Source organism: Phallusia mammillata, chromosome 1, assembly GCF_965637545.1.
Source record: "Phallusia mammillata chromosome 1, kaPhaMamm4.hap1.1, whole genome shotgun sequence".
Taxonomy (NCBI): domain Eukaryota; kingdom Metazoa; phylum Chordata; class Ascidiacea; order Phlebobranchia; family Ascidiidae; genus Phallusia; species Phallusia mammillata.
This window is the reverse complement of record NC_137252.1, coordinates 1,186,304-1,295,598: the sequence shown is the minus strand read 5'-3', so window position 1 is coordinate 1,295,598 and position 109,295 is coordinate 1,186,304. Positions and strand designations below refer to the sequence as shown.

The window sequence follows — 109,295 nt, the reverse complement described above, 5'->3', positions numbered from 1 at the left end:
TGATGTTGTCAGTTTGTTTACGTCCATACCTACCGATTTGGCACTTTCGATCACTCTGGACAAACTCAAACACGACACTACACTACACGAACGCACCGGGTTAGATCTTTCTCACATACAAACAGCTTTACAGAATTGCCTTAACGCAACAGTTTTTACTTACAGAGACACAATATACAAACAAATCTTTGTTACACCCATGGGCTCTCCTATTTCAGCTATTCTTGCTAATCTCACTATGGAACACATAGAGCAGAAGGCACTTGCAACTTTCCACACACCGCCACGTCTATGGCTTCGATACGTTGATGACACATACGTCATTATCGACAGAAACATGGTCTACACATTTCACACACACCTGAACACCATATCACCTACAATAGCTTTCACCATGGAAACCGAACAACACGATACCATTGCGTTTTTAGATGTGGCTGTTACCAGGCAGCCAGATCAAAAGCTCATCACTGGCATATACAAGAAGCCCACGAACACTGACCGCCACCTACACTACACGTCTCACCATCCACGGCACCAAAAACTTACAGTCGCCAAAACGCTTTACAACAGAGCCACAACTCACATCAAGGATACGGTTCTTCACAAACACGAATGCAAAAATATTGCACGCGTGTTAAAGAATAACGGTTTCCCGCGTAACTTACACCACTTGACCCATAACACAACCACCTTACAAAACAGACAGTTTAAATCATTCACATGCTTACCGTATGTCCAGGGTGTATCGGAGCGCCTAAAACGTATCCTGAATGATGCTGGGGTAAAAGTGGCAATGAAACCTTTTAAAACTATTGGGCAGTTACTACCAAAACCAAAAGATGCCACTATACCACAACATCGTACAGGAGTTGTTTACCAGTTCCCTTGCCGTGATTGTGATATGGTATACATTGGTCAAACTAAGCGGAATCTAAATTCACGTCTCAAGGAACACAAAGTGGCAGTCAGAAACATGGATGTTAACAAGTCCGCCTTATGCGAACACGTTTTTGTATGTGATCACCGCATAAATTGGAACGATGCCCAAGTTTTGAAACAGGAACCTAATTGGTCGAAAAGATTGGTCTTTGAAAGTTGCCTCATAAATTCTAATTCAAATGTTTTAAACCGTAACGACGGCAAAAACCTCAGCCCAGTTTTCCGCGACATTTTGCGTTCGACTTCCTCTTCAAATATCGGGCATTAGTTACGCACTGTCACAATATAGCACACTCAACCCATCACGATAAGCCTTTGTTCTCTTATAATTACTTTACGTTATATCCCGCTGCGCTTGTGCATTTTCGCCTGTTATGCTTGCACTATATCGTTCATTGCTCTGATGAAGCCCTACCGTTCTGGTGGGCGAAACGTTAGCGAAATACAAGTTCTTAAAAACAACAATTAGTATTTTGTTCAGCATTACACCAGTTGAACGACAAATTTGTTTAAGTACCCTATGGCCGCATACAGTGGAAGTGTTCATTGTGAGCAATGCAATACAAATAAAATACTGATATGCTTCTTTGCTGATTTAACTTTGATAAAGTAACGATTTTTACAGATGTTGTGTACATTACTATTTCACTAGTTAATGTTTAAATGAAGGAATTCGCCCAAAAATGAATGCTCTTTACCTTTGAACATTAATCACTCAGTCTCATTGCACATACGTCACACTCGTTCAATATCACGCGCCTGTAACATGTTATCGCCGCAGTGGTTCTCAGTACAAAGAGGAAAATGTGCATCTGACGTGACAAGAATGAACTGCCATGACACAACAGTATTGCAGGCGATGACGTTGGTTGATGTGTTTTTATCGACAAATTTCCGGGAGTTTAACGTCTACTGCTGCCCAGAGACAGTCGGATGAGAGGAACTCGGTATGTTTTTCAGTGACGTGGAATCGCTTTGAAGTGAAATTACTACTAAATCACATTGCACAATAAAAGCCACAACACATAATAGAGTGCAGAATTTAAAAAGAAATCGAAGTGTAATAGTCCATAACACTAAACAAATTTTGGTATTCTTGAAAGAATAATGGAGTTTTACCTGTAAAAAGTGAATTAACACATCTTAGACATCATATTTAAATCGACACTGTTTGCGCCAAAAAGTTTTAAATGTCTGCTGACACAGCAGGTGTGTAATCCCAATTTCAAACACAGATTCTTTTCGACTAAAACACAAATTTACGCGAAAGTTCAATTTTAGAGTTAAATCATCTGCCAATTGACACATTACAGTACAGTACAAGAAAGATAAGCAAAAATGCCAAATACATGAATGCAGCTTTCATGCAATGTTATAGAAGACAGGTTTATATCAAGGTGACGAAGATCTTAGTATTAAGTACTCAACAAGTTTGAACGAATCGACAAAAAAGACTTTCACGCAAGTCACCCCCTAAAAGTTTGTCCTGTTACTTGTGAATCAGACCCAACATCAGCTTCACGCTTGCACGGTAAAACTTCCTTTCTGACGTCATCATCAATGACACAATACAACAGAAAGACGACGATACCCTGCGATCCGTTAACCAAGCTGTGGATGTACATGAACACCTCGTTCGAAATCTCGTTGCCAATTCCTGCAGAAAAGAAAGGGTGCTTAACATTTATTGATGTAACTTTACATTGATGTAATTAATTTGTTAGTAATTCGAAACACACAATGTACAATTATTACCTGTGAAAAAAGCAAAAATCCAAGTTCCACCAAGCATGAGGAAGAGTAAGATGAAAGACTTTGATGCTCTTAATGCATCTCCTGTCCCCGGATCTTCTCCTCCGTTTCGCATCCGTCTCGAGTTCAGCATCACATGTGTTGTCTTCAGGATAATGATCAGGTTGATGAAGAGGACAAGAGCAAGAGGAGCGATGACCGTTGTGTAGAAGATCGGAGTACCGGGCACCAACCAGCATCGGTCGTATTTTTGAACCTGTATCAATTGGTTACACTGCTCGTTTAGCGGTTGGGGCTTCATGTAGATTCCCATGACAAACCCCACAGTAGTAGATATTCCCACTAATAGAGCGGGAATAAGCCAGCCAGTGAGCATAAAAACCCTGAGACGTTTCGTTGAATCCTGAGTTTGAAACTCGACTGGAAAGGAAGTGGCCATAAACAGACGAATTCCTTCGACCAGAGACCACATTCCTGAAACAAACGATTCAATCGATCACAAACAAATCTTTTAAGGGTTGAATTATGTGGTTAGTTATTTACCTGCACAGAGTAATAAATATTGATTGGCTGCTGTGTGAATCACGCATGGAATCTCGTGCATCACGGCAAGATCATGGGATAGGTTGACTGCGTGGAAGAGTAGCAGAGCCATTGACAAGCTGATTTGAACCGGAACCCGATCAATGTTTTGTTTCGATTTGTATAGGATTACTATGGTGGCAATCAGAAATACGACTGATGTTGATTCTGTGGCGTAAGATGTGATCTGAAATAAAATATTGCGTAATCATGTGCTGTTTGTTAAGATGACATTTGAATCTTTAAACTTTACATTCTAAAATAAAATATTTCTTAATAGTGAGCCATTCTTTAAATTACTTATTTGAATCTTTACCTTGATGCCCTTTGGTATGGTGGTGGTCTCGACAGCCAGCAGAACAGTGAACAAGGTGAGATGGTGGCATTTGCAAGTGACGTTGCCTGTTACGTCATCAGTAATTGTGGCGCAACCACGATCTGAATACTTATCTTCAACTCTGTCGAAGTAGAGACAAATTGGTTTCATTTTGTTGATAATAAGGTTTGCATTGCTGATCTTTCCCAATTTGATTTTCTTGCAGACGGATTCTAGTGACATTGGAGATACGGTGAAATTTGCTTTTCCTTGAAGATGATTGTTTTCCTCGTTGCTGGTTGAATGGTTGCTGGATATGGGTTCAAAGCTATCTGCATTGCGACCAACAATATTAATAAAGGTGGTGTTCAATGCAGCTTCATACTTTGTTGTTGTCAGGGAGCCGACTTTGAGAGGTTGAATCTGTGCTGTTTCGGTTGTGTTTATCTGAAAGACATACACATCAATAACGATGCGTTGAACCCCGTTTGTCTGCAATGAGATGTCAATCTTAGATGATCCCAGCTGTATAGTCGAGTTATATGTCTCTTGGTTGATGCTGGTAACAACGATGTACAGTTGAGCTTCTCCGTAATCATAAGTTGTTCCGTTGGTTTCAGCATGATTTTGGGAAAATATTCCAATTTGTTTTGCAATGTTTTTGATTTCTCCAGTATTTGCTAAATTCTTATTTCGGAATCGTTGGAGGAATGACAGGGCTGCAAAAAACAACTCCGTTAAAAAATATATATAACGACTAGCTCGTTACTTTTATAAGACAAACACTTTTTTATCCTTAACTGCAAAACGTGCTTATACTACAATTCATTGTCACTTGTTGAGTCATTTCACATCAGAAAAAGATGTACATTAGGTATGGACAAAAGTATTTGAAAAAGGATTGAAAGCTGCATTTTTAATATTCTTTACACCAGGAAATCTTTTGTGTTTCAGTTCATGCATATTAGAACACTCACGTTTCACTTGACAAGCATAGTAAGCCGGTTCACCACTACAGTTCATGCTTGACTGCTTCCATCCGATCCCATAATGCAACATTCCCTGCTGGCAAGATGTGACGTTGGAAACAGGAAAGTTTGCCGGAGATCCATCGCTCCAATACCAACCATTCAACGACGTGTTGTAACGAGCTCCAACAAACACTTTAACTTCTAGAAAGAAGGTAAATGCTTTTTGACATGAGAGCAGATGTATTACTATTTAAGATCAAACGCTCACTTGGTGCCAGGAATGATCCATCATATGTAGTAAAGTTTTCAAACGATTCATTGACACTTCGCAGTTTGCTTCCATACATTTCACCGATGCTTCTGTAGCTGAATATTTCGTGTTGACGTTTCCTTGATTTAGCGTCGAAAAACAAGGAATATCGTAGGTTCCATCCCGCATATATTTGTATGTGAGATACAAGACATTAAATAAAAAAGATTTTGTATCAAAACCTGACAAACCCAAAACATAAACTGTACATAATATGTTTTGGCAATAATATATTTTTGTGGTCCAACAAACTTTACTGAGGTAATAAAAACCAACCGGCCCAATCTCCATGAGGTAAAAGTCCGTCACAATTTCTTCCAATAGACACAAACCACTTTTCCATTTCAGGATTCCTGTCTTTCCAAGCCTCGCAGAAGTAAATTGGTTCCATCGCGTTTTCGAGATTCCTGTTCGAAAAAATTTAGGTTAATTGATAGTGACAAGTTTATAACTATCTGGTTTTAACCCTTATAGTAGTGATTTTGCTTTAATTTTTTGTTTTCTAAGGTTAACATTCAACTTTATAGACCGCTAATTCTCGAGTTGATGAAACGGGCCGCTATGAACACATAACTGAAAAATTTTAGCCGCTGATCCAAATGATCATGAAAAGTTTATAATTATCTGCTTTTTACGTTTTGTACAAGTCGAAATACCACAGATGTCCGAGAGATTTTGTACTTTTCCAGAAATCCACTTCAGCCGAACTACATGAGTATTTGCATCGTTCATATGTGTCCGGGTCAAAGAAAATATAAACCCGCTGCAAATCTGAAACAACGTTTTGTTGGGATAGGCAGTTAAGTCGTTTTGTTGTACTTTGTTGCCGAGCCTTAAAATTGTATACCAATATGCCAACCTTTCGTGTATTTGTCTGTCATGAGTTGAGTGAGAGTTGTGTTGATCTGTGGGTCATCAGTCATTGCAAGACTTCCACCCAGCAAAGAACATTTCTCCTGTGCAGTGTTTGCATCCACAAGATCGTCAGATAATATCAGCACACTGTCCTTCACTGCTTGCATCGTTTTGTTGCAACCTGGAAAACACCTCGTTGTTGCACTGTTTTCTGCAATTGTTTTGTCTAATAAGTTGTTAAACGCAACACCAGGCTTGAGTTCGGACAGTTGGCACAATTAATTGCAAAATTGGCAAAATTAAATTGCCCAACAAACGAATATTAACACTTTTAGTGGTAACACTTACGTTTAGTTTGTCCGTATACATTGTGAATCATCAGGAACAAAATCACAAACTTGCTGATGGAAAGCCCAGTCATCACGTTTGTCACAATGATCACATATACGGCCACTTTCTACTTGCCATTACTATTTGCTGCAGAAGTAGAAGACACGTTGTGTTTCACTGGCTGCAATTATAACATAAACTTTGAGCTCACAGGTGGGCTGTGGACGTTTCAGTCTGTCCTGACGCTTTGGTGTGCTGTATTCTGGCTATAGCCAATACGGTCAATGTATTGTAACCAGCTGAACCGATTCGCCCTCATTTTCTCGCAATACTGCTTTGCTTCCGGACCAAGTGAACACAAGTGAACTGGACATTGTCTGTGCTTAAACTTTGTAACCAATGTAAGTTATTTTACAACAGGGAAGCTAAAATGCACAACACTTGATTTAAAATCTCCATGCAATGTGCTATGCCAGGGGTGGCCAAACTGCGGCTCTCGAGCCGCATGCGGCTCATTGAGCCTTTGATTGCGGCTCTTTGATGCTGCACATGCATTCCCATCTTGCAGTTGTTTGACCAGTTGATAAAACAATGCATTTTATCACGTATTAACAATAGACTGACTGTTTGTCATAACCAATGTACATTCCGAAACCAGGCGAAAAGAACATTTTTGTACAAAAGTGTGCTATAACTTGTGCATTATAGTCAAATATATTTTTAGATTTAAGCTGTAAGTCAGGGCTGACATTAAAAGCACTTTACATTTCTATTGCAGCTTCTACTAGCAATAACTGCAAAGTTTAAACCTGTGTGTCTTATCTGTCAAGCTTTGTTCAATCATTACAAAACTAGTGACTTCAAACGTCATTACGAAGCTAAACACAAAAACTTTTCCATTATATCAGCCAAATTTCAAACACCTTGCAGCCCAGGTGGAGACTCACAGTATCACCATACAACAATAATCATTATTTGATAGCTTATGCTTCGTGGTGATTAAATGAATTCGTTTTTTGATTTTTTTTGTGTTGCGGCTCTTCTAAAACTAAGTTATGTGATATGGCTCGAGCGTGAAGCAGGTCTGGCCACACCTGTGCTATGCAAAGCAATATACAACACACCGTCTTACGCTACGCTTGCTTAGCACATTTGTTATGTGACCCAACTGTATACAAACGCGTGTACCTGATGTATCCCTTCATAACACTGCTGATGGCATGTGCCGAACTGTAAACTATGTCGCTTTTTATTTTCTTGGCGCTGTTATTTAAATCATGAAGTAGGGAACCATTTACACAGATCTACTTCTGCTTCCTGTGCGTCAAGATTTTAACCCTAGAACAGGTACGACTACCCACTGCACATCTGCACAACCGACACTGATTACTGACTCATAACACATTGTTGATTAGCTTTGATGGAGTTTTCTGTATGTTGTAAAAATGAACAGCTTCGTCTGAAAGAAAGAGCAATGCGTTGCAAAGCATGACTCAAAGCTGTCTGTATATCTCATCCTCCATTTGTTTTGTTTTATTCCTATAACGTGTAGGAGCGGCTAACGTAAAAAAAACACCGAGCAAGCAATAGGCGGTTATGTTGGTAGCAACGATGTACAGCTTTTCCGTAATCATAAGTGGTTCCGTCCAGAGTTGCAAGCGGGCCCGAAATCTGAGACCGAATCCGGCCCGAACCCGAATGTATAAGCCCGAAGACTGGCCCGAACCCGAATGTATAAGCCCGAAGCCCGAAGCCCGGCCCGAACCCGAAACGTTTTTGCAAAGCCCGTTTGGGCCCGAAATTTTGATTGACAGGCCTACCCACGAAAGCCTTGCAACAAAGGATGAGAAAGAAAAAAGAGAAAGACAACGAACACATTGAACAATAGTAGACAATGGGTAAAACGATACGTTTTAGAGGAGGGTGGGCATGAGGTCAAAGCCAGAGAATTGTTACTTAGCTAAGTGATTTTATTTAAAAAACAATGGCGGACACGGAACGTCAAGTCGGGTCCGTTTTGAGCCTGTTTTCCGATTCCGAACCAGGCCCGAACCCGAACCCGGCCCTACTTGCAACTCCGTCGGTTTCAGCATGATTTTAGGGAAAAAATCCAATTTGTTTTTCAATGTTTTTATTTCTCCAGTAGTTGCTAAATTCTTATTTCCCAAATGTTGGAGAAATAACAGGGCTGCAAAAAACAGTACCGTCAAAAAAAGTACTGGTTCTCGATACTGTGATAAGACAAACACTTTTTCATCTTTAACTGCAAATCGAACTTATACTACACTTCATTGTCATTCGTTCAGTAATTTTACCATAAGAAAACAGCGCAATGAGGCATTGAAAGAAATGGCTACGAAAGATTTTAGGTAGCGTTTTTAAAATTCACTACACTAGGGAATCTTTTGTATATTAGTACACGTATATAGAATACTCACGTTTCACTTGAAAAGCATGGCAAGCCGGTTCCCCACTGCACTCCATGCTTGACTTCTCCCATCCAATCCCATAATACAACGCTCCATGCTGGCAAGTTGTATCCTATGAAACGGAAAAGTTTGTAAGAGGCGTTGAACGTATACAGGCCAGTCTCCTTGTCACTTCCGGGTGGTAAATGTAGGTATTGGATTTGACGTAGTCAACAACCTTGAGGAAGTTAACAAAATATATGCAATAATTGATGACTAAAGTATGAAGTTGCAAGCAGGATCGAAAATTTCTTAAATTCATCCGTAATTTCCTGATCCGTAATTTCTTAAATTCAGAGCTCAATTGACGAAAGTTACCAATTCGAACGTGAAAATTACGACACTTGATTAGACTTCAACCTCAAAAAACCAAAAGGAAAAACCCGACTAACATCTAAATCAGTTGGAAAGAAGCAATGTGATTGAGATTTTTTGGCAAAGACTGATGCCAAGTATTTGCAGTCAACGCATCCCGTCACAAATGACCCTCTTACGCCACCTAACGTCCTTGCAACTTACAAATACAGAGTGGTCGACACCTTCAAATCGCAAATATTGAATTATCGAACACACTTCCGATGGTTTCACTTATGCTTGTGGATCCATAAATACATCCTCACACAACTCAGCAACTAAGCTTCATTGTTTCATGGTGTTGATTTTCAGTGAGACAATACCATTTTAAAGTTTTAAAACAACTATTAGTGTAATTGAGCAGTATTGTTTACATAGTTCCGATGACAAATCTAATTATTACTAAATCAACATATTAATTGTGAACAATTTGCTTCGGTTTGACAAACAGTTTGCTGTTCTACCTTAATGCAACGAAATAGACAAGACATCGTGGATTTTGTACGACATTAATGCACAAGCACAAAATCTAAATATACAACATAAATCACAAAAAACTGAATGAGCAATAAAAATCATACATCGGTTGAAACTTTTGTCAACGGCAATTCAATGTTAGAAGATTGACCAACACTAAAAACGGGCTTTTGAGGCGACAACGACAGTTCGATACACACGAATGTAATCATGCTAAAGAGATAGTTTGTGTTGTGGTTCCGCTTCGTGCATTTTCCTTAAGGCATTGAATCGCCCACGCGCATTCCATAGTCACGTGATTCATTAATTGTACCGCATTCATTACTGTTTTGCCTGTGGTGATTACTATTCGTCTGTGCTATGTAAATTGCAAATTATCCAAGCTATAAATGCTTGTTTCATTTATTCGTTATTCATTCTATTTTACTCTTTGAGCGAACAATACAAAGAAATACAACAGAGTTTATTGGCGACGAGGACGGGATCTACCAACTGAACGAGTTATACGCAGTTTGGTATCGAAGATAGTTCTTTTCAACGATGGAGAAAATTGCAAAGCTGATGCAAGAACAACTAAAAGAGCAGCAAAGACGCCATGATGAACAAATGAAGCTAATTCTTGCCTTAGTTGAGAAAGCTGGTTCAAGTCACAACGCTGCACCTTCCGTTGCTACGCCAAGCTTTGCCTCATTCGACTCAACATCGGAGCTGTGGGACGACTACTGGTCTAGGTTTACAACGCTTATACAAGCACATGCTGTTCCAGAAACGAGGGTGGCTCAAGTTTTTCTCACCAATCAAACCCCTACAACGTACAAGCTTCTATCCAATCTGGCTGGTCAAAGCTCCCCAGCCAAGACTGTGAACGATCTTTCAATCACAGAAATTGAAGGTTTCATGAAAGAACAGTTCGATCCGAAAAGGTTTGTTATTCGGGAACGCTTTAAATTTTCGAGCAACATGCAGCGCAAGCCCGGGGAAACAGTGCAAGAGTTAGCTGCACGCATTCGTCACGACGCAGGCACGTGCGATTTTCCTTCAATTAAAGCCCCGCTGGACGAAGCGTTGCGTGCAAGGTTCATTTGTTCTATAGGTAACAAAGCAGTGCTAAAGGCAAATTCAAAATCAACGCCGCTAAGTTGACATTTACCCGAGCTATTGAAGTTGCAATGCAAACCGAAGACGCTGCAAAGGTTGCAAAGGAAACTGTGTATGGAACTCGCGGATCGGTACACAAGGTACGGGATGCAAAGAAAGGTTTTAGTACGTCCACACCTACAATTGACAAGTTTAGGAAAAATACATCTTGTTACCGATGTGGAAAACCTGACCACCTGGCACCCGATTGCCGCTATAAAAGAGCCACTTGCAAATTCTGTAAACGTATAGGCCATTTGGAAATTGTTTGCAGAAAGAAACAGGCGTCTGTTTCGCCTGTTCAACATGTAAATTCGCTACTTTCGATGAAGCCAGAAGCAGATTTCAGTCCGAAACTCGAGGTAACCGTCAGCATAAACGGTAAAGCTTGTTTGTTAGAGATTGACACAGCAACAAGCGGAAATTTCGTTTCTGTAAATTTCTGGAAGAAAATTGTGAAACCGAGTTTAAAGGAAACCAATCAGCGTTTCAACTCTGCAACGGAACATCTGGTGCCGATACTCGGCGCATTCCAAGCAGAAGTCAAACACGGGACAACCATATGTAGTCTTACGATGTTTGTCTCCAGAATGCCGCATTTAAATTTACTTGGTCGATGCGGAATCGAGGCGTTGCGCATATCATTGGACATAGTGAACGGATATTTTGTCCTTGTACAACTATAAAAGAATGTTACATTTTTACTGTAAAAAGCATTAACTTGGAACGCACATTTTTACAGCGACAATTTGCTTGCTTGTTCTTTTTTCCCTGCTTCTGCTACACGCTTGTGTTTTGACATTTTATTGTGACAAAGCGCCTGTCATGATTGATGGAGAAAACTCTAACGTCAAAATACAACAACGTGAATGATGAAAGTGAATTAAATTGTTGAAACGTCTTTGTCAAACAAAGTACAATTAAATCCTGAAATTTAAACTTGGATTATCAACAAGTTGGTACTTACTTTGATTGTGTTTATTGCATGAGATTTATTTTGTGATAACTTATGAATGTGAAATACCGTAATAATGATTTCTTAGCATGTTTCTTGGTGTACGTTGTTCAGCGTATTCGTTATAATGTGTTTGTGACACCTTTTCTGTTCGTTTAACAGAGCACCAATGCAACAAAACTGTTGAATGTACCCGTCAGGCAGGCAGTGTTGCGTTGGAGACAAATTAGGAAACCCTTGTGCGGTTGTCGGTGACATCCAGGCTGCTCAGACTTTGAAAAAAGTACGGTCACTACACGTATTACCAAACAACCGATAGACCGGTCGTTTTGATAACAAATAGACTGGTCGTTGTGATATCAAGGTCTAACAAAGGCTGTCTGGTGTCCAAATTGTTCAAAAACCTGTGTCGCAATAAAAGACACCATGCCTAAATTGTTCAAAACAACAATTTAACTTAGAATTATATTAATTTATTTTCTAACACGGGAGAAAAGGGTTTTAATTGTGTGTGCACTTTATGGTTTATTTCGTATCGACAGATACTTATAAAGTCAGACATTTGTTTAAAAATCGAAAACGATACGAATTCTATTCGAAAATATAATTTGAATTCTTTGTGTGGGCGATGTATGTTTTTTTGTAGTCGTCAGGTGTCGCCTCTGCGTTGTTTAGTTGCATTTGTTGACCGCGTTATAAACGTGACCGTCAATACAAGTAACGGCCTCCACACATTTGCCAACTGTTGGTTCACAAATTGCATGTACGCAGTTTCATATTACACTCTCCTAAGAAACCCACTAGGCGTTAATTTAATTGTTTCCGGTTCTTTCAAAAGAACAAGATTTTGAAACGGGTTCACTGAAGCAAGTTGAAAGGGAATGTAAAAAATACCTCAGCGTACATTTCTCGTCATTGCCTCTTTTTGAGACAAATACATTTACGGATTGGACATCTGTCAGGGATATCTTTACCGTGTACGTTCATATTCGCAGAAATTGTGACAGGCCCAAAAATGAGACAAATACATTTACGGATTGGACATCTGTCAGGGATATCCTTTACCGTGTACGTTCATATTCGCAGAAATTGTGACAGGGTGCTGTGATAAATTAATGAGTGGTACATAATTTGTAAATTTCAACATACCCAACTGAATGCTGAAATTTTATTCTTTGACACTGATTGCTGGATTCTATTAGCTAATCTGGGTTTCCAGTTAAAAATTATTTTTCTCCAAGTCGATTCTTTCAGTTGAAAGTACAAATCTTGTCAAATGGGAAATGGTGTTAGAAATTTATTGTTCAGTTGTTAATGTCCTAAACATTGGCTTTTGACTACTCTTTTTGCAACCTCTTCATCTATTACCTTTACAATAAAAAATTGGCGACCGTCAGAAACGCAACCCATACTTAAACATCACAGTCTGAAGACGGTTACAGTGTAATCAGTTTCTTAAGTCATCAATCCATTTCAAAACAAGATTACGATTTGACATTATATTGCTGCCGTGGTATAATGGCACTGACCCTCTATTGGCATACAAGGACCAAAACGGACCAAAACGTAAAACCTTTGCTTTGAACGCAATTTTAGTGAAACATTTTTTGCAGCCAGCACCCCTATAAAGTGTCAGATTACTCAATTAGGGGAATTTACCCAAGGCCTAAGTACCTTTGGTTTAGTATTTGTTACGAGTATTCTCAGGATTAGTTGAAGTTGAGTTTGGAAACAAACACTAAACTGAGACAAAACACATGGTCAAAATTTTTCAATTCCCCTCACTCATTTATTTAACATTACATACAAGGGGCATGGTTTTAAACTCAAATATCTTTTTACAGTTTTGTTACGAGAGCACTACAGTTTTGTAACTGCTATCACTAAAAAATGTTGTTTCATTCAGGTCGTCGACATTTAACGCCTAGAAGTAAAATACCGATTAAATACCCTTCTTTCGGTATTTGTTTTTAGTTTTGTTAGTAGTAGTTGAGTTTTGAAGTAAACACTACGCTGAGCCAAAACAAATGGTCAATTCTTTTCAATGACACCCGTCACTCATTTATTTTAACGTTACATACAAATTTAAAATGTACATACAAAATACTGTTGTCACAACACAAAATGGTAGGAGATACGAAATGATAACCATGTTTGTTGCTGTTAGCAGAATTTGGAATTTAAAATTAATTAGCGCCATTAACATTGTAATTAGAGGTCAACAGTTATGGCGTGTAAATAGAACGGCCAAATAACACACAGTAATATATACACAAACGAATGCATTGAAATAGGTGAATGTAGCGAGTTGTCAACATAAATTGGATAAAATCCTGTTGTGCGACCAATAATACGAAATACGAAAGAGGCATGATGTAAAAATAACGTAATAGAAAGTATGTCAACCAAAATTTGAATGGCAAATTGGTAACAATTTCAAAGCCATATAACAACATTGAAACAAATTTAAACGTAGCTGCTGCTGCTTTACGGTTTTCTATATGTACAACTTAATGTAGCGGCGAAAGGGAAATAATTTCAGCTTGAATGTCTGGCACCGAACCAAACACACACACGTGTTTTTTATCTAAAATTTATTTGACGCCAAAATTGTTTTGTGTTATATCCAGGTATGGTGTGTGACCGCCCCAACAGTCCAGTATCATAACATTTTAGCATATTTAGGTCATCCGACAAAAAGGGTAAGGCAAAACAATGAAAACAAACACTGTGCATGCGAAAACTGAAACAAATTCTATAAACATCTAAAGTTGTGTCTTTACGTCTTTTTCATTTAAAATTTGACATCCTTCTCGTTCGAACTTTCACCTTGGTGCTCAATTGAACTTTTACCTCCTACCAGGTTTGAACTTTCATCTCTTAATGGGTTTGAACTTTCACCTCCTACCAGGTTTGAACTTTCTTCTCCTTCTGGGTTTGCAGCGTTCTCCTGCAGCTCAAATCCGACATCAGCTTTACGCTTGCGTGTCAGCATTTCCTGTTTGAGGTCGCCACGCATGACGCAATACAACAGGAAGACGGCGATTCCCTGCGATCCATTTAACACGTTGTGGATGTACATGAACACCTCGTTCGAAATATTGTTGCCAATTCCTGTACAAAAAGAATTTTTGTTAAACAATTAAAACAAACAATGCAGGTACAATGATGTTAATATTTAAAAACGGAAAAGTTCAAACACACAAACATCACCTGTAACGAAGGCAAAACCCCAAGTACCGCCGAGCATGAGGAAGAGTAAGATAAAACTCCTTGCTGCTCTTAAGGAGTCGTCTGTCACTGCATCTTCACCTCTGTTTCGCATCTTCTTTGAGTTCAGCATCACATGGGTCGTTTTCAGCACAATCATGAAGTTGATCAAGAGGATGAGAGCAAGAGGAGCGACCACCGTTGTGAAAAAGATCGAAGTTCCAGGAGCCAACCAGCATCTGTCGTACTTGAGAATCGGAATAAATTCGTTACATTGCTTGAACGATGGTTGTGGCTTCATGTAGATACCGAGGGGCAACTCTACAGCTATGGACAAGCCTACTAAAAAAGCAGGAATAATCCAACCAATCAGCATGAATTTCCTGAGACGATTCGACGAATTCTGGTTGTAATACTCAAATGGAAACGATGTTGCCATGAAGAGACGAATTCCTTCAACCAGAAACCACATTCCTGAACAAAAACATGTCAGATTTCATGCAATGCGCCAACATTCGTGTTCTGTTACATTATCTCATTTCTTCACTAACCTGAACACAGCAACACATACTGATATGCTGCAGTGTGCATAACGCAAGCAACCTCATTCAAGACGGCAAGATCATGTGATATGTTGACAACGTGTAAGAGAAGAAGAGCCAGTGACAAGCTGATTTGAACCGGAACCCGATCTCCGCTGTGTTTCGATTTGTATAGGATTATTATGGTGGCAACCAGAGACATGATGGATGCTGATTTTGTCGTATAATATGCGACCTAAATGCAAAACGTGACTTACTTGGTTGTGTTTAATTTACAGTGACCTGCTTACCGTGACGCCCTTTGGTATTTGGATGGATTGGACAGCAAGCAGAACAGTGAACAAAGTGAGATGGTTGCATTTGCAAGTGACATTGCCTGATACGTTATCAGTAATTGTGACGCAACCACGATCGGAATACTTTTCTTCAACTCTGTCGAAGTAGAGACAGATTGGTTCCATTTTGTTGATAATAAGGTTTGCATTGTTGGTCTTTCCCAATTTGAATTTTTTGCAGACGGATTCTGGTGACATTGGAGATACGGTGAAATTTGCGTTTCCTTGAAGATGATTGTTTTCCTCGTTGCTGGTTGAATGGTTGCTGTGTGCGGGTTTCAAGCTATCTGCATTGCGACCAACAATATTAATAAAGGTGGTGTTCAATGCAGCTATGTACTTTGTTGTGGTTAGGGAACCGGCTTGGACCGGTTGAATCTGTACAGTTTCGTTTGTGTTTATCTTAAAGACATACACATCGATAACGACGCGTTGAACCCCGTTTGTCTGCAATAAGAAGGCAATCTTAGATGATCCCAACTGTAAAGTTGAGTTATATGTCTCCTGGTTGATGTTGGTAACAACGATGCGCAGTTGTGTTTCTCCATGTACGTAAGTGGTGCCATTGGTTTCAACATGATTTTGGGAAAAAGCTCCAATTAGAGTTTGAACGGATTCTATTTTCCGAGCATGTTTGAAATTCAAATTTTCCAATTGTTGCAAAAGTGACTGGGCTGCAAATTAATAATACGTCTTAATTTGTCTTTTTCTCACAATCGTGTATTAAATAGAAAATATGTTGCAAGCCATCATTTTTTATTTGAAAAAAAGTTATGTATTTGTCGAAACTTGATCAAAATTTTTACCTTGAGGAAAGCAATTTAATGGCGGATTCCCAAAAGTGGATATCGAATGATTAAAAGTGAGGTTGGCACTCAGCGCACCACCAAGCATCACAGTTACCTGAAACATGTAGGTATTTTTTAGTTACTATCAAGTTTTTAAAAACATTACGACATAAGAATCTTACAGTTTTTGGTAAATAACTAAAAAAACTTTTATGAATTACTCGGCTTGGTGAAACATTCATTGAACTTCGAGAAAATTTAGTTTGATTTGTGTAAGGTGACTGATCAAAAAACTTAAACTTGGTTCTAAGTGTAGAAAGTCTACAAACCAATTAAAATATTTTCTACTTTGCTTTGGTCCAAATAAACTACTAACAAAAACTTATTCAGTTACTGGAACTTCCATCTCTCTAACAAAAAAAAATAACACAAAAGTTTTCTTAATTTTCTCTTTTTATTAACGCAGGCCTATCAATTCAGGTACCTTATGTTGCATCAATAGAAACAATGCATAAAGGAAAATCAATCTGTTCGCGGGCACTTTTTACCTGGATGTTGTATAGGGTTTGGTAATCAAGGTTTCCAACATTAGTAGATAGATCGGTGTACATGGCGAATGTTCTAGAATTTTTTTCCAAAACATATATTTCCACCTGGTATCAAAAGACAAACAGACTTGTCACAGTAAAATGATTTGAATTCCTCGAGTATTGCTCAACAAACTTTACCTCAGCGTTAAGACCATTTAGGCTGCTGATTTGATCAGTCCATCTAACAAGCACAGTTGAAGAGTTGCATCGGAATGTTTCCACGGTTGTTACAACTACAAATAGTCACTGTCTAAATTAACAGTGCCTTAAAATCGATGAGCTAATGAATATTACTCACGTTTCACTTGGCAAGCGTAGTAAGCCGGTTTCCCACTGCAGTTCATGCTTGACTGCTCCCATCCGATCCCATAATGCAACGCTCCCTGCTGGCAAGTTGTGACGTCAGAAACAGGAAAGTTTGCTTGAGATCCGTCGCTCCAAAACCAACCATTCAACGACGTGTTGTAACGAGCTCCGATCAAAACGTTAAAGGCTGGAATTAAATTCGAAAATGGTATTAATACAACTTTACCATTTGTTGTCTTTTAAAACCTAACGCTCACTTGGTACCACAAACGATCCTCTATATTGGTCGAATCTGTCAAACGTATCATTGACACTTCGCAACTTGCTTGAATATGGGTGCCCACCGCTTTTATAGATAAATGTCTGACGTTTGCTTGTGTCCTTGTCGGAAAACAAGGAATACCGAAATGTCCATCCGTGCCCTTTGTAAAAGACTTGTTTTCGACTTACAAGGAAAAAATATAAAGTTAGTTGAAACGGAATGACAAACAACAAAAAAGAAAATAATGGTTTTGGAGCTGTTTGTTTGCGCATGTCCTAATATCGAATGCCAACACAACGAAACAATTCACGTCGTGTGTAAAAACGGCACGTAACGTATTTTGCGGTTGGGTTGCGGATGAACAGTTGTGGACAACACCCAGTTGTAGCCAAAAGGTGCAAACGAATTTTATCGGTTAGTTGTTTGTGAAATTTAGTTCTTTTTCTCGATGTTTCGTTACTTTTCTAATCCTGTAGTTGGTGTGCCAGTTTAAACCAAACTTTAGAGCAACAAAAACATAAAAAAATAGCAATTAAAACAAATTAGCAATTAAAACGTTTTTTTGTACATTAGAAAATGTTATCGAGGCAATATTTTTTAGCAAAACTGTGTGGCTCCATTAAACGTTGCCATTCGAAGTAAAGCTTAAATCTGGGACCTTGACAAGTTGTTCCGATGTTCACAAGCCACTTCTCCAAGTCCATGTTTCCTCTTCCGTAATTGCAGAAGTAAATTGGTTGGCCCAAGTTTTTAGGATTGCTGTTGAATAAAACGAGTGTTTTACGGTTACGCATTTATTTGCGTCAAAAGCCGTCACCTTTTGTACAAGTCAAAATACCACAGATGTCCAAGAGATTTCGTACTGGTCCAACCCTCTTCAATCGAGTTATTTGAGTATTTGTATCGTTCATTTTCATTTGTGCGGTAAAATATATAAACTCGCTGCAAATCTGAAACAATTTAGTATCGCTTTGTCTACATTGCAGTATTATCTTAAGGAATATAAAATCTAGTTTGAACTTGAATCCACCCACAGTAGCAATTTTCCGGTGATTACTGTTCTTACATCAATACAATTCAAAACCCTGACGATGCCAAAACTTTTTGGCGAAATATATATTCTGTGAAATACTGTGTACAAGTACGGTGGATTCTGTTTGGCCTAGGGTTTATACACTGGGTTTTGAATTATCTTAAGGAACGGACCGTACAGCCATGTCAACTACAAAAATTGTTGATTGTTTTGCAACAATGATTTGAATCAATTTGAATTTGAATCAAAAGTTGATAGAAGTTTGTTTAGCATTCGTTTTAAATTAACTGTCATGTTCCTAATGTCATTGTATTCCCTCAACCGAAACCTGTTGTGTATTTGTCTGTCATGAGTTGAGTGAGAGTAGCGTTGATCTGTGGGTGATCAGTCATTGCAAGATTTCCACCCAGCAAAGAACATTTCTCCTGTGCAGTGTTTGCATCCACAAGATCGTCAGATAAAATCAACACACTGTCCTTCACTGCTTTCAAAGTATTTGCGCTACCTGAACACGTCAAATTTAATTTTAATCATTATGTTAGGTGATTGTGTGAAAGCATTATGTTGGACTCTATAACTTATCCAATAGTATACTAATGACTAACAAATTAATTTGTACATTGTTCTGTTGGTGGATAAAACCATATAGCTACGTAATGTTTTCATAACATGGGGTAATTTACGTTCTGTTTTTACTTACTTGTGGCATAAACTAGCAACAAAGTAACCAAAACCTTGCCTAGAATATTTTTTGTCATCTCACTGTTTTATTCTTGCCGCCGAGAAACAAAAGCTTCCCAACAAAACTATTCCTGGTTGCAATTAAGCGTTGTCTGAATACTTGCACAGCAAATGTTTGAGCAACAAATTGTCTAATCTAAATGTATTCTCTTAACTTATGTAATGACAAATGCCAGCACTCTAACAGAAAAGCCCAATCCGTGGCTTCCAGCCTTTTTTGGCTTTAGAAAAAAAGGTAAGGATAAAGGTAAGGATAAGATAAGGATATTGCGGCACCCAGCGGCGAACCTACAACAATCGAACGTAGCAATTGCCAACCGACTATATCTTGTTGACAAATGAGAGAAATTTAAATCAGTTGTTTATGCTTTGCGATGCTGTTTAACAATGTAAAATGTAAAAATATCAATTCAATTAAATGTTAAGCAATTGTTACTTAACTAGAACACCTTTGAAGTGAATGTAATGTCTTAACATATTTCTTGTTTGTTTTTGGAAGAGTCAGAAATTCAAACATTCACATTTTCAATTCTTTAAAGAGAAGCGGCTTCTGCATTTTCTGCTTTTTATCTAACTCCTAAAAAAGGTTTAATTGGAAACAAAACTAATGTAACTGATTTTTGAAATAAATGGTCTTGTAGCCAACAAAAAAAATCTAGACGGGATTGTATTAAACTTGTTGCAAACAGTAAAGGCGAGGAAGGTGACAGGCGTCAATAAACAGCCATATAAGTGAACACATGAGTAAAACCAATGCATTTTTTTCTATGACTATGTCCTGTGTAATTTTATGTCACTGAGCCTTGCATTCGCCCTGATCTTTGGGGTTAAAAAACTACAACTAACTGTTGAACTTAGAAACAAACAAAACAGTGTTTAGTCTATAGTAATGTAACAGTGCTGCATCGTGATTTACATCAATCTTTTTGATTTCTTCTAGTCTGGATCTATAGTTTGTCCAACGGCTGCTAGAGAATTTGTTTGTTTGTTTTCTGTGTATTGATTGTCGCATGGGTATCTTCAAATCGTTCTCTTCTAGTTTATATTGTTTTCTATATGTGTGAATATCGAAAAAAACACTGGCGCGAAATTCAGAGAAAAAAATCCCCGTCGTAATTTTGTTTGGGTAAGGAGACGAATATTTTTTTTTCTCATACGTCTACACAGGCTTAGTGGTGTATGCGTCCAAAATCGAATCACAAGCACCGTTGCTTGCCTTGTATGTCCTCCACTGCTTGCGTGTTTTTGTAGCAACCTGATAGTGAAAGCTTGCGCGTTTTCTGTACAGTTTGAATAGATACCGATATTTGTTTGAATAATGCAAAACTTGTTGGGGTTAAAAAAAATCAGTATTTAAAGCTAAAATGGTACCACATATAGTTGTTTTGGCCAATGTAAAGGTCACAAAATATTCGATTTTTATCAACAACTTATTAAAGGTACGCATCCAATAATAAGTAACAGATCACATAAAAGCCCAAATCTTGTTTTGCTTATTGTTTATTTTAAGGAATTTTCAGGGAGAACTCACTGTTCTGCTTCGCAACAATGAACGTTCTTGTTAAAAGCAAAACAACCGGAAATGTATTATTCCAGTTGTACCACATTTTAGTCCCGGCCTTTTTATTATTTGAGAAACAATGTTTTGACAATCGTTGCTAAAATGTGTACAAACTTCCTACATCTTAGTACATCTGATTACTTTAAATACGACTTATTTCGACATAAAGTTCGATACTCTTTCTGCAAAACGTCGCAGAGGATTGTGAACCTAAATTTGCACCAACTTTTCGCCAATGCCATCTAATCTGCACTACTTACAAGGTTTAAATAGAAGAAAAAAATATGCAGTTAATCTTTTGTCTGACTTGAGAGTAAAATAATTTAAATGAGTAAATTTTCGATGACTTTGATTAAGTGAAATATTTTAACCCAGTAAAACTTTGGATGACCAACAAAGAACGATATGTTATAAAACTTACTTACAAGCAGTTAGAAAACGTAACAGTCACACTTCGGATTTTATGTGCGTTTGACGTTGACATATCTTATTATGGAACAAAAAAACACCATTTTTTGGTACATGACAACTTCGTTTCTTCCAAATAATACTCTTTACCTCAGATGCGTTTTTGTTGGGGCAATGTGCAAGATTGGTAAATTTTGTAAAACTACATAAGGATCTGTTCAAAAGTTATGATGTTTCGTTTTATTGAATTTTGAGTGCTAATACCCTACCCCTACCCTAATAGCCCTAACCGTGAGCATTTTAGAGATATACCGTTTGAAATGGCTAAAATGCTCTTGGCGCCACCGTTCAAAAATTAGCTAAATTATTGGTTAGCGGTGGGGTGTGTACTGTGTATTGGCTCTACATAGAGAATGACCTCTGTCGATTTCCGCCAGTTGGAAATTATTTCCTATTTCCGTAAATTAGATTTGATTTATTTCCGTAATTTTCGTCTTTTCCGTATTCCGTAAATTAGCATGTGGTTTCTTTCGTTTCCGTCATTTCCGTTTTCCGTAAATTAGTAATGTCCCAAATTTTGTTATTAAACAAAATATATTAGGAACCAACTCCCTTGGCATTAAGCCCTTTATGCAACGGGTGGCTTGCAGTCTGAATGATTGTTTCCGTAATTGCTTTGTACATTGTGTTATTTGAGTCAACGACTTCCACTATTATAGTTCACATGAAGGCCTTATACATGGGAAACACGAAGTTTGCGTTTGCAATTAATTTGATTGACAAAAAGCTGCACTCGGTGTTACATTTGTTTCTGTCTATTTACTACATATCAAAAAACGCACGAAACGGCACGTACGGCAAAAAAATGTTAATGTCGATTTAACGCTGTGAATAATGGAATGATAATGAGTTGCTTTCTTTGAGTGTAAATGAGTGATCATATACCTGATAATAAAATCAATGAAACAGATATTGACAACCACCAATGAAATAGTTCCATTTTTGCAAATATGTTTTTATCCTCTTACTATTGATCAACTTTGCATTAGAAAATCAATTGTATGTTACAAGGCAATAACTGTCCTCTGCCCAATCAGAAATTTATCTCTACCCCAAGTTTGTTTTATCCATAAATTATCGATCAGTCTTACATGGGCAGCTGTGATAATAAATCGCAACTGATTAGCCTATCATATTCAAATACATACTCACGTGATTTTGTCAACCAATTACACAATAGGACGTTGTTTTACGTCACAAAGGAACAATTTGTACAAGAGTGTGGTTACACACAAAGTTTTTCAAGTCTCCCAACAAAACTAATTTTTTTTATCTGATAAACTGTACAGTCTGTTTAAAGTTGTTTTAACGTTGTTCAAAAGCTATTAAAAACATTGCGCTTTTCGTCACCCGAAAGTTTGTTTTCTTATTGTGACGGACTGATTTGAAAAGTGGTACAATCGTTCAAATGAAAATGTTAACAGCCAAAGTAACAAGCAGTTGAATTTTACATGTTTATTTTAGGTGGCGAAAATTCTGTGGTTCGTTCTAACATATTATTTTATTAATATTCAGATATTTTCGTTTTCCTAAACTGCGTTAGCGTTGTACGTTGCTGATTGATTCATTTTCTGGTGTTGTTCGGTAATGTTGTTCACGTACGGTGGCAGTAAAGAGTTTTATTTCTGATGTCCTGGTGTTTAACTATTCCGTTTTGTTGTAGCCGCACTGGAAGACGGTACACAGTATAGTTGCAGCCTTCGGTACACAGTATAGTGCAGAGGAAAGTCAGGCCAAGGAAGTAATGTTTAAAACACAGAGGTTAGTAGACATTGTGTTTTTGCAGTGTTCTTAGCTCTTAGTTTCCATAGCACGAAATTTATCGCACGACCTGTTCACAAAAGGCGTATTTTTTATTTAAAAAAAAAATTGAGGGCACATTATGTAGAAGTGTCGTTACATATTATTGTTTTTAATAAATCGAAACTGACACGAGTGAACAGTGCTAAATTTAACTGCCCATCATTCAAAACAATGCAGTAGACTCGTATGACCTGTTGCTTTTAGTGCGATGTTCATATTTACCCAACATATGTAGACGAAGTTAAAAACACTTCCGCATTCTGATACATCAGTCCGTTCGACGTAAACAATAGAAGGAAGAAGCTTATTTGAAAGACAACGCAACAGGACTCACAGCATCGAGATGACAGATACGTTAGTGGATCGGTTTGGGGAAGCTCATAGATTCGCGCTTTGATTTTGACAGGACGTAGTTGCAGTAGACAAATTACCACCAACCAAGATGAAAACAATAGGACCAGTTTCAGTTACTATATTCTAAAGTAATTGTCTACGTTTATGCTGCATTTTTCGGCAGCGTTCGACTTATAAGTTTTAGCAATATTTATCTACTTGGACGACTTAGAACCGTTTGTGTTACTGAATTCAATTAAATTCTTATTTGCAAGAAATTTTTGCACAAAAAACGATCAAACAATAAAACGAGCAGAAATGTACAAACTGCCTTAGCTTAAACAGTCTACAATATGACAGGAAGCAATATTTTCATAATATTGCTATTGGTTTATTATTCAAAGGGACAAACAAACAGTAAGTACCACTATTTCCAATAATGAAAAGTTTTTGTTTTTTGTTCTTGTATTTGGAATCCGGGATAACAGATTGTCAAGTGAAAACGGTCCTCGGTTTTAACCATTGTGACTTTTATCTTGAATTTAGTAGCAATTATATTTAAAGTGACAATCAATATTCATTCAGAATCTCGTAAAAGCAAATTGATCAGCTTTTTCAAATTTTCTGGTCAAATTAAAGCAAAAAAAAAATATTACAGGTTGCAGAAAAACTTTTCAAGCAGTGAAGGACAGTGTCTTGATATTATCTGACGATGAAAGGAATGCAAACAATGCACAGAAAAAATGTGGATCGCTGGGTGGAAATCTTGCAATGACTGATGACCCACAGATTAACACAACTCTCACTCAACTATTGACAGACAAATACACAACAGGTTAAGATGGAAACAAGAAATTGAAAACACGAAAATAATTTCGGTGTTTGCAAAATATTAATTTTTGGATGAATATCATGCAATTTTTAAGAATTGTTTCAGATTTGCAACGTGTTTATGTTTTTTACAAACCTGATTATCAACAATACAAATACTCGAAAAGCCCCGTTGAAAATGGCACTTGGAAAAGTACAAAATCTCTCGGACATCTGTGGTATTTTGACTTGTATAAAAGGTAATAACATCTAATATTTACGAACCACTAATAGTCAACAACAAAACTAATTTAGAGAGAGTGATTAGTTTTTGTTGAAATTAACGTTCACTTTTGCGAATTGTGTTTTACATTTTTTTAGCAATCAGCAAAACAAAAGTAAAACTATCTTTTTTTGTGATGCATGGAGAAATAGACCTGATTACAAGTGGAGAGTAACTGTCAAAAAAACTTGTGAAGGCAAAGGTAAAGACGGAAATTGGAACGGTTTGTGTTCAGCAGCTAGTTTGTACATTAATATATTGCGTTTCAATTCTTTAACTTTTTTAATTAGCAACTACAATCATTTGAAAGCTACTATGGACTTAACTTTACCGGCCGCTACAATTAAAAAGCTAATTAATAAGGAACGTTGGTTAGAACAAAATACTGGATAAAATACCTAACATATTACTAACACCGACTTTTGTTAATGAATGCCGGTTTGTAGGGTGGACGTCACGATATACATTATTTGCTAGCAATGCCAGAAAACGCCAAAAAAGAATTTTTATTTATTTTGGTAAACGAAATGCATACAAACTACGAAGTGTGAATAAGACATACAAAAACTTCACAAAATTAAAAGGAACATTCCGAGCACCAGGTTTGTTTCTCTTGATTTTTAACAACAAAATATTAGCGATATTTCTTTGTAATATTGGAATCTGTTGTAACTTTTATGTCCAAAGATATAAATGTCATTATTGGAGCTCGTTACAACACATCGTTGCATGGTTGGTATTGGAGCGACGGATCTCTGGCAAACTTTCCTGTTTCCAGCGTTACAACTTGTCAGCAGGGAGCATTGCATTATGGGATCGGATGGGAGCAGTCAAGCATGAACTGCAATGGGGAAGTGGCTTACTACGCTTGCCAAGTGAAACGTGAGTAATTATAAGACAAGAATATTTATCTCAAAATAAACAATGCACATACAATCAACCATAAAATGCAAAAGAAAGGCCTACTACGCTTGTGAGTCATATTGCAAGTTGGTTGGCTGGAATTTAGCGCAAGTTAATAATAGGAAAAACAAATTGAACATCGTATGCATTTAATTGCAAGCCACGGTTCGGAAAGTTGTTTACCCCACAGTTTGTCTACATTTGAGGCCACAGAGTTTTTTGGGCGCCTAGAATTTGACCCCAAACCCAAAGATGGAGGCCCGAAGCCGAGTCGCTTTTTGAAAAGCCGGTTAAAACCCGAAAGTTTGTTTGACAGGTCCATACATGGCATTCCTACAATAAGTACGACTGAAAAGTATAACAGAGAAGGCATACATGATGGGCAAAAATTGGCAATGCCTTATACAGGACGTTTTAGGTTTGTTTAGCACGGTTGAGTAACGTTTTATCACACTCGAAATTTCATCACCAGCTGTCATACGAAATTTGATCATACGTCAGTTATCACCCGCTGCTTTATCATATGGCTATTGATCATTATGTCATTTTTTTACCCTAACCTTAACTTTATGAGATTCGTGGCACCGTTTGGCACCGGGTTAAGTCCAGCAACTAACTATTTATAGCTAGGTAATATTATCGATACAAAAGTTGCAGACAAATACTGTGAAATTAGGCCTCAAAGCTGTGCGATGGCGGTTTACAGTCATGCCCATATTACTTCTCCATCCCTTGGTTATGATTTAATTCGCGTTCCAATTTCGTCGTTTGTCTAGCCAGCAATTGTTGCCAAATAACAAAATAGCCAACTATACAACTATAGTATTGAACATCACAGCACGTGACTTAGAATCTAAGGCAGTGTTAAGTAAATGCGGTAGAAAAATTGACAGACATAGTGGATGAATATTCCTGTTGCTTCCAAGCAATAAAAACAAGTTAAACATACAGTGCAAATCGGCTGCTGCATTTTAATTAAACTTGTTATTTCACTTTTAGTCAAAGCTACAGTGAAGAGAGATGCAAGCAACGCTTCAGCTGTGGTGGTCAGGTGGACTGGACTCGATCAATTCATCAACAAACATAATCTCAGAGCAGTGGTAACATTTATCCAAAGCAGGTTAATTTTGTATAGATTGAGAAATGTGTTGTACGTAGGTTGAAATCCATGTTTTGGTACTGAACGAAAGACATACAACACCGTATTTAGATGGATCGACCACAATTGGAAACCTAAGTTTTAAAACAAAATATCAATTAAAGGTATTTATGTCAAAAATTGAAACATTTCTATTATACATGACAGGATAATGGTAACCATCGACATAAACTAAAACAGCAACAACACGAAGTAGTCCAACAGCGTAATAGGCGGAAATTGTGCAGAATTATTAAAACAACATTTAATTCACAGCTCACTGCAATTCTCTCTGGTTGCGTTAGATCTAACGTCTCCTTCACACTTGACTTCACAACATTTCCTAACCCGAGTTGCTATCCTTCAGGTAATAAATACATTATTTGGTTGAAATTGGTAATTTGACATTCTTTTTTCAATTTTGCGACTGTGCATCAACAGTTGTTACCAACGCAACGACTTTTGAATGCAACGCCTCATCAGTTGTTGTCAGTTGGACTGGACTTGACAAGTTTATTAACAAAAACGGATTAATTGCAAAGGTGAAGGTGTTACTGTTAACACATCAATTTTTTGAGTCTCAACAAACATTTTATAACTTTTCGAATTTTTGCCTCGTTACAAACCTTTATCATCCGCAATTTATGGGTAAAAGTTCATAAAAAAATAATTTCAATACTTGAGTTAAATGTGCTCAGGTTGAAGTTTTCACACCTGCGTTGAAGGAGAAAATCCACGTCAAGTATTCAGACAATTCGGCAACTGTACGACGTTTAGCGCCTTCTACAGTCAATATTATACACGTAAGTGAGTTCCATGCTTATACGAGACATGAGTAAGACTGTTTGCTCACCATATTTTTTAAAATAATGGCTATAAGTCCATCTTATTACATTCTAAGCAGTAATGCAAGTGGTGTATCCGCTTAACGTGTTTGTTGTTTTAATTGTAATTAGATAACCACACGCATATCGAAACCCTTTCAGTACGCCACATGATGATACTGTGACGCATAGCTTTCTTCCGGCAATTGTAAACTCCAATTAATAACGATGCAGGTTTTTCAATGTTCGTATTAAGTATCACCAAGCACTGTTTCAAACAAACCCACCCTTTCTGCTTCAATATTGACTAAACAAAACAAATTTGTCCTGTTATTTATTCCAGGTCACAGTGATTGTCAGTGGTTCAATCAACACAAACATCACATCCAATCTGACAGTAAAAACTCCCGGTAATCCCCCTCAAAGCTGCTATTCCATAGGTAAAAGGCGTGTATCGTAAGTTCACTCATGTGTCGTAAAATTGTATTCCTAAACACAGAAGGCTTCGTGACATTTGATTTGGATGGTAACAAAGTGTTGTCGTAAGCACACATCCATTTTCAAAACAGGTTTTTGCATCTTCGATCACTTACAGCTGCACAAGTCCTATAAAGCAGTGCTCCTTGTGTAACAAACTGTTTTGTTTAGATAATCTAAATGCGACTTCAACGAGTGTTGGAATGATTGCTGGTCTGGTGATCGGGCTGTTGTTTTTGGTGCTTGTCATTGTTGCGCTGGTGATCATGTTTTTAAGACGAAAACACAGGTATTGCTTGTGATGAATAATGTCATTTTTTCGAATGACGATCTGCTGCAGTTCAAAATTTCCGAATGTATGTGTAAATATTGACTTTGAAAATTTTGAGATGAGGTGATTTTTATCACCACAAATAGATTTTGCCAATGAAATGCATAACTATTGTGACCTTAAGTGCATTTTTTTGTTTGCAGTACTTCCTGAAATTTATTCCCTTTGTGCATGGCTATGTTTTAGTAGACCCTTGCAGACTTAATAGGGATGTTGATATATACCCGAAACTCACACTTAACCGAAGGTGCATAATAGTTCGTGATTGGATAAAAAGTTTGAAAGCCTGTCAAAATAGCATGAATGAAAAACCTGCGCTTAAGTCATGCTGGTCGAGAGGGTAATGCACAATGAAAGTGAAATTGAAGTTCTATTGTGCTTTATAGGCTTGGAACGGATCAACCGAGTCATGCGGGAGCTCAGCAACCGTTAAGACTTGGAATTTTAGGTGATGTCAAAATCGTATGTTTTTTATTCTCACTGACACATACATATTGACGTCAGAAAGGGGTTTAATTCACACTTTTTCTATCAGGGCCGGCTACAAATCGTACTAGACTGATGTGTCAACTTTAAATGTGGAGTATCATACGATCCCGAAATGCATTCCACAACTTTTAGTGAAACTTGACACAATTTTTGTTTGTTTGTGTTACTTTACTAAAAAGGAAATAAACTGTTTGGCTAGGATGATCTTTTACCAAAATGTTTTCTCGGTATAAGTCGCGCAATTTAATCTAAATTTATTGATTTTTTACTTTTCAGCGCCTCAAGTTGAAAACCAAGTTCACGAACACCCATTTTCTGAAACCGCGGCGTTCAACTGCAGAGTCAGCAAATTGTTTGACTTGTACAAGAAAAGCGTTGAGTCAGGATCTCTTTTCTCCGACGAGTTTAAGGTTTGTTACTGGTTTAAAGTTTGTTAATCGAATTCACGCAGCCGAAGCAGGAAGGTTTACACACAGACTCTACGTCACAATCGAAACCAGGAAACGTCACAAACAATAGAATGACAGATGACCCCAAATCGTACGAGAAGGGGATAATAATTGATGCAATCAGGCGTTTTCATATAGCACAAAAAATAACACAAATTTACAGATATATAGTTTTTACTGTGTTGTCACTTGAATCAGTTTTAACACCAAGTCATGTGCCACTTTTCCCCACTGACATGTAACATCAAAATGTTGCTAAAGTATTTCAACCATTTCATATTGGGATATTTGCTGTTCTAGAAAATCGAAAACCAAAGCAAAAACAACGAGAGAACAAGGGACGTGTCGCAGTTGCCGCAAAACGCTGTGAGAAACCGGTACAAGAATATTTTTCCTTGTAAGTAAAAAAATGTAAATGAACAAAAGGGTATTTTTTTCACCGAAGAAGAAAAGCAATGACAATAAACGCTAATCAGCAAAAATGTTTTGTTAATGCTACCAACTGTCTGTAATTGTTAAGAAAAAAATCAGGCACCATCTGAACCAAAAACTAACAGATTTCAGATCACATTATCTTATGGAAACATATTCGGCTGTTAGCTTCTTGTTTTGTTTGTTTAATAGACGATCATGCTCGAGTGGTTTTGCAAGGAAGCGTTGGAAACGATTACATCAACGCCGCTTATATACCGGGTTACGATAACGAGAGGAAGTTCATCGCCACTCAGGGTCCGAAGAAGGAGACAATCAACGATTTCTGGTTGATGGTTTGGCAGGAAAACTCCAACATCATCGTAATGCTCACTGGTTTGAGGGAAAACGGAAAGGTTGGTTAACCCCCTTCATTTTTCGCTAATAAAAATTAAAACAAAAACACCAGGGCACTGTGGATAAATCAAGGAAGTGTTCAGTGAGTAACACACTGTGGTGTAATTAATGACCAAATTGTCATCAGGATAAAGCGTAGCCATACTTGATTATCGAGTAATATACATAACTTTTAAAATGCTATGATTGGTTACTACAACTACCACATCATGCCACATGAAATATGTTTAACCCATTATACGGAAATGCAAGCAAGCGTAAATTAACATACAGTTTGCACTAACGTTGTGATCTTTGTTACGATCAGTCAAAGTGTGAGCAATACTGGCCCGACGTTGAATCTGAAAGGAAATTGTCGCCAGGCCTCACAGTTCGAACACAACTTGAAATAACCATCGGTGGAATCGTTCAACGACAGTTTGTTTTAATTACAAACAGGGTAAGTACAAATAACAAACCAAAATGTAGTCTGACCAGCGTAACAAGTTTGGCAGGCAAAAACAGTTTGGTTCATTGAACACCAAAGCTTGGAATACCACGAGGCTTGCCCGTTGATTAAGTGCACTGAAATCTGATCTTCCAATCAGGGTTTCGGCGTAAAGAAAAAAGGGAGGAAATGAACGCAAACGAGCCGCAGCAAATACAAAGCGGCTATCTTCTAATATTTCTTTGAAATCCACTAGTTTGAGATTTGATAAACTCTTAAGTTCTGACATGACCATAACCTAAAAACCAGTTTCTATATTTCCATATTAAGTAAAGTATAAACTGAACACAGTCTAATGCGAAAGTGGATGAAAGGAATTGTTCTGGAATTCCTGGTGCGGTGACGAATAAAAAAAACAGTCTATTATAAGTTATGCGAGTATGTTTTACAGGAGCAACGAACCATAACACAGTTGCAGTTTACAACTTGGCCCGATCATGGGATTCCAGTAACTACATCCAACATGATCCACCTACGTAACATGGTTGATGATTTGCAAAACACAAATGCTCCAATCATTGTGCACTGCAGGTAAAAAGACTTAATCAACCCTATGTTATTTGATCACTCAAATGAAGCATATGTTTGTATGCAGTGCTGGAGTGGGACGCACAGGAACTTACATAGCGATGGACACTTTGTTTCATGAACTTGACGACAAAGGGACAGTTGATGTGCCACAAACCGTGTTAAGAATGAGAGAGAATCGAAAAGACATGATTCAAAACTCGGTAAGCTGATCGTCGCTCTAATTACACTTGACGATACATTAATCATATACACCTAACCGAAAGCACATCGGGCTTTAGTTGGCTTGAAGTTATGAATCGGCTTGACCATAATTGTACTATTGGTATGTATTTTTATCTACTATACACAACTTGACATTGATAAAAGTAAAGTTATAATGTAAGCAACTAATTCCAGTACACGTAAATTAGTTTCAATAGCGTATATTTTATACAGAAACAATACATGTACGTCTACAAACTGCTTATGGAGCGAGAAAGTTTGATGAAAACAGATAAAGATGTGACAGAACTACAAACGATGACTACAAGTGAAATGTAAGTCAATTGTTACTTTTTGTTAGCTTGCATACAGGGCATTTGCCTTTGCAGTAATTGTATTTTCTTGTATCGTTGTGAAGCGACTTGCACCCAAACAGTTTAGTAGTACATTGCCCGTTCAGATATTTAAGCATTTGACCCACCAGTTAATAGGTGAAAGTTTTATTATGGGACTTTCGCTACGTACAGTATAAGAGAATGCGACATATGATTGCTTACGCATATTATACACATTCTGTTCTGATTAGGAATTTCTACGTTGAAACACTAAAGATTTGTGTTCTAGTAAGAAAATGCAAGACAAAGAATTCAACACGCTGTCATCGTGGAGATTTGGGGAAGAATGGCAGGAAAATCACCCACAGCTGAGAACATGTAAATAGTTGACTACAAATCTTTCATATGTTTTCCTATCACACACAACATTGTTTTTAGACAAAAACACATCAGTCAAAGTTTACGACAAAAAGAATGAAAGTATGCAGCAATTAGATGCTTCATATATCCAGGTGATAACTTTCGAGATGTGATTTTTTTCTGGTACCAGAATGCTTCAAATGTATTTGCCATTTAACTAAACCCAATAAGGATCAATCAAATGCATTTTTGGTTGTTGGCAATCAAATGCAAGATTTCTCTTTACAGGAACATGACTCTTCAGACCTCATAATCGCTGCAAGAAATCCTGCTCCAGGAGAAGAAGAAAACTTCTGGAAGATGATCGTGGAGAGAGGAGCTTCACTTGTCGTTGATTTAGACAATAGCATTCAAGTAATTTTGACGTTTCGCATTTTCCTATAATAGCCGTACTCTATATTATATACCATACATCGTTTTCAGATTCCAATCAATGCAGCTTTACAATATGAAGACATTTCGGTTTCTGTACGTGAAGTGAATAGTTTCAACGTTCACAATCTGATAACTGTCAACGTCTGGTCTGCAACCAACGCCTTTGTAAGTTAATAACTTCCCGACAACATCGATTGTATTACTATTTCGAGGTGGAGAGTTAGTATTTTGTCAACAATTTTTTCTTACACTTTTTTACAATAAATTATTACGTATCTTACAAACGAATTACTATGTTAACCAAACTAAGCTTTTCTTTATTTTGACAAAACTAATTGTTCACACAAAATTGAGAAAACCCCTATTTGGTGTCAGGCTGCCCAGCAAGTAATGCTTTTACAAGTCATGGGATGGAGTGACGTGGAACAACCTCCGAAAGAAATGGACTTCATCAAAATTATCGAGGAAATACAACGACTAAAGACCAAACAGAATTCCAAATGTGTGTTGGTAGGATGCAGGTAATGTTTTACTTGGATACCACGTCTAACAGTTTGTTTGTGAAAACGCACAACAACTAATTAGAGGCGATATGCCGGGGTATGCCGGTCTCATAAAGATGTTGATATGAAAAGGCGAGTGGAAGAAAAGTCCAAACTCAATAAATTTCGGATTTAAATCCGCGACAGAAGCTCATTAGGAGCTTAATTACGCTTTACTGTTGTCAACAGTAATTGTTTTTCTTGCGAATTTTTAAACAAAATTGGATATAAATCTGAGCAGAAAAACTCCTGTTGAACCGCCTTAACTAAGTGTAATTTTACACTTTTGAAATACCGGATTCTAAAATAATGATGTGTTTACAGCAATGGATCAACCAGAACTGGGACCTACATCGCTCTGGTGAATATTCTCGAACGTTTGAAGGCACAAAAGCGGGTGGATGTATTCCGAACTGTGAAAGACCTGAGAGATATGAGACCGAATATGGTCGACAACAAGGTAAAAATGTTTTTAAAAAGTTTTCTGTTTCGCAATGGAAAAAAAAACACTACTATCCAGTGCGTATTCAAATAATGTTTTGGTTATTACAGGTACTCTACAAATACTGCAACTCTGTTGTCATGCAATATCTTTCCGATTTTGACACTTATTCAAACTTCAAGTGAATTATAGGCATTTATGGGCCACTGTAAACTGTTTACTGTGATATATATATATATATATATATATATTTTAAATGAACAATTTTTTATGTACTGAAGTATTTTTCAATGTAGGCCATTTCTATTTTCCAGTAATAACGCTTTTTCATTCTTTTTTTTGTAATTTCTAATGCATGTGTTGGTCGTTTATGCTTTGTTGAAATTTATCGATCTAAGACAGTGGTTCCCAACCTTTTTTGTTACACTCCCCCCTTCGCCCATTTTCGAACTATTTATTCCTCCCCATAAGAAGAATAACAAATATAACATTAAAAATTAAAGCATTTTGAAATAGACCTTATAATTATGGTCCATTCAGAATCCTTTAGAATAGACCTTATAATGTCCATTCAGAATCCTTTACCAAATGTGAACCGGGTCCAAATTATACTAATACATAATAATGTAAAAACAAAAATATTCTGTAACATTTTCAATGTAATTTTTTTGCAGTTTTTATGAAATTCCTCCCCTGAACTCATAAAATTCCTCCCTGGGGAGAAACTCCTCCCCGGTTGGGAACCACTGATCTAAGATTTCACTCGTGGGTAATTTTTCGGGGGACTAATATCGAAATGCTTTAAGGATCAAATTTGAATGCAAAAATTTAATGCAAAAAAATGCAAAATCAGTGTGTGTAAGAAACTTGGAATTCGAAAACTACTGTTTCATTTTTACACAAACGTTTGTGTCTTGATATTCGCATGCAACAGTTTCGTGGCACAAACGTAATGTAGTTGTTCATATTAACCTAATCGTTATGAAACTTATTGTAACAAACCAGAAAATTGGTTGAATGACATTTTATCCCACGACTACCGCATATCCGTAGCCACCGCCTACTAGTGTGGCAAACAATATGTTGGCCACACCAAAACCAATTTTCCACACGTTGGAAGGCACATAGCGCAACTGGAAAAACGTTTGACCATACGGCAAACAACGACTAGAGCGCGCTCTTGCGCCACTATGCGGGTCCACATACTGCTATACTCTGTTACAAACCGTTAATAAACCGGTGTTGTGTTTTTTTAATGGAACTTGTCCGAATGGTCCGGCGCGCCTGACCCATTTACAGACATAAAAACCCTGATCAGGATTCGTCCCCGGGAGTGCCCTGGGTTCGAACCCATGAAATAAAAGAAACAAAATAATGTTTGTTTTTTCCAAATGCCACCAGTAATTTTTTTATATTTATGAAGATAAACGACTTAATAAACCGAGGTCGAAACTGTAGCGGTTGTGTTGTGCATGATATGCATTTTCTTGTGTGCCACTTTCATGCCCAATCCCGCAATGACCATATATTGCTCATTGCTCAAAAAAATGGCGGGGGGTATTTTGACTCGCTAGCTCAAAGGCTGCGAGGAAGTTAAAATGTATAGCAACCAAATCCCACTGCATTGACAAATCGTGTTCGGACTTTGTAATATTTCCTGTCGCAGTTAATTAGGATGCAGAGGCGACTTTGTGATCTGGTGTTTGCGCGCTTTAACCGTATGTTTTGTACCGCGCTGTGATTGGACGTTACTTTCTGTGGAAATTTGTGCAAGAGCCAATGGCCAGAGCATAGTTGTGCAGTTTAATGCCCCGTGTTATGAATAGATAAAACGCACCGCTAATGTAATTTGTCACAACAGTTTTAGCCCAATAGCAGTTAACTTAATTTGCTTGCTGTCCAAAATGGTTACTTTAGAGTAATGTGTTTGTTGTTAGTAGAACTTGAAATTATGAGTAAAGGTTGTTATTATTACTTTCTAACGACTTGTTTTGTTTCTTAAACCTTCTATTTGAATAAGCATGTTGATTGAATAAACAAACTGAGGTGCAAAACCAATGTTGATCGAGACTCATGACATTGATTGATGAAGAAAACTCAGAAAGTGAGGACGAAAGTACAGGTAGCCTTTATCTACCACACGTAATACCACTTGGCGTGCTACCGCGCCGTCCGCTGGTTTTCTACAGAAACGTATACAGAGACTGGTGCGCTAGACTGTTTGTTCTAGCAGACTATTTTGAACTCCCGCCTAGGGAAGAATTCATTGAAAGTGTTTTGACTAAAGACATTGCCGTGCAAATAAGTTCATTCAATACCAACCGAAGGTATATTACCACAACGTATAGCTTCAATCAACTAATCATCAGAGATCCGGACGAAGCTGATCGTTATCACGATCTATACGCTATACGTAAATTTACCAACATAAGCGCTGTGTTGTTAGCAGGTTACGAAGGCCATTTACTACACCTTTGTACCCACAAAACTATTATTCAAATTATCATCATACCTCTCAAAAGGTAAATTAAGTGTTTGTTCTACGTCCTAAATTTTTTTCGCTTTCTGTCAAATACACTCCATCATGTGTTGATCACGGCAGATTCATTACGTTCTCTCTTTTTGCTCGTTTCGCTTGATTTTCAAACATGTTATAATTTATTATGTTGAGCACCGCCAAAGTGCCTCTACTAAAACAATGGTTGCTTTGCGGGGCTTGTGAATTCCTAATGTTGCTGACAAAGTATTGTTTGATTCGCCGTTTGTCATGTTTTTAAACATTGAAGAGGGTCTAGAAAGAATTGAGCAAGTTTACTGAACATATTGCAACTGAAACATATCCTGGTTTCTCATAAAGCTGAAGTTTGAACACAGAAATATGGGGCATATGTCGCGTACAACTGCGAATTTTGTTTAGACTGCATTTGACAAATATTGCCCAGACAATTTGCAACGTAACTAAAATACTAAAAAAAATTATTTTGGTCAATCTGCAATAATTAGAACGCTGAAAGTCCTATTTCAAATATTCTTTGTGTGGTTTAGCATCTACTATGTAGCATATTGGGAAGAAAATGCTTTTGGATTTTAAGAGACAATTTCGTCATGTTGGAAACCACTGAACCGAGTGTTGCAATTATCAGGCATGTGTTACGTTTTCTTCCTGTTACTCTATACCAACATATTAACGTCGAGTTGACAAAACAATATAAACCCCGGCATGTCATCTTTAGAAACCCTCGACTTACTGAGGTTGCGATTATGTGGGAAATCGTATTGAGCAGGTCGCAAGGCTGCCATATTGTGTTCCATTCCTTCATTTTTACTGTCTGATCCCATTTCCAGGTGGACGGTCTTGGGAGGGCGAAACACTGCCATCTGGTGTCAGCGAGTTTCCTTTTTCATTTACTCTTTTAGAGAACTCGCCATGTTCATTTAAAGATCAGCGAATGTCCGATGCCATAACATACCTATTTAGCATACACTGCGTTTCTTTGGCATGAACTTTGTCTTTTCGTTCCTGGTTGCGTCGGTAGGGTGCGCTGCACAATTTACGCAAAGTTTGACATTCCATCGGGAAGAGATATCTCTACAAGGAAAATATTCACAGTGGTGCCTAAAACAGACCTTACGAAAGACCCACAGGCTAAGGCAATGGTTCCCAAACTTTTTCATATTTTTTTCTAAACGGTCCCTTTGCCGTTTTGTCGAGGGCTCGCGGTCCTTAAGCCTAAATGTGTATTTCATAAAAACGAAAGTTGATTGCAGGATTTTAGCTAGTTGTGCAAAATTGCGCATAAAAATCATCGAAAGACAGCATGTGACATCACAAACAGGATAAAACCATTACGATTGTTACGATCTCAATTCTACTTCGATTTAAACTCATTTAGTGGCACAAACTGACGCCAAATAAGATTATAGAATTACTTCAAACGCTTCGCGGTCCCCCTAAAACTGCCTCACGGACCCCTAAAGGACCGCGGACCCCAGTTTGGGAACCGCTGGGCTAAGGTAATGTTATGCTAATCAAAACAAGGTAATCAAGATACAAACTATCACGAATTCAAAAACATCAAATGTAAAGTCAGGTACATTAGCAAATTTTAACGCATAGAATATGCCAAAAGTTTTTTTTTTCACGGGGTTCGAACCCAGGACTCTCCCGGGGACGAATCCCGATCAGGGTTTTTTATGTCTGTATATGGGTCAGGCGCGCCAGACCGTTCGGCCAAGTTCCTGCCCATGCCGAAAGTTTTCAAAAAAAGCAGGGAATTTTCATAGGGCGCCCCCTGTTGGTCCAAGCTTCGTGTGACAAAGGTGGTTACGTCCCCGGTGAGGTCATCAACATATTACTCACCTTCAAGAACGAGATCGAATATGACGACACTGCGGTCAAGGTCAAGTTGAAACAAGTAAGTTGTATGTTTTTAATGTAAACTTTTTAAATTGAGTGCGTTTTTGTCTGGTGTTTATTTCGCTGAGTATTTCCCAAAGAGCCATACGTCGAACCCACAAATCCAAACTCTAAATACGAAATAATATTTAAATTAATTTGATCTGATTCCTTTCCCAACTACTTTGTTAATTTTTTGCACTGAAACATCCAAGGCTTAAAATCTCAAATGGTTATAGCCGTTGTTTCATGACAATTGTTTGTGCAATTTGCGTTAACCGAAAACAATCAGATGACCAACACTATTTTGTTGTAGCACAAAACAGTACATTTGCTATTGCGATTGTCATAAATCTTTCGCAAATATTTGTAACTTAGCACATTTTTTTTATCAAGTATGGTTATTGATTCAAAATTTTAACTTGTTTGTGAACAAACAGATGTTTCTCGAGAACCCCAATGGTCACAATCTTATTCTAAACTCAAGCAAATGTGAAAGCTCAAATTATGAATTATTACAAGTAAAATACATTTTTAGGAATTGAATTGGAGATATTGTTAGTTTTTTGTTTGGCCTCTTTGCTGTTATAATAACTTACATCAATATTGTGCAATAGCGAAGTTTGCTTTGTATGATATCAGAGCTGAAATAACACCTCCACGTGTTGACATAACAACTGGATTAACTGACATGTGATTATGGCGGGACCACCAATCTATACCGACAGCCAGTTTATTTAAACACTTTCCAACATTGTTGCATACCTGCTTTAATTGACACGCAAATGTTTGGTGGTCGGATTGCATAAAAATTTCGGAATTATTTAATGACGTAATAGCTTTATTGGCAATACTTTAGTCTCATGTTGTTACCGTTTCAATGGGCTACCACAAAAAGGCATTTTATATTTACCTTTTATCGGCAAGAGTTGAACAATTTATTGGCAAGTGTTGAACAGTCAATACAGATTGATTTGTACCTTGAAATAATCAATTTTACATTGATTTGTTTCACACCATAAAAATGTTTGTTTTGAAATGATTTAAACCATTTTCAATTTGGAGGCAAACAAACGGTTTTGCCTGATTGTTGTGGTTGTGATAAATAAACTAATGAAGATTCTGATCGTTAAGCAACAAAGTGTGTTGATGTAAAATCACAATTCACAGTTTACAGTTTTAAAAAATCTGCCATGAAACATACAAGTCAGCCAGCCGAACGACAGCACCAGTGACAGGTTATTACGTTATATAAAGCCCATAAAGATGCAAAGGTCAGATGCTAAATAAGAACAGGGGGTCTATTTTTCATCCACATTTAGCTTTGGGCTAACGATGCGTATACTAAGGGACTACGAAAGCAGCAGCCGTGTGCGATCTCTTGACGAGGCCAACACTGCAGTGTGGAAGTTCACTCTGTGCGTCACTTTGCGCTGCATAAAAGAGGGCGAATTTTGATCCCCATTTAGTTAGGGCTGCGTTCTTGTATACTAACCGATTCCGCAAACAGCAGCCGTGTGCAGTCTCAAGTTCATACTGTGTTTCGCGTTGCTCTGCAGATGGTCGTACAGCGCAGAGTTGCTGTCCGCTCGATATTTGTTGAGAAGTTTACGACTTGAGTTGCTGTGGTAACCCATCTTATCTGATACATACGGAAGTACAAAAAGTAACCAAGTCCTTTTAACGTTACGCTACTTTGTTACTCGAACGTTTTCTGTATAAAAACTTCTACATAATGTGAGGTTGACCGCACAAAGTGTAACGGTAATGTTGTTTTAGAATATTATTAATTTGTCTGTGCCTTGTCAGGATTGTACGTTACCATGAACAAAATATGTGGGTTTAAACACAATCACATTAAGTAATCATATAGTGATGCCACATTGCACAAGCCATACAAGATGAGTTGTTCCAAACCAAGTCATTGCATGTATTTTCGTGCAGCGTGGCGTAGGCAGGAAAAGCTTAGGACAAGTCAGATTTAACCAACGTCAGGAACCTGTTGTGCGGAGGCGCTCTACTAACAGAGCTCACAGTAACAAAGTGAACGTTATATTAACTGTTGTGCATTATCTCCTACTCAACGCTTTTGCAACGTAATTGAATGTTACCTATACACAGGCGTATGTTTTGAAGACTGCTCAGAGGCAGAACAACAAGCCATGGTTGGTGCCGAAAGCCGAGAAGAGATGTACAGTGCAAAATGACAGTAGAACAAGACTGTTGTATGGTTAAGATGTTGAGGTGATGTAGCTTGACAAACAAGATCTAGCAATTTGAATTCTAGCAATCAAAGTTTTCAATAGAATTGCAGCTTTGTATAATCATTTTTAAATACAAAGGGGTTAGTTGATTTAAAAGCAAGTGTAGCAAATTGTATAACATTCTGCTAAAGCCGCTACCTTTAGTGAATGGTTATATCAGAACGATAAGTTTTTAATAAACAAAAACACCTTCGAAAACACAAACTAACCTAGCATGACCTTGCAATGCAAACATTTGTTTGTTTTAAGTACTTACTTCATCTCGGAACGATTAGTACACCAACGAAAGTGTATGATCAGCACAATCTGTTCGCAAACACAAAACTCAAGGGATGACTGGAGATTGGTTAAACACAATTTTAGAAATTTCGCTAATGGTTTATTGCTTACAGGGACAAACTGAAAGTAAGTGTTAATTAACAGACACTTCCTTTTTACATTAAACAAAAGCAAACATTCTCATAAGGTACCTGAAGGTATATAGGCCCGGAAGGTAAGGCCCACTCCTCATATTTTGTATCTACAAGAAAAAATGCTTCAGCTTTGATGTAAATTTAAAATATATACCTACTTACAATGATTTACAAAGTTTTGGACTTGCAAGTTATGTGTAATTGTTATTGTGAACAGTCCAAATTTGGAAGTGTCTGTTTTCAACTTTTTATATCCACTGTAAAGAAGTCGTTGATTCCTAGTTTTTAGTACCTTCAGATTAAGAGTTGTATGTCTTAGTTGACAGTATAAGTGTTGTATAAGTTTATAGCGTTTCTTTGGTTTCTAGACAATCATGAAAATGTTGGGCATTATAAACAGCATAGGTATGTAATAAAGCCCACGTTTTTTCAACTGTCATCCTACAAAAACAAAACTTGCAAACGTCCTCCAAATCTGATGTTTACACGGATGTTTAATATCAACCTCTGTAACCATTACGCCAAATTTGGCCTGAAACTCTTAAATGGTTTTTCAGTTATCGCAATAGGGTTCTTGTTACCGGAGGTACCTTATGAAAATACATTAAAAATATAATAACTGCCGTGGAATGCAAACCCACGACAAAAAGCACTTTCTGGTGTCGCCCTCTACCAACTCGGCTACACGCTTAGTTGTATGCCGTCAAAAGTCAACCCACAAGCACAGTTGCCTGTCACTTATGCTGCACATGTCAGCTTTGTAAGCATCAGCAGTACGACAAAACATTGGAGATATTTTGACTGAGCACGCCTAGCATTGTTGTAATGTTTAGCGGTGCTTCAATAATAGAGACGAGTCGAATTGGTATCACTGGGCGGGCAGCTAAGATTAATTATCATCTATCTAAGAACAGCACTGAAGCGTTTATCACACCAGCGATTATGGCATAAACATTCATGAATGAAAGTCCGCTAGGCCCATTGAAGGCGACTTGTTTTGTTGATGCCTTCTCATATACAATGCCACCCGGATCGACTGGATTCGTTATAACACCTTCAATTGCACACTTTAGAGTGATCCCTGTTTTAAATTATGTTCTCCAAAAGTAATTCTCAAAAACTAAATCAATTTTCACCGCGATCCAGGCAACGCAAACGGTCCGCAAGGTGTTCGTTACCGGGCTGTATAATGTATAAAAAGCCATAAATTGCCAAAAAGTTTCCCGATCCAGCATTACGCAACGACGAAACACAATAACAATACTGATTACACATTTTTTAGGTTGCGAAAATACATTTCAAGCAGTGAAGGACAGTGTGTTAATATTATCTGACGATCTTGTGGATGCAAACTCTGCACAAGAGAAATGTTCTTTGCTGGGTGGAAATCTTGCAATGACTGATGACCCACAGATCAACACAACTCTCACTCAACTCATGACAGACAAATACACGTCAGGTCTGCGTGAATACAAAATAACGATATTTTAAATATGGTGTGTAGTTCAACAACAGACCATGTTGTAACCATAGTTAGGCATAAACTTAGCTTTAAATCAACACATTGTACATTATTGTTGCAAATAGATTAGAGAAAAATCAAGTAATCGTAATATGTTTTAGATTTAGAGAGAGTTTATATTTTTTACAATACCGCCGATCCTAGACGATACAAATACTCAAATAAATCGGCTGAAGCGGGTTGGAGCAGTACGAAATCTCTTGGACATCTGTGGTATTTCGACTTGTACAAAAGGTGGCAATTTTAACTACAAACCAATGCAAATAGTTAAACATACCAATGTCCAGCAGCAATGGAACTCATAGCCAAGAAATTTACTTCTGCAATCATTGGAGTTTCAGGTGGAATGTAACCATTGGAAGAAACTGTGGACGCCAAGGTTTGTGTTTCATTCAGCTTTGTTATTACTAACGGCCCACAACAAAAATGTTGATGCTCAAATTTGACACAAAGACGCCAAAATTTTGTATCATCTGTTCTAATTTATGTCTAAATTGACTGAAAACATTACACAAGGCAACAAACACACTGCGGACTCCAAAGTCTCTAACAACAACTAAAACAAAATTATTCACAAGTACCAAATGCTGTTTAGACTGTTTTATTTAAACCGTTTAGTCTGTTCAATGAAAATTATTTTTTCTGATTAACTTACGTGTACTTTGGAACACCATATACATCATCACTGATAATGGCATGAGCATTTGCCGCAACGTTTGAACAATAAAGCATGTCGCTTTTTACGTCTATTTGGGCCGTTGTTTTCACCATTAAACATACTTGTACTTTTTGTTACTATCTTGCTATTGATACCGTTTTAATACGTTCTTTCTTTTATCTTTATTACTGTGGTCAAACAAAAACGTTTTTTACATACGGTTATCCTGAAACGAAATGTATATTGTTTTCAGGATGGCAATTCCGGTATTCCTTGTTTTCCGAAATTAACACCCTGGGGCGCCACAAAGAAATATTTACCTATGGAAGATATACACAGCCAACTTCAAGCAAGTTACGAAGTGTCAAGGAGACGTGTGAAAATTTTACCAGATATGATGGATCGTTTCTGGCACCACGTGCTTGGTTTTGAAAACATACGAAGACAAAAGTTGTCTTATTATTTTTATTTTTAAAGCATTTGCAAATTTGCCTCCAGATATTAATATTCTAATTGGAGCTCGTTACAACACGTCATTAAATGGTTGGTATTGGAGCGACGGATCCCCGGCAAACTTTCCCGTTTCCAACGTTACAACTTGCCAGCAGGGAGCGTTGCATTATGGGATCGGATGGGAGCAGTCAAGCATGAACTGCAGTGGTGAACCGGCTTACTACGCTTGCCAAGCAAAATGTGAGTAATTATAAAACAAAATTATTTAGGTCAGGTAAACCATAGAAAGAACTCAAATATATGTCCAACTTTTTGATTCGTTTTTTACTTAATGATCCAAACAGCATAATTGTGTGCAAATTAGGAATATGATTCTTATATATTTTGCGATTCCTTGACTTGTTTTTCAATGAAGCAGTGCATGACTTTGTTGTGACGCTTTTCTAAATATTACAGCATTGTGTAATTCCTGTGTAGTCATATGCATTCAACTTTTTGATCCACATTTAGTCAGGGCTGGTGTAAAGAAATCCAAATGCAATGCTTCAACTGTGGTCGTCAGTTGGACTGGACTTGATCAGTTCATCAAGAACAATAATCTCAGTGCAAAGGTATTGATTCATCACATTAGGTTTTTTTAACATGTTTGTGTGTGTGTAATCGTATTTTTACAAATGTTGTATTCAGGTTGAAATTTATGTTCCGGAAATAAACAAGAGAATCTTAGCACCGTATGTAGATCAAAACACAACCATCGGAAACCTAAGCTTCGAAACAAAGTATAGCATCACTGTAAGTAGTGTAAAATAATCGCTGAACAAATCAAATCGAATTAACTACAATAAACGACAGACAATCCGTTGTAATTAACATTTGAACTGAATTTATGCACTAATCAAACATTTTAATTACCGAATGATGAAAACCTAAATAAAACATGCCAAAAACGGTTTGCTTCATCTCAACTTTATTAATTTTGTACTGGAGCTCTTTATAAATAACAACTTTAACGAACTTAACATTCACATATCACCACAATGCTTATGGGACGCATAAACGCCACCGTCTCAACGTCCAAACCAGCAACAACGTATGGAAATCCCCCATCGAGTTGCTATCCACCACGTAAGCGAACGTCATATGTTTGGTAAACTTCATGTGTCTCAACTAATCTACGACTTTCTTAGTAAACGCGACTGCAGAGACATGTCCATGCAACACTTCAACTGTGCTTGTCAGATGGACTGGACTTGATCAATTCATCATCAACAACGATCTGATGGCACAGGTTTGAAACAAAGTTTGTTTTTTGTTGAATCGATATCAAATCTCAATCACATGCAGGTTGTGGTTCAAGCCCATGGTTCACAACAAACAATCTCTGTTTATTATTCTGACAATTCGACAATAATAGAAGATCTCATTCATTCTTCTTGGTATAAAATTCAGGTAATGAACCTCTTTCGTTTGAGCGTTTTCAAAATACACTCTCTGTTTTACCAAACATAAGAACATAACATCAAGCAACCAAGACACGAAACATATATTTTTAATATATCGCAGGTCACAGTGATTGTCACTGGTTCAATCAACACAAACATCACATCCAATCTGACAGTAATAACTCCGGGTGATCCCCCACCAAGCTGTTTTCCTGGAGATAACACGGCAGATTATTCAAAAAGTGTTGCAATGATTGCTGGTCTGGTGATCGGGCTGTTGCTTTTGGTACTTGTTATTGTTGTGCCGGTGGTCATGTTTGTGCGTCGAAGACACAGGTTTGATTTCAAACTTCGATTTATATTGTAGCTTATTGTAGAAGTTCCGAGAAACTGTAAACTAAAATCCAGACGTGACTGAATTGTATTTCTAAATTTAATTCTGTTTGCCTCAAACCGAAATTATTTTTAACAGTGCGAGTTGTGAGGCTTACATTGAAAATAATCTAACGTTATCTGGAATCTAACTTATCTATCTTAATATACATTCAAACTTTAACCCGAAGTTATGTTTTACGTATTTACAGATACAGCAAAGATCAACCTTCACAGGAAGAAGTTTCAAATCGTCAAACTGTTGAATCACATCAAGGTGCCTTTGTTAAACGCGACTTGCGCCTGCATTTAAGATTGCTAATGTTTAACGAAGAGCTTGAAAATAGGGCACAAAATACAATAAGCTTATTTAAAAAACTTAAATTTAAGTTCGGACTTTTTTTCAGATAGAATATAGCTCAAAATAAACTTAATTGGCCCACCTAAATTAAACTAAATGACTGATATGTCTGGGCAAATTCTCATTCTAGCAACTAAAACTTTTTATTTTCACACCTTGTTTGAAGTTCCGAAAAGTTGTAAGCGAACAATATTAAACTTGCATTGGCCGTAGAAACTAGTATACATAACTGACAAGTCCAAAACGTGTAACTCAGTGTAAGTACGTATAAATTTAGACAGGAGATCAAAGCGGAAACATTTTTGGTACTTAGTTTGCTTTTACGGAAAACTTATTCTCTTATTATCGAAAACGGATTTTTGTCAACACGTATTCTCGTTTTACTTGGTTGGTAAAGATAATAAGCTATTTGTAGCGTACTTAAAAATATTTATAATCAGTCTATTCAAAAACTTTCTTTCAGTTGCAGACGGTGTGTATCAAAACGTAGCGCATAAAGGCAGATCAAACAAAAACTTGTTCGAGCTGTTCAAGAAAAATGCTGAGTCCGGATTTCTATTGGCCAGCGAATTCGAGGTCTGGCATTTGGGTTGTAACTCCTAATCAGCACACTGGAATGTCTTCCCTATGCAATTCCGACGTAGTTTCGGTTTGGTAACCGTTATCTCTAATTACACTTCAAGAAAATCCTAATGCGCACAAAAATCATAATTTAACAACTTGAAAAATCATCAATTCACCAACAAAAAAACAACTAGAATGGACTTTGGAACTTACATTCTAATCACATACATGAATTGAGTTAGTTACTATTGATAATTCAAATTCACACATGCTGCAAGCACAGCCTAACCCAGGGGTCCGCAAATAGTGAGTCGTGACCCAAATTTGGGTCTGGGTTGCGAAATATTTTATATTTCTCATGAATATAAGCATCGCATCTACAATATTATTAAACTTCAGCGTTTTTAACCTCCTTATTACAACTGCATTGTTACATATCAGTAAGTAGTTGTTTCATATAGTCTATGTAGCAATGCCATTAGTTAAGCAGACATGTGCAAGCAGTCACTTCTTTTCTGCACTATTTTACTTTTAAGCAAATCAATTTCAGGAAATTCAAAACAAAAGCAAAAACAACCAGAGAACAAGGGACGTGTCACAGTTGCCGCAAAATGCTGTGAAAAACCGCTACAAGAACATTTTCCCTTGTAAGTATTGAGACACAAAATGTAAAGTAGTTAGAATGTGTATGGCAGAAACAATGTTGCAATGTTTGTCTTTTGCAAGCTCGCAGTAAACCAAGAATACAAATAAACTTTATTACAAAAGACAAACTGATGCTGTTTGCTTGACACTTATAGAGAGGAGTAGTCAAACAAAGTCCTGTTTTCATAAAACTGATAAATGCTTTCATTAGCACTGCCTTAAAAACAATACAGACGAAGAGCTTGTGCATAAAGAGCACATTGTGATAAGAATGTTTTTGCAATTGGTGATTTAATTATGCAAACAGTTGTACGTGTAATTGGCTTTCTGCATTAATTACTTGTGTTTGTTCAACAGACGATCATGCTCGAGTGGTTTTGCAAGGAAGTGGTGGAAACGATTACATCAACGCCGCTTATATACCGGGTTACGATAACGAGAGGAAGTTTATCGCCACTCAGGGTCCGAAGATGGAGACAATCAACGATTTCTGGTTGGTGGTTTGGCAAGAAAACTCCAACATCATCGTAATGCTCACTGGTTTGGTGGAAAACGGAAAGGTAAGTTTTGGTAATTAACAGCATGGTGGTGTGAAATTTACTGCAAATGCTTAGGTTTGATCTTGAATATTATGTAATACGTTGATATCATTTGGCTCAGTGAACCTGCATTGTAAAACTTGTATTTTGTTTGCTTGTAAATTATATGAGTCACTAGTCCAGTTGCGTTTAACGTTATTCATCCTTATTTTCCTGCAGGCTAAATGTGAACAATACTGGCCTAATGTTGAAACCGAAATCAACTTGTCCTCATATCTGAAAGTTCGAACGCAGTTAGAAATTACCATAGGTGGAATCGTCCAACGACAGTTTGTTATATCTACGACCACTGTAAGTATCTCGTTTGTATCATGTAGTTTGGTTTTGAGTTTGTTTCCATTGCGGCGATATTATGATTCTAAGCATTGGTTGCTTGTATATGGCCTGATGAGCCTGATACAGTTGATTGTAGATACACTAGTATGTGGCCTGATAAGCGTTATGCAGTTGATTGTACATACACAGGAGAAACGAACCATAACACAGTTGCAGTTTACAACTTGGCCCGATCATGGGATTCCATTAACTACAACCAACATGATCCACCTACGTAACATGGTCGATGATTTGCAAAGCACAAATGCTCCAATCATTGTGCACTGCAGGTAAAGACTTGACAAACCCTGTGTTATTGTGATCAATCAGATGAAGCATATGTTTGTATGTAGTGCTGGAGTGGGACGCACTGGTACTTATATAGCGATGGATACACTGTTTCATGAACTTGACGAGAGAGGAACAGTTAATGTGCCTCAAATTGTTCTAAAAATGAGAGAGTGCCGAAAAGACATGATTCAAAATGCTGTAAGTTTAAATCCAAATTCATTAAAATTTTGAAATAAAGGTCGCGTTTACAGAATCAATACAAGTACGTCTACAAACTTCTGATGGAGCGTGAGAATTTGAAGAAAACAGACAAAGATGTGACTGAACTTCAATCTATGACTTCAAGTGAAATGTAAACAATTATACTATTAGCAACCTATAAGCAAGTGTTGGCTATCAGTTTGACATAATAGCTAGAAAATATGCAAAGAAACCTTTGGGCTTTAGTACTTGTACGAATGTGCTGACTGCATTTTATAGTACATCTGATATCTGCTTTTTTGTAACGGACAGTTGATTTCCCAATGCAAAAGTTTTATTGTTTTTTAGCAACAAAATTCAGGAGAAAGAATTTAATGTATTGTCATCTTGGAGATTTGGCGAGGAATGGCAGGAAAATCACCCACAGCTGAGAATATGTAAATTAACGGACTATGCTTCGCTTTTTGTTGTTTAGCATACAAATTAAATACAATCATATTGTTTTTAGACAAGAACACTTCGGTAAAAGTTTGGGACAATAGAAGTGAGATGATCCAGCAATTGGATGCTTCTTACATTCAGGTGACTTATAAAATAACATCAAAGCTTCTTACAACGATTTTGGCTTATTTCCGAAAAATCAGATCATTATTAAAAACGCAATTTCTTTGAATATACAGGAACATGGCTCTTCAGAATTCTTCATCGCAGCAAGAAATCCTGCTCCAGGAGAAGAAGAAAACTTTTGGAAGATGGTCGTGGAGAGAAGTGCTTCACTTGTCGTTGATTTGGACAACAGCATTCAAGTAAGTGTGACAATTTTAATCCATTTTCTTTTTTCAGTAACCACGCCTTCATGCAATACATCTGTTATCAGATTCCGACCAATGCAGCTTTACAATACGAAGCTATTTCGGTTTCCGTATGCGATGTAAATGAAAGCAACCTGTACAATCTGATTACCGTCGACCTCCGGTCTGCAACTAAGGCATTCGTAAGTTAAACTTTTACTTTAACTGTTAACTTTCAAATCACATTTCTTTTTAGGCCATCGTACAAAGTGAGTATGATGGCGTTTGGCTGTATAAAAAGTCACTAAAAACAGTGCTGATTAAAACGTAGCTTAACTTGTGTATAGGCTGCCCAGCAATTGATGCTTGTGCAAGTCAAGGGATGGAGTGACGTGGAACGACCGCCCAAAGAAATTGATTTTATCAAAATTATCGAGAAAATGCAACTAATAAGGGCAAAACAAAATTGCCAGTGTGTGTTGGTTGCTTGCAGGTAAACCTTGTGTCTGTATCGCACTAATTCGTGTCAGCCATAATTTTCAATAACCCTAAACACAAATCGTGTGTACACCTGAAGCCCACCTTCGCTAAATTTTCTAACACGACTTGTTCTTTATCGCAGTAATGGATCAACAAGAACTGGGACCTTCATCGCTCTGGTGAACATTCTCGAACGTTTAAAGGCTCTAAAGCGGGTGGATGTATTCCGAACTGTGAAAGACCTGAGAGATATGAGACCGAATATGGTCGACAACAAGGTGATGTTTTACGTAAGATTCAGAAATAAAGATTGCGTCTTCAAATTATGTTTATGTTTTTACAGGAACTCTACAAATACTGCTACTCTGTTGTCATGCAATATCTGTCTGATTTCGACACTTATTCAAACTTCAAGTGACATACACCCAAAAATACCTAGCATAACAAACGGGACAAAATTTATCCATTAAACAAATTGTATTACGTCAGTTCGCACAAGAAGCATCTTTGGTTATTGTTTTTATACGTACTTGTGCTTACTTGATCTGTCTGTTTGTTTGTTTGTTGTATGCGCTCAATTTATTCGTTTGTTTGTGTGAAGCACATCTGAGTGAAAATGTCGCATGAAAAGCCGCTCACCACAGATACGAATCAAAAAAAGTTTTCAATGCGTTTCTTTGCTTAAAAATCTTACAACTAACTGTCTCCTGACCCATTTCATTCACTTCAAAAACACTGAAAAACTTCCGCAAAACTGTTTCAATAGTTTAATGACGACCCTGATCAGTGCTGACTTGCATATTATTATTTATTTTATAATGAGGTATATAAACACCAAACCAAACCTCTCAATACATTGTCATCATTTTGTATTGTTAACAGTCATTTTAATATCAGAATATCTTCATAAGCACATGACGAAAATAAGCATTTTGGGTACAACGAAACTTTTCAAAATAAATCCCCGAAACTGGTTACGTGGAAAATAAACAAAATAAGCTGCATTGCAAAGAAACGCGCCTTTTTGTTGTTTGGTCCACCCCAATTGAATAAGTTATCTATTTTAGAATCGGTTTTGTGCTTATATATTTGGTGACGTGCTTAAGCCAAGTCTTTAAAAAAGGTTACGTGTCATAACGATTACGTTAATATGTTCAACTGCATTAGTCCTACGTTTACGACACGATCTGTGGCATGCGAATATCAAGAAAGACACAAAAGTTTTGTACAATAATGGGATAGTAGATTCTGAATTCCAATTTTCTTCTACGCACTGATACCTTTACTCTCATGGAATTCAAAATTGTTCCTTAAAGCATTTCGATATAAGTACCCAAAAAATTTAACCACGAGTGAAATCGTAGATCGACAAAATGCAACGAAGCATAAAATACAAACACATCCAGCAGAAATCACAGAAAAGAGCAAAGAACGTTAATACAGGAAAATAAAAAAAGGTTCTGAATCGTAATTACGCAAAAATGTGATTGCTCTTGAACTAAAAGCAGTCTCTAATGGTTGTTTTTAAAAGAAGCTAGAAGTTATTTGACAACCAACGATAAACGAAACACACATATGTCCTACGATTCGGTATAGCGCCTTCAATAGCCCTGGCGTACTGTGACGACAAAAAGTATTTTTCAAAATAGTTTACAGTGGACAATAAATGCGTATAAGTCACTTGAAGTTAGAATAAGTGTCGAAATCGGAAAGATATTGCATGACGACCGAGTAGCAGTATCTGTAGAGTTCCTGTAACAACATAAAGACATTATTTGAAGACTCACTATCTGGACAGTGCTTTTCAGCCCCCAATCGCTAAGTATTCACCAGTTCTCTTGTTATTAGTGTAACTCCCCATCAGGTCACTTACGCCCAATTTGATAATTACTCCTTTAATACTTTTTTTTTGTAATGATTAAAACTATTGCGGAACCACAAACAGGATTTGAAAAACGTTACCTTGTTGTCGACCATATTCGGTCTCATATCTCTCAGGTCTTTCACAGTTCGGAATGCATCCACCCGCTTTTGGACCTTCAAACGTTCGAGAATGCTGACCAGAGCGATGAAGGTCCCAGTTCTGGTTGATCCATTGCTGTAAACACATCAATATTATGGAATCAGGTATTTTGCGTTCAGACCAGAAAAACGGCTTTAGGCATTTGTTTTCCCCCAGATGATATTAAGTTAAAGGTTCGCACCCAGTAGTTTAAATGGGTTTTAAATGTGTAGGAACTCGTAGTTATATGTCAAAACATGTTGATATTGTTTGAAATCAAACTAAATTAGGGTAGTTCAACAGGACTTGGTTTCTCAGCTCAGATTTGAGTTTAATTTCGTTTAAAAATTTGCCCGAAAAACAATTACTGTTGACAACAGTAAAGCGTAAGCTCCTAATTAGCTGCTGTCGCGGTTTTAAATCCCAAATTTATTGAGTTTGGACTTTTCTTCCACTCGCCTTTTCATATAAACGTCCGTATGAGACCGGCATAACTCGGCATTTCGCCTCTAATTAGTTGTTGTGCGTTTCCAAAAACAAATATTTAGACGTGGTATCCAAGTAAAACATTACCTGCATCCTACCAACACACACTTGCAATTCAGTTTGGTCTTTAGTCGTTGCATTTCCTCGATAATTTTGATGAGATCCATTTCTTTCGGGGGTTGTTCCACGTCACTCCATCCCTTGACTTGCAAAAGTATCACTTGCTGGGCAGCCTGACACAAAACAAGGGTTTTATTCAACTTTGTGAGAACAACTATAGTTTTGTTGAAAACAAGGAAAGCTTTAGTGTGGTTTGACTTTGTCATTTCTTTACTTGCAAGATAAGGAATAATTCACCACGAAAAAGTGTAAGATATTTTTTTGCTGCCAAACGGTAAAGAATTGAATCGAAATTCTTGTTTGAAACTTAGGCCATTACAGTACACATGTATCCATAATTAATATTGTTATACATAATGCAAACTCTCCTTGCCAACCTGTAATAACCCTTCCAAAATACTCTCCATACAAAAAAGTATTACAATCTTTGCTGTTCGGAAGTTATTAACTTACAAAGGCGTTGGTTGTTGACCAAACGTTAACAGTTATCAGATTGTGAAAGTTGCTTTCATTCACATCACGTACAGAAACCGAAATGTCTTCATATTGTATGGCTGTATTGATTAGAATCTAAAAAAGATGTATGATATATAGTAAAGGCCTATTATAGAAAGATATAAACTGTCAAATTTACTTGAATGCTGCTGTCCAAATCAACGACAAGTGAAACTCCTCGTTCAACGATCATCTTCCAGAAGTTTTCTTTTTCTCCTGGACCAGGATTTCTTGCTGCGACAAGGCAGTCTGAAGAGCCATGTTCCTGTAAAGAGAAACCTTTGCATTTGATTGACCACACTCCAAAATGCATTCGATTGATCCTGATTGGTTTTAGTGGAATGGTAATTAAATGCATTTAAAGCATTCTGACTCCAATAAATCACATCTCGAAAGTTATTACCTGGATATATGAAGCATCTAACTGCTGTATGCTTTTATTCTTATTGTTGTTGACTTTGACTGATGTGTTCTTGTCTAAAAACAAATATTGTGTGTGATAGGATAAAATATTAAATATTTTTAGTGAATTATTTACATGTTCTCAGCTGTGGGTGATTTTCCTGCCATTCTTCGCCAAATCTCCACGATGACAGCGTGTTGAATTCTTTGTCTTGCATTTTCTTACTAGAACAGAAACCTTTACTGTTTCATCTTATCAATTACTACTAAAACATTATGTGTACAATATGCCTAAGCAATCGTATGTCACATTCGCTAATAAATAGCAAAGGTTCAATAATAAAACTGTTACTTATCAACCGGTTTGATCAACTGCTTAAATATCGTAATACCTAATTTACTACTAAACTGTTTGGGTGCAAGTCGTTTTTAAACGATACAAGATAATACAACTACTAAAAGGGTAACAACCCTGTATCCAAGCTAACAAAATAAAACATTTGGCAGCTAATTAGTCACATTTCACTTGAAGTCATCGACTGGAGTTCTGTCACATCTTTATCTGTTTCCTCCAAACTTTCACGCTCCATAAGCAGTTTGTAGACGTACATGTATTGTTTCTGTAGAAAATATACTATTGAAAACTGATTTTGGTGATACTGGAATTTGTTGCCAGCACATTCGCTAAACCAAAATGATGTAATGGAACGGCAGAAGAACAATCGTAATCAAATTTAGTCCAAATTATGGTCAAGTAAACACAAATGTTAGCAATGCTTAAGATTCATATTCAGGTTTACAACGCCTCTAGACCAGTGCATGCGCAAATGGTTAGCGTTCATTGACGGCGAGAATTACCATGAGGCCCCATACTTACGTAACTGCTTTCAGTGTCAAGTTGTGTATTGGAGATAAAAATACACAGCGATAACATAACTATAGTCAAGCCGATTCATAACATCAGGCCAACTAAAGTCTAATGTAAGTAAAGCATACCGTTTAAAGTTAGGTTTATTGAAGCTATATGATTAATGTATCAAGTGCAATTGGGTGATGATCAGCTTACCACATTTTGAATCATGTCTTTTCGATTCTCTCTCATTCTTAACACGGTTCGCGGCACATCAACTGTTCCTTTGTCATCAAGTTCATGAAACAAAGTGTCCATTGCTATGTAAGTACCTGTGCGTCCCACTCCAGCACTGCATACAAACATATGCTTCATTTGAGTGATCAAATAACATAGGGTTGATTAAGTCTTTACCTGCAGTGCACAATGATTGGAGCATTCGTGTTTTGCAAATCATCGACCATGTTACGTAGGTGGATCATGTTGGATGTAGTTACTGGAATCCCATGATCGGGCCAAGTTGTAAACTGCAGCTGTGTTACCGTTCGTTGCTCCTGTAAAACATACCCGCATAACTTATAATAACCTTTTTGTAGGGGTTGATAAGATTATGGGCAATCAATCGAACTTGAATCAAATTATATCTAGCATCAAACAGTTCATGTTATTTTAATTATATGAAGCGGTTTTGGTCAGAACTTAAAAGGTTATCCAATCTCGAGATAGTGGATTTCAAAGACATTCTATTGATAGACGCTTTGTATTTGCTGCAGCTTGTTTGCAGTCATTTCCTGCCTTTTTCTCTACGCCAAACCCTGATGGAAAGATCAATTTCAGTTCAATTAATCAACAGGCAAGCCTCGTTGTATTCCAAGCTTTTGTGTTCAAGGAACCAAAGCGGTTTTGAAAACTTGTCAGACTGTTCGGAACAGATTTGATATTTTGTTCTTTGTACTTACCCTGTTTGTGAATAAAACCAACTGTCGTTGAAGAATGCCACCGATGGTTATTTCACGTTGTGTTCGAACTTTAAGCACTGGCGACAATTCCCTTTGAGATTCAACGTCAGGCCAGTATTGCTCGCACTTTGACTGGTCGAAAAACAAGGTTCGCAACATTAGTGCAAACTGTACAATAATTTACGCTTGCTTGCTTTCCCGTAAAATGGATTAAACCAGGGGTGCACAACCTTTTCGCTAAGACGGCCGCATCGCAGATCCTTATTTCACCAATGGCCGTCAATTAGCCTACCTGCTTGTTTTTGTTTTTAAATTGATTATGTGAAAATAGGGTTTGTCCGACATACATAAACCATCTAATGGAGTCCAAAAAACCCGGATAATTTGAAACTTGATCCACAGATTAAGCTAAACAGTCTTACGAGCAGTCTGAGCTATATTTATGACGTTATAATCTATATTGTGACGCAAGAGATGACTGTATACTTGCATTGTTTGCACACAATAGGCGTGTGTAAGTGTGATGCACAGAGTTACTAGGCTGGTAATATTCTTTACAGTCTTACAAAATCTATTTAAAGCAGTTTGAAAGTCAACATATTTAGCAAAGGAGTTTTTTTACGTCACAGCCACCAGTGCATATATTTTAATAAACATGTTCATGGCGGCACAAAATCGTCTATTCGGTCGCAGGTTGTGCACTCATGAGTTAAACATATGTCATGTGGCACGATATGGTCGTTGTAGTACCCAATCATGACATCTTATAAGTTACGTTTTACTCGAAACCCAAGTATGGCTACGCATTATGCTGATAACAACCAGTCATTAATCACACCACAGTGGATTACTCATTAAACACTTCCTTGATTTAACCACAGTGCCCTGGCGAATGAAGGTTTATTTTCATAAATGTTTATTAGTGAAAAGGGAAAGCAATAACCAACCTTTCCGTTTTCCCTCAAGCCAGTGAGCATTACGATGATGTTGGAGTTTTCCTGCCAAACCATCAACCAGAAATCGTTGATTGTCTCCTCCTTCGGACCCTGAGTGGCGATGAACTTCCTCTCGTTATCGTAACCCGGTATATAAGCGGCGTTGATGTAATCGTTTCCACCGCTTCCTTGCAAAACTACTCGAGCATGATCGTCTTTTGAACAAACAAATCAAGAAGCTAATGGCTGATTACGTTTCCACGAGATGAACTGATCTGTAATCTGTTTGTTAGTTTTTCGTCAAGAAGGCGCCTGGTTGATTTTTTTTAACAACGATAAATAGTTGGTAGCATTTGGTAGCAACAAAACAGATTTGCTGATTAGTGTTTTATGTCATTGCTTTTCTGCTTAGGTGACTTAAAAATACCTTTTCGCGCAAGAATCTAAGGTATTTATACGTTTTCTACTTACAAGGGAAAATGTTCTTGTACCGGTTTCTCACAGCGTTTTGCGGCAACTGTGACACGTCCCTTGTTCTCTGGTTGTTTTTGCTTTGGTTTTCGACTTTCTGAAACAGCAAAATATCCAAATATGAAATAGTTTAAAACTCCGATTTTCCAGCATTATTCTGATGTGACAATAAGGAAAAGTCGCTCGTGATCATTTTCTCTGTTAAAGCTGATTCAAGTGACATTACAGTGAAAACAATTCATCTGTAAATTATGTTATTTCTGGTGCAATATGATAACGCCTGATTAGATGAATTTTCCCCTCGATTTATCATTCTACTGATTGTGACGTTTCCTGGTTTCGATTGTGACGTATAGTCTGTGAATGAACCTTCCGGGTTTCGCTACGTGTATTCGATTAACAAATCTTACACCAGTAACTAACCTTAAACTCGTCGGAAAAAAGAGATCCTGACTCCACGTTTTTCTTGTACAAGTCAAACAATTTGGTGGCTCTGCAGTTGGACGCCGCGGTTTCAGGAAATGGGTTTTCGTAGACTTGGTTTTGAACTTCAGGCGCTAACAATTCATAAATGAACAAGTTTTCATCAAATTGTGCTAAAATTATGAAAATAGGTGAAGTAACACAAACAAAAACACTAAACATTGTTTAAGAGTTCATCCAACAAACATCTTTGAACGAAAATGAAGATGCTAGTTGTGGAATGTATCTCGTACACTTAAAATACTCAACATTTAGTGTTGACTCATAAGTCTAGTACGATTTGTGGCGGTTCAGATGAGAAACGTGTAAAGTATCCCTTTCTGATGTATCTGTCAGCAAAGATAAAAAAACAAACATAAGACTTTGACAGCACCTGAAAATCCAAGGCCTAAAGATTGATGAACTCCCTCATGACTTGGTTGATCTGTTCCAAGCCTATAAAGCACAAAAGAACTTCAATTTCACTTCTATTGTGCACTCTTAAATTAGCCTCTTGACCGGCATGACTAAGCGCAGGTTTTTTCATGCATGCTATTTTGACAAGGTTTCAATATTTCGAACCCAAAACGAACTATTATTGACAATATCCATCACAACAAATACCTGTTTTTTCGTCTTAAAAACATGACCACCACCACAACAATGACAAGCACCAGAAACAACAGCCCGATCACCAGACCAGCAATCATTCCAACACTCGTTGAAGTCGCATTTAGATTTTCTAAACAAAACAGTTTGTTACACAAGGAGCACTGCTTTGGAGCACTTGCGCAACTGTGTGTAATCAAAGATGTAAAAACCTGTTTTGAAAATTGATCGGTGCTTACGTCAGCATATTGTTAGCAATCAAACCAAATGTCACGAAGCCTTCACAACTTCACGACATATGATTGAACTTACGATACACGCCTTTACCTTTGGGATAACAGTTTGGAGGTAGATTTCCCGGAGTTTTTACTTTCTGATTGGATGTGATGTTTGTGTTGATTGAACCAGTGACAATCACTATGACCTGGAATAAATAACAACGACACTTAGCTCACTTTTTTATATGCAAGCGGTTGTATTTGTTTGTACTGTTTGCTCGAAGAGTAAAATAGAATGAGAAACGAATAAATGAAACAAGCATTTATAGCTTGGATATTTGCCAATCTACAAAGCACAGAAAAATAGTAATCACCACAGGCAAAAGAGTGATGAATGCGGTACAATTACCAAATCACGTGACTATGGAATGTGTGTACGCGATTCACTTCCTTAAGGAAAATACACGAAGTGGAACCATAAGACAAACCATACAAAAACCGGCAACGTCGAACTATATTAATTAACAAAAGTTTGCATCTTGTAAAGAGTAAAACGTTTCTCACTTGTATATTATAGACGGTAGAATGCTCCAAACTTCCTAGTGTTGTCGAATGGTGTGAATACGGAACGTGGAATTTCCTGTTTAATTTCGTGAAATAGACTTCCACCTGTTAGAAACAACAAGGATTTCGTTGTTATTGCATTTTGCCTAGCGAACGTTTTCTAACTAGCGCAAACTGATTAAATCGAAACGTAATATTCATTATGTTGGGAACTTCAAACGAAAAATGATGTATTGAAACTAATTCCTTCACCTTTGCATTTAAATTGTGTTTGTTGATGAACTGATCCAATCCAGTCCAACTGACAACAACTGATGAGGAATTGCATTCAAAGGTCGTGGTATTGGTGACAACTGTTGATGCATAACGAAAAAGTTAAGGTCCAAAAAATACACATAACATAGCTGCTAAAATCAACGTCAGTGACGTTTGCTAAAGAATAACCATCAGCACAAAATCAAAAGCAACTTGGCCCAGGATTGTGTTTGGAAACAATAACACTTTTAAAACTAAATATGTGAATACGTGGTTTTTGCTTGTTGTTTTACGTTTTTTTTTAATTTAATGTAGGTTAAACCTTATTTTATTTCTACTGGTGTAAATGTGACGATATGTATGTCAGCAAATTGAAGGTATTGGGCAAGTTCTGTTGCTCATTACGCATTACACAAAAACGAATTTTTATTTTACCTGCAGGAAAGCAGCTTGGAGGGGGATTTCCCGGAGTTGTTACTGTCAGATTGGATGTGATATTTGTGTTGATTGAACCAGTGACAAACACTACGACCTGGAATAAATAACAACGACACTTAGCTCACTTTTTTATATGCAAGCGGTTGTATTTGTTTGTACTGTTTGCTCGAAGAGTAAAATAGAATGAAAAACGAATAAATGAAACAAGCATTTATAGCTTGGATATTTGCCAATCTACAAAGCACAGAAAAATAGTAATCACCACAGGCAAAAGAGTGATGAATGCGGTACAATTACCAAATCACGTGACGATGGAATGCGTGTACGCGATTCACTTCCTTAAGGAAAATACACGAAGCGGAACCATAAGACAAACCATACAAAAACGGCAACGTCGAACTATATTAATTAACAAAAGTTTGCATCTTGTAAAGAGTAAAACTTTTCTTACTTGTATATTATAGACGGTAGAATGCGCCAAACTTCCTAGTGTTGTCGAATGGTCTGAATACGGAACGTGGAATTTCTTGTTTAATTTCGTAAAATGGACTTCCACCTGTTAGAAACAACAATGATTTCGTTGTTACTGCATTTTGCCTAGCGAACGTTTTCTAACTAGCGCAAACTGATTAAATCGAAACGTAATATTCATTATGTTGGGAAATTCAAACAAAAAATGATGTATTGAAACTAATTCCTTTACCTTTGCATTTAAATTGTGTTTGTTGATGAACTCATCCAATCCAGTCCAACTGACAACAACTGATGAGGCATTGCATTCAAAGGTCGTGGTATTGGTGACAACTGTTGATGCATAACGAAAAAGTTATGGTCCAAAAACACACATATCATAGCTGCTAAAATTTCTCTTAGTGAAACAACGACAGTGACGTTTGCTAAAGAATAACCATCAGCACAAAATCAAAAACAACTTGGCCCAGTATTGTGTTTGGAAACAATAACACTATTGAAACTAAATGTGTGAAGAAGTGTTTTTTACTTGTTGTTTTACGTTTTTTTGTAATTCAATGTAGGTTAAACCTTATTTTATTTCTACTGGTGTAAATGTGACAATATATATGTCAGCAAATTTCAGTTATTGGGCAAGTTCTGTTGCTACTTACACATTACACAAGAACGAATTGTTATTTTACCTGCAGGATAGCAGTTTGGAGGGGGATTACCAGGAGTTGTTACTGTCAGATTGGATGTGATGTTTGTGTTGATTGAACCAGTGACAATCACTGTGACCTGGAATAAATAACAAGACGAATTTGTCTTGTTTAGAAAATATTGAAGCAAAAGGATGGGTTTGTTTAGAACAGTGCTTGGTGATACTTAATACGAACACTGAAAAACCTGCATCGTTGTTAAATGGAGTTTACAATTGCCGGAAGAAAGCTAAGCGCTGCAGTATCATTATGTGGCCTACTGAAAGGGTTTCGATATACGTGTGGTTATCTAATTACAATTAAAACGACAAACGAGTTAAGCGGATACACCACTTGCATTACTGCTTAGAACGTAATAGGACGGATTTGATAAAGCTATCAGTAAAAAAAATTAGGGTGAGCAAAAGTCTTACTCATGTCTCGTATTAGCATGAATCTCACTTACTTGTATAATATTGACTGTAGAAGGCGCTAAACTTCGTACAGTTGCCGATTTGTCTGAATACTGAACGTAGATTCTCTCCTTCACGGCAGGTGTGAAAATCTCAACCTGAGCACATTTTACTCTAGGAATGAAATTATTTTTTCTCGAACTTTTACCACTATATTGCGGATGATAAATGTACCTTCACCTCTGCAATTAGTCCGTTTTTGTCAATAAACTGGTCAAGTCCGGTCCAACTGACAACAACCGTTGAGGCGTTGCATTCAAAAGTCGTTGCGTTGGTAACAACTGTTGATGTATAGTCACAAAATTAAAAAAAGAATGTCAAATTATTCCTTTTACCCGCACAAAGATTCTTTTATTACCTGGAGGATAGCATCTAGAAGGTGGGTTAGGCAATGTTGTGAAGTCAAGGGTGACGGAGACGTTAGATCTAAAGCAACCAGAGAGAATTGCAGTGACCTGTGAATTAAATGATGCTTTAATAATTCTGCACAATTTCCGCTTGTTACACCGTTGAAATACTTCGTGTTGTTGCTGTTTTAGTTTATGTCGACGGTTACCATTAACCTGTCATGTGTAATATAAATGTTTGCAATTTTGACATAAATACCTTTAATTGATATTTTGTTTCAAATCTTAGGTTTCCAATTGTAGTCGATCCATCTAAATACGGTGTTGTATGTCTTTCGTTCAGGACCAAAACATGAATTTCAACCTACGTACAACACATTTCTCAATCTATACAAAATTAACCTGCTTTGGATAAATGTTACCACTGCACTGAGATTATCTTTGTTGATGAATCGATCGAGTCCAGTCCACCTGACCACCACAGTTGAAGCGTTGCATGTATCTCTCTTCACTGTAGCTTTGACTAAAAGTGAGATCACCAGTTTAATTGAAATGCAGCAGCCGATTTGCACTGTATGTTTAACTTGTTTTTATTGCTTTGCAGCAACAGGAATATTCATCTACTATGTCTGTCAAATTTTCTACCACATTTACTTGGATAAACACTGCCCTGGATTTTCAGTCGCGTTCTGTGATGTTCAATATTATGGTTTCATAATTGGCTACTTTGTTATTTGGCACCAATTGCGGGCTAGACAAACGACGAAATTGGAACGCGAAATAAATCATAACCAAGGGATGGAGAAGTAATATGGGCATGACTGTAAACCGCCAGCGCACAGCTTTGAGGCCTGATTTCACAGTATGTGTCTGCAACTTTTGTATCGATAATATTACCTAGCTATAAGTAGTTAGTTGCTGGACTTAACCCGGTGCCAAACGGTGCCACGAATCTCATAAGGTTAAGGTTGGGGTGAAAAAATGTCGTAATGATTAATAGCCATATGATAAAGCAGCGGGTGATAACTGATGTATGATCAAATGTCGTATGCGGGTGATGAAATGTCGAGTGTGATAAAACGTCACTTAACCGTGCTAAATAAACCGAAAAAGTCCTGTTTAAGGTATTGTCTATTGTTGCCCATCATGCATGCCTTCTCTATTGTTCTTTTTAGCCGTACTTATTGTAGGATTTGTATGTATGGATCTGTCAAACAAACTTTCGAATTTCAACCGGCTTTTCAAAACCAATTCGGCTTCGGGCTTACACTTTCCAGGTAATGGTCAAATTTCAGACCCACTTACAGCCAGAAATGTAGACAAACTGTGGAGAAAACAAATTTACAAACCGCAACTTGCAATTGAATGTATACGATATTCAATTTGTGTTTCCTATTTTTAACTTAAAACTCCAGCCGAGTTGGTTACTCGCGATATCACTCACTTTTCACTTGATAAGCGCAGTAGGCCTTTCTTTTGCACTTTATGCTTGATTGTATGTGTATTGTTTATTTTAAGATAAATTGTTTTGTTTTATAATCATTCACGTTTCACTTGGCAAGCGTAGTAAGCCACTCCCCTTCTGCAGTTCATGCTTGACTGCTCCCATCCGATCCCATAATGCAACGCTCCCTGCTGGCAAGTTGTGACGTTGGAAACGGGAAAGTTTGCCGGAGATCCGTCGCGCCAATACCAACCATTCAACGACGTGTTGTAACGAGCTCCAACAATGACATTAATATCTTTAATCACAAAATTTGCAACAGATTTTAATTAATAAATTTGTCGTTCAACTGGTGTAATGCTGAACAAAATACTAATTGTTGTTTTTAAGAACTTGTATTTCGCTAACGTTTCGCCCACCAGAACGGGACTGTTTCCAAAGTTTTACGGTTTGCCAAAGATTCATAAGGATAATATCCCTTTGCGACCAATTGTTTCTTTCATAAACTCACCCACGTATAATTTATCAAAGTTTCTCGCCGCCATAATCTCGCCTATCGTTGGTCGTTTCGGTTACACAATTAAAAACTCTTTGGACTTTTTAGACACTATTTCGAATTTTGATAAAAAACCAAGCAAATGCCAAGTTTCTTTTGATGTTGTCAGTTTGTTTACGTCCATACCTACCGATTTGGCACTCTCGATCACTCTGGACAAACTCAAACACGACACTACGCTAAACGAACGCACCAGGCTAGATCTTTCTCACATACAAACAGCTTTACGGATTTGCCTTAACGCAACAGTTTTTACTTATAGAGACACAATATACAAACAAATCTTTGGTACACGCATGGGCTCTCCTATTTCAGCAATTCTTGCTAATCTTACTATGGAACACATAGAGCAGAAGGCACTTGCAACATACACCACCACGTCTATGGCTTCGATACGTTGATGACACATACGTCATTATCGACAAAACATGGTCCACACATTTCACACACACCTGACACCATATCACCTACAATAGCTTTCACCATGGAAACCGAACAACACGATACTATTGCGTTTTTAGATGTGGCTGTTACCAGGCAGCCAGATCAAAAGCTCATCACTGGCATATACAAGAAGCCCACGAACACTGACCGCTACCTACACTATACGTCTCACCATCCACGGCACCAAAAACTTACGGTCGCCAAAACGCTTTACAGAGCCACAACTCACATCAAGGATACGGATCTTCACAAACACGAATGCAAAAATATTGCACGCGTGTTATTTGACCGGAACGAGCCGCAATTGTAAACTGACAAAAAGATGTGGTGACTGGTGATAATATTTTTTTTTCATATTTTTGACTGCAAGAAGAATAGTGGAAATAAACATATGTTTGAATAATGTTGTGCATGAACAAATATATACGTATATATATATATATATATATATATATATATATATATATATATATATATATATATATAGTGTTAATAGTTAATATAGGGTTGGCTTACTTTATTTATTTATTAGTTTATATTTGATTTTCAGTATTATCAAAAGAAGGCAATGCGCCCTTTCTAATCATGCAATGCGCCACGTTTGGCGCATGCGCCATAGGTTGGCCACCACTATCGTTCATTGCTCTAATGAAGCCCTACCGTTCTGGTGGGCGAAACGTTGGCGAAATACAAGTTCTTAAAAACAACAATTAGTATTTTGTTTAGCATTACACCAGTTGAACGACAAATTTATTAATATGCAACCTGGTGGACGAAACGCCTGTTCAGTATTTACAGATTTTAATATTGCAAAGGAACATCGCTAATATTTTGTTGTTAAATATCAAGAGAAACAAACCCGGTGTTCGGAATGATCCTTTGTATTTTGTGAAATTGACAGATGACTTATTCACATTTCGTAGTTTGTATGCATTTTGTCCACCAAAATAAATAAAAATTCTTTTTTGGCGTTTTCTCTTGCTAGCAAATAATGTATATCGTGACGTCCACCCTACAAACCGGCATTCATTAACAAAAGACGATGTTAGTAATATGTAATGTATTTGATGCAGTATTTGTTTCTAAACTACGTTTCTTATTAAATAGCTTTTTAATTGTAGCGGCTTGTTATGGGTTTGTTTAACACAAAAACCTCAGTCGGTTAAATTAAGTCCAAAGTGGCTTTCAAATGATTGTAATTGCTAATAAAAAAGTTAAGAATTGAAACGCAATATATTAATGTACAATGATTGTAATTGCCAAGCTTAATTGAAAAAGTTTGGGAAATAAAACGGAATGTTTTGATCTACAAACTAGCTGCTGAACACAAACCGTTCCAATGTCCGTTATCATCCAAGCCTTCACATGTTTTTCCGACAGTTACTCCCCACTTGTATTTGGGTCGATTATTCCAAGCATCACAAAAATAGATTGTTTGTCTTCTGTTTTGTGGATTTCTAACAACATGTAAAACATAATTCGCAAAAGTAAACGTTAATTTTAACAAACACTAATCACTGAAAACTTTGACAAGTCTGAAGTAGTCCACCGTTTTATTAGACATAAATATTTCACCTAAGTAATAGGCATCGTCAGTATCTAAAAACAAACAACGCTAAAAACGTATGCAAGTTAAACCGTAAAGCACAAAACAAACGAATAAAACCTGCTGACAGTAAGGTAGAACTGGGACCTTTAGATGATGCAGTCAAACACGCACCAACACAGTAGTGAAGACGTAAAGAAAAAAAAAAACGCTCAATCTGTGGCGCGGGGCTAAAGAAGGTAGTTAAGGAGACAGGCGCGTGCTTTACGGTTTAACTTGTATACGTTTTTTAGCGTTGTTTGTTTTTAGATACTGACGATGCCTATTACTTCGGTAAAATATATATGTCTAATAAAACGGTGGACTACTTCAGACTTGTCAAAGTTTTCAGTCTGTTATTATAAGCGACTGTTGTCTCCATCTGTCGTACTGGGTCTCTGGTGACTAGTGATATATAATATACTATCACTTTCTCTAAATTCTTCTTCGTTGTGTTGTTGACTATTAGTGGTTCGTTGATATTAGATGTTATTACCTTTTATACAAGTCAAAATACCACAGCTGTCCTAGAGATTTTGTACTTTTCCAGGGGCCATTTTCAACCGGACTTTTCGAGTATTTGTATTGATTCCAATGACGTTTGTAAAAAACATAAACTCGTTGCAAATCTGAAACAATTTCTAAAAATCTCAAGATATTGATCCAAAAATTAAAACAATGGAAAAAATCATATGTTTGCAGATTTATCTCATTTTCTTGCTTCTATCTCAAACCTGTTGTAAATTTGTCTGTCATGAGTTGAGTGAGAGTTGTGTTGATCTGTGGGTCATCAGTCATTGCAAGATTTCCACCCAGCAAATAACATTTTTCCTGTGCAGTGTTTGCATTTCTTTGATCGTCAGATAATACCAAGACACTGTCCTTCACTGCTTGAATAGTTTTTCTGCAACCTGCAATGTTTGTTTGTTTTGCTTTAATTTGACCTGAAAATTTGAAATAGCTGAACATTTTGATTGTAAGCGATTCTGAATGAAACTTGATTGTCACTTTAGATATAATTTTTACTAAATTCAAGACAAAAGTCACAATAGTTAAAACCGAGGCACGTTTTCACTGACAAACTTTTTAAATATCCCGGATTCCAAATACAATATTACAAACAAAACTTAAAACTTTTCATTATTGGAAACAAAGTTGTACTTACTGTTTATTTGTGCCTTTGAATAATAAATCAATAGCAATATTATGAAAATATTGCTTCTTGTCATATTGTAGACTGTTTAAGCTAAAGCAGTTTGTACATTTGCACTTGTTTATTGTTTGATCGTTTCTTGTGCAAAAATTTCTTGCAAAAAGGAATTAAATTGAATTCAGTAACACAAACCGTTCTAAGTCATCCAAGTAGATAAATATTGCTAAAACTTATACGTCGAACGCTGCCGGAAAGTGCAGCATAAACGTAGACAATTACTTTAGAATATAGTAACTGAAACTGGTTCTATTGTTTTCGTCGAACTCATGTATCAGAATGCGGAAGTTTTTTAACTTTGTTTACAATATGGCTAAATATGGAAATGACACTACACACAGCAGGTCACACAAATCATGTACTGCCATGTTTTGGATTATTGTTTTGCTAAACTTTGACCTGTGTCGCTTTTGATGCATTAAAAACATTAAAATGTAATCACACTTCTACTTAGTGTGCCCTCTTACGCCTTTTGTGAACAGGTCGTGCGATAAATTTCGTGCTGTCAAGGTTTTTACTGTGGTTTTACTGTAAGTAAGAAACTTAATAACTACTAGTTTAACACTGCAACAACACCATGTCTACTAACCTCTTTGTTTAAACATTACTTCCTTAGTCTGACTTTCCTCTTAGGCTGCAACTATACTGTGTACCGTCTTCCTGTGCGGCTACAACGAAACCTTATAGTTAAACAATAGGATTTAAGAAATGCAGCTGTTTGCTGCCACCAAACGTTAACGCCATCATCGAACAACACGAGAAAATTAATCAATCAGCAAAGTGCAACACTAATGGAAAAGAAAACGAAAATATCCAAAATAACACAAATTGCAGCTGCAATTAGTAAACTTGACGTGTATATGTGAACATGAGTAAATTAATACGTTAGAACCATTCACCGAATTTGTGGTACCTAAAATAAACGTGAAAAATTTAACTGTTTGTTACTTTGGGTGTTAACATTTTTCATTTGAACGATTATAACCCTTTTTCAAATCAGTCCGTCTCAATAACATTGATTGTAACGAGCCAGCAGTGGTTTTCAGCACAAAGACACCGAGACATGTGACAGGAACAAAAATGTATAGCGGTTAGGTTCATGTGTCATTGCTTGCCGAAATTTAATGCATTTTGCTACTTACTTACAGTCGGGTGAGGGGAACTGACGTGGGATTGTATCAATGTGAAAACACGAAGAAACTGCAGTTTAAACTTCACAAAATATAGTGGGATACTGTTGAGTGCAAACATTTTTCACGTTTAATCGTGTTTTGGGATCGCGTATTTTTTTGGCTTTTTTGGATTTTTTTGGTTTGTGTACGCGGCTTTGGACACAATTAATACTTGCCAAGATATGTATTAGTGAGTAAAGTACTAACATGCATTTGCAGTAGTGTTTAAAAACGTTGTATATTATTCTGCAAATTGTTGGCGGACAAGACACAGACAAATGACGAAAGCTTGCTTGGTGTTTTTAACCCTGTTGTTAGTTTATTACTCCAAAGGAAAAACCGACAGTAAGTTACGATTACCATAATACGTTCTTGTCTGTTTTGTTTGTTTTGCTTTTCCATGCTCTGTGAACTCACCCCTAGTTTTATGCTGTTTCAAATTAAAAACGTGGTAGTAAACAAACCAAAGAGGATGCTTCAAATCATGTAAACTTTGTAAATGTAATAATGCCAGACATGTTGTACACAAAGATGTGTTTCTTGTTTGTGTGTATATTGAGAATTGCGACGCGTATCTGTTTCTGCTTGTATCGGTATCGCGCTCTTACGTGAAAGACTCCCACAACACAGCACAACCGAAAATAGCTTCTCAGACGCGCCAGGTTCTTAAAACCAGGCACTAAATGTCGGTTTTCTGTTTGTCCCCTCATATTTTTTTCTCTGTTTGTTTTAAGTCTGTGCTAATGACTACCGGATGAACAATGACGGTACGTCGTGAAGGCTACGGTGAGACATAAAGATTTTTACTAGCAGAGAAGCATTTTAACAAGAAATTCTGGAAAACAACATGGCGTTAAAAATATGCTTTGTTAAATAAAACATCACATTACTTTAATCATAAACATTACTGCCAAGGTAATGGTGTATATAGAATACGTGTAGACGTTTCGACAATCTCTGTTGTCATCATCAGTACATGTTTGTCAGAGCAGTCAAGCATGAAATGCAGATGTGAACCGGCTTACTACGCTTGCCTAGTGAAATGTGAGTAATATTATAACATGTATTCGGGTTTATAACACTCTACCTCCTGGTCATTTGCAGTTATAACATCTATAACATCCGCTTATTATTAATGTCCTCATAAAAGATAATCCTTTATTCTCAATGTACATATGACTCGCGCGGTTTTGATGTGCTAGTAACCGATTATCAAAAATCTTGCAATGTTTCAGGTAATTGTGATGCTTGGCGGTGTACTGAATGCCAACCTCACTTCCACGTTCGATAACCACTTTTGGAAATCCCCCCTTGGGTTGCTTACCTCAAGGTTAGTAGAGCTTGCTATTATTGACATAGTACATGCGGTTTAATGTGAAACAGTGCGGTTCAGAGATTGGCGGCTCTACAACGCGTTTGCAATTGTTTCGTCAACTTATTTTCAATAAAACGCAAACTATAACAGCGCCCTTTGTTCTGTTCGATTTAATTCTTGTGTATACACTCATCGTCAATAACAGGTCACATAAATCACATTTCAAAAAAGTTGGCACGTCAAGCCATAACCATGACATGCGGCTTTAAAGTAGTTGGCGACGCCGCGAATAGCCATATTGGCGACGCCGCGAATTATCGACAAACAACATTTGAAAAGGAGTTTGAAACTTTTGAATATTTCAGAATCGACCGATTCTCCACCTACAAATCAACCAGTAGTAACAATAGTAGCTGGTGGAATGGTATTTCTGGCACTTGTCATTGTTGTGTTGGTAGTCTTGCTGCTGCGACACAAGTAAATATGTGTGGGAAGTAATCTGTTTATAAACCTAACGATAATAGGACAGTCTCCAAATGAAAGGACAGATGATAAGGAAAATGCATTGAATTATTATCGACTTAATCATATAGTTTTGCTTCAGTGGGATCTTCCACTGGTAAAATGGCAGTTGATCACGTCTACGAAACCATTAAGAAACTTTAACTTATAAACTACATATTTAGATGATACTCGAATCCCACCATATGTGAAAAATGTTCTTGTATCTACTTCTCCATCTATCATCAGCTTTTGCCCAAACGTATTTTGGATTTTGCGATCTTATACCTAGCTGTTTTATTGCATTTATATCCTGTATTAAAACTACACATTACGTTTTCTATCTGTAAAGAGCAGTGTTGGCCTTATAATGTCCCTACATTACGAAAGGATTTATGGTTCACTTGCTTTAAATTGCTCAAAGTTTACCAAGCAATAGTTAAAACTGTCAGAACTGCTGCATTTACATTAATAAATCCCTTTTCCATGACACACATAACAGTTTTTTTTACATTTTTTTTACCAAAACAAGTTATAAATCTGTAAACGGAAGTTATTTGTTCGTTTGTGTTTTGTGCTACCTAAAAGTAACTTAGCTAGATGTAACTCCATGCTGGGATTGATTCAGGACAAAACTGCGTTTCAAGGTTTGGCAAAGTTGAGACTGGTTCTTCACACAAAAGCAGCATCAATTACAATAAAAAAATCATCCCATAATTCGACAAAAGTTTTCACAAAAGCTATTTCTGGCTAGATCTGTTTGATTGTTCTGGTATAATTGTATCGCTATATGTTCACGACGCGAAATAAACTAAACTTAACTCAAATTGTAAAAAACAATCGGGCGCAACCAAGCACCAGCAAATAAGTTAATACAGGTAGCTAAGTTGAACACACAGACGTACTGGAATCAGCTTGTAGGCGTTCGTGCAGACCGGCGATCACGATGTACTCATTTATAAGTCATTATACGCTAGCCCCTTTCAAATATAACGCCTTCGATAGGCTTGTCATACTATAAAACATAATGTAATCAATAGGTCTGGCGTACTATGATTTGACACAGAGAGATGAATAAGATAAACATTAATGACACAGCAATCATAATTTGTTTAACGAGACAATCTTGGTAGTCTAGTCAAACATTCGTTATTATGATAAACAACAAACACTGTCGGCCGAGTGGCAATGGACAAAATACCAATAAAAAAACTAGTCCACATTTCTAGACAGGTTAATAAATAAGGTTAAAACAAATATGCTACCACTTACGCAAGTTTACTTAAGATAACGTTTGCTCTGAATGTTGTCACAAGAAAAACAACAGCAGAAATTTTCAACTCGCACTTTGCACATGAGTGTTACTTATTTAAGCTCAGGTTTGGTTCTACAAACTGGCGTTGCCAGAAACGCAAGTTCAGAACTTAGGAAGTGTAAGTTACCCAGATTCTAGAACTTGTTAAGTTATCAGATTCTAGAACTTGTTAAGTTATGCAGATTCTAGAACTTGTTAAGTTGTCAGATTCTAGAACTTGTTAAGTTATCCAGAATCTAGAACTTGTTAAGTTGTCAGATTCTAGAACTTGTTAAGTTATCCAGAATCTAGAACTTGTTAAGTTGTCAGATTCTAGAACTTGTTAAGTTGTCACATTCTAGCACTTGTTAAGTTGTCAGATTCTAGAACTTGTTAAGTTATGCAGATTCTAAAACTTGTTAACTTGTCTAGATTTAAGAACTTGGTAAGCTGTCTAGGTTCTGTAACTTGAAAAGTTGTTCAGATTCTAGAACTTGTTATGTTTGCCAGAGTAATGGTAAAACAAATATGCAATCACTAATGAAGGGTTGCTTAAGATAACGTTTGCTCTTCGTTGTTGTCACAAGGAAAACAACAGCTGTATTTACAGTTCGCTATTGGCTCCTGAATGATTTTCGGTTAACTTAAGATTTTATTATGCAAACTCGGTTTGTCAAGCAGCTTTATTTAACGTTCCAAGACACACATGATTCCAGAACTAGGAACTTTTTATGTTATTAAAATTCTAGAACTTGTTAAGTTGTCCAGGTTCTAGATTTGTTATGTTCTCTAGATTTTAAAAACCGCAGCAAGGCATTGCATCAGATCTTTAACAGTTTATACAATGCAAGTGAATTATGTATACCGGGGGTCTCCAAACTACGGCCCTCCAGGTCGTTTAATCCGACCCGCCACCACATTCGTTTAAACTTTGTACCATTCAAAATTAACTCTCAGTACAAAACTACTCAGTACAAACATTTCCCTGTCACAAAATGTACAATTAATATTACGTTGTTTCATAGGATTACAATGCCCAGCATTTGTCCAACGCCAACTTGTTACGTTACAGTTATGAATACAAGTGTTAATTGTGCGCAAACAATTGCCTTCTTTTGTTACTTGTGACGTAATATACACGCATCGCTCGTAATAAGAGACTAAATGTACGGATTTAACAGTCGCATCTAAACCAAGAGACCCGCGCGAATCATCATTAAACTTATCTGGTCAGCAGTAAAAAAAGTTCGGTGATCCCTAGTTTATACAAACAACTTGCTATAGGTCGAATATAATACTAACAGAAGGTTTGAACCTGATCATTACATAAATTTCGGCTCACTAGGTAACTGCACAATAGTGACCTATTTGCATTAAATCACTGCTCATTACAGAATCAGCAACGGTGAAAGTTGTGTTTATAACATTAAGTCATTAATGCACCAAATTTGTAATGTCAGTTATGACATTTAAAACCAACGCTTTGTTGGTGACACTGCTTGTTCAATGCTCATCAGCTAGTCCCAACGGTAAGTTGTTTCTAAACATGAAGGTATGATATAAATGTCGGTAACATTGAGAGTATTTTAGATTGCACACAGACCATGCAAGCAGTGAAGGACAGTGTGTTGACATTATCTGACGATCTTGTGGATGCTAACACTGCACAGGAGAAATGTTCTTTGCTGGGAGGAAATCTTGCAATGACCGATGACCCACAAATCAACACAACTCTCAATTATATCATGACAGACAAATACACGACAGGTTTGCATAGAAGCAATTAAGAGATAAGATTAGGAACATGTAGTTAGCTATTTGGTAACAAATTTAGAGAATAAAATTACCAAAGAAAACGGCTTTGTTGCGATTTTTGAGTGGGGAAATGCAGCAATGTAAAGTTGGTAACCGTAAATTGCTTTAGATTTGCAGCGGGTTTATATCTTTTATCAAACAGCAGACAATAGACGATACAAATACTCATACAATTTAATTGAAGTGGGTTGGACTAGTACAAAATCTCTCGGACATCTGTGGTATTTCGACTTGTACAAAAGGTAATTACCTTTTAACATAACCAAAATCGTAGCATGAAAATATACGTTTCGTCTACCAGCAATCCCGAAAACACGAGTCAAACAGTTTACTTCTGCAATGTGGCAAACCCGAATGACATGAGGTGGAATGTGACCATCGGAAGAAATTGTGGATTTAAAGGTTTTGAGCTTTTTCTCCGTTTTTAAAGGTTCACACAATGTTGATGCAAAAAATGAAGGAATTGAAATAGTTCCTGTTTTACATCACATAGCTGAGCATCCTTTTGTGAAACTTTGTAGAATGTTGAAGCTAACACTTTATTACACAATGAAGCTCATCCTAGCGGAAACTGGAATGGTTTGCGTTTAACATAGCTGAGCAACTTAGACACAATAATGAAACACTAAAGAACGTTGAGACAAAAACCTTAAAAAAACAAAGCAACATTTACAAACCATTTGTTCGTACAAAGCATAAATACTAAAAAAAATAAATCATGAAAATCCAAAACGGTTTTCTGTTTTTCGATCTTTAACTAAAACTGTAAGCTCTTTAAATATGGAAATAGTTTCCCAAGTAAACAGAATCAATCGATAAAATTAAAAAAAGAAACAATTCGCATCGTCAGTTTTTAACATCTCTATTCTCGTTTAAACTTTCACGTTTAATTTTTTACCTTATTATGTTAGCCAAACAGAATTCTCTTTACGTTGAACTTGACTTCAACCAGAAATGTCTGTTTGTAGGATGGACATTTCAATATTCCTTGTTTTCTAACAATGACACAAGAAAGCGCCAAAACGAAATATTTAATTATGGAAGCACCACACAGCCATTTTCAAACAAGTTAAGAAGTATCAATGAACCTTATGAAAGATTCATCAAATATGAAGGATCGTTCTTGGCACCAAGTAAGCGTTTTTTTTTCTCAAAAAGCTTGAAAATGGCCGTCAATAAAGTCATAAATTGTATTTGTTATTTGAAGACTTAAACGTGTTTGTTGGAGCTCGCTACAATAATTCGTTGCATGGTTTGTTTTGGAGCGACGGATCTCCGGCAAACTTTCCCGTTTACAACTTAACAACTTGCCAGCAAGGAGCGTTGCATTATGGGATCGGATGGGAGCAGTCAAGCATGAACTGCAGTGGGGTGCCGGCTTACTACGCTTGTCAGGTGAAACGTGAGTTTTTGAAAAACAATACAGTTTAAGTTACCCACAAAGCATCAAACAATCTATGTTTCCGTTGGTTTGTGATACAGTGTTTTTACACTAATAATGTGGGAGAATTTTATTTTTCTACTTGGAAATTTAACTACATGACCAACTTTCAGTCCATGCTATTGTGGAGAAATATTTATGCAATGCTTCAACTGCGGAGGTCAGTTGGACTGGACTTGATCAAATCATCGAAGACAATAATCTACTAGCAGAGGTAAAATTCGTTGTGTGTTTTTTGGCAAAAAAACGCAGACTCGCTACACAGCTCTCTCCAGCGGACGTTCTTGCGTGCGATAATTTTTGGGCCTATCACAGGAGTGGCCAAACTGCGGCTCTTTGAGCCTTTGATTGCGGCTTTTTAATGTTCTCATATATTCTTGATACTGTCCAGTTGTTTGACTTGATTATAAAACAATGCATTCTATCTCGTGTTAACAATAGACTGACTGTAATAACCAAGGTAAGTTCCGAAAAAAAAATATTATTGTACAAAATCGTGTTGCCTTGTGCATTGTAGTGAAAAATATTTAGACTCACAGTATTACCACAAAACTATAATCATTATTTTATAGAGCGTAAACTTCATTGTGAGTGAATAAATTCGTTTTCGATTTTTTGTGTTGCGGCTCTTTTAAAACTAAGTTTTGTAATATGCGGCTCGAGAATGCAGGAGGTCTGGCCTCCCCTGGCCTATCACATCAGGGCGGTGTCTCGTGACACCAGCGAAATGTCAAGATGCGCTGGCTTCAACCGGACTTTAGATGCCTTTTCGTTTATTTTTCAATTTTGCGTTACTTATATTTTATGTCACAAGTCAAATCTCTAAATGGTAACCCTGCTCTAAATGTTAACTGGTTTCAATGAATTTAAAGTTGCATGGGAATTTCATTCAAGGCTGTAGTTTTAGCACCACATATATTTTCTGACATGGAGATTTGAAGCCCGCACACAATCTCTAAGAAGTTTAGCACATTTAAGACGCTTCGACAAACACGTATGTGAAGAGTCGCTACACCACAATAGTCTTTCTAATGTTTCGATCTTGCAGTTTTTGACAAATGTATTTAGGTTGAGATTTATGTTATGAAGCTGAACCAAAGAACCACGGCACCCTATGCTAAACTATCGACAACCGTTGGAAACCTACATTTTTCAACACAATATAATTTTGAGGTAAAGTGTGATGAAAGGAAGTTAGTTACTGGGCTACAACCCACTTTTTTAATTTCCGAAAAAACTCGTCGATTCGAATACAAATGTTTAATTAACATAGTATAACCGGAAAACCCAAGCGAACTAGAATGAAAGTTAATCTATTTTATCCCCACAATTATCGAACAGATCACTACAACGCTTACCGGATGCCTAAACGCTAACGTCTCAACGTCTATATCAGTAACAACGTACGAAAACCCACCATCGAGTTGTTATCCTCCACGTAAGCGAACATGCAAGGTTTAAATTTGAATTACATACCTTAACAACGATTTTGTAGTAAACACTACTGCTGAGACATTTCCTTGCAACGCTTCAACTGTGCTTGTCAGTTGGACTGGACTTGATCAATTCATTGACAACAACAATTTGTTAGCCCAGGTATAAACCAAGTTTGTGTGTTGACAAACCAACATTTGAAACCAAACTATACACAGGTTGAGATATGGATCGTAAATCTGAACCAGACAATCTCTGTTCCGCATTCTGACAATTCGGCAATAGTAGAAAATCTCAATCACTCAACATTTTATAAAATTCAGGTGAAACCCGTTTTTGCTTTGTTTTTGGCAGTTCAACGTTTAGTCACCGTATACGTTGTGTTTCACTAGCATTTAAAATCTTTTTGTTAAAACCATACGCTGTTGCAGCAAACAAGACTGGTTACGTCATTAATATATTTCAGGTCATGGTCATTGTCACTGGTTTAATCAACACAAACATCACATCTAATCTGACAGTAACAACTCCGGGTAATCCCCCTCAAAGCTGCTATCCAGAAGGTGAAAATCGACGAATTTTGTTTTATATTTGCACTGAAACTGTGAAAAGCAGGAAGTGATTAACAACCACAGTTTTGAAGAACCCAACAAAGTGTTTTGTTTACTGCATATTACGTTAAACAAAAACAATAAACTGTTTGTTGCAGTAAACAGCACTGCAGAAACATTTCCATGCAACGCTTCAACTGTGCTTGTCAGTTGGACCGGACTAGATCAATTTATTAACGAAAACGAACTAACAGCACAGGTAAACCCGTTGCTTACATTCGCTAAGGTTTGTCGAGAAAACTATTTTTACCACCAAACGCATGCAGGTTGAAATTCAGGTCGAGGGTTTGAATCAAACAATCTCTGTCCCGTACTCAGATAATTCAACACTAATACAAGGTCTTTCCTACTCGACTTCTTACGACATTTTGGTAAGTAATTGTATGCAAAGAAATAAATAACTTCGGGGTACCTGGTACAGTGACCAAGACACCAAATTCACTGTAACCTGTTTTCTTTACAGATCACAGTCATTGTCACTGGTTCAATCAACAGAAACGTCACATCCAATCTGACAGTAACAACTCCGGGTAATCCCCCTCAAAGCTGTTTTCCTGGGGATAGCACCGTCAATCCTTCACCAAGTGTTGGAATGATTGCTGGTCTGGTGATCGGGCTGTTGCTTCTGATACTTGTCATTGCTGGTCTGGTGATATGCCCAAAATACTGGTTGGTATTAAATTGGTTTTGATGACTGCAAATGTTTGATGATTTTTTAGCGAACAACATTTTTGTTCACTTCGTAAAAATACTATTATGGGTGGTAAAACAGACTATACGACTTTCTATTCAAGCCCTAAACCGGGAAGGAGCTAGCATACAAACAATGCAATTTAACATTGTATTGTTTTCATATTATACCGAGTAGGATGTAATATGTTATAAACAGGTTGATTTTTTTTTAATTCTCGCGTTTGAAAAGAGTTAGACATTTGTTAGTGAAAAGTGCAAAAAACTTGAAATTGCTGAATGTAGAAAATGTGCAGACTGTATGTGAATAATATCACGGAAACAGTTTAAGTTAACAATTTAACTTCAATTTTTCTTCAAACAGTCCAGGGCAAGTTAAACCAGTTGAAGAAATCGATAACCACACATGTTCCACAACTAACAGAAGAAAATGGAAGTTTGCAGCAAAGCCATTTCACAAAATAAACAGTACAAAACTTAATGCGAAAATAGAACCGGAAACTGATGTCATGGAAAAATGAAATTTTATTTCATTTGAAATCGTTTGCTTGCATGTGCCTGTCAATTAAACTTTTGTTATACCAGCAAAATGCACAAAAAATATTTTTAATCTAGTCAAATATAACTTACCTTGCACATTGTGCTTGAAATAAATATATATGAATTGTTGACTTGGGTCGTAATTGAAAATATTGTTTATGTGCGTGTTGTAGTTTAGTTAATAAAAAACAACTTCAGATAACGTAAACTTCAAAAACCACTCGATCGTTTACGATGATTGCTGCTCAAAATATTAATTGACTTTGAGTGAACTTCGTATATTTTGTTGGATAGTTTGGATCGAACTGTGGAGACGACAGGTGTTCCACTAGGTTGTAATGTGTTGTATTGACAACAATTGTGTTCATTCTCCAACTTATTGTAAGGCGTAGATATGATACAAAGGCGGTTTGTTACATCACATAAAAGTATAGTGTTTGTTCTCAAACAATTCTTTTTTTGTTATTTGTGAAACAACAAACAAACACGGCTGGGTAGTGAACTTCGTAATTTTGTTGTTGGAAAGTTATGGATTGTACTCTGGAGACGACAGGTGCTCCAATAGGTTGTAATGTGTTGTTTCGGCAACATGTGTAATTATTCTGAGTACACTGATTGAAATAAACAAACTAATGAACTAAACTATTAATGCAAACCAATACTTTAACCCAGGGGTCACCAAGCCATGGCCCACAGGCCGGATCCGCCCTTCCGTGTCATTTTTGTTTGGCTCGCGAGGGTGGTTGTAAACATATGAAACATTTTGGAACGAAACGTTACAGCTGTACATTAGACTCCAATGATTTAAGCTTGCGAAAACCTAAATAGCCTCACATGATTACAATGCGTAGATATAACCGTTTGTTACATCACAGACAAAAGCAATAAATAGTAATTGTGCTTGGACAATTGCCTTTTTGTTATTTGTGATAGAACAAACAAACATGGCTTCGTAGAGGGCGGATTTACACATTCTACATAATTTTACGATTTAACAGCGACAGCATGGGACTTTAATTAAGATTGTGGAAAGACCACAAACCTTTGAAGGTGCCGTCAATCGCTTCGAGAATTCCTTTTTGGGATAGGCTGCGTTTGGGCTTGTAAGGCATGTGACACTAGTGCGTCATTATTATGTTAATTATCCGACCCCCTGTGAAAAAGGTTTGGTGATCACTTTAACGGAGCATAAACAGAGACAGGCATCAACAGATATGTTCTTAATTGGTTTAGATGCCGATAAAATGGAAATGTATTTCTGTTTTTAAAACAATACTAAAACCGGGAATAGTCTACATAAGCCCCAGAAAGGCAACAGATGGAAGTAAGATTTTGCCAGTCTGAAATATGTGTGATGGTGAAAGTGGGGTGAGTGGGATGATGTAAAGGTCAACAACGTGTTTGCATTGGGGCAGTGTATGCTGTTGAACATATTGATAAACAACCAATGTCAACTGACAACATGTCAGTGTCATAACCACTTTCGTTTCAGTAGAGTAAAGATAGAGATGCCGGTCTTTGTACGTTCTTTACCCTTGCATTGCTTTGTTTTGGTGAAGAAGGTAGTTTATCTCACAACGTGGCTTTATGGGTGTCATAGTTGCCTGTTTTATTGTTGACAAAATTATCTTTGCTTAAAGTTGACTGTATTGTTGGTATTAAACAGGATTTTGTTTTTGCGCTTTTGTAAGTCACGTTCTTGAAATACAAAATGCATTGTTTATGAGAGTTACAAAACCCGATGGTAAACAACTGATGCAAGCGATATATTTAAACAAGATTGTTCGGTCAGCTAAACTTTTCGGTCATGAAATTTGAAACTGTGGCGTTTGTCATGATGGTGCTCGTTTATTGCACATCAGCTCAAACAAAAAGTAAGTAAACCCGCATACTGGTACAGAAATGCAATAAAATCTTAAACATGTTTGCCAGGTTGCGAAACGACTATGCAAGCAGTGAAGGACAGTGTCTTGGTATTATCTGACGATCTTGTGGATGCAAACACTGCACAGGAGAAATGTTACTTTCTGGGTGGAAATCTTGCAATGACTGATGACCCACAGATCAACACAACTCTCACTCAACTCATGACAAACAACTACACAACAGGTTTACATAGAAACAAGAGATCAGATTATGAACATGAAAGTTAGCTATTTAAACATACTTTGAGAACAAAATTACCAAAGAAAAACACGATTTACGTTATTGTTGCCCAAACAACACTTACTCTTTGTACCTAATGTAGGAGCAATTTTTGAGGAGGGAAATGAAGCAATGTAAATTTGGTAACCTTAAATTGCTTTAGATTTGCAGCGGGTTTATATCTATTGTCAAACAGCAGACAAAAGACGATACAAATACTCATACAATTCGACTGAAGTGGGTTGGACTAGTACAAAATCTCTGGGACATCTGTGGTATTTCGACTTGTACAAAAGGTAAATACTTTTTAACATAACCAAAATTCCAGCATGAAAACATACGTTTCGTCCACCAGCAATCCCGAAAACACGAGTCAAAAAGTTTACTTTTGTAATGTTGACAACAATTCGAATGACAAGAGGTGGAATGTGACAATTGGAAGAAATTGTGAAGGCCTAGATCCCAACGGAAACTGGAATGGTTGGCGTTTTTCACAGCTTAGCAACTTAAACACAATAATGAAACACTAAAGAACGTTGACGCCAAAACCTAAAACAAAACAAAGCAACATTTACAAACCATTTGTTCGTACAAAGCATAAATACTACAATAAACAAATCATGAAAATCCAAGATTGTTTTCTGTTTTTCGATCTTTAACTAAAACTGTAAGCTCTAAAACTGTATTCCGCATCGTTATGTTTTAACATCTTTATTGTTAACAGTTGTAGATGTCATTTAAGCTTACACCTATGAGGTTTTGGCTTATTACGAGAACTAAACAGAATTGTCTTTTACGTTGGATTTTTCTTCAACCACAAATGTTTGTATGCAGGATGGACATTTCAATATTCCTTGTTTTCCGACACTAATACAAGAAAACGTTCCAAAGAAATATTTAACTATGGAAGAAAACCAGAGCAGCCACGTTCAAGCAAGTTGCGAAGTGTCAACGCAACGTATGAAAGCTTCAATATATTTGATGGATCGTTTCTGGCACCAGGTGAGTGTTTGGTTTAAATAACAAGTCAAAACGCAGATAATCGTTTTGCTTCCAAGCAAGTGTTCGCAAATTGTTATTCAGACATTAACGTCTTAATTGGGGCTCGTTACAACACGTCGTTGTATGGTTGGTATTGGAGCGACGGATCTCCGGCAAACTTTCCCGTTTCCAACTTAACAACTTGCCAGCAGGGAGTGTTGCATTATGGGATCGGATGGGAGCAGTCAAGCATGAACTGCAGTGGGGAACCGGCTTACTACGCTTGTCAAGTAAAATGTGAGCAAAAAAATCCAAATTACGAGTTTGACATCACACATTTTTTTTGTGTTTGAGTGATTTGTTTCTTTGCTTTCATGTTCCCTATGCAGTAACCTTTGTTTCGCCGTTTTTACAAATTAGTGCAGTTTGATTAACTTAAACATTTTAGTCAAAGCTTCTGTGGAGCTATTTAAATGCAATGCATCAACTGTGGTGGTCAGTTGGACTGGACTTGATAAAATCATTAACAACAACAGTCTCAATTCAAAGGTATCAAATATTTTTTTAGGAATTTGAAAATAAGTCTGTTTACTTCCGTTGTATTAAGGTTGTAATTTTTGTTTTGGGAGTAAACAAGACCATCTTAGCATCGTATGCAGATCAAAACACAACCATTGGAGACCTAAGCTTCAAAACAGAATATAACGTCACTGTAAGTAGTGTATAATTCGTTAAGCAAGTTTAAACCGATAAAATATAACATACTTCAGCTTACCAAAACTCCTATTATAAAGTTGCTACAAAGCTTCGTTGGATTCGATAGGCCACTAAATTATCCCATTTGTCAAAATGTGTGATCTAAAAATTTATCAAATACCGGTTTGCTTCATCCAAACTTATCTGATTATAATGGAAGACTGTAGAAAAAAATTGGAGCCACAACTTAACCCATTCGATATTTACAGGTCACTGCAATACTTACAGGATGCCTTGATGTCAACGTCTCAACGTCCAAGCTAGTAACAACTTATGAAAATCCTCCATCTAGTTGCTATCCACCAGGTAAGCTAACATCTTATGTTTGGTTTTAGAATTACTGTTACAAGATACTAATGGCAGTATTTGCAGTAAACACCACTGCGCAGACGTTTACATGCAACGCTTCAACCGTGCTTGTCAGTTGGACTGGACTTGATCAATTCATCAACAGTAACAATCTGTTGTCTCAGGTTTAAGCAAATTTGTGATTTGTGTAACGGTTATTTGAAGCCAAAATACATGCAGGTTGAAATTGACGTGCAGGGTTTGAATCAAACAATCTCTACTCCGTACTCGGATAATTCAACCTTAATACACGACCTACTTTACTCTACTTCGTATGAAATTCTGGTAAGCATATTTACATTGTTGTCACGCTTCTCAATCGATCATTTCTTTGCAACTAATAAACAAAAGCGATTTTTAATATCTCAGGTCACAGTCATGGTTACTGGTTCCATCAACACAAACATCACATCCAATCTGACAGTAACAACTCCTGATCATCCCCCTTTAAGTTGTTTTCCTGGAGATAACAAATCTGCAACAAGTGTTGGAATGATTGCTGGACTGGTGATCGGGCTGGTTCTTCTGCTACTTGCCACGGTTGGACTGGTGGTTACCTTTATACGTCGGCACAGGTATGTCCAAATATAACTTAATATGACTTAAGGCGAAATCACGTTGTACCTTTAACTGATATTGCAAAAAAATCTATTCACACCTTTAGTTGGCTAAACTAAAACCCCTATGCACTATTACAAAGAATGTCTTGTATGTTTAACGAAGGCATAAAATAAAACACGAAAACCAAAGCTTCTGGGTTTGCAGGATGAACAAAGATCAGCTTTCACAAGTTGAGTTTTCTACTGAAACTTTTTCCACAGGTAACGTTTGCATTTATGTACTCGTTTCTCATTAACTACAGAGTTTTTAAGAACTTCATTGTAAAAAAGTCATACAAATTCAAGCTTGTAACACCTTGTATTTTGGTTTATAAAGAAAACGTTACGTACGAAAACCTATCTCCTTCTGCTGGGGACTCTACAAATTGCAGAGTCAGCAACTTGTTTAACGTGTTCAAGAAAAATGTCGAGTCAGGACTTCTATTTGTCAACGAGTTAAAGGTTTGTTTGGCAACGTCGCAATTTATACTTTGTTTCAAACGCTGGCATGATACAAGGTTTAATTGCATTGGCTAGTGGATTTATCAAAGACATGAAAACGTTTGTGGCGTTAAAAAGTTATAACATATGTTTTCTTTCAGGAAATTGAAAAACAAAGCAAAAATAAACAGAATACAAATGACGTGTCACAGATGCCGCAAAATGCTGTTAGAAACCGCTACAAAAATATTTTTCCTTGTAAGTATTTGGATAGTTGGTTAAGTATTAAAACTCAGATTGTTAAGTGCTGAGTTGATAAGATTACAAAATTTGCTGAATTTCATTTGTGTAAAAATTAGGTAAACAATTAAGTTACACAATTAGACAGAGAACACTTAATTGATTGTCGGAATGGATTGTTTAAAATTTGTTTTCGAGACCAAAACAACATGATAGCTAAAAAGCGAAGCTTATGAGCAAAAAAAAAAAAACTATTGTTAATTTCTCATTTTACTATGTTTGTGTATCACTAACAAAATTCCTTACAAATAAAAAAGATTAAATGGAAACAACGTATCAGTCAAACACGGTAATTTATTGATATTACTGCATTATATTCTTATAAAAAGTTTTTTGAACACAATTTAATTAACGTCATCTGCCATAAAACTAAAACATGAGCAAAAAGACTTTCGCTATTCCTTATGTTTGTTTAATAGACGATCATGCTCGAGTGGTTTTGCAAGGAAGCGGTGGAAACGATTACATCAACGCCGCTTATATACCGGGTTACGATAACGAGAGGAAGTTCATCGCCACTCAGGGTCCGAAGAAGGAGACAATCAACGATTTCTGGTTGATGGTTTGGCAGGAAAACTCTAACATCATCGTAATGCTTACTGGCTTGAGAGAAAAAAGAAAGGTTAACTTTTGGCGTTGCTTTTTTAAATCAATAAACATTGTTTAGTGTGTTTGGAAAACTCATTAAGTCGGAGGTGTTCGCTTGTATATACCAGGACCTCATTTCGGTCGGAAATGTCTTGATTAGGTATGGTTTTACAAAAAAAAGAGCTGCTTGCTAACAATTAATTTTCAACCGTTAACTTTCAATGAACTGCAACTTTTTTGACCTGTTATCATGCAGGCAAAATGTGAAAAATACTGGCCGGACATTGAATCCGAAATTAAATTGCTGTCGAATCTTAAAGTTGGAATTCAATTTGAAATGGCTGTCGGTGGAATCGTTCAACGACAATTAATTTTGTCCTCAAACAAGGTATGTGTAAACCAGAAAAACGTAAATCTTAAACAAACTAAGATTTATCCCTGGTCTGCTAATAAAACCCTTTTGACAAGCGTATTTATCACGCAAAATTTTAGAAACATTCAATAGCATGACCAATTGCATTTTATCCTTAGGAGCAACGAACCATAACACAGTTGCAGTTTACAACATGGCCCGATCATGGGATTCCAGTAACTACATCCAACATGATCCACCTACGTAACATGGTCGATGATTTGCAAAACACAAATGCTCCAATCATCGTGCACTGCAGGTAAAGCGTTGACAAGCCCTATGTTATTTTGTTCTATCAATAAACCATTTGCTTGGATGCAGTGCTGGAGTGGGCCGCACAGGTACTTACATAGCGATGGACACTTTGTTTCATGAACTTGACGACAAAGGAACAGTTGATGTGCCACGAACGGTGTTGAGAATGAGAGAAAACCGAACAGACATGATTCAAAATGCGGTAATCTTTGATAACTCATACTCTGGCGTTTCAATTACAATGTGTATTGTATCATGTCTATTGTTCCGTGTGTTACTTCAGAAGCAATACATGTTCGTCTACAAGCTTCTTATGGAGCGAGAGAATTTGGAGAAAACAGATAAAGATGTGACAGAACTACAATCGATGACTTCAAGTGAAATGTGAGCATTTGTAGGTTTAATGCATTAAGTGTGGCACATGGCGGAATACTATTAATTGTTTAAATCATAAATCGATTAAAAACTTTCGACACGCGCTATCTTGGCTGATGTACACAAACACTGTTTATCTTTTAGTGTCTTTGTTTGCTTTTAATGTAAATGAATCATCATTAAAACCTTAGTCAAGAACGAAGAATTTGTTTACAGCGTGGAAATGCAAGAGCAAGAATTCAAGACATTGTCATTGTGGAGATTTGGTGAGGAATGGCAGGAAAGTCGCCCACAGCTTAGAACATGTAACTAAATAATTGAAAAATGTTTCACTTTTTAACTTGTCACACAAACTTTTGTTTTTAGACAAGAACACTTTGGTCAAAATTGGGGACAACCAACGTCACACTCTACAGCAGTTGGATGCTTCGTATATTCAGGTGATATAAGAAACCACTAAGTTTCCATCTGACACTTTTCCCACTGCAGACAAAAAATCAGTTTTCCATTGTCGGGTTGGCAATCGTGCTTGGGGTCAATACGCGTCAATCATTATATTTTTTGACATATTGACGCTTTCCCACTGCAGACAAAAAATCAGTTTTCCATTGTCGGGTTGGCAATCGTGCTTGGGACAATGTTAAACCCCACAGAACTAAAATAAGGACGAAACACAACCATTCTGCACTAATTGTCTGGTAGATAAACTTCTGCTTTCATGTCAAACGCGTAGGATACGACTTTGCGTGACGTCATATATGATTCGGTTGATTCGGCCGAATTTATTCGGCAAAACCGCCGAATATTCGGTTTCGGCCGAATCGAAATTTCGCCGATTCGGTACATCACTAGTTTTTGGGCGTTTATACAAGCATTGTTACACAGGGTTTGGCAGCATGAAGGCTTAACAGGTGCATTCGCATGTAAACGGCTTTAACATTGGCTAAATGTATTCTTTAGTGTCATAAAGTCATTTATTGGTTTAGTTAAGTTTATTTCGTTTAAATATTTATTGTGCACAGGAACATGGTTCTTCAGAACGCTTCATTGCTGCAAGAAACCCTGCTGCTGGAGAAAAAGAAAATTTCTGGAAGATGATTGTGGAGAAAAGAGCTTTGGTCGTCGTTGATTTGGATGGCAGCATTGAAGTGAAACTCATAACCAACTCGCTTACCGATTATCTTTTCACTGATTTCTTTCTGGTTTAGGTCATTATTAATGCAGCTTTACAATATGAAGACATTTCGGTTTCTGTACGTGATGTGACTGAACGCAACGTTTACAATCTGATAGCTGTTAACATCCGGTCTGCAACCAACGCCTTTGTAAGTGGAAAAAAGTTAAAAAGGATTTCTACTGATTACGTAGTTTTTTTGCATACTAGTATGTCCCAACAATTTACACGTTTTAGAATGTTTTGGAGTGCATTAGAACAGAAAAATGTTGGCCTAAAATCTTTTAAAACGGTGAGTCTGGTAACAGAATGATTCACCTTTTTTAAATCTAAAGACGTTTAGTAATATATTTTTTAAACATGGTAAAATGAAAATTTGTTATTTTAGACTGCCCAGCAATTGATACTTTTGCAAGTCAAGGGATGGAGTGACATGGAACGACCCCCGAAAGAAATGGATTTTATCAAAATTATGGAGGAAATGCAACGGCAGAAGTCTAAACACAATTGCCAATATGTGTTGGTAACTTGTAGGTAATGCCTTGTTTGCATTTTACAGAAACCCTGGAGATTCGCTAAAACAATTAACTTATTAATTTTCTAACGTTATTGTGGTTAAGTCAATGTGCAAAATGTGCCATAAGCCTGTCAGAAAGTGCTACTAAAAATCATGAATATTTTAATTCGTAATACAAATACATCTGTTAAGAAGATCAAATAATGTTGTAATGTTTTCAGTAACGGATCAACAAGAACTGGGACGTTCATCGCTCTGGTGAACATTTTTGAACGTTTGAAGGCACAAAAGCGGGTGGATGTGTTCCGAACTGTGAAAGACCTGAGAGATATGAGACCGAATATGGTCGACAACAAGGTAAAGTTTTATCTTAGATTAAGATATGAAGAGTGGGTCTTCAAACAATGTTGATGGTTTTACAGGAACTCTACAAATACTGCTACTCGGTCGTCATGCAATATCTGTCCGACTTTGACACTTATTCAAACTACAAGTGATCCACGCTGAAAGACAACGACATTAAAGAAAATAAAGAAACCAGCGTTTGCTTTTCGTTTGTTGATAGTTTTTGTCTCATTTTCATAACATTTGTTAATTAACCATGTTTTTGTCACATTTGCTGCTTCTGTGCTTAATTCAGTATTGTTTTTGTTAAAATTTGTTCGAAGCAGTGAACTATTTCTCAGATTTCGACATTTATGTATGTTATAGTTGAACTACACAACGACAACGGCATTACAGAATTGTTCAAAGTAGACATGTTGCGTGTTGGCTATTGTTTGTTGGAAATTTGTATCCAATTTTGAAGTCTCTTTTGTTTAACAATTTTTAATGCTACTTGTTTGTTTCCTGCTTAAATCAGTTTTGTGATTGCGTTCAATTGGGAAACACTAAAATAAACTTTTGTGGCACTTGTTGAAAGCACTAGGAAATTTGCTGGGTAGCTGATTCATTAGCGTAAAAACTGATGTCTAAGGCCAAGTCATCGTGTTAAATTTTAAGATACAGAACCAAGCAACCAAATGATAATGTTTTTGACAATAATGTGTTAAAACATAAAACTTACTTTCCATTTATCTGACTGATTTATAGGTTTGTTCTTAGTACAAACTATAGCTTCTGTGACGTGTTGGATCCAATCCCCACTTGTATTTAATGTTTCTCTTTTTTGTTTTTGCAAGTGCCCCCTTCATTTATTCCTGGTGGTTGCAGATTTTGACGATGCCTTTACAGGCAAAATATTTATCTCGGTTATTACAAATTTGACTGTCGCCTGTGTACTATCACCTGTTTTGATGTAGGGCGAACATCCTAAATCGCGCTTGACCAATATTACTTTCGAAGCTCACAATCGTTTATTGCAAATACCCTTAATTTCTTTTTAATTTTTTCTATTTTTCTTTTGACATGTCAAAACCGAAAGCAATAAAAAACATAGTAACTAATCAATAGAAGTGTTTTTGCAAAGCAACAATAAATATAAAATAGTCCTTACGTTGTGGGTTTTTCATTAACTTTATTCGTGAAAATATTCGCCTTATTTTGTCGTTTATTTGACACTCGCGTGACCAAGTCTGAGTTCATGGGGGTTTTAAACCACTTTCTGTTTGTGAGCAAAGAAGCCGAATTTTACAAAGGGATAAAAAAGTGAAAGCAATAAACAGCAGAATTTGCTCAATCTGTCCATACTGTTTACTGAACAGGTTGATGATAACAACCCACTCATCACCAGAGTATGTTTCTTTATTTCAGTAACCGCCAGCAGATGCACAATGTGTCTGGGCTGTTTGCTATGTGATTCAGATTTAAGAAAAATAAACGTGTACAAACAGTGCCCATAATTTATTGCCCTTGTTTTAAACACTATCAATATTTAGCCAATCTTATTAGACTAAAATTAACGTGAAACTAATCCTGACAATCTTGTGGTATTTGTAATCAAACGTGATTACCCAGAATATTTAATCAATTTTAAGATTGCTGGAATATTGTCAGGTTTTCAAAAAAAATTTGCAATCGCCAGAGGCAGGATTTTTGTACAGTTGTTAGAAAGTAACTGAATAACTGATTCTTCTACGATATTCAAATGTGACTTCGATATACTTTAACCTGGACCGAGTTTAATACCAAATGAGACAGTTGATTGTTACATTATTCGCACTCACAAAACAAACCAATGTATCGTTGGTACTTTTCCGTGATTTCGGTTTTTATGCAGATGACTTCCTTGATCGTACAAACCAACAGTAAGTTGAACTCATACAGACAGCAAATTTTATTGTTACTTTTTAATTCAGTGCGTGTCAATAAAGTACAAGACTATTGCAAATGTAGTTTTACAGTTGTTTAGTCCATTAAGTTAAACTGCAACCGACAAGTTTATGAAACTTGAAACATAGGCAAATTTTATTTTACCAGTAATATTGACAATCATATTGACCCTAAATCTTAATAGTGCAACGACAAAAACTAACGAGAAAACGATTAATGTAGGTTGTGGAAATACATTGCAAGCAGTGAAGGACAGTGTGTTGATATTATCTGATGATCTTGTGGATGCAAACACTGCACAGGAGAAATGTTCTTTGCTGGGTGGAAATCTTGCAATGACTGGTGACCCACAGATCAACACAACTCTCACTCAACTCATGACAGACAAATACACAACAGGTTTACATAGAAGCAAGAGATTAACATTGGGAACAAGGAAGTTTGCTAATTTAAACATGCGTTGTATACATACTTTGAGAAATTACTTCAGAAAAAACACGATTTGTATTATTTTTCGCAAACATTATTTACTATTTGTACTAAATGTGCTTGTGATTGTTGGGGGGGAAACACGGCAATGAATATTAGGTAATCGTGAGTTGCTTTAGACTTGCAGCGGGTTTATATCTTTTATGAAACAGCAGACATTAGACGATACAAATACTCATACAATTCGACTGAAGTGGGTTGGACTAGTACAAAATCTCTCGGACATCTGTGGTATTTCGACTTGTACAAAAGGTAACTGCTTTTAACATAACCAAAATCCTAGCATAAAAACATACGTTTTGTCAACCAGCAATCCAGAAAACACGAGGCAAACAGTTTACTTCTGCAATGTTGACAACAATTCGAATGACAAGAGGTGGAGTGTGACTATTGGAAGAAATTGTGAAGGCTTAGAACCCAACGGAGTTTGGAATGGTTTGCAATTAATCAGGAAAAAAATAAGAATAAAAGTCCAAAATGTTTTCGCGTTTTTTGATCACTAACTAAAACTGTAAGCTCTTGAAATATGGCAACAGGATTTATTATCTTTATTGTTTAAAGCTATAGATCTCGTTTAAACTTTCATCTAATTAATTTTTGGCTTATTATGTTAGCCAAACAAAACTCTCTTTTATGTTGAATTTTTCTTCAACCACGAATGATTGTTTGCAGGGTGGACATTACAATATTCCTTGTCTTCTGACACCAATACAAAAAAAAGTTCAAAAGAAATATTTAACTATGGAAGAAAACCAGAGCAGCCACGTTCAAGCAAGTTGCGAAGTGTCAACGTAACGTATGAAAGCTTCAACAATTATGATGGATCGTTCCTGGCACCAAGTGAGTGATTTGTCTGAAATACAGATAATTGTTTTACTTCTAAACAAGTGTTTGCAAATTGTTATTCAGACATCCGTGTCTTTATTGGAGCTCGTTACAACACGTCGTTGCATGGTTGGTTTTGGAGCCACGGATCTCCGGCAAACTTTACTGTTTCCAACGTTACAACTTGCCAGCAGGGAGCGTTGCATTATGGGATCGGATGGGAGCAGTCAAGCATGAACTGTAGTGGGGAACCGGCCTACTATGCTTGCCAAGTGAAACGTGAGTAATTACAAAACAAGTTGTTTCGTCGTATTTTCATTATTTAATGTTCAAAAACAAAACTAATTTTCCAAATTACACCGTGGACTTCACACACTTTGGAAGATTTCGATTATTATTTTTTTTGCTTTCATGTTTCTTGCTAAGTGGTTTTGCTTTGCCGTTGTTGCATATTTTTACAGCAGCATTGTTAGATTTTTTGCCTTTATTTGCACTTAATATCGTAACATTATTTTAGTCAAAGCTCTTGCGGAGAAATTTAAATGCACTGCTTCAACTGTGGTGGTCAGTTGGAATGGCCTTGATCAAATAATCTACAACAACAAACTTAGTACAGAGGTAATATTTTACAAAATCCTAATTTTGACTATTTTGATATTAAGTATTCAACAAATATTTTATTCAGGTTGCAATCTATGTTTTGGGAATAAACAAGACGATAATAGCACCGTATGCAGAAAAAAACACAACCATCCGAAACCTCTGCTTTGAAACGGAATATAACATCACTGTAAGTTAATTAAGTTTAAATCGATTGAAAATATACAGCAGTTTACTTAAACTTAATAAATAAATTGCTTCAAAGCATCGTTGGATTCGGTAGGCCACTAAATAATTATCCCATTTTCCAACGGAGGTAAAGGAAAATAACATGGTATAATAAAGGCTTGCTTCCACTAAATCTAATTGTTTATGTTAGATCTGTTTAAAAACAACACAGAACTTTAATAATCTAAACCCATTCGGTATTTACAGATCACTTCAATGCTTGCCGGATGCCTAACCGCTAACGTCTCAACTTCCATATTAATAACAACTTATGAAAATCCACCATCGAGTTGCTATCCACCAGGTAAGTGTTTATGTTTTTAATAGGCGGTTTGTAAAAAGTTAACAGTGAGTTTGTTAGTTAACACGACTGCGGAGACATTTCTGTGTGACGCTTCAACTGTGCTTGTCAGTTGGACTGGATTTGATCAATTTATCAAAGACAACGAACTAACGGCAAAAGTATGAAAGAAGTTTGTGTGATGCCAAACGGTTATTTGAAATCGATGTACATGCAGGTTGAAATTCAAGTGCACGGTTTAAATCAATCAATCTCTGTTCCATATTCAGCCCATTCGACATTGATAGAAGATCTTATTCACTCTACATGTTACGAAATTGAGGTAAAGAAGATTTGTCGACTGGGCGTAATAGAATACTATAAAACTCTCTGTTTTACCTTATTTTCTCTCTGTTTTACCAAAAAAAGTAAACTTTTCCATGACGTATCATATGATTTTAGGTCACAGTGATTGTCACTGGTTCAATCAACACAAACATCACATCCAATCAAACAGTAACAACTCCGAGTAATCCCCCTGCAAGCTGCTTTCCTACAACGAGTGCTGGTATGATTGCTGGTCTGGTGATCGGGCTGTTACTTCTGGTACTTGTCATTGTTGGGCTGGTGGTCATGTTGATACGTCGAAGACACAGGTTTTTTTATATTGCGATTTAAATTAGTGCTTTTTAACACTTTTTAGTCCCATGCACCTTTAATGCATTTCGTCAAATTTGCGGAATCGCCTTAAAAATAATCTTAATACTTTGAGGTTAAATAGATAAAAAAAGCATGCAGTTTTAAACAAAGTCCAAAACACGACTATATAAAATTGATTCAATAAAACGATTGACCGAGCTTGTTGCTTAAATCGATCGTTGCTTTGCTTGTCTCGCAATTCGGCAAAAAGTGTAGTTAGCCTGGATTTACTACGCCATTATCGATCGAAGGTGTAGCTAAGGTTAACTAGATTGAAGAGGTGAGCGTCACTGTTCGCAATAATAATGTTTTGAATTATTCGTCTTTGAAATGTTACAACAAGCTAGCCTTTGACTTCACACCACGACTCTAAGTGTTGCATTGAACGCTTGAGTTCCGCGGAACCTCGGTTGAATAGCACTAATTTGAATTGCCGTTTTATTCTATTTATTGAAGATGACAAACCTTTTCAGAAAAAAAATCTTCTAAAAATGTAGATGATTTTAAAAACTATTACAGTTGAACAAAACTTTCAAAAATCCTTGAAAACAGTTCAGCGATTCCTTGTTTTTTCAAACCAACTTTGTAACTTGCAGCAGTAAAATATACGGACCACACGCCGGCTTTTTCCAGCTAAATAATCAGACTATTGAGAAGAATAAAAATCAATAACTGCCGCACATCCTTTAAGGGCATTTGCACGTAATGTGAGAATCTGATAAATGTATTTGTATCTTAACTTGTAGTTAAGACTTACACTTTTTTATTTTCTATCATTTGATCGCAAAAGCTTAATTTCCCCTTCAAGATCATTTCTATGGGAAAGATAACAAATGTAGCTATTTTATTTCAAACCATTGTAGAGCTTCATAACCCGTTTTGGCAAAACAATAAAAAATAAAAATTACAAGTCAATAGTGGTAGCAAAAGCGGTCACCAATTATGTCATCAACCAATACAAGAGAATATTAAGGCGCAAACATTTTTTATTGTTTCCAGCAGACCAAAGCAGGAAAAACCATCTACGAAACGAGACACCAATGCTCAGCTTTCACATAAAAAACCGAATGGTGAGAAAAACTTACTGGCGAAAAACCTCGCCAGTAATTTTATTTAATTTTGTTTCAGCGCCCTCTGTTGGCGATGATGACATTGAACACACGTATGAACCATTTGAAACAGACAATGCTTACGAAGTGCCAACATAATTCACCTTGTTTGATGTCTGTCTCCAATAGCTTTATAATTTGCTTTGCAAATACATAATGAATGCAAATTTAATTGAACTAGATTGCGGTTTGTCTTGTCAGTTTAAGTGCTACGTGCACCAACTATAATCGAGTGTCGATGCTGTAATTTTTTGTCGGGACGAATATAGCAGTTTTATCAATCTGATCAAAATTGCAAAGATATAGCTAGGCACTATGAGTGGAAACGATAACGTAATACAATCACTTATGTATCTTTGAGGCTGATTTTTTAAACTAACCTACTAATAGATTTGCCCGTTGTTAGTGCAACAAATACGAAGCTAACATTAAACTTTTGAAATGCTGTAGAACAGTGTCACGTCAAATGTTACAGTTCACGACCCCAAACTATCCATATTCATATATTGAGTGACAAATTTTAGGAGTTGTATAAGCTATTGCTGCCAGGCATAGTATCAAGTTTTAAGAGCTCTTCTGGCAAATGTGATTTTATTCCGACGTTTCGACGTCCTATACAGGTCGTCTTCATCAGGGTAAATAACACTGAATGCGACTGGTACAGTGCACGATAAACAAAGGAAAAAAAATAGAACGCAAGCACGTCACAACGCAACGAAAACAGGAGTTGTGTCAAACACAAAATGTTGCTTGCGTCATTGATAAAATTACGCAAAAAATTCTTCTAGTCAAATGGTTCTCGACCAGGGCCGATAGCCCCTAAGTGGGTCACGAACTGTGATCCGGGCGAAACAGTAGAACCAGAACACCCACTAAAAGCCATTTTATTTTTAATGCGCACAATTAATGCGTGTTGCAAATAACTTTTTTTCCTAATTTAATCGACTATTTAGTATTTGTCTACATTGAAGATTTTCACGATTACGGAATATTGTTTACTCTATGTGACCTGTTTAAATCCGAAATTAGCACCGAATTCCAACACGAGTTTGCCATTTGCTTTTTGTAATGGACCACAGATCTTACAGGGTTACATGAAAGGGGCACGATGCCTAAAAGTTGCTTTTAGGGGGCCACCGTCAACGAAAGGTTGAGAATCACTGTTCTAGATATTAACGTCTTCATTGGAGTTCGTTACAACAAGTCGTTGCGTGGTTGGTATTGGAGCGACGAATCTTCGGCAAACTTTCCCGTTTCCAACGTTACAACTTGCCAGCAGGGAGCGTTGCATTATGGGATCGGATGGGAGCAGTCAAGCATGAAGTGCAGTGGGGAACTAGCTTACTACGCTTGTCAAGTGAAGCGTGAGTAATTTAAAAACAAATTATGTTTAGTTAAAGGTAATCATAAAACAATCATTGGATTTTCTGAGATTTGTTTGTGATACAGTGTCTTTACGCTAATGATGCTGGATATGTTTTTCGTTTCCACTCGGGCATTTAACCACATGACCCACTTTTAGTTGAAGCTACTGTGGAGAAAACTATATGCAACGCTTCAACTGTGGTGGTCAGTTGGACTGCACTTGATCAGATCATCGAAGTCCATAATCTACTAGCGGAGGTAACATTTTATTATACCATAATGGCTGTTTTATTCGGTGAGACTAAAGAAAGTATGAATCATGATGCTCGACAAATACGACGTGAAGAAAATGCTAGAATGAGGCACAATCGCTGCTCTGTAAAGTAGAAGTCCCTGTGGTGAATGTTTATTGCGACGGGTCCACGTGTTTCATGGTTTATGAGTTTAAGGCCTTTAACTGGGCGGCGAATGTCATGTTGCGCTGGCTTCAAGAAGTGTTGCTTGCCCAATCTGATTTACGTCTGAAAGGACTAATGTACGTAGGGGTTAAGTGAGGCCTGTACATGTCTCTTATGAACCAATACTTAGTCTGTGGTTAGTAGCGCTATGGGTACGCTGCGTAGCATCAAGTAAATGTTATGAAGTTGAATGGGTCCCTGTAGAAGAGGTTTGGTAAAATAAAGTCGTTGGTACAATAAATTAAAATGATTTGCCAATCGTTGGTCTATAAGGCCACTACATCGCAATAGATCATAAGTCTTGGATTTACGGTTTTGTGCAATTGTCTTTATTTAGGTCGAGATTCATGTTTTGGAGCTGAACCGACGAATTGTGGCATCATATGCAGATCTATCGACAACCATTGGAAACCTCTGTTTTTCAACACAATATAATTTTGAAGTAAAGTGTGTTTGAAAATCATTGAACATTATTTATTTAAAATTTTTGTTGAGTTCGAGTGGCCAGGTCAATCAAAATCAGGATGTTGGGCTACATCCAAGTTTTCTAATTTACTTAACAAAACAACCCATACGATAACAATGTCTAAACGCTTTAATCGAACATAGCATTACAAGTAAACCTCAATAAACTAGTTCCAAAGTCATACTATTCCGTCACTTAATATTTTCTAACAGATCACTACAATGCTTCGTGGATGCCTAAATGCAAACGTCTCAACATCGGATATCCCCCATCAAGTTGTTATCCTCCACGTAAGCGAACCAGCCACGTGTGGTATTTGAATTTTAAATCTTAACGATGTTTAAACGAACACGAATAACGATGTTTGTAGTAAACGTGACTGCAGAGACATTTCCATGCAACGCTTCAACTGTGCTTGTCAGTTGGACTGGACTTGATCAATTTATCAACAATAATATACTTACAGCGCAGGTTTAAGGCATGTTTGTGTGTTGCTAAACAGATATTCAAAACCAATATACTTGCAGGTTAAAATTAAAGTAGATGGCTTGAATCAAACAATATCTGTTTCGTATTTTATCTGTTCCGCAACAATAGAAGATCTCACTTACTCTACTTCCTATGCCGTTGAGGTAAAATAATAATGGCTTTCTTGGTGTCAATTGGACAAGCACTGGTTTTCCAAAAACTAATTAAGTTTATTATTATGTCCGCAACATAACATTCAAGTAACCAAGACCTATGTTTTTGATTCAAGGTCACAGTGGTTGTCACTGGTTCAACCAACACAAATATAACATCCAATCTGACAGTAACAACCCCTGGTGATACCCCTTCAAGCTGTTACCCTGAAGGTAAACATTAATACTTTTTTCCTTTATTTAGCAATAACCCAAGAAGCAGGCAAAATGTTTCCTCAATTAAGCACACGAAAAAAAACTGGTTTATCATTTTTACATTGCAGTAATTACGACTGCAGTGACATTTCCATGCAACGCTTCAACTGTGCTTGTCAGTTGGACTGGACTTGATCAATTCATCAACAATAACGATCTGTTAGCGCAGGTATAAATCTTCGTTGTTGTTTTTCGAGTCTTTAACCTTTAATGAACGAACCTAAATGTGCATTACTACGCTAAAAAAACTAAATTCATATGAATTGATATCATTGCATCCAAATACATACAGGCTGTGATTCAATTCCAAGGTTTGAATCAAACAATCTCTGTCCCGTATTTCGATAAATCAACTATAATAGAAGATCTTCTTCACTCTACTTTGTATGAAATATTGGTAAGGATTTTTCTTCTATTGTTGGCCAAGTAAAAACAGACAGAAATTCTTGTAAAAATCGTTTTGTTACTCCCTCAAACCAACCATATTTTATATTTCAGGTCACAGTGATTGTCACTGGTTCAATCAATACAAACATCACATCCAATCTGACTGTAACAACTCCGGATAAGCATTCTCCAAGTTGTTTTCCTGACGATAACACAGCAAATCTCGCAACGAGTGTTGGAATGATTGCTGGTCTGGTGATCGGGCTGTTGTTTCTGGTATTCGTCATTGTTGGGCTGGTGGTCATGTTTATTCGTCGTAGACACAGGTACAAATCTTTAAACTTTAATGTAGGAAATTGCAATATTATCATATTTTGCATTGTGTTTGTGAATGATCTATAATATAGATTTTTTCTATAGATTTAATATAAACACATTTCTTATTTTGTCAGCAGAGAAACATTAGGATCTTCATTTGTAACTTGTTTTACAGGAAAAATCAAAGCAGCCAACCAGCAACAGTAACGGCAAGACAACAGTTTTCACGTAAAGAGCAAGGTAAGAAAGTCGTTTCAAACAACAAATCATATGTACAAATTGATTTTATCTTTTTTGCAGCGCCCTCCACCGACAAAAACGCGGACGAATACGAATACGACACAGTTATCAATTTCGATGGGACCAACTCAAACCCTACATACGAAACAATAACGTGATTAAATTATTTTTTAACTTGTTCTGGTGCTCACATCATTGATAAGTGGTACACGCCCTCGCTAATTGTTTGTAGAAAATTTGTTACGGGATAGGCAATGTTACAATTAAACAAAAAAACAATATTTTACAAAAAAAAATATTTTGATTTTTTTTTTAAATTTAAAATCTTGTGCAGAAACCATATAAACTCATATCTCTTGTTTACAGGAGCGAAACATTGTTATGAACATTTGTAACTTTCTTTACAGGAAAAATCAAAGCAGTCAACTTGTAACGGTAATGACACAAAAGCAGATTCCACGTAAAACAACAAAAGGTAAAAAATATCTCTAATGATATATCTTTAAATGGGTCAGACATTCCGGACCACCGGCCCAAAATCCCTGATAATAAAAGTGCACAAATTCATTTCACGTTTTTGTAGTGCCCCTTACTGACAAAAATACAGAAGAAGACGAATACGAAACAGTTATCAATTTCGATGGGACCAACTCAAACAGTACATACGAAATAATAAAGTGATTAAATCGTTGTTTAAATTGCTTCGGTACCAATGTCATTTATTTACTTTTTCTTGAAATTAATTGTTTCAAATTTTAAAAACTTTCTAGCATTTGAATCGCAATTATAATTTCGAAAATAAATATTACAGACGAAATTTGTTACAAGTCATAATTCTTACTATATATTTAAGAAAATATTGGTTTCAGGAAACTTTCAAAGTGAACAAAAAAAATCAATACCTCTGAGGAAATGTCTTGAAAAACAAAACTAAGACCTTGTATATAAGATACACATCATTTAACATTATGCAGTTCAGTTAGAAACTGCCTGCTAAGACCATGTCAACATTGCTCGGAAAGTTATGGCATTTTATATTATTGGCTACATATAGTTTATAGCCACAATATGCGCTGGTGTGAATAGAAACATTATATTCATTTCGTAGTTCAAAATAACGCTTATTTTGGTGATAATTAGTTCACTAAATAGGTTTTGATTTACGATTTATTCCGATTGGTCGCTGCCCGCAACGGCGCAAAACCAAAAACAAACAGAATCTCAGGATCACACTCAAGGTGGAAAATTAGGTTTCTACTTTACACAAAGGACGTAAGCTGGAGTCTGCGAATAAAAAAGCACCAAGCCAATGGACAGCCTAATAAGAAGTAGGTGGTCTTGGCTAGTGTAGCCTTTTAACGGTACTCCAGTATGTTGGAAGGAACAGTCAGAAAATCCATCTCTCACCAATTTTGTTCTATGTCACAACTTAGCACAAATCAAATTCTTTCACAATGGCCAAGCAACTGCTTGGGAAGTAATGTCGACTTAGTGTCATTATGTCAATATAAGAGAGTAAAACCAATCAATGATAAGTAAGACAGACAGTGCACACATTTTCCACCCACAAGGTCTCAGTGCAACTGGCAACAAGATCCTTACGCTATAGTGCAAACATCCAAAGACACTCGAGTTTGTAGGCCAAAAGTGATTAGAAAACTACACTAACCAATGCAGTCTGATTCATCAGCTACTCTGATAAAATCCTAAATGTAGGTCGAAACAGGAATTGGTACATTTGTGATAATTCTACTTGAACAAATAAAGTAACCGAACGTGTGTTTTTCGTGAACGTCACACTCGAAGACGTCCATTATCTACAAATGGAAATATTTTATTGATAATAATTTGTGGTTTTACGATTGCTTTGCCCGTGCTATAGCACCTACAGGGATATAGGGAAGACGGCTAAAATAAGCTAAACTTTACAAACATAATTAAGCAGTCTGCAAAAGTTCAACCGAAATCAGTAAATAATTCTGTATTAATTTACAACAGAGCAACAAAGGGTTTGTACAAGACAAACAAACTTAAGTTTAAGCACTAATAAACAGTCAATAAACAGACAGACGTTAATGGCAGAAACGTAAACCCACTTGCGTTTGTTTGAGTGAAGCAGTTCAATGTTCAATGTCACAACAAATGTAAAATTGCCGTTAAGCGAAAGTTGTTTTTTTCACATCAGCATATAACATATCAATTGACATCACAAAAAATCCAACGTAGCAAATTACACTCAAACCAGGAGTGTAGTTTCTGCTATACAGTAAATGTCACAAGCCGAAGTTTGCAAACTTGTGAAGAAAAATGTGTTTAAATAAATGTTGTAATAGATCCTATTGGTTCCACTTGTTTACAAGTAGACGTTCAAATGTTTGATTCGTATTTTGAAAACGATAAAATAATCATTGTTTTACGTTGAATCGGTTTGTATGATTGTGTCTGTTCTAATCCATGCTAACTAATATGTGTGATTCGAACAGTTCCCACAAAGGAAAGTATTTTGCAAAAGGGAAGTAAAATTCGTCGTGTGCAGACTTGCTTATACGGTTGTTTATCTGATTTTAATGAATAACGCAATACACGTTGGCCAAAACACATTATACGAGCTAGGTCGTAAAGTGGAACAAACCAGTTATTTTTAGCTTCAGTAAAGATTTATCACTCGCCATCATAATGTTCGCGGTAGGTCACACGCGATTAAACAAGTCAGCAAACAGACAACGTCAATGCGAACATTAAAAAATGCCAAATCACTTTCGTTTCTGGAGGTGCAACGGTACGTGGAGCTAAAAAATCAAGTTTGTCATTCGTTTGGATTTTTGTTTAGCCAGAGAGGTTTCGCAATAACGAGCGTCTTGATGGTAGTGTACCATTAAAACTATTCGGTTAATTTGCACCAGATATTTCTTAAGTCAAAATAACTGACGTTTTATTTTGACGCGAAGCAGTTTAATGCCAATGGGCTGAAGTTAATAGTAATTTTCAGTTTAGTTCGAGTTGCCACATGGACGGTGGTATGTGCCACAGGTGCAACTGTCTCTTGTGTTCTGTGTTACTAAAGTAAACTAGTTGAACTAGTAAATGGTGCCATTTATTTCCATTAGACGTTTGTTGCATGAATAAAAAAGCATTGGAAGCACAAAACTTTTTTAACATGATGAACAGGACTGTGGCGTTTTTCGTGATGCTGCTTGCGCAATGGTCATCAGCTGCAAGTAAGATGTAGAATACTGTAAACAATCACAGCAATGCTATGACATTCATTCATTTCTTTGTCAGATTGTAACAAAACCATGCAAGCAGTGGAGGACAGTATGCTGATATTATCTGACGATCTTGTGGATGCAAACACTGCACAGGGGAAATGTTCTTTGCTGGGTGGAAATCTTGCAATGACTGATGACCCACAGATCAACATAACTCTCACTCAACTTATGACAGACAAATACACCACAGGTTTAAGTTGATGATAGTTTATTACCCCAACTTGTATTCCATAAATCTAACAATAAACTTATTTTGACACAAAAAAGGATTTAAATCATTATTGGAAAAACGACTTTACTCATGGCTGCATATTTTATTTTTGAAATATTTGTACAAAAAATAAATAACAAACATCGTTTCAGATTTGCAGAGAATTTATATTTTTTACAACACGTTCCAATATGAACGATACAAATACTCAAATAGTTCGACTGAAGACGGTTGGAATAGTGCGGAATTACTCGGACATCTGTGGTATTTTGACTTGTATAAGAGGTAATAGATTTTCACATTAACACACCTGTAACCATAAAAAGATGCAATTTGTTAAATAGCAATCCTAAAAACACCATGCAAGAAATTTACTTCTGCAATTATCGAAATGGTCCTAATGATGAGAGGTGGATTGTAACTATTGGAGAAGATTGTGAGATATACTGTAAGTAATAAGGCATTCGCTTTCAAAAAATTAGCTTTACATGCACAAAACACTCTGCTTTCTGTTTATTATTGATATCAGCTATATAGAAAAAAGGTTAGCAAGTGAGGTCATTAAGACAAAAGGTTGAGGTTGCCGACTCCTTCTGTAGAACTTTCTTGGTTTTAACAAGTCATTTTGCACGCTTTATTGATTTTATTGAATCTGAACTGAACAATATCCACACTAGTAGAAATAGGTTTGAGAATTCAACGTGGAGTAAATCGGATTATACCATAGGATAACAATATTGAATAAATGCTCGGAGCTAAACACTCGCTAATATATCACACCACTAACGTTACGTTTTCAACTACCCTTACTAACGCACAATAAAAAAGACTATTATGTCCACGTAGCGGAATGTAACTGGGCAACCGCAAAAAAGGAACCTTGTAGCTAAGGACCGTAAAAAGCGTTAGAACTATTACATGAATATAAGTGACCAGAGGGCTAATAAGCACTTGTGTGGTTACCAAAAATATAACAAAAGCAGGAGGACAAAGAGCGTTGTGATGTGGACATTGTGTCAAGCATCGAATAAAAATTCGGCAGTCGAAAATTCCATGAAACCAACCGGTTTTTAAACATTTAATTTTCACGAGTTTGCTATCTATATCACACCAACGTACACGTTTTTTTTTTTTTCACATATATTCCTTTTTAGTCAAAACAAAACCTTGCATAAGGCTATCTAATTATTTGCAGCGTGGATATTTCAGTATTCCTTGTTTTCCGATGTTAACATTAACAAGCGCCAAAAGGATATATTCAATTATGATCGGACTAACCCACAGGCCAGCAAGTTGTGGAGTGTTAATGAAACGTACGAAACCTTTACAAGTTATAAAGGATCGTTCCTGGCACCAGGTGAGCGTTTGGTTTGAAAAATTTTCAACCATAAAAATCTGTCGCTGGTGTCATAAAAATTCATCGCAAACATGGTTTCAGACATTAATGTCCTAATTGGAGCTCGTTACAACACGTCGTTTCAATGTTGGTATTGGAGCGACGGATCTCCAGCAAACTTTCCCGTTTTAAACGTTACAACTTGCCAACAGGGAGCATTGCATTATGGGATCGGCTGGGAGCAGTCAAGCATGAACTGCAGTGGGGAACCGGCTTACTATGCTTGTCAATTAAAATGTAGGTATTTAATTGATTCGAAATACAGACTAAATTTCAAACAATCTGTTTAATTTGATTTGATTTATTTGAAACATAGCGTCTCTGATGTTGTGATGTTCCCTGCTAATTTGATAGCCTAAATTATTACTTCCGAAATGAACATTTAACCAGATGATTTACTTTTAGTCAAAGTTACTGTGGAGAAATATATATGCAATGCTTCAACTGTGGTAGTCAGTTGGACTGGACTTGATCAGGTCATCGAAGACAACAATTTACAAGCAGAGGTAGCAGATTATATACCACAATGGCGAGATTTCGGTGTTTATAGGCAAAATTAAAAAAAAAAACCTTTACGCGCGACACGATCAAAGAGATAATGCGAGAAAATGGCACAATCGCGGGTATGTAGATTCGCTACAGAGCTCTACCCAGCGGATCTGTCGAGACGTTTTGTTTTCCCAACTAAATTACGTAAGTTTTGTCCACAACTATGATAGGACCTGTGTTTGGAGGGGTCAAGCGAGGCTAAAGCATGTTCCTGCGAATAAACAAATGCTCTATTTTAATGGACTCAGAGCTGCATGTTAATTTATTTTTAAGTATCGCTTCAATACTGAAACAAATCTTCGGGAATGTAGATATTACATCAGCTATGAGGAAGAGGTCGGCACAATCCAGAGGCCTTCGACAATCACTGTTCTGTAGAGTTGCAAAACCGCAATCGTTTTTCTACTATCCCCGATTTGAATTTTTGTAATTGTTGTATTTAGGTTGAGATTCATGTTTTGGAGCTCAACCGAAGAATTATGGCACCGTATGCAGATCTATGGACAACCATTGGAAACCTAAGTTTTGCAACACAATATAATTTTGAGGTGAAGTGTGTTTGAATGTATTTGAACATAATTTATTGAAATTTAATTGTTGAGTATGAATGGCCAGCTCAATAACAAAAAAAATCAGAGCCAGAATTTTTGTATAAAACATGATTACGCTTCGACAAGTGCTATTGTACTATTATATTTGCACAGAATGTTCTAACCTGTAAATAGTATACTTAAATATAAATCAAGTTATTGGACTACAACCTAATTTTCTAATTTACCCAGAAAATAACGGATACGAAAACAGTTTCAAAATACTTTAATCCAAAAATAGCTTAACCAGAAAACATATTAAAAGATCATTACAATGCTCACTGGATGCATAAACGCTAACGTCTCAACTTCCACATCAGTAACAACGTATGGAAATCCCCCATCGAGTTGCTATCCTCCATGTAAGCAAACAAGTCACCGGTGAAATTGAAATTTTAAATTATAACAACACCTCTTTGTAGTAAACTCGACTGCAGAGACATTTCCATGCAACGCTACAACTGTACTTGTCAGCTGGACTGGACTTGATCAATTCATTAACAACAACGATTTACCAGCACAGGTTTAAATCGAATTTGTGTTTGTTCAACCGAAACTTAATTAAAACGAAACTGAAACAGGTTGTGATTCAAATCGAGGGTTTAAGTGAGACAATATCTGTTCCATATTCTGACAATTCGACTTTGATAGAAGATCTAGTTTATTCAACATTCTATGAAATTCAGGTGAAAACATTTTTTCTTAATTCAGTCAATTAAACAAGTATAGTTGCAGGACACCTTCTGTTTACTATAAACTTTAAGTTTAAACTTTTTTTTCGCAATGCATTTACGTAATTTGAGCATTTTAGGTCACAGTGATTGTCACTGGTTCAATCAACACAAACATCACATCTAATCTGACAGTAACAACTCCGGGCAATCCCCCTCAAAGCTGTTACCCTAAAGGTAAAATATATCGCAGAAAACAAATGTAATTTGGTTTCGTGTTGCACTGAAGTTTTGGAAAATAAACATAGTTTAAAAAAACACACCTGTGTTTCGCAACCATAATTCCGAAGAAGCGAGAAAACTATGTCAGCAAACACAAACTTCATAAACCAGAAACAGCGTTTTTTTCTTATTTGTATTTTAGTAAACACGACTGCAGAGACATTTCCATGCAACGCTTCAACTGTGCTTATCAGTTGGACTGGACTTGATCACTTCATTATCAACAACGATGTCATGGCACAGGTTCACAAAAAGTTTGTGTGTTGCTAAACAGTTATTTGATGTCACTATACTTGCAGGTTGAAATTCAAGTGGACGGTTTGAATCAAACAGTCTCTGCTCCGTATTTCGACTACTCCACAACAATAGAAGATCTCGCTCACTCTACTTCGTATCTCGTTGAGGTAAAAGACTAATGCGCTTCTTGGTGTCAATTGAACAAGCATTGGCTTACCAGAAAAAATAACGTAAAAAGCTTGTCCGCAACATAACATTCACGCAACCAATACGTATGTTTGTGATGGTAGGTCACAGTGATTGTCACTGGTTCAATCAACACAAACATCAAATCCAATCTGACAGTAACAACTCCTGGTGATCCCCCTCCAAGCTGCTTTCCTGGAGATAACACGGCCACTCCTGCAACGAATGTTGCATTGATTGTTGGTCTGGTGACCGGGCTGTTACTTTTGGTACTTGTAATTGTTGTGCTGGTAGTCATCTTTATACGTCGTATACGCAGGTACGAATTTTACACCGTAAATGTTAATAATTCAGTATTTTTTTGAATGCATTACGTCTGATCTTGGGGAAGAAAAATGTGAAAAAACACAATTATGTGTTTTCAGCGAAAAATAGTGAAGAAATAACTTATTATTGTTTTTTTGTTTGTTTGTTTTTTCAGAACAAATCAGAATAGACAACCTGAAAAGCAAACGACACAAGCCCCGTTTCCACACAAAAGAGTAGATGGTAAGAAAATCGAAACGTAGAATAAATTTCCAGTTTAAATCACTTTATTCTTTTGTTGTAGAGCCCTTTACCAACGGAAACCTGTTCGAATACGAAAGGGGTGATCACGAATACGAAACCGTTATCAACCTGGAACAGACGAATCAAAACCCTACATACGAAACAATAACGTAATTTTGTCAAATCTGACCATTGTCATTTGGCTTTATGTGTTCCATGTCTTGTTTAGTTTAGTTTCCGTTGTTTTTACCAAATGAAATGTTCTCAATACCATCATATAAATTCGTTTAATTAAGCTACTAGCTACGATCCTGTCTGGAGTGACTAGTTATTGCATTTTATGTGACGTGATGAATTTATTAGCAGTTGAAGCAGTTGTTGTTGCACAAGATAAAAGTTTTTATCGGTAGTTTGAGGCAAACAAAAACCTTTTGGTTTTGCATTTTTTTTAATTCGTCGCAGCGGTGTAAAACCTAAAACAAAATACAGTGAAGATTAAAACCGGAAAATTGAGTTTCTTTATCCACAAATACGTCTGGTAGGGGTTTGCTATTATAAAAGAACAAAAAAAGAACCTCAGCCGTCTGGTGACAAGACATAGGCTGCATTTACTACAATGAGAATCTGACGGCACATCGAGCATGAAAAGCTGAAAAGCCATGCCGTTAGAAGACTACACGAACCAAAACGATCTATGACTTGTTATAAGTTGCACTGATAGAAACCCGTTAGTGGAAACAGCAGTTTGCAAGTTTGTGATTTATCTATTTGAACAAACAGACCAACAGAACAAGTTTTTTCGTAAACGTGACACTCGTAGTCCCCTAATATATAACAAGTATTGATAATTTGTGACAAGTTTTACTATTGTATTGCACTTGCCAGTGAAAACGGCCGAAGATGAGCTAGAAGTTAGCACAAGTTCAACCGAAATCAGTAAAAAAATCTGCAATAATTTACTACTAAGCAACAAGACGTTTGTACAAGACAAACAAACTTAAGTTTAGGCACCAATAAACAGTCAATAAACAGACAACGGTGGCAGAATCGTAAAACCACTTGCGTTACTTTAGGTGAAGCAGTACGGTGTTTAAAGCCACAACAAATTTAAAAATGCTGTAACGCGAAAGTTTTTTTTCTCAACAGCGTAACATATAAATTAACATCATAAAAAAATCGATTGTGCAAGACTTAGTAGTGTACGATTTACTAACATAATAAATGGCAGTAAAACCCGGATTGACAAGTGTAGTTTCTATTGAACAGCAAATATCACAAGCCGGAGTTTGTACATTTGTGAAGAAAAGTGTGTTTGATTCGTATATTGTAAATAATAAAATAACACTGTTGTACGCTGAATCGTTTTCATATGATTGTTTCTGTTTGATCCATGCTACCTAATACGTGATGTTGGTAGACTTTCAACAAGAAAAGTATTTTGAAAAAAGAAAGTAAAATCTGTCGTGTGCAGACTTGCTTATACGACTTTAGCCCGAACACACATTACACGTTGAACTTTAGGTCGTAAAATGAAACGAAGACGTTGTTTTCATCCTCAGCAAAGATTTACGCCTCGCTAACACAATGCTTGCGGTAGATCACACGTAATTGAACGAGTCGGTAAATAGTCAACGTCGATGCGAACATCGGAAAATGCCAAACCACTTTCGTTTATGTAGGTGCAACGGTTCCGTGAACAGCTTTGAAATCGAGGATTTCACCTTCATTTGGATTTTGTTGCCAGATGAGTTTCGCACATAACGACCGTCACGATGGTGAAAGATTATTGATACTAGTCAGTTAATTTGCATCAGATATTTCCAAAATCGAAAAAGACAAAATGACTGAGATTTTATTTCGATACGAAGCAATTAAATGTCAATGGGCTGATTTGAAGTTAATAGTTATTTTCAGTTTAGTTTGAGTTTCTTCATGAGATAAAAGGTGATATGCGAAGGTGATCTACTTCAAGTGTTCTGTTTTAAATTGTGCCATTTCTTTCAGTAAGACTTTTATGCAGGAATAAAAAGTAAATTGATAGCAGAGATCTGTTTGAATATGATAAACAGAACTGCGGCGTTCTTTATGATGCTGCTTGCACAATTGTCATTACCTCAAACAACAAGTAAGGCGCATTATGTTGTAACAAAAATACAAAAATGAGACAATACAATTCTTAACTTTTTTGTCAGCTTGCAACATGACCATGCAAGCAGTGAAGGACAGTGTGCTGATATTATCTGACGATCTTGTGAATGCAAACACTGCACAGGAGAAATGTTCTTTTCTGGGTGGAAATCTTGCAATGACTGATGACCCACAAATCAACACAACTCTCATTCAACTCATGACAGACAAATACACGACAGGTTTGTGTAGATGCAATTTAACAACATCAGGCAGTTTACTATTTTAAGAATCGACCGTGTTGTACCTCATCAAAATGATATTAACATGAACATAGTTGTAAAATACTGTTGCCGATCTTTACTCGTTGGTGCTATTTGGTCTAATATTTCATTCATGAAAAACTGCCATGATTAAAATTAAGCATTGTAATTGTTTCAGGTTTGCAGCGGGTTTATATTTTTTACAACCCCACCGAACGATACAAATACTCGTACAATTCCGCTGAAGAAGGTTGGAACAGTACAAAGTCTCTCGGACATTTGTGGTATTTCGACTTGTATATGAAGTACCAGCTTTTGACATAAACAAATCTGTAACCATAAAAACATGCAATTTGTTGAACAGCGATCCTGAAAACATTATGCAACATGTTAGTTTCTGCAATTATGAGAATGGCGGTGACACGGAGAGATGGAAAGTAACTATTGGAGATTGTAGGATGGGAGAAGGTATGAGTTTAACCTCGCTTGTATTATATAACGACAAAAACATTGTGCTGACTCCAAAATCTTCTATTTCCTAAAATTTACTCAAAATTTTGCTTACCGCAGCGCTGTTCAGTTTTAAATTTAAGCAACAAAAACATTCCTCTTAATATAAAAAAATAATAATTTCGGGCTAAATATTTGTTTGTAGGGTGGATATTTCAGTTTTCCTTATTTTCCGAAGTTTACAACAACAAAAGCAAAAAAGAAATATTTAACTATTATAGAGAAACACACCCACGTTCAAGCAAGTTGAGAAGTATCAATGAGACGTATCAAAGTTTTACCAGATATGACGGATCGTTCCTGGCACCAGGTGAGCGTTTGTCGCTCATATCATGAATAATTATTATTAATGATAAAACTTGTCTTAACTTTAGTTCCGGATATTAACGTTTTCATCGGAATTCGTTACAACACGTCGTTGCATGGTTGGTATTGGAACGACGGATCCCCGGCAAACTTTCCCGTTTCCAACCTTACAACTTGCCAGCAGGGAACGTTGCATTATGGGATCGGATGGGAACAGTCAAGCATGAACTGCAGTGGGAAACCGGCTTACTTCGCTTGTCAATGTGATTTATTACAAAACAATTTATAGCATCAAACAATCATTGTACATTTCGATTTTGCTTGTGATAAAGTGTCTTTGTGCTAATAATGTGGAATAATTTTATTTTGTTTCCAAATGGACATTTAACTACATGGCCCACTTTTAGTCAAAGCGACTGTGGAGAAAACTATGTGCAATACTTCAACTGTGGTGATCAATTGGACTGGACTCGATCAGATCATCGAAGACAATAGTCTTCTAGCAGAGGTAACATTTAATCATGACACTAAGGCTATTTTATTTAATCATGACACTAAGGCTACAAAGAAAGGTATAAATCCCAACGTTCGACAAACACGATACAAACAGACCGCCAGAAAATAGGCGCCATCGCGTGTTTGTAGAGTCAATACAAAATCCCCACGGCAGACGTATATTGCAACAATTTTCTGAATTTTTTGTATTTTGATATGCATTAACTAAGTTTTGTCACCAAGATATAAAGCTCTGAAAGCACCTGTGTGAGGAGGGTTAACGCAATCGAATTTTAAAATGTCTTGGATTTGCAGTTTTTATCAAATGTTGTGTTTAGGTTGAGATTAATGTTGCGGAACTGAATCGAAGAATCGTGGCACCATATGCAGATCTATCAACAACCATTGTTAAGCTAAGATTTGCAACAGAATATAATTTTGAGGTGAAGTGTGTTTAAAAGAATATTAAAACTTTTTTTTAGTTTGAATGACAAATTGAATCAGGTTGTTGGGCAACAACCTACTTTTTACTTTACCATAGAACATTGCTGATACAAATACAGTTTTGAAATAATAATTAAAAAAACTTAAGTAACAAACCCAAACAAACTAGATTGGGTGTCAATCGATTTCCTCACTTAATATTTGCTAACAGATCACAACAATGCTCACTGGATGCATGAATGCCAACGTCTCAACATCCAAAACAGTGACAACTTACGGAAACACCCCATCATATTGCTATCCTCCAGGTAAGGAAACGTCCTACGTGCGGAATACGAATTTCCAACCTTAATAACGATTATCGTAGTAAACGTGACTGCTGAGACATTTCCATGCAACGCATCAACTGTGCTTGTCAGTTGGACTGGACTTGATCAATTCATCAACGAAAACGATCTTAAGGCGCAGGTTGGGGAGTTTGTGTCTGTTAACCCGTTAGATAATTTGAAATTACATACAGGTTGAAATTGAAGTCGAGGGTTTGAAGCAAACTATATCTGTTCCGTACTTTGACTATTCCACAACAATAGTAAATTCAAATCACTCTACTTCAATTGAAATTAAGGTAAAATACTGTTGTTTTTCAGGTTAAACAGAAAAGTGAATCAAATGAATAAACTTTTCCGGAACATCACATCGAAGTAACCAAGACGTATGTTTATGATTTTAGGTTACAGTGGTTGTCTCTGGTTCAATCAACACGAACATTACATCAAATCTGACAGTAACAACCCCGGGCAATCCAACTTGTTTTCCTGGAGATAACAAGGCCAATCCTGCAACGAGTTTTGGAATGATTGCTGGTTTGGTGATCGGGCTGTTGCTTCTTATACTTGTCATTGTTGGGCTGGTGGTCATGTTTATTCGTAGACACAGGTACAGAATTTATTTGTAAACGTCAATGTAAGAAATTGCAATAAGTATCATTTTTTGGATTGTGTTTTTTTGTTATCTATACAAACACATATCTCATTTTTGTTTTCAGCAGAGAAACATTATGATCATCATTTGTAACTTGTTTCACAGAAAAAATCAAAGCAGCCAACCAGAAACAGTAACGGCGAAACAACTGTTTTCACTTAAAAGAGCAGAAGGTTAGAAAATCGTTGCAAACAGCGAATCATATGGAGAAATTGATTCCACTTCTTTTGCAGCACCCACTACTGACAAAGTCGCGGACGAAGACGAATACGAAACAGTTATTAATGTCGATGGGATCAACTCAAACCCTACATACGAAACAATAACGTGATTAAATTATATTTAAACTTACGTTTTCGCCCACA

General features: G+C 36.8%; 7 protein-coding genes and 1 long non-coding RNA gene across 8 annotated transcripts; 6 read left to right on the top strand and 2 right to left on the bottom strand.

Annotated features, from left to right (window-relative positions):
• The first annotated feature begins 46 nt into the window (after nucleotides 1–46).
• Nucleotides 47–1,445, top strand: LOC145232746 (uncharacterized). Its single transcript, XM_080097422.1, has one exon. The coding sequence runs from the start codon at nucleotides 200–202 to the stop codon at nucleotides 1,208–1,210; it is 1,011 nt and encodes a 336-aa protein (XP_079953548.1). The 5' UTR covers nucleotides 47–199; the 3' UTR covers nucleotides 1,211–1,445.
• Nucleotides 1,446–28,122: 26,677 nt separating this feature from the next.
• LOC145232691 (receptor-type tyrosine-protein phosphatase alpha-like) lies at nucleotides 28,123–33,471 on the top strand. The gene is made up of 16 exons (XM_080097364.1): nucleotides 28,123–28,145; nucleotides 28,574–28,628; nucleotides 28,946–29,086; nucleotides 29,426–29,522; nucleotides 29,750–29,952; nucleotides 30,261–30,392; nucleotides 30,832–30,971; nucleotides 31,036–31,171; nucleotides 31,407–31,507; nucleotides 31,797–31,885; nucleotides 31,946–32,019; nucleotides 32,156–32,281; nucleotides 32,351–32,467; nucleotides 32,678–32,823; nucleotides 33,169–33,304; nucleotides 33,397–33,471. The coding sequence occupies exons 1-16, from the start codon at nucleotides 28,123–28,125 to the stop codon at nucleotides 33,469–33,471; spliced, it is 1,791 nt and encodes a 596-aa protein (XP_079953490.1).
• A 13,369-nt stretch (nucleotides 33,472–46,840) lies between these two features.
• LOC145232701 (receptor-type tyrosine-protein phosphatase epsilon-like) lies at nucleotides 46,841–49,527 on the top strand. The gene is made up of 12 exons (XM_080097375.1): nucleotides 46,841–46,936; nucleotides 47,135–47,266; nucleotides 47,441–47,580; nucleotides 47,644–47,779; nucleotides 47,833–47,933; nucleotides 48,131–48,219; nucleotides 48,291–48,364; nucleotides 48,463–48,588; nucleotides 48,660–48,776; nucleotides 48,921–49,066; nucleotides 49,196–49,331; nucleotides 49,397–49,527. The coding sequence occupies exons 1-12, from the start codon at nucleotides 46,847–46,849 to the stop codon at nucleotides 49,469–49,471; spliced, it is 1,362 nt and encodes a 453-aa protein (XP_079953501.1). The 5' UTR covers nucleotides 46,841–46,846; the 3' UTR covers nucleotides 49,472–49,527.
• Nucleotides 49,528–49,815: 288 nt separating this feature from the next.
• LOC145232710 (receptor-type tyrosine-protein phosphatase alpha-like) lies at nucleotides 49,816–55,452 on the bottom strand. The gene is made up of 12 exons (XM_080097382.1): nucleotides 55,315–55,452; nucleotides 54,368–54,499; nucleotides 53,823–53,962; nucleotides 53,625–53,760; nucleotides 53,078–53,178; nucleotides 52,695–52,783; nucleotides 52,560–52,633; nucleotides 52,296–52,421; nucleotides 52,115–52,231; nucleotides 51,629–51,774; nucleotides 51,016–51,151; nucleotides 49,816–50,805 (listed from the first exon to the last, which is right to left on the bottom strand). Exons 1-12 carry the CDS (start codon nucleotides 55,375–55,377, stop codon nucleotides 50,731–50,733), a joined length of 1,335 nt encoding a protein of 444 aa, XP_079953508.1. The 5' UTR covers nucleotides 55,378–55,452; the 3' UTR covers nucleotides 49,816–50,730.
• A 2,191-nt stretch (nucleotides 55,453–57,643) lies between these two features.
• LOC145232854 (uncharacterized) lies at nucleotides 57,644–58,407 on the bottom strand. Its single transcript, XR_013860932.1, has 3 exons — nucleotides 58,317–58,407; nucleotides 57,879–57,979; nucleotides 57,644–57,731 (listed from the first exon to the last, which is right to left on the bottom strand). It is a non-coding gene; the product is annotated as an uncharacterized LOC145232854 (long non-coding RNA).
• A 12,803-nt stretch (nucleotides 58,408–71,210) lies between these two features.
• Nucleotides 71,211–72,217, top strand: LOC145234987 (uncharacterized). Its single transcript, XM_080099553.1, has 4 exons — nucleotides 71,211–71,340; nucleotides 71,402–71,578; nucleotides 71,736–71,868; nucleotides 72,148–72,217. Exons 1-4 carry the CDS (start codon nucleotides 71,265–71,267, stop codon nucleotides 72,215–72,217), a joined length of 456 nt encoding a protein of 151 aa, XP_079955679.1. The 5' UTR covers nucleotides 71,211–71,264.
• Nucleotides 72,218–74,121: 1,904 nt separating this feature from the next.
• Nucleotides 74,122–85,730, top strand: LOC145234865 (uncharacterized). The gene is made up of 32 exons (XM_080099547.1): nucleotides 74,122–74,240; nucleotides 74,409–74,505; nucleotides 74,563–74,663; nucleotides 74,720–74,824; nucleotides 74,968–75,064; nucleotides 75,211–75,311; nucleotides 75,379–75,483; nucleotides 75,576–75,761; nucleotides 78,135–78,216; nucleotides 78,275–78,490; nucleotides 79,322–79,489; nucleotides 79,571–79,758; nucleotides 80,037–80,180; nucleotides 80,434–80,530; nucleotides 80,588–80,697; nucleotides 80,753–80,857; nucleotides 80,942–81,147; nucleotides 81,338–81,393; nucleotides 81,509–81,633; nucleotides 81,774–81,870; nucleotides 82,332–82,534; nucleotides 82,757–82,888; nucleotides 83,032–83,171; nucleotides 83,234–83,369; nucleotides 83,451–83,551; nucleotides 83,759–83,847; nucleotides 83,909–83,982; nucleotides 84,565–84,690; nucleotides 84,751–84,867; nucleotides 85,105–85,250; nucleotides 85,455–85,590; nucleotides 85,656–85,730. The coding sequence occupies exons 1-32, from the start codon at nucleotides 74,151–74,153 to the stop codon at nucleotides 85,728–85,730; spliced, it is 3,951 nt and encodes a 1,316-aa protein (XP_079955673.1). The 5' UTR covers nucleotides 74,122–74,150.
• A 4,129-nt stretch (nucleotides 85,731–89,859) lies between these two features.
• On the top strand, nucleotides 89,860–103,751 carry LOC145234613 (uncharacterized). Its single transcript, XM_080099322.1, has 5 exons — nucleotides 89,860–89,950; nucleotides 90,008–90,108; nucleotides 90,165–90,269; nucleotides 103,360–103,590; nucleotides 103,737–103,751. Exons 1-5 carry the CDS (start codon nucleotides 89,863–89,865, stop codon nucleotides 103,749–103,751), a joined length of 540 nt encoding a protein of 179 aa, XP_079955448.1. The 5' UTR covers nucleotides 89,860–89,862.
• The last annotated feature ends 5,544 nt before the right edge of the window (nucleotides 103,752–109,295 follow it).

Excerpts from the sequence above, each read along its gene's own strand:
- LOC145234613 (XM_080099322.1), top strand. The coding sequence starts at position 89,863 with ATGCTTGCCGGATGCCTAACCGCTAACGTCTCAACTTCCATATTAATA. Across the intron at positions 89,951-90,007 it reads ATCGAGTTGCTATCCACCAG|TTAACACGACTGCGGAGACA; the intron begins GTAAGTGTTTAT and ends TGAGTTTGTTAG. Across the intron at positions 90,109-90,164 it reads ACAACGAACTAACGGCAAAA|GTTGAAATTCAAGTGCACGG; the intron begins GTATGAAAGAAG and ends ATGTACATGCAG.
- LOC145234987 (XM_080099553.1), top strand. The coding sequence starts at position 71,265 with ATGTCAGTTATGACATTTAAAACCAACGCTTTGTTGGTGACACTGCTT. Across the intron at positions 71,341-71,401 it reads CTCATCAGCTAGTCCCAACG|ATTGCACACAGACCATGCAA; the intron begins GTAAGTTGTTTC and ends AGAGTATTTTAG. Across the intron at positions 71,869-72,147 it reads TATTTCGACTTGTACAAAAG|AATGTTGAAGCTAACACTTT; the intron begins GTAATTACCTTT and ends GAAACTTTGTAG.
- LOC145234865 (XM_080099547.1), top strand. The coding sequence starts at position 74,151 with ATGAAGCTGAACCAAAGAACCACGGCACCCTATGCTAAACTATCGACA. Across the intron at positions 74,241-74,408 it reads CAACACAATATAATTTTGAG|ATCACTACAACGCTTACCGG; the intron begins GTAAAGTGTGAT and ends ATTATCGAACAG. Across the intron at positions 82,889-83,031 it reads TAATTTTGTCCTCAAACAAG|GAGCAACGAACCATAACACA; the intron begins GTATGTGTAAAC and ends TTTTATCCTTAG.
- LOC145232746 (XM_080097422.1), top strand. The coding sequence starts at position 200 with ATGGGCTCTCCTATTTCAGCTATTCTTGCTAATCTCACTATGGAACAC.
- LOC145232701 (XM_080097375.1), top strand. The coding sequence starts at position 46,847 with ATGGAGACAATCAACGATTTCTGGTTGGTGGTTTGGCAAGAAAACTCC. Across the intron at positions 47,581-47,643 it reads CCAATCATTGTGCACTGCAG|TGCTGGAGTGGGACGCACTG; the intron begins GTAAAGACTTGA and ends GTTTGTATGTAG. Across the intron at positions 48,220-48,290 it reads TCACCCACAGCTGAGAATAT|ACAAGAACACTTCGGTAAAA; the intron begins GTAAATTAACGG and ends TATTGTTTTTAG.
- LOC145232691 (XM_080097364.1), top strand. The coding sequence starts at position 28,123 with ATGTTTTTAAGACGAAAACACAG. Across the intron at positions 31,886-31,945 it reads TCACCCACAGCTGAGAACAT|ACAAAAACACATCAGTCAAA; the intron begins GTAAATAGTTGA and ends CATTGTTTTTAG. Across the intron at positions 32,282-32,350 it reads ATTTAGACAATAGCATTCAA|ATTCCAATCAATGCAGCTTT; the intron begins GTAATTTTGACG and ends CATCGTTTTCAG.
- LOC145232710 (XM_080097382.1), bottom strand. The coding sequence starts at position 55,377 with ATGGTTTGGCAGGAAAACTCCAACATCATCGTAATGCTCACTGGCTTG. Across the intron at positions 53,761-53,822 it reads CCAATCATTGTGCACTGCAG|TGCTGGAGTGGGACGCACAG; the intron begins GTAAAGACTTAA and ends GTTTGTATGCAG. Across the intron at positions 52,634-52,694 it reads TCACCCACAGCTGAGAACAT|ACAAGAACACATCAGTCAAA; the intron begins GTAAATAATTCA and ends ATTTGTTTTTAG.